The 144,179-nt window shown below is 41.8% G+C and overlaps 2 protein-coding genes across 4 annotated transcripts; one reads left to right on the forward strand and one right to left on the reverse strand.

Annotated features, from left to right (window-relative positions):
* Window positions 1–893: 893 nt before the first annotated feature.
* On the reverse strand, window positions 894–63,702 carry JPH1 (junctophilin 1). 3 transcript variants are annotated; one of them, XR_014010632.1, is made up of 7 exons: window positions 63,182–63,702; window positions 56,505–57,261; window positions 16,931–17,049; window positions 10,626–11,266; window positions 6,468–6,549; window positions 3,375–3,470; window positions 894–3,182 (listed from the first exon to the last, which is right to left on the reverse strand). XR_014010632.1 is itself a non-coding variant. In XM_081204643.1 (6 exons), exons 1-5 carry the CDS (start codon window positions 63,558–63,560, stop codon window positions 3,390–3,392), a joined length of 1,977 nt encoding a protein of 658 aa, XP_081060769.1. In that variant the 5' UTR covers window positions 63,561–63,700; the 3' UTR covers window positions 894–1,558; window positions 3,375–3,389. The 3 variants fall into 3 exon arrangements, 2 of the variants coding, with proteins under 2 accessions (XP_081060769.1, XP_081060768.1); XM_081204643.1 differs by lacking the exon at window positions 6,468–6,549 and having other exon boundaries at window positions 894–1,558; window positions 63,182–63,700; XM_081204642.1 differs by lacking the exon at window positions 6,468–6,549 and having other exon boundaries at window positions 63,182–63,700.
* A 7,098-nt stretch (window positions 63,703–70,800) lies between these two features.
* On the forward strand, window positions 70,801–83,398 carry GDAP1 (ganglioside induced differentiation associated protein 1). The gene is made up of 9 exons (XM_081204965.1): window positions 70,801–70,889; window positions 73,841–73,878; window positions 76,259–76,347; window positions 77,629–77,899; window positions 78,689–78,881; window positions 79,896–80,069; window positions 80,429–80,523; window positions 81,137–81,251; window positions 81,632–83,398. The coding sequence occupies exons 4-9, from the start codon at window positions 77,783–77,785 to the stop codon at window positions 82,012–82,014; spliced, it is 1,077 nt and encodes a 358-aa protein (XP_081061091.1). The 5' UTR covers window positions 70,801–70,889; window positions 73,841–73,878; window positions 76,259–76,347; window positions 77,629–77,782; the 3' UTR covers window positions 82,015–83,398.
* The last annotated feature ends 60,781 nt before the right edge of the window (window positions 83,399–144,179 follow it).

Genomic DNA, 144,179 nt, shown 5'->3' on the forward strand with positions numbered 1-144,179 from the left:
GTAAGAAAACTTTTCATTTTCTCAGCATGACAAGAGTGTTACTGGGGCAAACTCACCATTTAACACAATTTAAATAGGACATATTAACAATTTCTGTTTCAAACACCCAGTGGATATTGAGAAGCTTAATAAAACATAAAAGGGTTTATAATTGTAAAACAAATTTGGCATAATCATATTTCAGGCAAGGTAAATCCTTTGCTTGTCCCTGGTTGAATCTCCTTGTAAACTGATATATTCACAGTATTAGGACTGCATTTCATTCCAAACGCATGCTGGAAAGACCTGAAATTTCATTACAGCCATGAGTGCTATGGCCAAATAAAACGTTTGACTAGTGTGCTTTTAACAATTATATGGCTTACTGTAATGCTCTCACTCTTTTTGTGCCTCTAGATAAGAAATGGAAATATAGTTTAGAAAGGGGTTATTCTGTAGAAATAACTCCAATGGCACTTTTAAGAAAATGACATTGAATTAAAGGAAGTTTTCTATAGTTTATGATGTGATCTGTAACTTTACATGTGCTCATAGGGTAAAGATATAGCTAGGATGAGCAATTTTGGTGAGTTACTATGCTACTTGGTTTTAGCCCACATAATGCCTCTGAAATGAGGGCTGTGGGGTGCTTTGTATTTAATAAATGAACAATTTTATAATGTTAACTCTGGCCTTTCACTCATTCACTTTAAAGAAGCATTATTCATACCATTGAACTGGAAACTATATAAAGCATTTAATCTGTATGAGGCAAGGGAAAGGACAGCAGGTAAGACAAGAGATTTTCATTTGTAAATGATACCTATCGTTTGCTAATCAATTTCACATTCGTTAAGTTGGGGGGACGGACGGACCACAGGCTTTCAAATATATATAAAGAGAAAACCCATATACACATTAGTAACAATTTCTTTTTATTAGAGCAAATACAGTTAAGAAAACTGTACATTATCCATTTTTGGGTTCCAGAATTATAAATAAAGAAGCTCATTAGATAAAGAGTTCATTCACAGCAAGAAATTTTAAATAGACAAAGTGACATATCATTAAGTACATTGGCAGATCAATGAGCTGTCCAAAATGTAGTGTAAAGTATACAACCATCTATAAATAGCCTTTTATGTAAAATACAGCTGTGCACATTTTAGAAAAATACCAACAATTTTTGATTGGAGCTTCATTTTTTAAAAAAGCTTATAAATCATACATATTTATAAATGGAAATAGCATGCTTAAATTTATAAACATTTTCAAAAGCCATTTTTTTTAAATAAACATGTAATAAAATTTAAATGTCAGTTACAAAATTATTTTAAGCAATAACTTAACTGGGGTGAACTGTAGATAAGAAAGTGTGTTTATACAGGACATCAAGGCTTGTTACAGTTTTAAAAACCTGAATCTCAATTAAGAAGTAGTTTTCTAAATTTAAAAGTAAAACAAGTTTTCCTTCCTTAACAAACATACAAACACAAGTTGTTAAACGTTTCATTTGCTGCCTTTCTGCCTTCTTCGCGATTTCCACACTGGTCAAAACACAGGATTCTCAAACCCACTTCTGCAAAAAATGCCACTGTATTACTGCCCTGCTTTGAGCTGTTCCAGGCGAGAAAAACCACCCCTTATTCATTTCCATTTTATGGGCTGCCTCTTACAATTGCTAATGTATTTATGAAGAAAACTCACTATTAAACCATGCAAATAATAATAGTAACATCAACAATAATTATAATTATAATTTACAAATAGGATAAAATTCCTGAAAAGTATTCTTTTCTCTCAGATAAACCCAAACCCTTTACTTTTTATTTCTAATTAAAATGCTGACTTTCAAAATGACCACTCCACGTACAATTTTCCTATAAGTAAACAAGCATGCTTTTGAGTAATATGGAATACAGTAACTACAGCAGGGAGGGGGGGGAAATGGATCACATCATCAAACACAGGACTGTAAATCTAGTTAAGACAAAGAATCCAAATGAAAGTTTGAGGCTTAAGTTTTAACTGGCTGAGGTAAGATTACAGACTCATTTTAACAACATTAAAAGGCATCAAACTGATAATCAGTCATTGTTAACAGACTTAAATGCTCTACCTGAATGTATTCAACATGAAGCCTGAACTTTAAAAATAATTATTTATTATGTTAATGAACAGTTTCTATTGTGCAATCAGGCAAGACTGTAAATGCCAGCAAAATTTTGCAATATTGAGTTAAGATCCAAACTGCTGAGTGGCACACTTATCAAAATATTCTACCTTGCTCATCCAGTACGCCGATACATCCCGATAAATTTCACAGCATAAAAAAACAACTCTGCTTGCCACTGTCACTAGGAAGATATAAATGATGGCTTAAAACACTGTTGCATATTGCCTGCTAAGCCTTCGAGGAAAATGATTTTACCAGCTTAGGTAAAAAAAAAATTGTGAAGAAACTGAGCCTTCTAAGAAAATATCTATACTGCACATATGCTACAGGCTTTGTTTTTCTGAAGCAGGTAAAAACTACTGAAGTTTTCCAGGCTGGTCTACATTATTACATTATGGCTGTACAATGATTTTAAATAAATAGTAAATTAACAGAATCATGCATGAGCAAATGAAACACAATCTCCCAGAAAACTGCAAGGAGATTTTAAAAGCAGCAGGTAATGGAATAAGACTGGTGAGTGATGCTGCTAACTATTTCTTCTAATGAGATAGGAGTGAATACTGGAATCGCTTCCACAGCAACAGAATCCTCTGACCACATTCCTCTGGCAGTCGCTTTTCCCATCTCCCCCACCAAAAACATCAGACGGCAAAATAGTAAGGCAGCTGTTAGCTTCCATCATCAAAAGTGCAGCTCTGTACATTTCCAGTTTAGTCACACTCTTTGCTGGAACAGATGGAGTAACCAACGCAAGCTTGTGTGTGTGCACGCTCGTGTGTGAGGGTTTTTTTTTTTCCACCTTGCTTGCTTGCTTCAGCTTTCAGAGGATCTCAAAGCCACAAATCCTCAGCAGAGGAACTGCTGCTCAAGCCCCTGGCTGAGTTTTCCAAGTTTCATCTCTCTTGTGTCCCATCCTAATTCCATGCCTCCTTCCCTGTGTCTGAACATGACTCGTGCCATTTAAAAGGCTGATGACACAACTGCCGAGAATTGTGGGCTTACGCCACTAGTTGTCATGACTTCACTGAAGGATCAAAACAGTTATATCATTAAGTAACTATGTTGAATCACATTCAGGCATAGCTAAAATTAAAGTGCCAAGAACATTAAACTTTGCAAATAGTAAAGCTTTGTCATTTGAAATGGGAAGGATTAGAACTGAGATTTGGGGGGGGGGGAGGAGAGAATTTCAGGTGAAACATGAGACCATTCTTACCTTTCCTAATTCCAATCAAGTTAGAAAATGGACAAAAAGAATGGCTAAACCAATATTCAACAGCATTACCAGGACAATCATGATTGAATTAGGACCCTGAAAGTGAAATAAAATGGAGTTTGATTACATTCACAAAAAATAAGATAATGACTAGATCAACCGTAACCTTGAACATTATTCTGCTTCTAAATTGTGTCATAATAGCAAAAGCACAAGATGTGACTCTTTCTTCTTTGTGGTTTTACTGTGCCCTCTTGAAATGTTATTTTGGAAGCAATAAATTTTGTTCCTGATTCAACACATCTTTAGTGTGATTTCTTGAGACACCCAACTATGTAACATCTTCTAAAATAGGAGAAAGTAAATAAAAGTGTGATTATCATATGGATTGAGCAGTTTCCCTCCCTAGAAATCTAGTTATGCGGTGGAAAACAGAGCAACACTAAGGGCTTCAAACAGTGCATAGGTTCTTAGAAGTGCAGGTGAAGATTGAAAAAAAAAGTGGAAGGCTTCAACCCCATTTCACCTTGATATCTATTTGCTGTACAAATATTATAAATAATATATTTTGAAGGAAGGTTTTTCTGCCTTCGTGGCAAGTGGAAAAAACAAAACAAAATTCGCTGACATTTGCAAAAGCAAACAAAGATTAGCAAAAGAACTATACTGAAATGTTAGCCCTTGCAATGTCAGTCACACATTCTCCCCTCCCTCATCTGAGCCAGATTATACAAATCCTCTGCAGAGGAACATTTCACTTTGAGATGTTTTGCTGTTAATAGATGTAAAAATGGTAAGAAAGCACAACCAACTTAACCATCCCCTCTGCCTGTAATACAGACATCATTTTAATGGTTTCAGTGAAAGTGAAAAGATTATTATAAGCAGGTCATGCTTGGCCCATGAAAAGGTATAAAATTGCTTCTTCTTTTTTTTAAAAAAATATTTCTTGTTGACTTCTCACAATTTAAAATATGTGGGTTTTCCTTTAACACAAAAAAGGAGCATATAGTCATCTGTTATCCTAATTTCCTCAAGTGGACCATGAAGAAGTGCTGTTTCTTCACCTCTCAAACAGCTGGAGCAGCACATTATGTAGAAGGTATTGGAAATGGCATCCTTAGGATGACTTAGTCCTCTGTGCCTGCAATGTGTAGCACATTGATCTGGGACCTAACATGAAAAACTCCCATACCACCAACTACTCATTCCGGAAGGTGGCTGATGGTGGCCCAGAAACTCACCACAACAGGCTGTGTTTGGGATGATGCCACACATTACTGCCGTGGCAGTTAATACCTCAGCTCTAAACTGAGGAGAGCAGCCTCTGCTACACCATATGCATAATCTCAGAGCAACCTTCAAAGGCACATTTCAATCCCAATATGATCCCAGCATTATTAGGGTGCATTCAGATTCAGGGGATATTGAATTAGTTTTCCTGACTAGCACTTTCTCCTTTTCTAGCATTCCTTTCATGTCGCAGTATCTGTTGCATTATGGAACCGTGGCCTTTTGACCAATATACTGGCACGTCAAGCTAAATTCCATTCACAGCAGTGGGTATGGTGTGGCACAACAACAAACACCATTGGAGACAACTTCACAACTCTTCCACTCTTTCTGCACCTGTTTAGGGAAGTTTTTAATGTTTGATGTTTTAATTGTATTTTTAATATTTTGTTGGGAGCCGCCCAGAGTGGCTGCGGAAACCCAGCCAGATGGGCGGGGTATGTATGTATGTATGTATGTATGTAAGTAAGTAAGTAAGTAAGTAAATAAATAAATATCATGTATGCTTCTGTTCCCTCACGACTTACCCATAAAACAGCAGGGAAGTGATATATGACTATGCTACCCAAAATTTTGTTACTTTTCTGCGTTAATGGGGCTACAAATGCATTGTATCTGGAGCCAATTAACAGCCAAATGATCCTAAACTTGAACTATATTCCACTAGAATTCCAGAAGCATCTTTTATATCATGTGAAAGCTCAAACGTAATATGGAAATCAACAGTTAGGGAAATGAAATTAACTACCATGTGAATGCAGCCTTAAATGTTACCATGGAACTAAATTTATGGATTAAGCTCAAATAAAAAGGTTATGCTTTGCTGGATTATGAAGAAAGATAAATGGAGAGTTTCAAGGAGTGAGAATGAGAGAATGGGACGGGGAACCTTGAGCAATGCCAAAACCCCCGCTCTGAATTGCTTAGGCATTTTGGATTGATCAAAGAAAGTGTAGAGAACTTTGCTCCACCCATGGAATTAAAAATGTGACTATTATTTCTGGCTTTTAAAACATTTATAGTGAGACTTCAAAATGCTTTAGGGTGAAGCGCCATAAATAAGGCCTCACAGCTTTCTACAAGCGCTTAAAATAGAAAAAGGCAAAATTAGTCTCTGCTTTCCATGACTGATTTGAACAGGTGTTAGAAAGAAGCTGTAACAGAAAAGCGTTATGCATGCCCGGAATTGTCCGTACAACTCTTATATAACAGTAAGCTTAAGGCATAAAAAAGGGAAGCATGTAAAATGAAGAAGTAATTAAAAGCAAAAACCAAAAAAACAGCATAATACAGTGACATATTGGCTCACTGTTAGGAGGCAGCATATTAAAAGAAAAAGACGATCAACTATAAAAAGCTAATGTTAGTTTTTGATTAGTCTACTATTATAACTAATAGTAGTTCTTATTTTTCATGCAGATTTCCCTTATTTATGGAGCACAGTGAAGGGGAGGGCTGTTGCTCATTGATCCCATGGCCAGTCTCCGTTTTCTTTGGCTAAAAGAACATCATGTACCAGGACAAGAAAGATATCCGGCTCCAAACTTGGAAAGCCTCTACCTATGAAAACAGACAGTATTGGGCTCTGTAGACCAGCTGCTTGGCTTGATATAAGGTAGCCCCGTAACCCAACGATATGATTTATTCACATAGTTCTAATTTTTTTGTTTTAGAATCAGTGTATCCCTTATAAACTTACGTAGTAGTTTACCAATATATTGTCATATAAACAAAAAATCATTTCAGTACTCCAAGACTTATTCAAAACATTTTCTAGCACTTCTGATTAAGCTCTCAAACCTCATCAGATAGTATCTCCAATAGCTTTGCGGTTCTCATTTCTGCGGAATGATTCACTGGAGGGTCTCTGTTTCTGAAAAGGCTGGGAGAAGAGGTAGAATAAGGAAGGTAATTCCCCCCGCCCCCCAAGGGTTGAAATAGTACTGAAGACAAAAGGGAAATCTGCAAGCAACATTATACAAAACTTCTGTGCCAACTAGACCTTGGTAGCACACAAATCATTTTGGAAATACTTTTGATGCTCAAAATAACTGGAAGCTACACAGGAGATCTCCTGAGGACAGAGAGGTTATCTCTTGCTTTGAAATAAGTAAAAAACAAACTGAGCTACCTCATTTGTAGCACACATTCAATTGTATCCAATGGTGTCCGTGCAAAAGAAGAATACCCTTCTTGCATAAAGGCACTAACCTTTCCTCTAATGTTCTTGGCAGCCTCCCCCACCTGCAACTGTGCTCTGGACGTAGGGATGGTGGTGGAATTTGCTAAAAGTCCACGTGCCCATTCTCTCTGAAGTAGTTTTGCTAGCAGTGACTTTCTGCAGAGTTCCCTGATACTTGTTTTTGTTCTTGATTTTTTTTTAAAAAAATATGATTACATTTATTCCAATATAATTCAGTCAGCTACCATCATCAACATTTTAACTTAACTGGGTACTGCTAATATGTGTGTTCATTTTAACTACTGTCTCACTGAGGTGCTAATGTTACTCATTAACCACCAATAATTGTTTTATTTTTAGACTTTCTCTCATTTTTTTGCCCTCTGTGACACAGCAAAACTGCATACCGAAGGCACAGTCATCGTCTTACAGCTTCATGTGAATCTATAATAACTAGTAACCAAAAATGAGATTTTCTTGCATTTTGTGAACATTAAAATATACAGTGGTGCCTCGCAAGACGAAAAGAATTCATTCCGCGAGTCTTTTTGTCTTGCGATGTTTTTCGTCTTGCGAAGCATGGTCCGTCGCAACTGCGCCTCTTCAAGCGGCTTTAAAAAAAAAAGCGCAAGATGTTTTTGTCTTGCAAAACAAGCCCATAGGGAAATTCGTCTAGCGAAGCAACGCAAAAACGGAAAACCCTTTCGTCTAGCGAGTTTTTCGTCTTGCGAGGCATTCGTCCTGCGGGGCACCACTGTATATATATTTCTGGGCAAAGTGTGTGAGGGTTGAAGGGGTAATCATAAGCACACCCTTTGGGCTGTGGTGGGTTGTGTGTGCGTGTGGAATCAAAAACACACAGCATCAATCCCTATATTGGTGGAGGACAGGTATTTCACTTGGCAAAATCCAAACCAACAATCAAGGAAATTCATTCACTTGACAAAGAATCAATTGCATTCTTATCTGGATATTTGGGAGACTCTCTGGAACAGAACTAAAAGAGCAGAAGAACTGTCAGTGTTTTTGCTAACTCAGTAACTAAGGCCACGTTTCACCATCATCATGTTAAACTTGTATCACTTCTGTATTTACTTGTATTTTTTATCTACACAAAAGTTGCAGCAAATTATTTTAAATATTTCTAGACTGCCCTTTAGGTGTAAGAAAACAATCATCTGTGAAATGACCATTAAGTTAATATTTCTGTTTTTCTTTCCCTCTTATGCTTCTAAATATTAGCTGTAGTTTGGTTTGGTGTCCTTTTACTGTGGCCTGAAAACCAGTTTTACACGATCTGCCGTCCTAGGATGACAACTCCTGAACTCACTTTAGCCACAGATTTCTTTGCACATTCAAAAAGTTAATCCAAAATTTCAGGAAGGTGAAGGAGTCAATCATCTCTGATAAGATTATAGCCTTTGGATTATTCTCTCACATCCTGAAATAAAAGTTTCCTAAATTGTTGCACAATACAAACCCCATGTTTGCTACAAAAGGATGCACCGTAAGGGAGCTACAGTCTATCTCAGATTCTTTTCTAAAGCACCCATGCATGCTTACAAACATACATTTCTTCAGTTCACACATTGTATTTTAAAGATGTGAAATATTTGATGGGTACATATAAAAATATGACATGAGAAGCTTTCTTAGCAGTTCTGTGAAAGACAAGAAATTTATAATCTCATTTACAGCATAAACATAGCAATGTATGAATAAACCAAGGTAGTCAGCAAGGGTGTGAGTGTGTGAAAAACCCAATGAATCTTTGCTCATGAAAACAGAAGTTGTTTTCACTGGATAACATCCCTAAAATGATAGCCAGTAAATCTTGATTGGGGAAACAATCTCAAGTTTTGATTTATGAGCACAATTTGCTGTTAAAGAAAACTATTTAGTAAAATGAAGCCAATCCCCAGTGCTGAATGCAAACAATGCCAGTGAAACACTGGCATAGCACCAGCTAATGTAATTCCAATTTAAAGTGTGAAGCAGATTCCTCCCTCCCCAAGTTGCCCATAAAAATGATGTTGAATTGCCAATATGGCCATGTTTATTAGTGATGATAAAATTAGTATTTGTTCAGCAGTCCATGTTGCATTAGGTGCCCTTCCTCAAGAAGCCTCTTATATGTCAAAATAAAATTTTTTTTCTTCCAGTAGCACCTTAAAGACCAACTAAGTTAGTTCTTGGTATGAGCTTTCGTGTGCATGCACACTTCTTCAGATACACACTCTTCCAGTAGCACCTTAAAGACCAACTAAGTTAGTTCTTGGTATGAGCTTTCGTGTGCATGCACACTTCTTCAGATACACAGATTCAGTGTATCTGAAGAAGTGTGCATGCACACGAAAGCTCATACCAAGAACTAACTTAGTTGGTCTTTAAGGTGCTACTGGAAGAAAATTTTTTTTATTTTGACTATGGCAGACCAACACGGCTACCTATCTACCTCTTATATGTGACTTTATTCCACACTGCTGCCAAAGCATTCAAAAGCTTGTCACTATGTGAGTGGGGTCAACCACACACAGAAAAAAGAAATACTTACTAGTTCACCAGGTTTAAAAATGGTGGTGGTGGGGTTGCCAGTACTGTCACTGAGCAACCTATGCTGATCCTGCTAGCCTATTTAGGCTTGCAGCAATCAAAAGGGGGATTACATTAAACCGCAACCAGTCTGCAGGTATCAGGTGTGCTGTTAGAGCAGGAATTTGCAAGAATATCTGAATGGGGTACTTAGAAGCCGCCCAGTGACCTTAATATTGTAGGTTCTTCCATCTTAGGAAGACTTCTAAAGCACATTCAGAACTTAGAAGCCCTCTTCAGGCTTCAGTGAAGCCAAGCTGTGTGAACATGGGGCCTGCATGTGTGCTCTGACCCCCTTCTACAGTTTAAGACCCCATGCAGACTTTTGGATGCCTGAATAGGGTTAATGTGTGTATGAAAAGTAAAAGCCTTTTGGTGAAAGAGTCACCATTGACTTTATCAGTATTATTGAAGTGTGGTGAAAGAAAGGGAGAATTCTGTACACACTGCTTGCTTTCATCCCTGCCAAATATTTTATGAGCATATTTTACATAGATATTAATTTGATGTGAACGTTAAGAAAAATGTGAGCACTGAGATCAAACTGATTGATGTTGTTAATTTTGTAAATGTCCCTGCTGCGAAACTGATTTATCCTGAGTACCTTTTCAACTTCCATAAAGGTAAAGGGACCCCTGACCGTTAAGTCCAGTCGTGGCTGACTCTGGGGTTGTGGCGCTCATCTCGTTTTATTGGCCGAGGAAGCCGGTGTACAGCTTCCGGGTCATGTGGCCAGCATGACGAAGCTGCTTCTGGCGAAACCAGAGCAGCGCATGGAAACGCCGTTTACCTTCCAGCCTGTTTATCTACTGCTTTTGAACTGCTAGGCTGGCAGGAGCTAAATGCATGGGGCACCTTGAATGCGAGGAGTGTTTTTTAATACCTTATTTCCACGTGGAAAAGGTTTGTGCTCAGTTAGGATTGCAGAGTCCAGGCCTAAAGAACAGGAATCCAGAAAGGGTTCTAGTTAGGCTTCAAATTAACTGCTTCTCATTTGTATCCTTGAAGGTGAGAGAATTCTGGTGGAGATGTAAACTAAACTGAAAACATAAAACATAGCAGGCAAACGCCACCAAATACATTGAATATGCCTGGCCACTCAGAGGCCAACTCATCTAAACAGAAATATCTTACATGGTTTCTGGCCTATGCCCAGACTTGAACTCTCAGTGCTCAGTACCTACCATACTGACTTCTCTCTCCACTGAAGAATAGAAGTCATTATTTGCGGGATTCTTTGGTGCAACAGATTCAGGCTTCTTTAATGATTCTTTGGCATCTAACTGAATCCCAGATTTGTTGGGGCTTGGCTTCTGAGCTGATGCTACTAGTGCAAGTGCTGAAGATGATGGGTTGGCATGGTCCTCGTCTTCCCCGAGCTCAAATGGGTACCTTGCTGGATTCGCTTTCACGTAATAGCCGTGGTAATGATCATGCAACTCCCCATTCTCTGTGTGGGTAGGATTGTTGCGGGGTGACAACTTTGGCTGGGGCTTTACCATCATATCCTCCTTCACAGGTGCTTTTGAATAAAGAGGTTTGTTGACCACAGGTGTCACATTTTCACTAGGTAAATTCTTTTTTTCTTGGATTAGTCTGACCTCAGAGGAGGAGTTTTGCTTTTTGCCTTGTTTTGCAGGGGAAGGCTCAGCAGAGGGGAGGGGGCTTTGCCTTGGGCTCTCTTCCGGGGTCCCAGGAGGTGTAGTGCCTTTTCGATAAAAGTGAGGAGATTCTTTTGGTGTAGGTGCTTTTTCCTGAGCTTTTTCTTCAGGGTTTTCCTTAACATCTGCACCTTCTTGAAATCGCTGCTTGATATAATCAGGACCTAAATTTAACAGTGACAAAAGCAATTAAACTTGAGCACTTGTATCAAGCTACTGAAACAAAAATAAGGAGATCAATAGCAAATATAAGTCTAACAGACTTATAGTTTTTACTCTCTTTCGCTGTTGTGGGATATTTTACTTTTGGATTAATTGCTTTTACAATTTTAATATTTTTTTTTTGGAAGAAATAAAATAATAAATACTAGTGGTTTTCTTTTTATGCCCTTCTTTCAGCTAAAACATAGGAAAAGCTTTCATTAGTACTGTATTTACAGATGCAGCTTTAAAACGCTGCTGCTTCCTTGTTTTGTGTTCTCTGTCAACAAATGCACTTGGAAACTTTTCATCAGAAATTGCATTTTGAAATCAAATCAGTGGCAAGACATCAGAGAAACCTAGGACTCTGCTCCCATTTCCACCCCAGAAAAAGAAATGTGGACACAAGTTCTGATATGACACTTTCTTTTCTACATCCTGATTTCAAAAAGTAAGCCCATGTATACCAAAATTAAAGCATGAGAGTGAGTTGAGGGCAACCTGAAACAGAACTGTGGCAAAATGCCCACTGTTTTTACACTGCAGGTTTTCACCACTTGAAAGCATTGTTTATGGTAACATGTGCAAGTTTCAACGTCAGTTCTTCCTGAAGCAGCTTCCAGGGTCAAGCAGCTTCATTTCTGGCATTAATATTTCTTTGAATTTCCTTCTTGTCTGCATCTTTCCAGTACTGAAGTACCAAGTAACCCACACAGAGCCAGTAGATGCAGGCAAAGAAGAAGGCTATCACCTTGCTTCTCCATGTCTTGCGTTTGCATACACAGCCTAAAATAGCATTAGCACTTTTGTGGCTGTATCACATTTCAAATACATGGGCTGAGCCTGCAGTGTTTGCCAGTTCACTTCAATGGGCGTAGGATCACGTCTCTCATCTAATTTGCTGACTCCTATCACCTCTAAGTTTGTTTCACAGTATTACGCTTGATCAAGTTTCTTCCTTCCATTTGATTATTATCTCTTTCTCTTTTGCTTTTTGGCAGTTTTAACTCCTCAGACTGAGCAACATTTACTCCAATTTTCTACCACCAGCTTGCAAGAAAAGGGACCTAAGTGAACCCTTTCTCCAAAGGAGACTTTTCTGGTGCCATTTGTACTTCTCTATCCCTCTTTGGGCTTTTCGCCTTATCATCACTGACGCTTGGTGAAAACCACAATCAAATTTCAATTTTTATATCAGCCCTTTGCTACATATGTCTGCCATGCATTCTTTTTTAAAAACACATTTTTATTTTGGTTTTTAAACAAATACAAATTCTGCCATGCATTCTCAATAAACAATAACAACAAAAATTCATTTTTTTTCCATTTCCTATGCATCTACCATAGCCTGATTCTTCTAAAGTTTCTAGAAGCCCTATCTTAAACAACCAGCATAATTTTAGAGTGGAAAGCTGCAGAATTAGTCTCTAGACCTAAAGACTTATGAACAGTATAATAATTTCCATCACATAGCCCTGAAATTCAGCAGTTGTGGAACATAGGTCGGAGCCATCACTGAAAAAGCCCTGGCCCTGATGGAGGATAGTCTGGCTTCCTCAGGGCTTGGGACCTTTAAGCTGTTATTATTCATGGACCTTAGGATCCTCTGCGGGACATACCATGAATGAAATCCTCAGTGTTTCATTTAATATTTATTTGTTTACATTTATTAGTCATAGGAAATTGGAGGCTGCCTTATCCTGAGTCAGACTCCCAGGTCCATCTAGCCCAGTACTGTCAACACTGACTGGCAGCAGTTCTTCAGGGGGATTCAGGAAGGAGACACTCTCATTCCTACCTGGAGAGGCTGAGGATTGAATCTTAAACCTGCTGCAAACAAAGCACGTGCTCTACCACTGAGCTATGGCCACACTGACCTGGTCCTCAAGGTTAGGTTACATTTTCATATGTTTATATATCACTCCTCAGTGATTATTTACAGAGAGTTCACCCCTCCCCCCAATGAACACACAATAACATCAATAAAACAACAGATTAAAAACTACTGCAGCAGAAGAGTTGCTCATCAAATAAAAAAGGCCTGCTAAAATGAAAAGTCACCTTTCGGTGCCAAAAATACATTATTGTAGGTGCCAGACAGGCTTCCTGGGGAGATAATTCCCATAAACAGGAAAGAATGCTGAAAGAATGCAAAGGCACTATAACTGTATACCAGCTCTGTCTCATCACATAACCTAAAAGCATATAGAGAAAAACAAATACAGAAATAAATCCTAACTATGCAAAAGAAAATTCTGGGAATCACAGTTAAAATAGTGTTCTTAAAACAAATTACGGTAATATAACACGAAAACCCTCTTCACAGACAGAGTTTGTAAGCAAGGTTCCTAGTTAGGACAAATATTTATGGCAGCTATAAATATATATTTATAATAAAGACAATGAATGTGTCTGGCAATGCTCCACGCAGAAGTGCTGGCAACTTGTTTTCAATTGCATGTTACGATGCTTAATGCTTTCCCTAGAGATGTAGCTTTTGAAAAAACACACAACTTGCCTCCAGAGTTTCATAGAAAAGACTAAAGAAAACTAGAATGCGCTGTTCCTTGAAAGGCTCAGAATCCAAGAAGAGAATTAATGTTGTTTAAAACTGCCCTCTTTCAAAGGGCACATTATTTTTCATGGGAAGCCGGAGAGACATATTTTGTGAATGCAATTATCAGACAGCGTTTTCAAGAAACTGAACATGCCCATGGCATTGTGTGTTAAAGGACAGTGAGACATTAGGAGCCTCAATGTACACAAACCATTGGAGAATAGGACCTTGTATCAAATCACGGTTAGCCCATGTAGCTCAGTATTGTCTCAGTACTGACTGACAGCCACACTGTGCTGAGGATTGAACTGGAAAACCTTTGTGTGCAGTCACTCCTCCCCACATTTAGTTCACATGCACTGACATTTTTATGGCTAGATTAGTGTTGTGTTATGTTCGGATTTCCCCGGACATTAGTGGGATTTCAATGGCGGAAGTGACATCTGGGGGGAATTTCCAAAAAGTGGCGTTTCATCCGGGATTTTCTCCTAAGTAAAGGTCAACAGATTTTCACTTCTTGAAATATGGCAACCCTAGCTAGCTTACTGTGGCAACTCAGTGAGCTCTTTGCTACTGTGTCGATTCCATATCTTGCCCCTAGAATACACCTGATATGCCTGTATATTTATTATCACATAGCACAGATGAAGTTTATATATTTTTTCTAATGATTCAAATAGCTGAGTAACAAAAATAAGTAACTCCCTCTTGCTCACTTTAGTTATGCAACATTTTCTGACATTCAGTAAAAAGATTACAACAGCAAAAATATGACAAACTACTACAAGGATGGCATAAGCAACAAACAGTTGTATAGCTGTAAAAATTAGACCAATAAATCTTTTTTTACTCATAATATCTGGCAGACATTCCTTATATTCAGTTTTAGTGTAAGAACTGATACATTTGTTTCATAGGTAATATTTTCAGCCAATGAGCTAACTGATGTTGGTACTTAACACACATCAAGCAAAAGAAAAAATATTTGAAAACTGGGGAGACTGTTTTGCTTTCAGTATATATGGGCTCTTTAAGTGGATTGCGCTCACTTGCATTCAAGGGAAAAAAGACGCTCAAATAAGGCAAGATGCTAGCTGTCTTCAGTTTCTTTTCTTTCCATAAAAAGACCCACAGTCTTGTGGAGTTCCTATGGGCAGATGTGTACTCATTAAAGGACAGATTGCTTGTTTTTCATGCTAAGCATTTCTAGTCAAGAAAAGGGTAAAATTACATTTCCCCACAATATTGTCTTTCAGGACAATCTGACACAACAAGAGACTGTTGCCTAGCTACAGTCAGGAAGTGCAGAGAGCTGCCATGGCTAGAAATGGGAACTGTCAGATTTTTGTGCTGATGTCACAAATGAAGAGCAGGTTGATGGGTAAGGTGCGGTGTGTATTTAGGCTTCAGGGCAGCTCAATCCATCCAGCAAACCTACTGCGTCCCCCTGACTTGGAAAAAAATACGAAGGCTTGGACTATGCTTGCCTACGTGGAGGATGTACGTTCTGGTTTCTGGCTCTACCTTATTAGCATTCAGCTGCCTAAGGTCTAAACTAGGCAATATGGCAAGGTTCCATGATCAAAACTACTATTCCTTCTAGCAGCTTCACTCCCATAGCACCAATCTGTCAGCATATGCTCACACATTTCCACTGTCTCATCTAGTTTTGTCCTAAGGTCTATGACTGGCAGGGAGGACTGAGGCTATCTGATGCATCACTGAATTTTTGTAGCACCTATCAGCAAGCTTTGGAGCTTCCTAACTGACTTAGGAAACAGAAACAACTGGGACATGGTTATCTGTGAATAACAACTTTGAAATTCTTTTCTTTCTTCTGAAACATTTAGAATTCCAATTTTTAAAAACTTTTTTATTTGCCAAGTACTTAAGGCTGGGTGTTTGGTTTTTGTTTTTGGTAAATAAGAGTCTGTTAAACAGGCGACATCACTTATGCATATGTTACATCAGAAATGTTTTAAGCTACATATTATTATATCAGAGTGGATCTTAGCTGGCTCTAGAAAAGGTGAAAACATATTTCAAACTTCTAACATGAAGAAAGTAAGCGTCTATCTATAAATAAGTAACATAGCAAGGGCTTTAAATTACAAGAGCTTTACAGTGGTATTACTACAGGCTCATATATCTTCTTGTGTAGAAATGCCGATATACATTCAGGCAGCTGGTGTAGCATTCGGAATGAGGGCTCCAGTTCAAGTCTCAGGTCAATTATAAACTCACTGGCCTTAGACAAACTATCTCTCAGCCTCATGCTGCATTACCCTAGTATGAAAATGATATTGCTCAAAAATATGGGTCTTAAGTAATGTCCTTTTTAAAATGATTTCATGATGGAACAGATATGGAAACCTTACACTGTTTTAGCTTGTTCTCTTTCAGATAATGCAACACCTCAAACATGCATAAACTTAGACAGAACAGTCCTCTGAGGACACGTTAAGTATCTTGCTTAATATCTGGATTAAGGAGCTGAATATGAATCAGGACCCAATAATATATGCCAAAGGTCAGATGAACCTTTCAGGCAGATATTCTGTAGAACATGTCATTTCTTTCCTTTCCATGTTAGCCTTTGAAACGGAACTATTAAGCCACTCTTTGGTTTTCAGGGGAAGACATGGATAAGAACATTTTTTTATCACGGTACTGTATTTCTTTAAGCCATGTTCCGGTTTCATGACACAAATCTTTGACCTGCTGGTTAAAGAGCCTCCTGCCATGTCACTGGGATCAGTATGTGGGCCACTGAAGAAATGGTTATATTTTGTACCTACTGCAGCATCACTTTTGCAGGGATTGTTGAGCGGTGCCTTAATATGTTTATTTCTGTAAATCCTCATGCCTTCTGCAAATCACAAAACCCAGAGCACTGCAGCGTTGTGGAAGCTGTGACATAGGGTTCAATAATGTCCACTTGCTTGTGCAACAAAAATCAACTGGTACAATGGGAATTTTGGGTTGTCTTCTCCCTGCCCCACCCATCCATCTGTTTAAAATGATGCAGAAAACATCATTCCTCTGCAAACACACTCAATTCCCATGTTACCTGGCTGGTAGAAACCCGGGGAAAGTTCTCTGGCAACTGCTCTGGCGATGTCACACTCCTGACGAGCAGATTGGCTGGCTTGATCTGCAGCATCAGCTTTAGCCCTTGCGTGCGCAGTTCTGTAGAAGGCATTAAAAATGTGTATGAGCACAGCTGTCCTTTGTATCAATACAAGTAATTCATATAAATATGAAAAAAGCCCATCTAGTCCAGCATCATTCTCCCAGGGGGCAACCACATGCCCCTGGGAAGCCCAAAAGCAAAGCAACTTGTGATTCCTGGCAACTGGTATTCAGAAGCCTATTGCTGCCAACAGTGGAAATAAGCCATAGTCATTGTGGCTAGTAGTCACTGATAGCTACCATATAAAATTCAACACACCAATTTTACAGGCAATATGCAATATGCCACACAAGGCATATTGCCACTACAGGAAAAAAGCAGAGCAATGTAAAGGTTGCAGAGTGCTTAAAATGCCACAATACTGTTGCTTTTGCTAACAAATTTACTATGCCAAAAGTTCATGTGGACCACTGTGTCGTTTTTACTACAATAAGCTAACATGGCTACTACCCCCTGGATTCCCCCCCCCCGAGCATTTGACACAAACCATTCATCAGTTTGAAGAACAAAAGCAGCCGAAAAAGTAATATAAGAAAAGATGGGTGCACATCTGAAACTTTATTTGCCTTTGCTTGCATTTGTTGTTACCTCAATCACATTGATAACAGTTGGTCCAAAGATCAAGGAAGAATAACAGGAGGAATTGTATTGGTAACATGTGTCACAGGTAAAGTATAAAAGGTGAGAGGCAGACAGTATGATAATATATAACAGTATTATTTTCCCAAGAAGCATGTGAATAAATCACAAAATGTAAAAATAATTTGCCTTCTTCCGTTCTTCTCCATGTGAGTCCATTTAAAGGAATCCTGGGAACTGCAGTTTGTTAGGATGCTAGGAATTGCAGCTCTCTTGGAGAGTGAGAGCGAGCGAGCACACCATCATGCCAGCTTGCCTCATATCCCACCCAGCCCCTTCATCTATGTGTATGTGTGTGGACAGAGTGAGAGGTTTGAAGAGGATAGTCTATTTGATGGAGAACTCTGCACAATGAGACTTCTAAATTACAGAAGCACTTACACGTACAGAGCATGGTCCCTTCTTCTGACCTTTACTTTCCTGTGCATTAAAGACATTGCAGACAGGGATGTGATTCTGCTCTCCCTCCCTCCATGCAATAATTTTTGGAGCAGAGTGCCTGAAAGGTGTTTTAGTATACATATTTGTGTGGGTACATCTCCCTGTCTGCAAATGAGATTGTGATAAGTACCTTGAGAGTGTGGTATGAAGGAGAAACCACCAGAGCCCCAACTAGAAGATGTGTGGAGGGTCCTCCTTTCTCTTTGGGCAGAGTCCAGAAGCCCAACTCATCAATGGGCTTCCTAGCTGTAACCCATATAGTATAAAGTAGGCTTAGCCTACTGAAGCGCCCTCCATATCTTTTGGACTACAAGTCCCATCAGCCTTAGCTAGCGTGGCCAATAGCCACAATGATGGGAGTCCAAAATGTCTGGAAGGAACAACATAGACTGTTCCAGGTATCAGTTACAGATAGGTAGCCGTGTTGGTCTGCCATAGTCAAAATAAAAAAAATTAAAAAAATTCCTTCCAGTAGCACCTTAAAGACCAACTAAGTTAGTTCTTGGTATGAGCTTTCGTGTGCATGCACACTTCCAGGTATGAAAGTTTTTGAAAACTTGACTGAATAAATATTGTAAACGGATACAAAGCCAGTCAAAATACAAATCTCTCAAAATGTAAAAACAGTCCTCCTTCAGCGTGAAAAAGAAGATGCATTGTTATTCCCATCCTGCCCACAAACACAAGTGTTCCTTATTTCCCATCCATGTAGCAAACTATCTTCATTTCATTTTCAATACATTTTCATGTCTCGCACTTGTGTGTAACCAACCTTTTCTGTCAATGATACATATACAATACATATACTGAAGCAGTATGTCATCACATATGCAAGCAAGGGAACAGCCTTGTGCACTCATAAACACAAATCTTGTCTTGATTTTTATTTTAAAACCTAGCTTCAATAAGTTATCACACCATTTCCCATTTATCTTCACTCTTTATCTTTTTCTACTGTTCTTCTAACTATCATTGACATTTATTCCAATTCAACACATGCTAAAACTCTCAAGCTCTGGCAGTCCCTCTTTTCTGCCCTGACCTGCTGTTCACCCTATGCTTGGGCCCCTGCCTTCTGCTTTTCTCTTTTCCCTCTATGGCCTCCCATAGCACTTGGCTCTCACCCATTCTTCCTGACATTTGTCCTCTCACTCTCTGCCAAACCAGCAAGTAGAGAGTGGCATTTGAGGTTTGTTATAATTTATGCCATTCTTTCCGTAAGACTTCCTTTCTCCATTCCGATTCTGAATCTCAGCTGCTTCTGCTATACACAGGGGGTTTTTTTGTCTCTGTTTTGAGTTATTTTGTACTTACTTTCATTCAAGAGCTGCTTCACACATTATGGATTTACCACTGTTAAGTAAAACCATTTGTACACACATGCAATTTACTCTTCATGCATGTAATATAGATACACATTTGGAAGTTAGAGTTTCTCCTTTCACCCGCCTCATCAGAGGGCTTCTTATGCTAACAAAATTTGGGGAGGAGAAGTTCCCTTATACAAGTGGAAGTCATTCTACAAGTGCAATGACTTAACTGAATTCAACCCTGGGTGTCTATTTTTATATATAAAGTATTAATGTGTCCAGTATATCTGAAGGAGCGTCTCCACCCCCATCGTTCTACCTGGACACTGACGTCGAGCACCGAGGGCCTTCTGGTGGTTCCCTCACTGCGAGAAGCCAAGTTACAGGGGACAGGGAACCAGGCAGAAGGTCTTCTCGGTAGTGGAACACCGTCCCACCAGATGTCAAAGAGAACAACAACTACCAAACTTTTAGAAGACATCTGAAGGCAGCCCTGTTTAGGGAAGCTTTTAATGTTTGATGCATAACTGTGTTTTAATATTTGGTTGGAAGCTGCCCAGAGTGGCTGGGGAAGCCCAGCCAGATGGGTGGGGTATAAATAATAAATTATTATAATATTATTATTATTATTATTATAGACTGGTATTTTCAATGTTTTACATGTGATTTTTACTCAAACTGTTACATAACAAAATAATATATGTATTATTCTGGATGATTTCCCTTCACCTTCACTGGATTTTTCCATACTCATGCTAGAGTTCAAAAAATTATCTCTTTCTCTGTTGAAAGAAAGGAAATTTTTGTTTGCAGAGAACCACCTGCACCAGTCTATACTGACTTGAGAACAGGTGTACGCATGGCTGGTAAACAGTGAAAAACACCAATTTTGCCTCAGACTTTGCTGGATGATGTAAGGAGAAAGGTAAGGTGACCCTTATTTCTCCATGCACAGAGCTGCAGTTATGGCCTGCTTGCTCTTTCACAGAACCATGGAACCCTAGAATTGTAGAGTTGGAAGGGGCCACAAGGGTTATCTAGTTCATCCCCTTGCAATGCAAGAAGCTTTTGCCCAACCCAGGATCGAACCCACAATCCTGAGATTAAGAGTCTCATGCTATACCGACTGAGCCATCCTGAGCCTAAACAAGCTCCTGGGAGAGAAGTGATTTAGAGAGTAAAGAATTTGGACAATATGGTTCTAGGTCCAATGCCAGGCCTTTTCTTCTAAGTCTAGCAATACCAAGCAGGGGATTACTGAAGCTGTGTTCTGTTGAACAGATCATCCTTCTGGTAAGTGCAGACTCCTACACAGTGGGACATTTATCAGAACTCTTGTGCGTCACATCTTTGTACAGAAAGTACTGACAGATGGAATAAGAATGTGCTGTTTCTGTCATCACTGTTATGGGTATATCTACTCGTCTTATAAAAAGAACCTCTTCAGTTTTCACTTTTTAAAATAGCTCCGGAATTAAAATATATTAAAATCAATTGATAGTTTTGAGTATGTTGAGCTATTTCCCACATTTCACTAAGAGAACCTGGAATGAATTTTCCAGGTATGAATTAAGATTCTGAATGCCTTTGTTGGGGTTTAAAATACGCACCCAGAATTCAATGCTGGCCAAGTCCCTTTACTTAACAGCACAGACGAGTGAAGCCATACATACACCAGGTTTGAGAAATCAAAACAGTCTTGTGAATGTGGATTACATCTATGTATCTCTTTTAGAAAAATAATGTGAGGGCTATCTTTTCTAATAAAATCTGAAACCCATATTCTCATAATTTGGTTGCTCCAACCCTTTAACACTCAGAGTATAAACTTTGATAAGTTAAGACATATAAAATATATAATTGAAAATGGCATATATTCTGCAACACTACACAGATAAATATCAAAATTAAAGATATAGTAAAAAGCATTACCCAACTCCAAATGACCAGAACATAAATATATTGCTTCCAGTATACTTGAGTCTCATCAAGGTTCCAAATGTGCCAAAAAATATAAAACAAATAACATTAACAATGAACAATGAACAATATATAAATGGCCTAAGGTAAAATACCATTATGATAATGGAATCCTGTAACAATAATTAAATTGCCTTATCCTATAAAGGCCCAATACTTACTTGGAGGGGAGGAAGCCAGTTAGACAACAAAAATTATCAATTGCACTGCTTCCCCCACCACCGTGTCTTGTAAGTAAATAACAATATTTCCATTAACTGCCTTCATCAATGCCACTGCAGAAGCAGTTTCTCCTAGTCCAGGTGGCAATTTTATGTACTTCTTTATAAGATTATAACAAGGCAGAAAGAGAAGTCTCACAATTCTGTTTGCTGCTTTTGTTTGCAAGATCAAATATGTCATTAGAAAGATCTAGCTTAAAAAAGTTCACCTTAATCCATTGAAATCAATTGTAAAGACTAGGTGGGGTTGGAGTTGTTCCTTCAAGCTGTTGCTTGGCCTTGTGCACGAATGCCCCCACCCCTAAATTGTTCACAGTATTGCAGAGCCATGATGTCATAGCTCTTCTCCCATCTTTTGATACCAGGAGGCAAGTTCCAGTGAAAGAATTAAGAGAAAGACTGACCAGTGTCAAAGTGATAATTCTTTTAACTACAGAATCACATGCTACTTCTGTTGTTAGCATGGATTTTTTGCAAACAGGGAGAAGGAAAGGAGAGAGCAGCAGCAAGTATAGACTGCTGGCAGCAGGCTTAAGTGACTGCAAAGTCTACCTCCAAGTACAGTGGTACCTCTGGTTACTACTTAATTCGTTCTGGAGGTCCGTTCTTAACCTGAAACTGTTCTTAACCTGAAGCACCACTTTAGCTAATGGGGTTTCCTGCTGCTGCTGTGCCACCGGAGCACGATTTCTGTTCTCATCCTGAAGCAAAGTTCTTAACCTGAAGTACTATTTCTGGGTTAGCGGAGTCTGTAACCTGAAGCGTATGTAACCTGAAGCATTTGTAACCCGAGGTACCACTGTACGAGATTCAGGGAAGAGGGAAGGAAGAGTTGGTTGGAGAAAGAAATACAGAACTTGTGAAAACAGGGTGGGTTGCACTGCAAAGCAACAAGCCGAGAAGGAATTTGTGGGAAATAAGGCATATGATTAGTGAGTGGCAAGGTAGCTGTTCAGTTCACCAAATGTTAGCTTACCAACAGCCTTAAATAAAACTTTTATTAAAAGTTGCTGCTACTGAGTGGTATCCACTGTTCACGATGTAAGCTTTCAGTCAGAGAAAGAGAGTTATGCGTCTATGAATGGAGCAACACTGGAACTCATCCACTATCTTCACATTTTAAAAAAGCCTGCAGTATCCTAAGAATGCATTTCTCTTCTCTTGTTTCCGATTGTGTAATGGGTTTGAGAGCAAACTATTGAGCGTGGTTTTCTACAATATGAGTAAACATACATACGCGCCATGATGCGCACAACAAAATGTAAGCCAATTTAATTATACACTTAGTGGGAATTTTACTACTGCAGGAATCTTCACATAATTCACAAGCACTTAATCTTAAAACAAAGAAGATTGTGGGGGGGGGTAGTGTTTACATTTTATGCATCTATTTATTACACCACTACAGGATATGTACTGAGTTCTTTAAATTAGTGGAATTTAAGGAGCCTAGTGACATGCAACAATACAACTTCAAATCTATCTGTCTGTCTATCTGTCTATCATCTACCTACCTACCTACTTACCTATATCTATTATCTATCAACATTTCCTATAGTTACCTGACACTTAAAGCAAAATATAACTTTTATAAAAGATGTGAAGAATCACAGCCTAACGAATTCTACCTTCATGGGCATATGGTCCCCCATGAACACCTATAGACAATTTCCAGTCTAACCTATCCTTACCTGCCTACCACAAATATAGGAAGTTGCCTTATATGGAGTCAGAGCACTGATCCATCTATCTCAGTTCTGTCTATGCTGACTGGCAGCAGCTCTCCAGGATTTCAATCACAGGACATTCCCAGCTCTACCTGCAGGTGCAAGATTAAGCCTGTGCCCTTTCCCAAACATAAACATTGACACCTATGTCTTGGTGATTGAATTGCAAAAAATATTACAATACCTCAATATACTCCTGATCATAACAAGTATATTAAAAGCCTTTGTATACAGGAATTGTAGGTCTGCTCATTTGTTTTTGACAGGTGTTCACTGCTCCAAAATGTCCAGTTTGTTCCCTATAATAAAGTTCTACTAATAAAGCATGCTTTCCAAGTTGAGATAAATGACTCAAGCCTTTGGTATCAAACGCTGAATATCAATATTTTAAAGTGTTATTTCCCATGATCAGCCTTTGTTTACAAGCACATAATTTCCACCGATCTGAAAAGACATGATGTTTGGATAGGATGATGGAAAGGTTTTTTTTCTTCAGCAAGTGAAGTAAAACTGCAACACACTGCAAACTAGCTACCATTAAGCAAATGGAAAATTTGTCACAAATCCAAATACATTTCAAGTAGATCCTTTAAAGCAAGCTCTAACGTTCCGAGTTAAGCGAGTACTTAGCTCTGTCCTGTACACTTTCATTGAAACGCTTCACTGAATTTTAAAACATGACCACCACATGACCTATACCTAGTTATGCCAGTGGACTGATCAACCTACATCAAATGGCTGAATGATTAATGTGTTTTAGAAACTCCCAGGTACAAAGTGACCCAGCCTATCATCACATTAGCATTATTTTCTAAGTAGAGAGCCCACAATTGTTCAGAAATGAATATCTACTTTAGGTCAAAGAGTCAGAGCTCTCTACAGAGTAATACATTCATTATACCATCAGTTTTAAAGAATCTACTTCTCTATTAGGATGCAACAGCACAGAGCAGTGGCTCCTGAGCCTCTTGGGCTTGCTGATTGGAAGGTTGGCAGTTCGAATCCTGGCAATGGGGTGAGCTCCTGTTGCTCTGTTCCAGCTCCTGCCAATTTGGCAGTTTGAAAGCACGCCAGTGAAAGTAGATAAATAGGTACTGCTGAAGTGGGAAGGGAAATGGCATTTCCATGCGGTCTGGTTTCCGTCACAGTGTTCTGTTGCACCAGAAGTGGTTTAGTCATGCTGGCCACATGATCCGGAAAGCTGTCTGTGGACAAACACAGGTTCCCTCGGCCTGAAAGCGAGGTGAGCGCCACACCCCAGTCGCCTTTGACTGGACTTAACTGTCCAGAGGTCATTTACCTTTACCTTTTACCTGTTAATCATAAAATGATTTCATGACTCAGTTCTGTCTCTGCAGATGTTTCTTATGCATTAACTGTGGCCGTGTTTACATGTAATGATAAGCCATATCTTAAATCCTTCCCTCTACTGCACAGGTCCCTGTGTGTCATCCTCTGTCCCCTGGTCAGCATCCACATAGCTCAAACAAGTAATACTATGACTAGTTGTATCATCCAAACCTGGACTGTGTTTTGTAAGCCTGAAATAAGCCAAAGCTTTTTCAGTAAAGTATATACTTCCATTTTAATCCAAAGCAGAGAATGGGGTTCACCGAATGAATCCCATCAGCAAAAGCCCATGTAAGGACCTTACTAAGGACTTAGAAAGGACTTCTGCTTGTGCAGTGGGGCTTCTCCCCAATCCTCCAGCTGTGCCCCCACAATTGTCTTAAGGGGATCAAGAGAACACCTAGAACTGTGAGGGGAGGAGAAGGAGGATCATTCTGTCTAACAAGCCAAAATGCTGACACTGACAGCAGTGTCAAATCAAAACAGCAGAACACTGAATTCAACCCAGTGTCTGACAGAAAAAGAAACAGTTCAGGTTGCACAAAAGGGTCAAAGATCCTCAAAAGATTATATAAGAGGAGATAGAAAGATACCATACAGCCTTTGAGGTCTGTCTCATATACTAACTAACTGAACCAAATACTGTAGGATGTTACAGAAGTGACAGGCACAGAAATTCAAGAGTGCAGGCAGGACACATCAATTATTCTGGCAGGAGCAGGGACAAGGCAGTATGTAGCTCAGTTGGTAGAGCATGAGACTCTTGATCTCAGGGCTGCGAGTTTGAGCCCCACGTTGGGGGAAAAGCTTCCTTCATTGCAGGAGATTGGACTAGATGATCCTCGTGGTTCCTTCCAACTCTACAGTTCTATGATGATGACTAGAAGTTATATTTCCTTGCCTGCCCTAATCTTGGGCTTCTTCCTCATGAGTAGATTTGCTGACCAGGAATGCTCTAGGCTTCTGGTTGAAATGGAATCCTTCTCAGCTAGCATATTTGATGGAGGCATTAGTAAGTCTGCCAGATGTGGAAGGCTCCATTTCAACAGGCATATTCTTCTCCTTTCCACAAGTTCCAAGGAGAACTTGTTTTCCACATGATGTTTGAACAGACACTGCATAGACCATCAGCATTGCTAGCTGCTAGGGGTATAGTTTTCATCTTCAAGTTGAGGCCTCTCTAGCAAGCAGATCAGTTGCATCTCTTAAGACGAGCCCTGGAGGATAAAGCCAAAGCCCATCATCCTGTTTCTTGCAGCAGACAACCCTATGAGTACACTGGTGCCCCGCAAGACGAATGCCTCGCAAGACGGAAAACCCGCTAGACGAAAGGGTTTTCTGTTTTGGAGGTGCTTCGCAAAACGAATTTCCTATGGGCTTGCTTCGCAAGACGAAAATGTCTTGCGAGTTCCTGCGGGTTTTTTTTCCTTTCCCCTCCCTTTTTCCCAAGCCACTAAGCCGCTTAACAGCTGATCCGCTAAGCCGCTTATCAGCTGATCCGCTAAGCCGCTTAACAGCTGATCCGCTAAGCCGCTAAACCGCTTATCAGCTGATCCGCTAAGCCCGCTAAGCCGCTAATAGCGCTAATCCGCTAATGGGCTTGCTTCGCAAGACGAAAAAACCGCAAGACGAAGAGACTCGCGGAACGGATTCTTTTCGTCTTGCGAGGCACCACTGTATGGGAGAACCTCCTTTCTTACTTGCTTTTGAAGCCTTCTAGGTTGGTGGCCATCATTACAGCTTGTGGGAGCAAATCCCATACTTTAACTATGGGCTATGTAAAAAGAAGCACAGTACAGTACAGTAGTTTCTTTTGTCCATGTTCTCAATGCTATGCATTATTCTATTCAGCTCTATCACTTCCTTTGAACGTCACTTGTCTTTTCCGTAAACTAAAATGCCTCTGACATTGTAACTTTTTCTCATAGTCAAAACTGTTCCAGGTATTTTGGCTGCCTTTTCTATTCCTTTCTCAACACTAAAATATCATTTTGGAGATGCGTCAACCAGAAGTATACACAATATTCCAGTTATACATCTAAGACTGTGTATAAGGCATTTATGACATTGGCAGTTTTATTTTAAGTCCTCTTTCTAGTGACTCCTTACATTAGAATTCACCTTTTTTCATAGAGTGGAGAGATTACAGGGGTTTGGCCTAGATGGTTCTCTGGGTCCCTTCCAACTCTTACAATTCTATGATTCTATGAAGTTGCTCAGATTTAGATCCTAAAAAGGGAAAAGATGAATATTGAGATTGCTGCACAGTGTTGACTCTGGAAGGCATTCATGTTTAATAGGCTTGAGCCTGAAAGATTTTCATGAGGTGATTAGGATATCTAAAAAAGGTCAGCTAATTTGATTCCTGGAAAGGATAAAAGCCCATAGAGGCCTGATGGTTTTAAATGAAACACCATGTTGAAAGATTGAGAGGCCAATGGGGAATAGTTTGATCCTGAAAAAATGGATCTTTACTCCACTACTATGAACACATCATAGTATTAAAATGAACAACAGTGGTTTACAGAGCAGAGCTAGAACAAGAGATCCAATACGGGCAACAATGTTTTGGAATTATAGCAAGGGGTACACTTAACAAGGATAGAGAAAGCTTGGTGTGGACCATTTCCCCCTCCACTAATTTGCAAAAGTAAAACAAAACATTCATAATATATATTTTTTTTGTTCAGTGGGTTAATCCAGCAAAGTAGAGACAGTATGTGTAAAAAAAATTACACTCAAATGTTTCATGAAAATAATAATAGTCATGAATGCTCAAGGAGGAAGGATGGGGTGGGAGGAACATAAAACAAATGAAAAATATCTCAATTAAGAAGCACTTTTGCAAATGTGAAATGCCACAGAAGTTAAAACATTTTCCTTTATGGAGATGACATCAACATCTTGACAAGGTAAAGAAGCGAAGTATAACTAAAAGCAAAGCTGTTGTGTAATTATTTTTTTTCAGCACAGAGACCCAAAGTTGTTCTGCCCAAATTGGTTAACCATATACAGTACTGGCTCTAAAATAGAGACTAAACCATGGCTGACCACCCAGAGCAAGAAATAACTAACAGAAAAGGGAATAAGACATCTGGTTAAGTTTACTGTTTCAGGCTGTGATAAACACAGGTAAGATTGTTTACTTTAGCAGGACAGCGTACCTCTATAATTAAAAAGCAAAGAAGTATGATTTGTGTTTCAGACCTATTGGTTTTACTCAGGTGTAAACTCATTCATAAATTTAAATCAATTACTCAATCTATTAAAATGCATATAATTGACTGACTAAAAGTTATTAACCTAGAGACCAAAGGCATTTACATGCAACCCTGCCCTAAAGAAATGCAGAACTGAAATTACCGTAAGTCTCCACCATTGCAAAAAATAAAAATGTCTATAACTATAAATCAGTTTCTAACTAAACTCCAACTAAACAATCACAAATTATTGAATAAAGCCATGGCTGGATAATGCAGCAATATTAAGAATACACTGGATAAAAAACAAAAAAGCAAACTACCGTACTTTTCTGTGTATAAGGCTGTTTGTTTGTTTTTACTGAAAAACTATGTTTAAAATATGGGGTCGTCTTATACATGGGTAGTGCATAGGGGAGACTTGGGATTGGATGATGGCGTGAACCGGAGATGTTCCGCAGCGTGTTACTGGCAAGGGGTGGCGTTGATTGGGTGTTGCTGCAGCAATTAGGCGGGAAAGAGGCTGCTTCTGCTGGTGAGGGGACAGACGTTAGGAGGCTGTTTGCTCCATGCGCGAGTGTCTGCCAGGCAGGTGAGTGATATTCGGCAACCCTCCCTAAAAGAAGCTCACCCTCACCCCCAAAAGCTCAGCAACAGTGGGCAATCTCCCCCCATTTTCTAAATTTTTAGGGGGCATCTTATACATGGTGTGTGTGTGTGTTATACACAGAAAAATATGGTAAATCAGATAGCCAGGACTATGGCCCAGAGACAGAAATGGAAAGACAGATAATAGGAACTCTGTTTCCAATTTTGTAATATGCACCTCTTGAGTAAGCAGGGCAGTTGCCTCTTGGTTAAAGGAAAAAGTAACTATACTTAATCTCGTAACCTGCAGCAAACTCGAGAGTGTTTGAAAGAAAACTTTAACAAATAAAATAAATATAATACTAGAAGTTCCTTTTCAATCCAAGATTTTTATTCACAAAGAGTGAATAATTAGTGATTTATTAAATTATTAAATAATTAGTGATTTATTTATTGCTGTAATTTATCTGCTAAATGCTTGCAGCTTCTAATAACCCTATGATTTCACTTAATGGGAGTGTTTTGCATCTGAACCTCACTCAGTTTTAAAATGTATTAAATCCTAATGCTCATTATCTTAATGTTCATAAACATGAAAGCTCCACTTTCCATCACAGTAGTCTATTGAGATATTGGCCTTACTTATATGTAATAGTTGACAGGGACTGTAAAGTTTTATGGACCCATGGACACATTTACAAATGGGAAAAGCTGTTGAGGGCACCAAACATACACTGCAACCTTACAAAACATACACATGGCAATCAATTCTATTGGCTATGATACAGTTCTTGTTTCATGTATAATTTCTGTATAGGAGGGGGCCCTGCAGCTTCATGGGCAACATGTTGGTAATCCCCAGTTCAGCGTTATAGGAAAAAGCTCTATTGAGTCTGTGGCTAGTATGCCCCCTTCCTCTTCTGGTGCAGATGTGAGGCAATCAGAAGCTTCCACTTGTGCTTTAGATCAGGCTTCCTCAACCTTGCTCCTCCAGATGTTTTTGGCCTACAACACCCATGATCCCTAGCTAGCAGGACCAGTGGTCAGGGATGATGGGAATTGTAGTTTCAAAACATCTGGAGGGCCGAGGTTGAGGAAGCCTGCTTTAGATTAACTGCAACTTGTCACAATTAATCTGAAATGGAAGCCTATGCAATAATATCCAATCAACCTCCAAATCCTTTGGAGATCTCCCCCCTCCCTGCAATGGCCAGATGGCAGAATTGAGCTATGGGAATTCAGTCAACGAACAGCCCAAAAGATCAAACATTATGGATATTCAAAATACCTTTCTTTAGAATCAAAGCACACCAAGAGAATTTTGTTGAAACAACACTGAATAATTTTCTATTTATGTTTGTGCAAAGGATGAGCCATATAGCCTATGAAATATTACTCAGCTAAGAAATATTCAGCTAAAAGATGGCCTTTTGACAGTATTACTTATTTATAAAAATTCTAATCTGCTCTTCATAGAATCATAGAGATGGAAGGGACCGTGAGGGTCATCTAGTCCCATCACCTGCAATGCAGGCATCTCCACTAAAGCATCCATAGTCGGTAAGGATTCAGCTCGTGGATTGGGTCCAGTTTATCACCACTACCTTATTGTCTGCATCCCTTTTGGTGGAATTCCAGCTGTTCTCACAGTGGTTCTACTGTTCCACTGTTCCAGCTGTTCCACTGTTCTCACAGTCACCAGATGCTGATGGGAAGCCTGAAAGCAGGTCCCTGAAGGCAACAGCACTCTCTTCTCTTGAGAACCCCTGCTACTGGTATGCCTCTATACTGCCTCTGACAGTGGATGTAGACATTGCATCTTTATGCTGGCTAATCATTTTCTGGCTGGCACTTGTGAAAACAAGAGAGTTCTGCCAGGAGGAAAGGTAATAACCCTAACTCTAGGTGGTTCTACAGCATACAAGAGAAAGCAAAGAGACAACTGAAGGATCAGGATCAGAACATATTTCCACAGTAAGTTTGTTCAATGCCACTGGTTTGTGGCACTAGTTTCAATCAAGGCTGGCATTAGATGGCACAATAGCACTACACTAATTTATATTACTCCCTGGAAAAGACCCTGATGTTGGGAAAGATTGAGGGCACAAGAAGAAGGGGACGGCAGCGGACGGGATGGTTGGACAGTGTTCTCGAAGCTACCAGCATGAGTTTGACCAAACTGCAGGAGGCAGTGGAAGACAGGAGTGCCTGGCGTGCTCTGGTTCATGGGGTCACAAAGAATCAGAAATGACTAAACAACTAAATAACAACAACAAATTTATATTACAGGGTTTGGTCCTTTTAGCAAGGCAAGAAATCATTTACAAACCAGTCAGTAGTTAATCTACAATGCAAAGCACAATCCTGAAATATTTCAGTCACAGGATCATACTTTCCAGAAGTTTCATGATATAAAAAACCCAATGTATTTATGAAGTCACAGGTGAAATAATTTCAGTAATTAAGTAGCATATCTAAATAGCTTATGGTTAGAAAATTGAAATTAAAATTACAGAAACATACCATGCATGCAAAAAGAAATAATGTGCACTTACTAGTTCCTTGTTTGGGTTCAGAATGCATCAAATCTTGCTTGCTTTGATATTCATACATTTCCAAAAATATTCATTATCATCAGCATCATTATTACACATAATGTGTTTTTGTAGAGATGTGTTATGACCTTTCCATATTAAGCTGAAGCATCATTTCATTTTAACTTAAGCCGAATGGTTTACTCTTTTTTCTTTAACTTCTAATTCAATTTCTAATGTATAAACGTAAGCAAAACAAAGTGATTGACTCTCTAAGACTGCATCATCTTTTAATATACACTTCCAATCACATGTTCTGCAGTTTATTAAAAAAATTAGCCACAGATGACACAGACAGTCAAATACACCCAGTTAGCATGCATATTGCCTGCATATATTTAAACTACAATATGTATTTGCCTAATTGGCTCATAGTAGCAACTGGCCACACAAGAAATGAGAGGCCACACACATTACAAGTCTGAAACAGCATCAACCAGTCAGTTTGGCAGCTAAGGGCAGATCCACCCAATTATGGTAATTCAGATGTAATGGTACCAACCCAGCTTAAATATTTAAGAAGGAAAATAGCATCAACCCATGAAGGTCAGAGTCATCTACCTTTAAAAATATTTTTTGTCTTATTGAATGACAAGTGATATACACTGCCTTGCTAGGAAATAACTTTGAGAGAAACACACCACCACTAAGAGATAACTTGTAATTTGAATGTCTTGTTATTAAGTCACCGTCAGTGCACTGGAGTGAATTCCAACCTTTTTTGAACTCTTCTGAAATACTGCTGGAAGCAAAGAGTGGAATTTGTGATAAGGAGTACTCCAGTTCAAGAGGGAAGATTAAGTTGATGGAAATGACTTCAAGCTGTAGAACACAGATGATGACTGGCATGCAGTGTTATTTATTTTCATACAATAATTCAATGCACTTTACAAATCCCAGAAATGCAACCAATGAAACTTGAATTGAAAATTCTAGATTTTTATGTGTGTCTCTGTGTGTGCATATATAATTCTTCCTAAAACAGTAGAGCTGAACCAGAAGTAATGGGAAAAATGCTTCTTGTGTAGTTTTCCCTACACAATATTGTCTGTTGGGGATTATATTTTGTGTATTTTAAGTTACAGCTAATGGTTTGATCTTCCTACCCATAAACTCTTCTTTAAATGCTCTAGTGTAAGATTTTCTATATAAACCTGGGATTATTTGACTAAAAGTGTGCTATATATGCATATATGCTAGGCAAGCTAATATTTAAAGTGAATATGTTGATGCTTAAGACAAGTAATATAACAATATTATATCTAATGATTGAATAAAGATAATGTTTTGCTTGCAGTGATTCAGTTGATGTGGAAAACCAGGTTATAGCTGATGAGATGGGAGCAGCAATCACCATAGCAACCATCTATCTCTTAAGAGAGAAAGTGGGGAGAAGCACTAGATATTTCTCCTTGCCCATCTGAACAGCTTTGTTTTTATCCTAGATTTAGGGATCTTAAATAACTATTCACCTTGTCATGAAGGTGAGAGAAAAGATATGGGTATTATTGCAAGGACAAACATGCATATCCCTGAGTTGCTATTCAGGCAAATACCATGATGGGAAAGGTAAACTCTCAGAGTTCTTCCAATTAAAAATAAGCGGCAGTAGCCAACTAACTCGCTCTGAGAGTGCAAGGATTTCTGCTTGCACAAGGAAACTTCTCCCACTATCCTTCCCCGTGCCTCCCCATATATGTTTTGGTAGTTCCCTCAACCCTCTGGAGCAGATTTGGGATGGCACAGGATATGTGCAGAGAGAGGAGGGGTGGAGTTCTGTTGCACAAGCAGATATCCTTGCTATTTTCTATAGAATGATAAACTGAGTTTTCCTGTAGGTTATGTGCTTGACTGAAGCTTTTTCAACAACCTTCTGTGTGGCAATGTTGTAGCTGAATTCAAATTTGTAATTTTGTAGTCAAAATAACATATGTAACAAATGCAGGTTTTTTTAAACCAACAAACAGAAATGCCTTAAATCCAAATAAGCTGGCTAAAATGAGTTGCAGATGTAACTGACAGTTATGGAAAACATCTGAAAGGCACACTGTTGCTTTATATTGCTTAATCAGCAAATGAAAAAATATTTTTAATGTTGGCAAAACTGGGAACTGAAAAATCTCCTGGTATGACTTTCTGTTCTTATGAGCGCATTTAATTATAGCTGGGATCACACAATTCTGAATTACCAAGCTTTAATTTTTTACCCCCATAGGGAGATGAATGTTTTTAATGTGTCTTCAAAGTTGAGAAGTACACAGAGGACCGTATGGGTACCTCCATTAAATAACATCAGAACAATCTTTTAAATATATGAATAAATGTTATGCACTCAGTCTTTAAAAACAACAGCACAGGAACAGCAACAAGAGAAGTGGGAGAGGCTAATTTCAAATAGGTAGGGTAGGAATACCAATTCCAGAAAAAAATCTGAAGCACATCTTTATAAAGGAAATGATCAGAACTTGCTTAACAGGAAAGAAGCAATGAAAAAACAAAACAAGTTGGCAACACCCAAGAAAAACAGGGGTTTGGATATGTAAGTTGAAGCATCAATTATTTCAACAGGGCACAAATTTATGGAATTTATGCTATGCAAGCTTCATTGAAATAAATGGATGCAATTGCACAGCATTCCCAAGAAAAAATTAACAGTAGATATATCAAATCACAATAAAGGAATCAGGAATAGGAAGTGGGGATCTAAAAACCTGCTGCAGGTGGAGGGGGTGGGTCTAAATAAAGCATGGAATAAATCTTGATTTCCATTATACCTCTTCTCCCAACTTGTTCTGCAAGCTGCTTTACTTGAGTCATCCTAGAGAGGTACTTAATGATTGCTGCCTTGCCTCTGCTACGAAACCCATGCTGCTTGGGCTGGTATCTGTGAGTAGTGCCTTCATAGAGGTGATGTGTAGAAAGACCTCATCTTTCTGTACTGTTTTTAACACTTGATTGGAAGCCGCCCAGAGTGGCTGGGGAAACTCAGCCAGATGGGCGGGGTATAAATAATAAATTGTTGTTGTTGTTGTTGTTGTTGTTGTTGTTGTTGTTGTTGTTGTTGTTGTTGTTGTTGTTGTTGTTCTTCTTCTTCTTCTTCTTCTTCTTCTTCTTCTTCTTCTTCTTCTTCTTCTTGTTGTTGTTGTTGTTGTTGTTGTTGTTGTTGTTTTTATAAAAACCTGCTGCCTCCACTATCTGCCAAATGGCCAGAGAACTCATTGGACTGGATGAGATGGAAAGTCCTTTTCATAGGTTGTGGTCGAATGGGAGATAATCTGCTGTCAGTCAGCAATACATCAGGGCAAATGTGTTATTTTAAAGGCCTTTGGTGGATGGTGGCAGTGAACATGTAGCAAGCTACCCAATATCTCCCCCAGCCCCATGCCCCCCAGCCACTATACACTAGCCATGGGATGATAGTGCAGCTCCCACAATTATTTGCAAGGCTAGATTTACTCTGCTTAGTCATTCAAAATAGTTGCTCTTAGTTTATTCACACAGAAGACCAAGCTAGCTACTGCTATCTGTAACACTGCAGAAATCTTTTGGGTGCATGCACATACATATACATACATGACACATTGGCAGTTAATGTAAAAGTATTCTCTATTTTACATTTTATCATTCATTTCAAAAACACAAATGGAACACATTGTTCATCTAGATTCATGTTCTCTGCCATGGGAGTATTGTTAACGGATTGTAACAATGAATTATATAACTGAAATAAATAGATACTATCAAAATGCCTTCCCCAACCCAGATTATTAAATAATCTCCCCTGCCATGGTCTCTTCCTGCATTTATGCAGTTGGTATAATGAAGCTTGCTGAAAATGTGAAAATACACTTACAGTTTATAAAGGCGCGCGTGTGTGTGTGTGTGTGCGCGCACACACACACACACACACACAAACACACATAGATGTACATTCATGCTTGATGAGCAACATAATTATACAAGACACTGCACAGCAAGGCATATTTGAAATCGCTTTAATTACCCAGCAGCTTGATAATTTTGGTGTAATTGCAGAACAGCTTGCAAAGTTGCATTTAGATTTATTTAATTTTAAAACAGCTGTATATTAAAAAGAAAAGATGCTGCTGTATGTAAGCAACTTCTAAGATTTTGTTTAAACCCCTCATTAGCCTCGTTACAAATGCAAAAAAACAAACCCCAAATTATTTCAAAATTAAATTGATAAGCACTCTTGCACCATCTTTAAGCTTCAAATATTTATGAGGGATATAAATTGTTTTCCTGATGGCTGGCAAACATTTAAATTCACCCAGCATGATGAGACTGTGGTTTATCAAAGGGCCTATATAAGCAATCCTCTGTACTGACCTAATTCACAGTGTATCAACTACAGCTCAGTGAATGGAGCATATGCTTTGCACATCGAAGGTCCCAGGGCCAGTCCATCACACCTCCAATTAATGTAACAGGTGATGGGAAAACACCTGCCAGAGATCCTGGACAGACACTGCCAGTCAGAAGAGACAATACCAGGCAAGGGAAGTAAGGCATGGCAGCTTCCTATGTAGTTGCATATACAACAACACTGCACTAACTATACAGCAAACCACAGCTCAGCACAAAAGAGCAACCCACATATCAACACAAAAAAAGATTGCGCTTATCTGATTTAAGACTATGTTCATGAGACTTAAGGCTTGCCATTTGATTAATGGCAATGGAAAAGCATTTGAAGTTGTTTTTGGATAGCAAAATGGCAGTTGCCCCAAGGCAACTGTTCCAGATCAAAACCTATGCTGATCTGAAACAATGGATTCCTATTCAGAGCAGAGGACCACGGCTGAGGAACTGATCACATAAACGTTTGTAGCAGAAGCCCTACTGAATTCACAGCACAGTCTGTATGAATGCAGGCCAGAATCTAGCATGGTGCTACGCTTCAATTAACATAGCCCAAATGTCACAGCTGAGCTCCGGCTAAAATAATTTAAACTCTCTAGGCAATAAGCTTACAAAATCTTCAACTATGGTGTTTTTCTCTCAGCAAGCCTTGGAGGCAACCCTTCTAGATATTGCCTAGCTAAATATTTGGTTTTTTTCATCTGATGATGCCTCTGGATACTGAAAATCCTCAATATGTATTACAGGGAAAGCAGAATTACTTTAAAATCCAGCTCTGACATTTGGGATATATTAAATCTAACTTAGTGCCATGCTAGAACTAAGTCTGCATTTACGCTGATGGTATTGTGTGCTGGTCACGTAAATCGCAGAGCTCACTGTACGCATCAGTTGTCTTAAGAGGTATTCACAGCACTTACATAAGCAATGTATTGAACATTGTGAAGCGGTAGAGAATAAAAATCCTGCTTATCAGTATGATGTCCACAATTCATTTCAAAAATACTTTATTTGTATGTCAAAACGGGAAAAAAAACTTGCCAAGGATTGGAAGATATAGCTTGTTAAGGTATCTTTTGGGGAAGAGATGGAGCGGAATAAATTCACTTCACTTGTAAAGTTGAGATTCTTCACATCCATACATCAGTTAATGTCTGTTTCTGAGCCACTAAAAACATTCTCCATCTCTGTCCTCCTTAATTTGTGCATAGTTTTATAAGCAGTGATTATTTCTCTGTTAGAAACCTGCTGGTTTGTGCTAAACAATGGTTTGGCTCAGTGTTACATGTGAATTGTCAGTTTATCTGAACCTTTAACCATAGTTAAACTTAAAGAAGCTAGTTTCATAACCCATGGTTTGAAGCTGGCTTGTTTCAAACAAATCATAGCTAAGATTGTCCAAGCTGTATCAATAAGGTCTGCATAAACAAAAATGGAAGTGAACTCCTCATGGCTGCACTGAACAAGCATGAGAGGAAGGAGAATGCCAGATCCATTGCTTGCAGAGGCTTGTTCCTGTCATGGTAAACCATGGCTGATCATGATGTATAAATGCAGCTAGAAACACCATGACCACAGCATTACTCACAAGAATGTGTGCATTTAGCAGGGATGGGGAACCTGTGGCCCTCTAGATGTTGTTGGACTTCAACTCCCATCACCCCAGTCATGGTCAGGGATGGTGGGAACATCAAATAGATTTTTTGCTGCCATATTAGAATAACTTAAGGTAACAATCCTATAGATAGCTCTGTGTTGCAAGCTGGCCTCAAGAGCAGATGTTAAAGGAGTTGTGGAGAACCTTTAGCTTGTGGTGCTGATTAGGTGTCAGCCCTAGGTGTTTGACCCACCAGGCAGTTTTGTGAGACCCAAACCCATCTTTCTCACACCTGATATCAAACAACGTCAAGCATGGGAAAGTTCAAGCTGCAGTCACTAAGGAAGACCCAGAAGCATTTCTAATTCTTCACTTGCAGACATAGCTTAATTCAAGCTGCAAATGCTGTGGCTTGAACTTAATTACTTGACATCATGTGAAGCCCAGCTTAAAAAAGAGCCATTCATTAGCATTCTTTGGGTATAGTCCCAAAAAAATAGTAATTCCCCACATTCTGCCAGCTTGCCAACAAGAATATCATGGTCAAAATAAAAAAATTCCTTCCAGTAGCACCTTAAAGACCAACTAAGTTAGTTCTTGGTATGAGCTTTCGTGTGCATGCACACTTCTTCAGATACACTGAAACAGAAGTTGCCAGATCCTTCTATATAGTGAGAAGGTGGGGAGGGGTATTACTTAGAAGGGTGGTGGGAATGGGAGATTGGCAGCTATCTCAGCTATCTGCCAATCTCCCATTCCCACCACCCTTCTGAGTAATACCCCTCCCCACCTTCTCACTATATAGAAGGATCTGGCAACTTCTGTTTCAGTGTATCTGAAGAAGTGTGCATGCACACGAAAGCTCATACCAAGAACTAACTTAGTTGGTCTTTAAGGTGCTACTGGAAGGAATTTTTTTATTTTGACTATGGCAGACCAACACGGCTACCTATCTGTAACAAGAATATCATGGATGACCTTGTCAAAAGCCTTGCTAAAATCAAGATATAATACATCTGCTTGACCAGGCTAATTAACTTTATCAAAACACTAAGTGCATTTTTTTTGTAATCCCAGCATCCTCACCCTGCAAAACTAACAATAAAAAGGCATACTACTGACTGCTTAAGTGTGTTCTAGATTGAGTGATCAGCAGTTGCTTTGATACTCTTTCCTGCAGCCTTCTGAGGATGGGGAAACATTTGCTTCCCTCCAGCCTTGTGGCACTTCACCTATTCTCCAAGAATTTTCATAAATGTTAGATCTTGGGCTCATTCACACTTACCTTTTGCCTAACCCTTTCTAGGCACATATCCATGCTTTTCCGGTATGTGTCAGAGCACTTTTAAGTTTTCTTTGCTCCGGTGCTTTCCCCACAAGACCCTGTTCTTTACTGCTGAATCAAAGCAAATGGCAGTCTGCAGAAAATACAATTTTTCATTTGTTCTGATTCAGTGTTAAAGAACATGTTTTTGTGGTGAAAGTGCTGGGGCAAACCAACCAACCAACCAACCAACCAACCAACCCTTGGACACTGACTAGGAAAGCACAGATCTGTGCCTAGAAAATGAATGGCAAAAGTGGCTGAGCCCAGAATAGCTGAAATCACACCTGCCAGTTTCTTTACTAGCTCTGCTATTTTGCATTTTTAATTGTTGTAACCCACCCTGGGACCTAATGGTAAAAGGTAGGTAAGCAATCAAAATACTAACAACAATAGTTCCATTCCAAGGTTTCATCATCCAAGAAATTATGAAGCACAGCTAGACACTTGTATGTTTAGGGCACAATTAATTTCAACCCACACATGGATGCATTAATCTAATGGTCCTGTCTTAGTCACTGTTTTGGCTTTAGTGAAATAGGGAAAAGAATGACCAGTCCTAGATTGTTGTGATGGTGAAACACAGCGAAGTGTATTGTACACATGAATATTGTGGGTGTATTTTATTTGTGCATTTTTTGTACTATCCTTTTCTGTAGAAAAGATCTCCAGGATAGCTAACAATAATAAAAACAGAACAAAAATTAAGAACCAAGCAAAAATAGAATAAATGCAAATGCTATATATTATACACATACCGGTATATGCCTGTGTCTTAAACATAGCAGCAAGTTTCAAATCATCAGCGCTCCACAGCATGTATTATAACCTTTAAGCTCTTGATTATACGTCAAGGAGAGAGACAGCATAGAAGAAAAACAAAACAAACACCAGAAGCAACACAATGGAATTTGGTATAATCAGTAAGCTACCTTGAGAACCTTATGACTAAAAACCACCCTATTACAATTTAAAATATAAACAAATTATTAAGCATTGGAACTGACCACCTTGGTGAATAGGAGGAGAAAGAAGTTGCTCTGGCCTAACTCTTGCATTAAATAGAACATTCACGCAAATCAGATGGGGTAGTGGAACGAACTCTGACACTAAACAGCAATCTGAAACAAAAACATTCTTAATGTTAACAGAACAAAGGAGGCCTTACAGAAGCTCTGTCACTGATTTCATTGGAAGCTGCTGGCTAGACAACAAGATTCCTGGGAATGAAGTAAAGGCATCAGATTACTGTCATCACTGACTTGCTTTGTATTATAGCAGTGTGCACTATGGATATTAGAACAGACTGTATTCTGATTTAGCTGGTACTGGCAGCCATACTGTTGAGATATGTAACAATCCAGTTCTGCCAGATTTTCAGGATAAATATATAAGGTAAACCTGAGACAGAATCATACAATTGTAGGGATGGAAGGGACCCCAAACGCCATCTAGTACAGCCCCTGCAGGGCAGAAATACTAACATTTTAGTTAGAAGTTAGAATGTAGAATATAAATGTTTTACACCCAACCCAGAAACACAGTTAGATTATAAATGTACATGAAGCATAAGTAAGTCAGCTGGTGATAGCAGCAGAAAGATGGGTTACTTGTTTGGAGGTTCTAGCAGGGGAGCGCAGCTATCGTATACCCTTGACCAAAGAACGGTACACTCCTTCTATCTGGGATGGTTGTCCTCTTCTACCGAGCGCGCAGCTTTGGGAGGGATGCACATGGAGCCTAGCCAGCCGGATCAGCCGAATCAACCCTGGCGATCGATGGGGTGACAGATGTCACAGCCAGGTCGCCCTCACATCCAGATGGGTTACTGTATCAGTTGCCAGTGGGCTATATTCCTGCTGAATGCTGATAAGTGAATTTCATTCATTTCCTTATTTAGACAGACTTCTCTGCTGACCCACCAGAGAGCAGTAATGTACACATAAGCTGTTCCATTTGTGGGAGGCGTATGAACTCCTTAGCTTGTAGCTAAGCATTTGATATTTCAGCAGCAGAAGACAGAAACCCTCCCAAGGGCATACCAATGGACTGAAGATGTATAGTGGTATCTCGGGTTAAGTACTTAATTCGTTCCAGAGGTCCCTTCTTAACCTGAAACAGTTCTTAACCTGAAGCACCACTTTAGCTAATGGGGCCTCCTGCTGCCGCCACACTGCTAGAGCACAATTTCTGTTCTCATCCTGAAGCAAAGTTCTTAACCCAAGGTACTATTTCTGGGTTAGTGTAGTCTGTAACCTGAAGCGTATGTAACCCGAGGTACCACTGTATTGGTTTTGTCAGTTAAAAGAGGGGAGGAGCCCCTCTGGATACAAGTGGTGGAGATTACAGAACAAATACACCATTTACTCCTGAACATCTGCATCACAGATAGCCAGGGTGGTGTCATCCAGATGCTGTTGCACTCCAAATCTCATCTGCCGTAGCCACAAGGCCAATGGCCAGGGGTGATGGGAGTTCCATACAGCAATACCTGGAGGATGCCTCATTAGCTACTGCTTTGGGATGGGAAACCTGAGGTCTGGGGGCCAGATGCAGCCCTCTGGCCTTCAGAGCTCTCCCCAGGCCACACCCTTAAACAGCCCTGCTCTGTGCTGCCTTTGAATGCTTTTGCTGGCTGAAATGTGTTCTTGAACTGTGATAATGCTTCTTGGTCGCTTGGCTGGTGTGTGGTTGCGTGCAGAGAAACCTCTGGCTTTTCCATGGCCTATTTATTGTACTAAGGTAAGAGTCACACCCATTGCTCCACCCACTTTTGCCTCTGTGGAGCCAGTGTGGTGTAGTGGTTAAGAGTGGTAGTCTCGTAATCTGGGTAACCGGGTTCGTGTCTCCGCTCCTCCACATGCAGCTGCTGGGTGACCTTGGGCCAGTCACACTTCTGTGAAGTCTCTCAGCCCCACTCACCTCACAGAGTGTTTGTTGTGGGGGAGGAAGGGAAAGGAGAATGTTAGCCGCTTTGAGACTCCTGAAGGGGAGTGAAAGGCGGGATATCAAATCCAAACTCTTCTTCTTCTTCTTCTTCTTCTTCTTGCAGTCTTCAGAAGGCTTCCCATATGTGAATGCAGCTCATAGGATAAAAAAGGTTCCCCACAAGGTGGAAATTGATTTTTTCCCATTACATGTAACTATGAAATGGACTGCTTTCATCTGTCTCATATATTTTTATTACTATTTATTAAAATTTCTATATAGCCCTTTACCCGAGGATCACAGGGTGGTTTGCAATATAAAAGCACAAAAATGCATACCAGTAACAAACAAAACAGTACCCCGCCTCCAGTTCAAAAGGCATCTATGATTGTATAATTAGCCAAAGGCCTGGGAGAAGAGAGGTGTTTCTGCCTGGTGCCTAAAGATATGTCATGAAGGCGCCAGGCAAGGCTCCCTGGGGAGAGCATTCCACAAGTGGGGAGCCACTGTAGAAAAGGCCTGCTCTCATGTTGTCACCCTCCGGACCTCTTGTGGAGGAGGCACAATAAGGGCGGACTCAGACGATGAGTGTAGGGTCTGGGCTGGTTCATACTTTGTCACTCAGGCCTTTCCCAACACCATGCTTTCCTTCCCCACTCTCTTTCCCCTCCATTTCCCTCCCTATAATTGGCTTACTTCAATATATTGAAAGTTTATTGAGAGTTTATGGTAGCTGGGAAATTTCTTTACTGGGGGTTGGGGTGAGAAACAGATGAACTAGAGGGATGTTTATCATTGCTTTTAAAAAAAAGTTAAATATAAATACCTAGTATATACAAATATCTAGTTAATTCTTTTGCAGAGTTTTGCAAAGTCTTTTCTTGCGGTCATGCAATAATTAACCTTATTTGCAGTTTGTGCAGGAACCAGAAGGAAAATTAAACTTACCATCAAAATAAGAGCCCACCTGTATTTATTAAAGGAGTTTCTAAGGTTGTCATTGGTGCAAATGTATGTTCACAGAAGCCTGTGAGCTTTGCTGTCTTCACTTTTCAAACACACACACCTTGCTTTGTTTGCCATACATGTGCTCACTGCAGCCACAGGAACTTTACCAAAGAGGGGATTGGAAGGGGATAAACGCCAGGAAGATGTATCTCATTGCACAATAGTTAAACAATGTGTCTGTGTGAGAATGGCTTTAATTAGCAGGAAGTTTGATAAGTTTTGAATGATATTCAACTAAGACATTCTCAGATTAGCAAATATGTTGTGTTTAGTGGGTTTACTTTCAGTATGGCTAACACTGGAAATCACCCAGTGTTCTTTTGTATGACCTCATGTGTTGATCTTTTATTTTAATTAGCACGGGAATTAAACACTCCTTACTTGGAATTTTGGGCTGCTATATCTAAAATTATCAGTATCCCATTAAATAGCTAATTGCTTTGATTCTGTTACATGCTAATCCAGAGTTCACTTTTTCTAACATAATCTTCTTTGTGATAAAGCATGATGGTGCTCTTAATACATCTGACAAACAAGTAGCAACCCATTGCTGTTTGTATTTCATCCACACTGGAGTGCTATGTAATCCCATCGAATCAATGCAGCTATCAGCATAGCAAAAGCGGAAAGCAATAATAATGCACACACATATTCTGATTGCACAGTGTAATTATGGTAATTTGTTATTTTATACAGGATGCTTCCATAACTACATTGACTATTATTGGCTTATGTCTCAAAAGCGCTGTGTGAATCGGTAGGATGGAGGTGCCAATTGTTAAGGATGAGTTTGCATAATAAATGTGTTTGCCTTCTGTAGCTGTTTCACTGGCTGTTTTCATATTTTCAGCTGTGAACAACAACAACGACAACATTTGTGGTACTTATGAGGCAAATTGGCTTCCTATAAGCTAAACCATGGGTAGGCAAACTAAGGCCTGGGGGCCAGATCCGGCCCAATCACCTTCTAAATCTGGCCCATGGATGGTCCAGGAATCAGCATGTTTTTACTTGAGTAGAATGTGTACTTTTATTTAAAATGCATCTCTGGGATATTTGTGGGGCATAGGAATCCGTTCATTTCCCTCCCCCCCCAAATAGTCTGGCCCCCCACAAGGTCTGAGGGACAGTGGACTGGCACCCTGCTGAAAAAGTTTGCTGACCCCTGAGATAAACAAACAGCAAACTTGGAACTTTGCAACTATGTAAATATAGCCAAAGTTCCAAGTTTGTTTGTTTATCTCATGGGAAGCCAATTAAAGACACTGGGTCTTTAATAAGCATCCTTCAAGACCATTTATGCAATAAGAAAAAGAAAATTGTGCTCCTATTTTTTTATGTACATTATTTATGTATTAAGTACTGCAAATTGCTGTAACAGTCACTTGCTTTCTTAGCTAAATTTATCACCCATTTCTTAAGTTCGAAAATGTAGTTAGTGGCAAGTACCATCTATCATATGGAGAGCAGGAGTGTATCTTTTGATCAGTGCACAAAACAGATTAGGGATTTCATTTATTTATTTAAGATATTTATATACCACTCTTCAGGCAGATTACTCAAAAAGATTTACAAAAGATTATTACAACAAGTATTGATTCTGTTGAACTATGTCTCACATCACTGTCCACCAGTTTCTCTGGCTAAGCTGATGGAGGTGCTCTCTGGATTGGTGTTGAAAACTTCCAATATGACTATTATGGAGAAACTCACCATCCATATTCAAGACCACCACTTCCAGGATGACTCAAAACTTCAAAGCTTTCATGACATATTCTTGATCTGTGTTTTTTCCCCCTACCAGGCAAGAAGATGATGGTCTAAGAAGGGGTTTTGTTGTTGTTTCTTAAGGTCATGGTTGGATCACTTCTTGTTCAAGTTTGGGTCTATAGTAACTATTCTACTCTGCAGGGCTGGAAGACATTGATGAGATTTTTTGTTGGTAAGGCTTATTAAGCGCCTGTCAAATCCCTAGTCACTATGTGAATTGCAAGGATGACCCTCATAGTTGACATGATCATTCCTAAGCATCCTTTTCCGCTGAGCATAGTCCATCTGGCTCCTTGATACACATCTGAGCTGAGGACAATACAGGAAGTTGACAGACTGCTAGAGTGGAAGTGACGAAAGTCTTGTGGAGAGTCTGCACAGATAAGAGCTCATTACAGAGTCTATGCTGCAGCAATTAGTGGTGAAGAAGAAATTTTCCTCTGCTAACATTCTTACAATATTGTCCAGTGAACTTTTTAAAAGTGGTTGGGGTGTTTTTAATTATGACCCAGTGGGACAGGGAGGGGGGACTTGTGGCCCTCTAGATGTTGTTTGGTTCTCATCAGCTTCAAGCAGATTAACCAGCTAGTCAGGGATAATGGGAGTTTTAGTCTAACAACAGCTAGAGGATCGCAGGTTTCCTATCCCTGAAGTAGGTGATGTGATGGAAGCTTTGGTAGCATGTTGTACATGTTCGCATGACACTTTGATTACAAAATCCACATTATATGAATAGCATGTCTTTCCTATGCTGTGCATTTTCTTTGTTATGTAGATGTAGTTGCTGTGCTCTTTGGGTAATGAAGTTGCCCCCCCCCCCCGAAAATAAAGTTAATGATCAGCTCTTTATTACTCTGGTGATGCAGCTCCTTTCTACTCCAGTGGTGCCCTAGTTTCCAGGAGATCATAGATTCTACTCATCTCTGAATATAATGACATTCATCTCATAATCAAAACAATACTTAAGTCCCCAGAAAACACCCCATATAAATGTGGTGGAACAATGAAGCCTAGTGACCTCTGGACAGCCAATATTCAAATAGTGAAAATGTCACCTTGAACACTGAGTTTAAAACAGACATATCCCTTTGTTTAACATTTTTGACCCCCTTAATGAGAAAGAATTCAAACCAGTCAAAGAGACTAATCAATGCGCTGAGCAATGTACTCACTCATATCCCTTTGACTTTAACAGGATTCTGAATGAAATAGACAGTTTGTCAAAGCTTAAAATGGGGGTTGGGATTTAAAATAAAAACTTATAAAAGAAGGAAGAGGAATGTGGGCCTGAGTTGCGCAGCTACAAAATATCTAGCAAGCAGTCAGTTTTATTTATGAAAATGTGCATTTCAACCAGCAAATTCCTTGACTTCCATAATGTGAACATGTTTTCTGTTTTTGTTTGTTCTGCTGTTGCAGCTCAAATCAATCTAATTTTGTCCTGACATATGCATGACCAACTTCCACAGAAATCAATGGGAACTGCACAAATATACTTGAGGGCACAGCAGTCTCTCACAGTCCTATAACACAGTGGTTTAGTTCTGGATGGCAAATGGAAGAGGTAGAAGGAATAAATAGCAGTAAATATCCAAATAGCTAAGCTCTCTCAGTCAAAAGTGTGAGCTTACCATTCCCCCCCCCCCACCATTAGCAACAGTACCTACTGTTTTCAATATCTTTATATACAATTTTGGAGATGAGATTAATCAGCTGTTTTCACTTACATTAAAGGAACCAGGGCAGTGCAAAGTCAATGACCTGATTCTGTAAACTCTATGAACTGAGATGTGACTGAAAAGTCAGACTAAAAATAAAACAAAAGGTGCTTGCACTTTACCTCACGTTTCTGTTTTATTCAGAAACTCTATTGCTTAGGCTTATGGTATCAATGTATTATTCTCCATTAAGTATGCCACTGTTATTCCTGTTGAAGAAAAGGGAACTAATTCTACCCAAGGTCAACCAGTTCGACTGTAACTGTTCTAGGACTGGAATGAAATTCTACCATTTTTCCACTGGATCTTACTGGCAAACAGGCAGCAATCAATAGAACCACAAATTCAATTATACAGCATGCAGCTCAATCAAATGAGTTTACACTGGTTAAGTATATGACCCTACCTGGTCTGAGCTACTCATGTACTTATTATAGCAGATTCGGCTATTGCAATGCTATCTACCTAGGGCTGCCTTTAAAGGCCGATTAGAAATTGCAGTTAGTACAAAATGCAGTTACTAGGATAATCAGTTGCACTGGTTGTCAAACAGTTTTCTGACTCATTCAATATGTCCGTATTAAAATAAACAAGCAATAGTTAAAGGAATTCTAGCCCAGCTTTTAGGGCATATGACATCTAAAAGTAAGTTACAACAAATCAATAAAATATAGCATTTGCTCTCAGTCCCACCAATCAAAGTGGGTAAACTTTGGCATTTTCATATCTTACAAGCATTGTGCTCAAAGGTTCTATCAGATCGGTACAAAAGCAAGCGAACATATATTAATACCATCGGCATCAGCTGAATCCTATTCCTCCTAAACACAAAATTCATATTGCATCTATAATAAGTAAAGCATTTTAAAGATTTGCTAGGCACTAGTCTTACAAGTGCCCAGTTTAGTTCTTGCGTAAAGTGAGACTCATAGCGTCAGCTTAATCCAGAGTGGAAAGTTGTCTGCCCTGCACATAATTCCACACGGCTGGCAGGGTTGGTTGCTAATGTTTATTGGTGACTGAATCTCAAGTAGAATGCTCGTAACAAATCTAAGTTCACAAACAGAAATTTGTTAACAAGCAACACCATTTTAAATCTTGGTAGCTCTTTAAAACTAAACTATCCTGAAATTGGGGAATGGATGATTTTCTTAAGACCTGGATGCATTGTAGTCAAAACCTGCAATATAGCTCAGAAGTATACATGGCAGCTAGGAAGTAGAGGTAAGTCTGCTACTGTGACTACAGCTTGATATAATCTGCAAGTGGCTTAGAAATCAGGTGTGCCAAAATGCAGGTAGATCAGCAGTTAAATTGCCCAGTCCTTTTTACAAACCTCCTTCAAACAATCAGCTTCAATGCTATTGCCCAAGGCAACTGAAAATACAGTTTTTGATACGTCTGCAATGTTAGCACACCACATCTGAGAATGGAGGGGCAAATAATTGAAGGCACTCCATTTCAATGGCTCCGCTCCTACCTGAATGATAGTTTCCAGATGATGGTGCTGCACGACAGCTGCTCTGCCTGATGGCATTAATGCTGCGAGGTTCAGCAGGTTTCCACCTTGGCTCCCCTGCTGTTTAACAGCTACATAAAACCACTGGGAGAGGTCGTTTGGGGATTTGAAGTTCCATCAGTATGCTGATGATGTTTAGCTCTATTTCTCATTTACATCAAATTCAAGTGAGGAAGATGTTCTGAACAAGTGTCCAAGTCAGTAAAGTTCTGAAAGAGGGCCAACAAACTGAAGCTCACTCCACACAAGACTGAAGTATAGTTGGCTGGTAATGGAGTTGACCAGAAAATCGGGGTTCAGGTCCATAACTTTGATTCTGCTTTGCAGATGACATTCCGAGCATTGGAACCAATTTTGGCTCATATGTTAACTGCAACTGCTAACGTAATTAACTGAAACATCTAGAAATGAGTACATTTTGTCTGTTCTGACTAACAGCTTGCTTTCAAGAAGAAAGTAAAAGGTTGCACTAATGCAAGGATTACCACTAGCACAACACAAATTCCTGTGCTGCCCCCAAATCTATTCTGGAGGGTTGAAGGAACCCCCAAAACAGATTTAAGGGACATACGTGGGAGGAGATAGGGAGATGTTTCAATTGTGCAAGAAGAAATCCTTGTGCTGATGCAATGATCTACTTAACACCACATTTAATACAACCCATTTGTTTTAATTATGAGAACCACAAATGGGCAATAGTGGAGAGGCAGAAGCCTTTCAGATTTTGTTGGACTCCAACCCCCAACAACCCCAGTCAGAATTGCAAATTTTAGGGGATGAGGGGATTCATTTGGAAGCTCACAATTTAGACACACCTGGTCTAAGACATGTACATTTGACAGATGTCTTGCTTCAATATGCACCTGTGTTCTAGAGGACTGACTCATGGTGCTCCCACCCTTATCTAATTACTTGGCTCCATGTGTCATGGACTGGCTGGAGTAGTGGTGGCAGGTACTAGTTGGAGAACACCAAAGGGAAGAAGGCTCAGAGCCAGGGGATTGGTGGTGGGATGACAATGTGTGGTCAGAGGGAGAAGAGGGAGAAGACTGGGAGGAGCTGTTGGAAGCTGAAAAGGTAATGGGGTTTATTGAGCAGGAAGACTCTGTGGCAGAAGGCAGTCAAGAATCAGAGACAGAAGAAGAGGCTGGAGAGGAGGGGGCCAAAGAGGCAGAGAAGAGTCAGGCTGGTAAAGAAGCAGTCTGTCTCCCACTCCTGCAGTGACCAGCTCTCCTCCCCCCCCGGTCTACTAGAACCCAAAGAGGTATGAAGAGGGTGGAGCAAAGACAAGCAAGATGGAGGAGTCTCAGATTGCTGGGGAAGGAACCAGGGGAGGAGTCTTAAAGAGCACTGGGAAGCAAGAGCTACCGGGAAGAGTTGCTGTGCTCAACTAGACCTGGCCTCCTGAGCTGTTTGTTTTTTTGACTATAGAGTTAACAACTGACACCATGTGAGTTATTACTGACCTCATCCTGGCTCCTGTCGTTGACACCATGCCTGATGACTTTCAGTATCCAGTAAAAAAACAATTTTGTTTCCTCCGGGATTTCGTTTGGCCTTTAAGGGGTTTTAAATGTCTCAAGCATTATATTGCTTTAAACCATTGTTACTGGTTTTAAAATATGTTAGTTGCCTTAGGAATTTTATATTAAAAGCTGTGTAGGGGGGTGCTTAAAATAAATATGGCTTGATTCAAACCCATTTTCTTTTCATTTTAGCCAACCATCATGGTTAAGGGCTGTGCTAAATGAATTTGTTCAGATTTCACTAATCTGGTGCCCTCCTAATTTGGACTACAACTTGCATCAGCATGTGCCCACTGGGGCTGATGGGAGTTGTGGTCTAAAACATCTGCAGGGCACCAGGTTGCCAAAGGCTGAACTAGTTATTAATTGCCTAATATAGGATCTGTACAAAAGTGAAGGAACAAGGCCTCTTTTCTAAAAATGAAAAAAAAGTTGACAAACTTACATTTATTTACTTACAAAACTATTTCCATACCGCCTTCACTCCAGACAATACCAACGTAATTTACAACCAAAACAATGTAAGAAATATTGTTATACAACAATATAACAAATCATCCAACACATCCATAAAAACATGCTAGTAAAATATTAACATTGGGGTGCTAAAACTGGCACTAATGGCCTGGGAATGCCTGAGCAAATAGCATGCTGTAAGCACTCAACAACTGATGCCTGCCTAATCACCAAGGGGAGATCATTCCATAAAGCAGCAGGGAGGTAGCAGTAGTACGGTAAGTAGGGTGTGCCTCAAGAGGAGACCTCAGCAGGTGGCAAGAGAGGATGGTTTCTGTGGCTCTGCAAGATCCAAGCTAAAAGGAATTGCTAAGCAAAGTCCAAGGGTGGCTCCAAGCTTCCCTTCCTAGGTGGATTTCAACAATAGTGAATTCAGCCAGTAGTGTTTCAGCCGCTAAAATCTAATAATCCCCCTAATTGTAGTATTCAACAGGAGACTAGTTCAGCCCTTCAATCTTCTCTCCTTCACAAAGAGAAAAACACCAGCTCTCCGAGCCTTGCTCTACCAGGGGTCAGTTATGTTTGGGGCAAACTAGCACCAGCACTCATACTGAGTGAGAAGGCTCTAGCTGACAAGGAGGCAGAAGTGGCCTAGTCATATTTCTGCTCATTACTTTATACCTACTACCGTTACATTAAAACACAAAGTGCAACTCTATCCAACATGCAAATGAGTGTAACATTCTGGGTTCAGACAATATGTTTTCTCTGCACTTTCTGCTTCCACTGCTTGGTGGAATATTTCTCTCTCTCTCCAGCCTTACAGGTATGTGTCACCATAGAGAAGGATCTTTTTAATGAAAGCTAGCGTCCATGGTTTACTACCTCTGAAATAAAAAGTTCACATTTATTTAAAATCTTAGATGTCAAAGAGCCATAAAACGTGCAGTAATTATATATATATTAAGGAATACTAATATACTAACCATAATTTAGGATATTTTTTTTCCTGCTCTAAAGATATCTAAGAATAAAAAAAAGATGTTTAAAAAATACCTTTCTGAACAGAAGTACAGTGGTACCTCAGGTTACATACGCTTCAGGTAATGTACGCTTCAGGTTACAGACACTGCTAACCCAGAAATAGTGCTTCAGGTTAAGAACTTTGCTTCAGGATGAGAACAGAAATCGTGCTCCAGCGGCGCAGCAGCAGCAGCAGCAGCAGCAGCAGGAGGCCCCATTAGCTAAAGTGGTGCTTCAGGTTAAGAACAGTTTCAGGTTAAGTACGGACCTCCCGAACGAATTACCGTATTTTTTGCTCCATAACACTCACTTTTTTCCTCCTAGAAAGTAAGGAGAAATGTCTGTGTGTGTTATGGAGCGAATGCCTACGGATGGCGGGGGGATCTGCTGCAGTCGTGAGCAGAGGATCCATGGTTCCCCTTCCTTTCCTCCTCCGTGGCTCGCTTTGAAACAGCAAAGCGGGAGAAGAGCTGCTGAGTGGGGAGGAGAGAGGGACAGAGCCTGCTTCATTAAAGGAGCAAAGCAGGAGAGGAGAGGAGCCGCTTACACGAGTGTAAGCAGCTCCTGTCTGGTTGGCTTCTTTAAAGCAAGCAGGCTCTCTATCCCTCTCTCCTCCCCACTCAGCTGGCTAAATAGCAGCAAAGTTTTTCAGTGAGCCAGGGAGGAGGGAGAGAAGCAGAGCCTGCTTTCTTTAAAGGAGCAAAGCGGGAGAGGAGAGGAGCCTTCTCCCCTTATACCCCCTTCTTCATTATTAGCAGCATCCTTCTCCACCCACCCCATGCGTGCTTCTTGTCCCTTGAGTGCTTTTCCTTCTCTCCCCACTTAAAACATGGTTACAAAGCACGGATCCACATGGATCCTCAGGATTTTTGCACTGGGTTACTCCAAACTCACCATCAGATCACATGTCTGTGGCCACAGCATGAACCACAAAAATCATACATCCACTGTTTCGTTTAGAATATTTTTTTTCTTGTTTTCCTCCTCTAAAAACTACGTGCGTGTTATGGTTGCGTGCGTGTTATAGAGCGAAAAATACGGTAAGTACTTAACCCGAGGTACCACTGTACTGAATACTATATGAATATGTACAGGCTATGATCTCCCAAGAAACCCTAAAACAACTCTCCTTTTGATGCTTCATCCTTAAGTCATTAATACTGATATACAACTGATTGCTACTACTAACAACAGCAAAACAGTATATTGCACAAAAAGGGGACAAATAAAGAGCCCACTACCTTAACTGATTGCTAAAGGAAAACTTGGCAAACTATTTTAATGATGAAAATTACATATAAAAGAAATGCAATACTTAATCATCAAGAGAGGTGGGCCTTGTTTTTACGTTTCTGGAATGGCAAAATAAATGATGATTTCCCCTCTCCTTTTAACTCATTCACGGTATTACAGAGTTTTGTTACGCTGTCTCTCTCCCTTCTTCATATGCCATTTCCTCCCGCCCCCTTTTTTTTGGCATGAGAAGCAAGGATGCAAACATCCTTGTATAATGGTTTTTGCTACATATTGTCACAAAACATAATAACATAATTTATAATAAAACTAAACACCTTCTTAAAAAAATGCCTGTTGGAAGAAGAAAGTCTTAGTCATGCACCTGAAGTTCACCAGAGAGGGTGCCTGTCTCCCCTCAGCTGGAAGAGAGTTCTATAGCTTGCGCCCACTACACTGAATAGACAGCTTCTTGCACTTATGAGTCATGCATCTGAGCCATGGGGGACTGCTAACCAAGATCCCTCCTCCCCCAAAAAAATCAGTGATGAGATCAGGATATAAGGAATCATGTGATCCTTAATATATCCTGTTTTTACCACTAAATATTTCATCCTGGTTCACTTTTTACATATACTAATTGTCCCTTAGCTAAAAGGTAGAAAGTAAAGGTAAAGGACGCCTGGATGGTTAAGTCCAGTCAAAGGTGACTATGGGGTGTGGCGCTCATCTCGCTTCAGACCGAGGGAGCTGGCGTTTGTCCACAGACAGCTTTCCAGGTCATGTGGCCAGCATGACTAAATCACTTCTGGTGCAACAGGACACCGTGACGAGTGCCAGAACACATGGAAACGCCATTTACCTTTCTGCTGAAGTGGTACCTATTTATCTACTTGCACTGGTATGCTTTTTTTCGAACTGCTAGGTTGGCAGATGCCCTGACAGAGCAATGGGAGCTCACCCCGTTGCGCAGATTCTGAACCGCCAACATTCTGACCGGCAGGCCCACGTGGCTCAGAGGTTTGGACGTGGGTGGTGCTGTGGTCTCTCTTACCTATATGGTAACAAGATCTACATCAACTTGCTGCAGAGTCTCAAAGTTACAGATCTGGGCTTCCAAATAAATATTATATATTCTCTTTGCAAAAATATTATATACTAGCTGACTAGAATCTACTGCCACATAAGTTGTAAACTGGTGATTTCACATGTCATGTTCACGGGGCAAATCTGCACACTGTATCTTATAGATGTACACCTAAGACATTTTTACATTTCTACCTAATTATGTTCTGTGTGAACAAGGCAAACACTTGCTATATAAATGCAGTTGTCAGAGACCTGTGACTGGCTGCAGCTTCCTGTTGAGTGTTCACTCTGTGGCAATCTTGGACTTCTGCTTAATATGTGAGCTGGCACCAAGACCTAACAGAGCAGTAAGAATCTTTGCACTGCCACAAGACTGTGAACACACAGCTCACATATCCCCAACTGCTAAGAACTGGGGGTCTTTTTCCGTCATTAATGTCACACCAACCCCTGGTCTCTGTGTGAGCAAGAACCGCTACTGCAAGGCTAGAGTATCCATGCCAACGACAGTTACAGAAATAAAAATAATTATTGCATAAAGCACCCTTCATCCTCCACTATTACCCCTAGTGAATTGGGTTCAGAATGTCTTCTGTCTGGCTGTACTCTACACCTGCCTGCATATGCAATACTCCAATCAGAGAAAGATTTTTTTTTTTAATCCTGTTAAACCCCAGTATTTAATTTCATATTGTAGTCATGTTTCAAACTTACTTGGACTTTACTGGGCCAAGATGCCCAGTAAAGTTATTTTTACCAGCTTGTGTAATATGCCTATCACTGTAATACTCAGCAAATACGTAATGAAGGAGACAAGAGCTGAAAGTATACACATTTACATTCCAAAATCTGCAAAGCCATAATGTAATAATGTAAGGCCTGCAAACCTTTTATCTTCCTTGACCATTGGCAAGGGCTGAGGAGTGTTCCTACGCATAGCATTTGAAGGGCTCCATACTGGCAACTCCTGAACTAATGCATATTCATAGGCTATGGAAAAGTGCCCTAGTATTACTTTTTTAATGAAGCAATTGATTACTTCTTATCTTCCTATTACTAAGATTATTACTCTTACTAACACCTTCACCCACTTTCCCTTTTACCCAGTCAGAAACAAACTCTCCCCAAGCTGCTTTTCCAGACATAATAGAAAAGTGACTGATAGATATAAAAGCAGCTTCCATATCTTTTCTTCCACAAGCAATTTCAAGCAAAACAACAGCTAGGTGTGAAAGGGTTAATCAGCACCCCCTGCCATTCCTTTGGCCAAACTCTCAGCATGCAGCTTTTTAAAACACACACACAGCTACCTGTCAGAAACTAGACACAGTGCAACATCTAGTTTGGCCCTCAGTTCAACTTTTCAATAGTCATATTTAATCATTCTGTTTCAAGTCAACCCATGATTAGCACTAAAGAAGCTGTCTCACACCAGAGGTATGGAATACATTCAAGGATTGCTGCTCCACTGAATACTGCTTCTGTATATCTAGTCTTTTCAAAAGTAAGTCCATAGGGGGACCTTTTAAGTCTTTGGGAAGAAGAAACCATCACTCAGTGATAGAGCACATGCTTTGCATACAGAAGTCCACAGTTCCAACTCCTGACCTATCCACTTGAAAGAGATGCATTTGTGGCAGGACTAGCATAGACTAACTGAGACCCAGGAGTGTGGATGTGAGTCAAAGCAGACAGCAGTGGTCTAGCTGAATCAACGACCTGATTCAGGACATATAAAACTAGTAATGGTTGCATTTGTACACAAAACTAAGATGTAAAAACATGATTTGTTAAGCCATACTGTGCATGCAGCCACACTTTGCTCTTCCCTTCCATGAGCAGGTAAACAATCCTTGCAGAGGGTAGCTTAGTGTAACTTCCAAACCCATGACTTCAAGCTGGCTAGTGATCATAGTTACCACACTTCGGGTTCTGATGCAACCACAAGCTAGCCTCTTTGTGGTTTATTTATCACGAAGGGAGGAGTGAAGTGGGGCTGCTCAGGCTACATGGGACAGCACTGAATTCATCCACAGTGCAGCTTGATAAACCATACATTAGTGTTACTTGCAAATGTGGCCTTCATCACAAATCCTTGGTGACAAAATTTTAAAAAACTTTCAACAAAAACTGAATTCCTCTTTTAAAAAATGCAAACTTTACAAAGGCAATGGAAGAGCAGGCCATTTTTCAAATTATACATTACTAAGAGAAAACTAAAAAGGTGGTTTGAGCTGTTAATCTGAAGTCTAATAAGATGGTTCCTTGAACACATTTTAGACTAAGCTATTGATGCAACACTTTGCTAGCTGATAATGCTTGCCAAGTTCTTCCTTACTTCTTTAGGGAATCAAGTACCAACATTCCTTGGAGGGCAAATTGCATAATCGTGTACATTTCCTTTCAAGGTGCAGCCTTTTAAACCAGAGTTCTATATGCACTTGCTGGTTAAGATTTGTTAAAAATTGCTTTTCATCACATAATTCAAATATCAACCTTCTGCCTAGCTCTTACTTAAAAAAAAAACCCAAACCCATTGCTGCATGTACAGTGAATGTACCACTTAAGATTTATTACCTACAAGCAGGATGATCTACTCTAAATGTCAGGGGTCAATTGTACAAGGTCATATTTTAAAATAGTGCAATACAAATACATCCTTTCAAATTCAGTTATAGAATATTTTCTTGCTAAGACTGCAATGCAAGTACTCTATAATATTCCCCACCATATAATTTCACATAATATTATGAATATATGTTTTGGATAGTGAAATCTGTATCATTTTCCAGCAATCTATCCTTATCATTCTTGCAAAACGGGTTTTCCTAGAACTCATCAATTCTATGTTCCTAACCAAATAATTAATTTACAATTGAGAATACTGTTAGAGCTTTGTAGGATTATGGTTTGAAATGTTTATCTTCCATTAATAGGTTCTACAATCATGGAAATATTGTCCTACATAAGGGAATTTGAAAGAGAGAAAGGAATTGGAAAGCTATTGGAAAATGAAATAAATAAATAAAACCAGCAGGTGGCAGCTGCAACTAGTGAGAAGCATGAATTAGCCCTCAAAAACAATTTGTATTGAAATAAATACTCAGGAAGCTTTGTATTAATTTGTACACCAATACATTTCTTTTTCATTTCTTTTTCGTTCAGCATTAATGCTTCCAAAGCAGCTGCTTACAAAATAAAAGATTAAAAACCAATACAATGTTGCATTTATAGAACACTCATGTAACAAATCAATATGGCTTTCAAGAGATACTTTTGTCAGGTCACATCTATGGCAAATACCTACGTCCCACATACTTCCTGAAACAGCGAAGCAAACTAATCCAAATGTCAAACCAATTCCCCACTACTTTTGTCATGATGGGGTCTCCTTCAGAAGTTATGGGCCTTGCCCATATGGAGAATCCTTAGAGGATGCTATGGTATCTGATCAAGATGAGACACACTTTGCATTCATAGGTCATCACAGGGCAAGTAGCTAGAAATATTTCCAAGAATATTTGAGAATCATTGGATGGGGAATGCATATATGGTTCCTAACTGCATCTGTCCACTCAAGACACCCTAAAATAAATGCTTATAATGCACAACAATCTAGTTCAATCCAATAAGCCTGTTTCATTCCAGTGCCTCCTCAAAACTGTTGAACCGAGTTATCTTCCAAGGGTCACACTATGCAATTCCACTGTAAAAAATGTAATTGAAACCTTCACATGCACCATTTTGACCAATATGATTATTAGCTAACAAAGTGTTTCTGGTTTGTGTCACTGGAGAAAGGAATAAAATGCTTTGAAATGACTTACCTTGAGGTTGCAATTTCCACTTTAGTTCTTGCCATGGCAGATGCCCGCTGGGCACCCTCGAGGGCACGCTCCACCTTTTCTTTAGTTTTTGTGTTTCTTATGGGTATAAGCTGCTTCCTTATTCCACGGACCAAAACATTGTTTTTATACTTTCCCTCTTCCTTGGTGCCATCTGGAAACATGGTACATCCATATCCATGCCTCTTATTATTTAGCCACTCCCCTTCGTATTTCATACCATTTGAGCGCTCACTTATACCGAATCCGCTGCGCTTGTCATTCTTCCATTCGCCCATGTACGTTTCTGTTGTGGTGGCATCAACGTGGTCTTCCGCTGGGCAGTAATCACAATCCCCATCTCCAAAACTAATGGTAGAATTGGCATCGCTAGAGCTAATCCTACTTATAGCAGCATCGCTCCTGACAGAGCTGCGTTTGCTAGAAATTGACGATTTTGATTCGGATTTTCTAAGTTTTATACTACCAAGAAGGGATCCTCTTCTGAACAAGCCTCCTTTCTTCTTACCACCAATTCCTTCAAGATCACTGTGAAAATTCAACACAAACCCTCCTCTTGTTCCAGCAGGGCTGTCCAAAGTAATATCATGTAGAATAGTGCCATTGCTCTGCTCACTACGCAGTGACGCTAGAGATGTCCGGAGGGGAGAACGGATCACAGTTGCCATGCCATAGGGGACACTTTGCCGCATGCCATAGCCATGCCTCATCCCTCCTGTCCACTGTCCCTGGTATGTACCTTTCCAAAGAAATAAGAAAAAACAAGGAAAATGAATAAACATCTAACGATTTTAGTTTGTCAGCAGTGCTGGAAATTTATCTTGCGTATTTTCACCACTATATAAGCACAGCCTGAAAATGCTTCTCCCCCCAGTGATTTAAATAGAAAATAACAAAAAGCCTAAACAAATTAGGAACTGATCCATGATCTATATATATCATATACATTGCTTCAAATGCTTATTCTAATGTGGCATGGAATCTGCTGATCAAAGTATTTAAAATTATTTCCTATGTGATAAGCACAAACACAAACCCGAGATAATTCAACTGGTTGGACATTCATTTCAGCATGCCCACCAGAAGATAGTATTCACTCTGTTTTGTCCCCAGTCTGGAACCCTGAGATGGTTTGACCTTGAGTCCACTGGTAGCATCAGAGGCTGAACTCTATGGTATAGCAAGGCCTACCAGTTTTCCTGTTCTTGATGAGACATGTCACCAGGTTAGAAATCCACAGGCTACCCTAAATTATCTCACTGGATGTTGGCAAATGATAATGAGGTATCAAATTTATCATAATTGCATCCATCATGTACAAAGGCACCCTTCATAGAACTCAGTGAATGTTGGTCGCAATGTATATGAGCCATTAACTTGTTATGCACTCATAACAACCCTATTTGGCTATGGGACTACAGCAATAAGAGATAAGCCTTTGCCTGCTGTTTTTTACTGTCAAAGAGCAGGGGCTTATCTCTCATTTTAGCACTGCAGTACTAAGTTTTAAGATCAGAGATAACAGATCTCCACACCTAACACATGGCTTGCCCCAAAGAGCCTCACAGGCCAAATCTGGAGGCCTGGCAGGCCTAATTTGAACCATGGGCCACAGGATCGCCATTGCTGTTAACAGCATCATGGTGTAACGCAAGTAATTAATTACATTTACTCAGTGAGCTTCATGCCCAAGGCCATTGAGTAAGCTTCTTGCATCTAAACCCCAATGCCCTTAAATTCAACTAATTTAAAGCACTGGGATTTAAGTTAGTTGCAACTAACATGTTCTATTGCCTTCAATGATATGTGAAAGACAAAGCTGAACTTGTTCACTCGTCCCATCGATTTTAAAAGAGATTTACTCTCATGTGAGCATGCATACAATTGCAGCCTTACTCATCCCAAACTTTCGATAATTTGGGAATAACATGTATTGTCGGACACTTTCTTGGAGCAATGAAGCCTCTCTGACTGTGATTTTGAGTGGTCATACAATTAGCTTATGCATATCTTGACGTACATTTTTTACATATGGTTTCCTATTTCATTTTCTGTTGAGAGTGCTGATTTATCATTCCCATTTTTTAAACCATCAATCAATGCAACAAAATTTATCAAAAAAGTTTCAGCCTAGATTTAAAATGTTTTTGCTATACATTTTTGTATTTCAATTCTTTAAGTTATTATTTAATATACAGCAGGCTCTAGGATTACAGCAGACATATTTTATTGCATATCCTAGGTGCAGAAAAAAATAAAATTTGTGTCACCTGAAAAGTATTTTAAGAAACATTCCAGTACCCAGATCTGAACACTCATACTCAAAGCAGACACACTGAAATAACTAATAATGCAGATAAGTCAATTGATTTCATTATCCATACCTTAGTTGGATACAACCCATAGTTTAAAGATTATAATATATATAGTGTATAAAATATATGAATTACAAATACTAAAACAAGCAAGATGCAGATTAGGGTTCTCTTTTGTTTAAAACAATGTCAACAAACTACAAAAAGCCATTTGAAATAAACATTTGATGTTTTAGCAAATGTATTCCTTAGGAGTAAAATATTTATCTTTCATAGTTAATATTTACTTTTTATTCTCACATATTGTTCTTCCAACAGCTGAGAAAAAGCGGCCACCCACAAACACGACAGAAAGGCATGTTTGGTACTTCTCATTAATGACATCTAACACACGAACTTTAGATTTTAAAGCACACAACATCCCACCCCGCAGATCACTATACAATCCAGCCTTGCAAATAAAATTGCATGGCCAGTTGGATGAGAATTAGGAATTGGTCTTTTGACAAAAGAACTCTGACGCCGCAGTCCTGCACTGAGAAAACCTTACTATAGTCAAACTCACTTCCAAGTAAACCTGCACAGAGGATTGTGCATTTTCCATTTAAAATGTTGCTAGTCTCTATTTAACACAAAGGATATACTGAAGCACCACTCAGATTTATGCTCTAAATCTAGAGATATCTGCCAGGAAATTGACGTAGGTTTTGTCTTGCAATGTTAAAATAAAAAGTCATATTTTGAAGCTGGCAATATATGGACTTTTGTTCTTCTTCTACCACCAGTCAAGAGCTAACTCATTCTCACTCACTCAGAGAGAGTGATGATGAAAACAACCCACACTGGCCAGGTAGGCTAGCTGCATGTGGGAAATGATGTAGAGCAGGGAAATGATGGGCAAGTGAAGAGCCTTATGCCCTTCCGCAGCCTCAGTGGCCACTTTCCTGCTCCAGAAACAGCTTTTTCTTTTCTTTTTTGAAGAAGTTCTGGGGAATGTTGTGTGTGTTAATATGCAATATGCAGTTCGCTTCTTCGCTGAATTACGTAAGTCCCACTGTGTGCCAATAAACATGCAGAGAACAGGGCAGTTAGGCTAATACCCTAACTTAGTGGTTCTCAAAGGGTGTGGCAGGAGAGGCTAGCAAATGTGGCAGGAAGATTCAAGGACAATCAAAGAAACATTTGAACATTTCAGTGTAGTGTAGTATAGTATCAAAATAATTATTTTTATTAGCGGAATATGGATAGATAATTTTTCAAAATGAGAGCATCAAGTGATACCTATTATTATTATTATATATACTTACGGTACGTGTGTAAGAGGCTCGTTTATAATTATATTTCGGGAATTGTTCATGTTCTTCTGTAGCTAGCTGCATTGTTTTATACTTTCTGGATGTCCCCTGATCATATTATAAAGCAGTTGTGTTCTAAATCAAGCACTGCTAAGAGTTGTTTTCCAGTGTATTTTTTTATCAATTAAAAATGGTGTGGCATGAGGAAATTTTTATTCTGAAACTGTGGCTCATAAAAATAAGTTTCAGAACCGCTGATCTAACTATACTTCCCTGGAAGTAAGTTCTGTTGAAATCAATGGCAAATTCTATCCAAATGAAGGGCAATTGGATTAGGATATTAAAACACAAGACTTTTTTGTGTTGCCGACCACATTTTGCAGAATAATGTACCACAGCAAACTTCCTACATACTAGTTATGCAGCATTAATTGCTAACACAAGCAAGATAAACATGCCCAAGTTTTATTTACTTTAAATATTATTATCCTGCCTCTTCCATAGCTTGAGGTGGTTGTGTGATTAATGTATGCAGTGCGCTGAAATTTTAAATAGATTGATCCAATTATACATTTGGGCTGGAATAAATCAAAAGCAGCTCAACAGCTTTAGATGAGTTTTGTAATTGTAAATGGCAAGGATCCAGCCTATTTTTGTTTTTTGTACAGTGCTCAATATGACACAAGTACAGTATGACAGGGAAACAATTTATCTGGACAAGATGTACTCTTAACTGACCTAAATGAACTCCTGTTTCATGCCCCCTGTTATGCTCACTTTGCTGTCAGAAGAAATTAGGAACTTTCCCCCCTAGATGCAAGGCTAGTTCACATTTCAGATATCGATGGTAAAATATGCTGTAAGTGCTTTCAGAACAATAACCATCTTCACTAATCTCAAAATATAACTATTCAGCCTTGTCAAACTCATCAGTTATGGCTGGTGCACCAACTTCTTTTGATGCACATGCCCTGCTCACAGTTTGCTTCCGTACCCTGGTAAACTTTCGGTTGGACTACTAAAACATGTTGCAGATGGGGCTGCCTTTGGAGATTTATTGGGAACTTCAGAATTCAGCTGCTAGGCTGCTGACTGCAAACATCAATAGTGATCACATCCCACCAGTAGTTAAAAATCTACACAAGCTGCCAGCCTATTGCCATGTACAATTTGAAGTCCTGGTTACAACCTATGAATCCCTAAATGCCATGGGAACATGGTCTTGTTCCACACAAATATGACTATGCCCTCTATCCTTCATCTGAGGACCTTCTGCCCACTACCCAAGATTAACTGGATGGCAATTGCAGAGGTGTCTTTTGGTTTTTGCACCCTGCCTATGGCATGCACTCTCCTGGTGAGCTTGCCCAGCCCCAAGCTTTCATCACATTTCTGTTTTGTTCTGTTGGATTCTATTTGTTTTGAAGTGGCTTTTTATTTCATCCTTGTTTTTGTTGAGATTTATGGTAATTACTGATTGAACACCCCAGAAGAAATAAGGGAGGATGGCCTAGAAAAGATAACTAGCCTGATGCCACTCTGGGGTACCAGTGCTATCTTGACGCAGCTTCTGTTTAAACCAGAATGAGGTTTACCCAGTAGTGTCATGGTGTCAAGGGCTAACGCACCACCGCTCCTGTGTGAATTTGCCATCAGGCACAGAAGAACAAACTGCAAAAAGGTTCTGCATTCCAGAAAGGTAAAATATTGGAAATATTTCTATCAGCTGGTAAAGAAAAGTAACAATCCTAAAAAAACAATACCGTAACATTTAATTCCTCCCTTGTAAAAGTTAATTTTAAATACTCCATGCATCTGCCTCCTCCAAGAATCCCGAGAACTGTAGTTTGTTCAGGGTATTGGAAATTGTAGCTCTGTGATTGGTAAACTACAGTTTCCAGGATTCTTTTTTGGGGTGTGTGAGCTTTAAACGTGTGGCGTACATGCAGCCTCAAACTCATGATGTTGAGCAAGTTAAAAACTACGTTCAAGGTTTTCAGGAGAGACCTAAGCAACTGTATTGCACGGAAATGCTGAGGTGGGAAAAGGATGTCTGAAGGCAACCTAGGCAACCATCTAAATTTAAGTCAGGCAGCCCATACTCAGTTCATCCCACAACACCTACTGAAATTATGTGCCCAAGCAGATAACAGGGTGCTTACTCAAATATGATTTAATGCAGATTAGATCCCCCTTAGCAACTTAACATACTGTCACAGCAATCAGAGTGGCAGAAAGGGTGGACTTTCCTCACTCTTTTAATATCAGCTTATAGGAGAAGTGAAGGGAGGATCTAATTCAATTTGGAAATTCCAGAGGAATATCTGTGGTTAGCATGCTGCAGCCAAAACAACAAAGAGTCTTATGGCAGCTTAAAGGCTAACCAATATATTGTGGCATAGGCTTTGGTGGACACTCGCCCACACTCGGATGTATCTGATGAACTGAACTGTGCGATTGTAGCAAAAAAAGAAAGAAGGGGTGGGGGTGGGGCATTATCTCTTGTCTGCGCCGCAAACCGCCTGTGCAAGACAAGCCGTACAAATGTGCTAATACTCCCTTATCGGCGCCTGTTTCATTCCCAGAAGGCGGAAGATCAACAGCAGCAGCAGGGTGTCAGCCGCCTCTCACTTTTTGCATGAAGCTACAAAGGGCCGTCGGCTTCGCGGCGGTTGCCACCTATGCACGGTGGTGGGATCGATACATTTTACAGAGAAACCTGGACTCTGAGCAATCCTCGCGGTGAGCAAGGCGAAACTTTTGCAGGCTCTCTTCCTCCTCCTTTGCTCCTCGAACCTAGAGCGCCGCGCGTTCCCTTTCGCAAGCGGGACGCTTCAAAGAATGCACCTGCTACCCGCGTTTGTCAAACCATAGATCGGAAAAATAAAAAGTGAAAGAGGGAGCGAGCGCACCAACTCGGGAAGCTGCCGAGCGCAGCGCTGCACTCCGGCGACCGGGGATTGGACACGCGCACGTGTGGAAGCCGTGGCGCGCCTTCTCCGCGCGCCCCCTGGCGGCCGCTGCTCGCCCGCCCGCCTCTCGCACTCACCTCCGTCGCCGTAGGTCTCGACGCCGTAGCCGTCCTGCAGCCCGTTGCTCCAGGTGCCCTCGTAGCGGGCCGGGGTGGTGAGGCTCTGGCGCACGCCGTAGCGGCCCTTGAAGCCGTGCGACCACTCGCCGCGGTACATCCACTTGCCCTTCGTCTCCACGCCCAAGCCGTGGCGTTTGCCCTGCGCCCAGTAGCCGTGGTAGGTGTTGCCGCTGGGCCAGGTGTAGGTGCCCACCACCTCGAAGCCGTGCGCCCACGAGCCCGCGTACTCGCCCTGCCCCTTGGGCCCGGTGCAGATGCCGTGCCCGTGGGCCTTGCCCTCCTCCCAGCCGCCGCAGTAGGTGCCGCCATCGTCGAAGTCGAACCTGCCGCCCGTCATTCAGGGGGAGCGGGGCGCGCCCGGGCCGAGCTCGGCTCCTCCGCCGCTGCTGCTGTTCTCGGGGCGCTGCGCTGCGTCCCCTGCCGAGGCTCCCGCGACAAATGCCAGCGCTCCGTCCCAGGCAGCGCTCCTCGGCTCGGCGCTGGCGCCCGCCCTCAGCCGCGCTCCTCCCCTCCGCCGTCCCCTCCTGCCCCACCCAAGCCCGGCCGCCGGCCGGCTCCTGCCCCGGGAGAAGGAAAAAGGCGGGAAGGGGAGGGGGCGAGGCGGGGCAGGTGCATCAGGCGAGCGAGGCAGGCGCGCAGTTTCCGGAACTCTTGAAGCGGGGAAAAGGAGGTTAAAAAACAACAACACCGGTGCGCGCGTGGGGCGGATCCCGCATGAGGGGGAAGGGGGTGTTGTCGGCGCCTCAGCACAGGCAAAGGTGTGAGGGAGCGACCAGGAGACCATGGGGGGAAGCCATAATACCATACGTTTAAACCACATTTTAAGCGCATAACATCCCCCCCCCCCCATCCTGCAAAGGAAGCTGTAGCTTTGTGAGGTAAAGTAGTAGTTCCCAGGATTCTTTGGAGGCGAGGAGACAGGTGCTTTCAATGTGCTTTCAATGTATGTGGATGGGCAGCCTGTGTGGGGTAGGTAGATGCACTTGTGGAAAGTGCTGAACAGGTGTTCAGCACTTAAAAAACAACAACCTGTGGGTTCGACCCTATAGCTGCTTTGCAATGCGGGGTACGACTCTGTTTGGGCTGAGAGCATATCAAGTAATAATAAGCTAGGAGCTCTGAGCATGCACAGAGTGCATTTCCTTCACCATGCAGGCTCTGCAACCTCTCTTCACTCATCTAGACTCAAAAAGGAAAACTTTCAGTTCAGAAGCTTTTAGGCACAAGCAAGCTTGATCCTAAGTAGGCTCCTCCCTTCTTCTGAGGGAACTTGTCTGTGTGTGGTTTTTGAAGCAACCTGCTAATTTCTAAAATGACAGGTTTCACAGTTGCTTTGAACCCTCCTACTGCTTAATTCCCAGTTGTGTGAAGATAGCTTGTGGTGGGGACTGGTGCTGGAAGTTCGCCAGCCCTGGAGCCAAACTGTCAATGGCCTGGTTTTTCCCTTTCATACATTCCAGAGAGATTTCTGTTTACCTTAAACCATCCATTACCTTTAACCTCTATCAGTAATCACATGCAATCTTCCCAACAAAGGAAGGTTCCCCAGTCGCTGTATCTGATGCAATAAGGTGAGGTATGCCATTTGTGAAGGTTCCCAATGTTTAAAATAACAAACAACACACCTCCTTGCAAGTAGAAAATGAGCATAGCAGGGATTGTGCTGGCTAAAACTCTTCTTACTGCTGTGCTCATTTTGTTGACTATTTAATCAGTTACCCATCTCACTAATTCTCTGAGAGCGTCAACAAATATAGAAACAGAGGTGATCCAATTGGCCTTAAAGGTAAAGGTAAAGGGACCCCTGACCATTAGGTCCAGTCGTGACCGACTCTGGGGTTGTGGTGCTCATCTCGCTTTACTGGCCGAGGGAGCCGGCGTACAGCTTCCGGGTCATGTGGCCAGCATGACTAAACTGCTTCTGGCGAAACAGAGCAGCGCACGGAAACGCCATTTATCTTCCCGCTGGAGTGGTACCTATTTATCTACTTCCACTTTGTCATGCTTTCGAACTGCTAGGTTGGCAGGAGCAGGGACCGAGCAACGGGAGCTCAACCCGTCGCGGGGATTCGAACCACCGACCTTCTGGCTGGCCACTGTGAGAGCAGGATGCTGAACTAGAAAAGATGCATTAGCCTGATCCAACATTCTCATGTTCTTATAAGCCAAGCCAAGGTGTGGGCTCCTGAAGAGGACCCCCACCCACTTGGCTTCTCCCCAGTCCTTTTGTCTCAGCATGGTGCAGCAGTTAAAGCAACATTTGGATGAGTGTGTCTTCTGAACCTGAGTGAGCTTAGCAGTCATGGGATAAATGTGTTCTCAAATAGAGAGCAGGAATGAAGGGGTAGTTCTCCCGATGGAGCAATGTAGGAAGTAGAGTCCTTTGCTGTGGGAAAACCATGAAATGCTTGTGATTATTAACAAACTTAGGATATACAGATAATCCAAAGAGAACAATTTGTGGACTTTCTGGCACAGCATTAAATGCTGTAATCATATCTACATTTATGTCCTGTGGGATTCACATGAGAACAGTATGCTAAACAAGATGGGCAGAGGCGGATTTAGGGCAGTGCGTGCAGTGCAGTTGTACAGGGCCTGCAGCCCAGGAGAGCCCCTTCTCAAAGCCCAGTAGGTGCATATATGGCTTGGAAGTGCCAGGGCTCTGACAGGGTCCTAGAGTCCTCCTTACCAATGCTGGGCGAGCACTTACCTGACTTTGGGAAGGAGATAGGAGGGCTCTAGGACCCTGCCAGAGCTTTGCACCTCCTTCCCAAACCCTGTGAGGGCTGGAGGGAGGGTGTCAAATGGCCTCCCACAGGGCAGCATATTACCAAGGTCCGCCCCTGAGATGCTTATATTCTTAAAATTGCTTGATGTAAGAAGTTTATCAAAGTGTTTTACAGTAAGAAAGTCCAAACTGTAAAATGTATAGGAACACATGGGACAGATCCACAGTTGTTTCTTATGGTGGAGACCATTTAAAAATAACATTCTCTATGTGAAGTGACTGTCATGTAAACTGTTTAGAGATTTTTTTAAAAAATTAAGTGGTTGCTGTGAGAATAAAATGGTGCTGGTGGTGGCAGTTGGGGAATTACATATGTAGGTAAGATCTGGAAGTAATAAATAGATGAATTATAGTTCCTGTCTCAATCAAAAGTCAGCTTTTTGCATTCCCACGAAACAGGGCTTGACAAACAACTTGGTGCTGGAACAGTGACTGTAGAACAATAAAGATAAGTCAGGAGAACAAGGCTTTCTACAACTACTGGAAATAACCTCTGTTGATGATGGCCTATGGCCAAAACAAAATAAACTACCTGTCTGTCTACCTTGACCTCATTGGTACTTCCTTCTGGGACTGCAAATATTTTTCCAGAAGTCAGAGCTTATTCTGCAAAAATGAATTGATGCAAAAAGGAAAGATGAATTGACTTGAGGAATGGGTAGGGGTCAGAGAAAAATAGAGGGGGTATTACAGAGGCACTGGGGTACCAAAATGGAAGGTAGGGAAAACTATGACAGGCAAGGGAGAAAATGGAAATAAAAAACTATAGGAAGGGGGCCTTGGAGAAACGGTGGAATGTAGGTTGCCATGGGAACGAGAAGGATTGAGTGTTCAGAGTGGGATGGCAGTTAAATGACAGTCCTGTAAGTGGAATGACAGTCAAATGTCAGTCCCTCTCTCCAAAGAGGAGTAGCAGTGTCCAGGGTTAAATTATAGTCTCACAAATGGAAAAACAACAGAGTCCCTGCTGAAGACGTGTATTTTGTAGAACAATGTGAACTGGCATTGTTATTTGCCAGAAGTGTGGGCTGCGAGGAAGTCTTCAGTTCAAATCTTACCTTAGTCATAAACTTAATAGGAAAGCCAGCATCAGTCTCATCTCCTCATGCAGTAGAATGATAAAAACAAAAGTCTTGAATAAGGTAAACAGAGATAATTAGTGTAGCACCTAAGACATTTCCTCAGAAAGGCAGGCCTTGCCAAGGTTATGCACAACATGGTTATATCCAGGTAATTGACATAACGAAGTTAATTTCATTAATTTCAGTGAGTCTGCTCTGAGTAGAACCTAGTTAACTACAACACACACATATTTATTCAGATATATTTCTTGAAGTTTTTCGAGCGGAGAATTACACAGGTAGAAACCTGGGAAGTAACCCGCGAAGTCAAATGGGTATCATTTGTTTTTATTACATAGGAACACAGTGAGCTGCCTTATGCCAAAATCAGGCCATCTGTCCATTTAGCTCAGTAATGTCTGCACTGACTGGCAGCAGCTCTCAGTGGTTTCAAGCAGGAATCCCTTTCAGCCCTACATGGGGATGCCGGGGGTTAAACATGGGACTTTCTGCGTGCAAGGCAGATGCTCTACCAACCGTGTTCAAACACATTGATTACATAGGGTTCTACTTTTGCATCAACCGTCATGTCAATCACTCAGCTATCCCGCTGTTTTCATACGCTTTTTGTTAAGTATTGTTTTCCTCTCTTCCAGTTTGCCCACATGTATATATCATGCTGGGAAGAACCAAACCCTTATTTTTCTCTTTGGTTCTGCAGGTGAGCTCATGAGTGGAGATGGGCAACAACCATTGAGCTTTTCTAGGGCCACTTGAGGCTAATATCTCAAGGATACTTACCTGTTAGCAAGAAATACTGGGTAGAAATATATAGCATTGAACTATACCATCTAGTTCATCATATTTACTCTTTCTCTGTATGATGCAGAAAGCTAATGCTCAACATTTTCACTTGAGTTTACAACATCTGGTTACACAGAGAGCAGATGGTTATACATCATTGCAGACACTAATATCTAATTTCTTGTTAGATTATATCCAAGACCCAGCCACGACAGGCTTTTTAGAAAACATGGAACAGAAGTATTTTGACATTGAGAACTGACAGTAGGCATGCTTGTTCTGGCTTGAGCCCCCGTGCATTCAATAGGACTTAGTGCATAGGAAGTTTCATTGTTTATTAATAGTACTGTCCTAAGCATGCTTACTCAGAAGTATATTTTGCTGCTTCAATGGGACTTACTGGATGTGAAGCCAATTTTCATGGGCAGGGATGACATGCTTTATTGCAGGTGTGTCCACTTCTATTCTGGCGCATGAGGCCTGTTTGGCATCCTGCAATCAACACTGTCTCCGTGCTACCCTATAAGAACATAAGAGGAGCCCTTCTGGATTACACTAAAAGGCTCATCAAGTCCAGCATCCTGTTCTCACAGCAGCCAACTGAATGCCTATGGGAGGCCCTCCAGCAGAACATAAATGTGCATATGATTGCAGGGCGGCTTAATGCTGTGCTTGAAAGTCTGCCAGGTGTCCTTTGCAACATGGGATTGTCTGTGCATCCTAAATTTGATATAATCACAAATGACCTGAACCAAACCTGTAGGATACAATAGGATGCAATATATACAGTGGTACCTCGGGTTAAGAACTTAATTCGTTCTGGAGGTCTGTTCTTAACCTGAAACTGTTCTTAACCTGAGGCACCACTTTAGCTAATAGGGCCTCCCACCGCCGCTGTGTGATTTCTCTTCTCATCCTGAAGCAAAGTTCTTAACCCGAGGTACTATTTCTGGGTTAACAGAGTCTGTAACCTGAAGCGTCTGTAACCCAAGGTACCACTGTACATATACACCAGTAAGTCAAGATATAGGGCAAGTGTGCAGTCTGCCCCTCCCTGCACCCACACAGACGCAAGTTCATTGCACTTCTACTATTCAGTGGAGGTTTCTGAAGAAGATGAGGCACCATGGTTTCTAGCTCATTAACTTTCACAGACCCTTCTCTCTCTCTCACACACAAATTTGTTGGCATTCACCTGTCTCAAGAGGCAATGGAATTCACCTCTGGAGGTGAAGTCAAACCGCTGGAGAATCACATTGCCTGCTGTGTCTGCAGAGACCAGTAACTTATAATTACTGCCTCCTGTGTTGTTTTTGCTGTGTTAGCAGCACCAAAGTGACCTCTTTGGGGTGCAAGCCTGGGCAGTGTGTATGGAGGTCCTGGGCTACCCAGATGACAGTATTCCCCTCTCGGTCTCACTGATGTGGTCCAAAGGATAGCAGAGCAAAATGTTTGGCACTAGCTTTGCTGCAGGTGTTGCTGAAGGAGGCATACAAGACGCCTTCCAACCGTCTTAGGGACTCCAGTCTGGATTTGTGTAAGACTTACACTTTAGCCTTTTCTTCTCCCAAAGAAGATTCACCTGGCAGCATGTACATATTTTTCCTCAGAGTTTACTTCCCAAGCCTTTCTCATGAATGAATATAGCCACAAGGCAGAAAGGTTTAGGATCAGAGTTTTCCTTCTCCTAGATGGGCTGCCTTCCCAGGTTGACGAGTCCCATCTGTCCCTCATTTCTCTCTACAGCACCCACAATTGGTCTCTTTGACTCAATCCACTGGAGCCTGTATTCACATGTTGGCAAATACCAAGGGTTTGAGACCCATCAGCTACATTTCATCTGGTGGTAAAGTCGAAGATGTAAATGAAATGAAATGAAATGCCAACAGGGATAATAATTAATATTCTGCCTCTAAACAGAGCATGAGACATGACAATCACACAGATCTGAACCTCATTTTTGAAGCTCTCGCTCACTGCAACATTCCAGTGCCTGTACATGTAGTAAAACAGATGTGCAGGTGAGCATTAACAGTGGCAAATATACAACTGTGCTGCATGCTAATACCTACAGAAAAGTGTTTCACTTGTAGGAATTTTGCAGTGTTTGCAGCACCCAACAAGCATGCTGATGCTTGCTTTATACAGTTTGCTAAATATGACGGCAAGCCAAGATGTGGTAGGTGATGATAACCCAACACAGCCTTGAACCTGTATGACCCAACACTTGAGATTAGCTGTATTTTATAAGTAAAGAACAGGCTGCAAGAGTTATAGATCTATAATGCCTAAATATAAGAAGCGTATTAAATTGCCACTAAACCATGTTATTGTGTACAGTGGATACCTAGGGTGGGTATCCAGTCAAGATTCTCCCTCCCCCCCATTAAAAAGACTGATGCATGCAAGCAATTTTCCTCCCAAGTAAACTGTATGTTTCACTTCATCCTCTCTTGCTAGAAGTGAGTGTTGAAAGACGAAGGGACAGGCAATGTGCTTCTGGTGCCAAGGAGAGAGGAGGCAGCATGCTTGCCCCAGAATAGCAACAGCCATAAATATGGTCATGCTGCTCCTCCACTCGGAGACCCAGATCACATTCCCAGTACCCAGTGGGGCCATTGGCTGCCAGGCATTCAAAGGCTTTGATAAAACATTTGCAAAAGTAGCTGTGGTTAAGAGAGACTTAATTCCTGTCCTGATCAAGCTGACATCAAGCAAAAACGGGAGGAGGGCATATGGTCCCCGAGCAGAGAGTGTTAACTTCTTGGGCCATATATTAAAGCAGCAGCTGACTCAGTGTTTCAAGATATGGGAGTGTGTTCTGTGTGAGAGCTTGCTGTTATTTGTGGCACTGACAGAAGCATGCAACTCCTTGCATAATGAAAAGTGAAGACTGAAAGGGTTCTTTCTCTGTCTCTAATATTCTCTTTGGTGTTACACAACCATCTGTGGTGGAAGTACCAAAGTGTTAACACAAAATGGAGTAGACAAAACCCTCTCAATTATCCAGGTATCTCTATCACTAATTTAAAAATGCTTTCAAATGAGAGAGCACCAGTGCTTCCCCCCCTGGGGGTACGCAAGGGTACTCATGCCCCTAAACAATGTGTGAATCTTTGTACTTTTGTCCATTTACTGTTTTTATTTTTCCCGATTTGAAGTATAAAATGGTGAGAGTACCCCTAAACTTTTTAATTTTTTTAAGATTCAGGTAGGTAGCCATTTTGGTCTGATGCAGTAGAGATATAGATAGATAGATAGATAGATAGATAGATAGATAGATGATAGATGATAGATAGATAGATAGATAGATAGATAGATAGATAGATAGATAGATGTCCAGTAGCACTTTAGAGACCAACTAAGTTTGTTCTTGGTATGAGCTTTTGTGTGCATGCACACTTCTTCAAATACCATTTTTTTTAAAAAAGGAAAAAAGCACCGGAGAGCACTATATTTATCCACCATGCACAAATATTTCCAGCTATCTTTTCAGGTGGCTGAGAAATGCCGGTGAAATATAAATTCTAAAAAGATGAAATATATGTCTTTTTAAAATATCACCACCTCCAATCACTAACTCTTCCTTTGTTTTGTTTTTGTTTTTTTAAATACAACCTGCAGTAATCAGAAAGTTACAGAGCATAGCTGCATTGACTTTGGAGCAATGATACATGAGATCAGTGATACATGAGAAAATAATTTGGTTTTTCACAACTTTTCAAAAGGCAGGCTGCCTTTATTTGGGGGGGGGGGGGTTGGAAGAGGAAATTAGCCTTGTGAATAGCATTTTGGCTATTGATGTCAAATGAATTCCTGGTTCAGCTGCAGACTCACTGAGTGGCCTAGACATGTTTTCATCTCACCTATTTGGAAAATGGACATTCAGCAATATTGTTGTAGAATGGGCAGGATAAGACGTGCTTATCTTCCTTGAAACATATGTGCTCTTAGCTACAAATTGTAAAACTTACTGATGGCATGCAATTCAAGTTTTTGACTGGATGCAGTCATGATGCAGTCTTGCCCATAAGCCTTGCTATCTCTCTTGTTTGCCTTTTTCTTCTTCTCCTCGTCCATCTTCTCACACTGCTTTGGTCTCCTTTGCTCTTTGGCAGTGTTAATGGCTGTTACATATGGAAGGAAATCGTGGGTGGACTTCCCTCCACTGCCAGAAGTATGCCTCTGAATAGCAACTTCTGAATCACAAATAGCCCCACATAGATATATGGATGGCCACTGAACCGGATGGTGGCCTTTGAACCGACCCAGCAGGGTTTTCTCATGTTCTCCCTACTTCTTGGCTCAGCCAGACACATGCCGGCATGTCTCCCCCATCCTGATTCAGCTGGCTGAGCTGGGCCCAGTGGATCCCAAACTGGTGTTAATCCAGAACGAGGAGTGTGGTGAGGGCAGGACCAGAGGGGGTGGGGGGACTTAGGCTGGATTCTAACCCTGTTCAGCTCTGTCATGTGACCTGGAAACCCAGCATAAATTAAGCCAGCAAAAAAGGTGGTGTAAGTCGAACAATAGAGTTTGGATCTGGACAACAATAGAGTTTGGATCTTTACTCCAGTTCCTGGGAGTATCCTGGCTGGCCTGTGCTGGAAATCAGGATGCTGGACAAGATAGACCCAGTAGGGCTCCTCTTCTGCCAGCACACAATGAAATAAAGGCATTGGATGCATAATTCCATCATCCCCTCCCCGACAGATGAAGCTCTCTTAAGCAGGGCTTTGGCCTAAGTGGTCATCATTGTTGGACACAGCCAGGGGTGCCAACTTGAATAAAATATTGCGGGGGCTCGGGTAAGCCCTGCCCCACATAATTGATCACATGACATAGTGCACACAAACCATTTGAATGGGAATGGCATACCCTCCAACATTTCTCTGTTGAAAATAGGGACATCCCATTCCATAACGATAATTTTACTATTTGTTCCCCACACATCTACTTTGGCTACCTCATGAGAAGAGAAGACTCCCTGGAAAAGACCCTGATGTTGGGAAAGATGGAGGGCCCAAGGAGAAGGGGACGAGAGAGGACGAGATGGCTGGACAGTGTTCTCGAAGCTACCAGCATGAGTTTGACCAAACTGCGGGAGGCAGTAGAAGACAGGAGTGCCTGGCGTGCTCTGGTCCATGGGGTCACAAAGAGTCGGACACGACTAAATGACTAAACAACAACAACCCCACACATCTTACCACTGGGTTGCCCAAGCCACTCTGGGCAGCTTCCAACATATATAAAAACACAATAAAACATTTTTTTAAAACTTCCCTATACAGGATTGCCTTCAGATGGCTCGGGGGAGTCAGATAACTCCATACTCTTCAACTTTTATCCAGTGAAAATAGGGACATCCTAAGGAACAGTGGGACATTCTGGAATCGAATCAGAAACTGGGACAGCTTCTCTAAATCAGGGATGTCCCTGGAGAATAGGGACACTTCAAGGGTCCGGAATGGCCATCAATTTTGTGGGGGCCCAGCCCCCTCAAATATTTTGTGGTGTTAGCTCCTATGGACACAGTTCATTCTTTCTCAGAGGGAAAGATGGGGGCAGATGCCTCTTCTGATAGTGGATGAACTGGGATTTGCTTTCCCTCTCTCCTCCTGCTAACTTTGTTTTCCCTGGTGTATGAAAGAATGTATAAAAATTCACTGTTACAATACAATACAATACAATACAATACAATACAATACAATACAATACAATACAAGACAAGACAAGACAAGACAAGACAAGACAAATGATAAAATGTTTTCCCTTTTGGGTTTACTTTTCTCTATGTAATTTGAGAAAAATAGCTAGATGTTCTCTTGAGGATTTTCTGCTTTGCTTCTTTCTCTGCTGATATAATAGTCTACAGTACTGTGGCATTGCTGAATGCACGTTGTTATTTCAGACACATGCTGTTGCCTGCTCTATTAATTTCTCCCTCCCATTCTCACACAGGGCACACAGTCAACGTCATTCTCAGTTACAAGTCCAGGGTTTGTATTTTCACTGTTTCTTTCTAACTGGATATTTTTAATTCAAGGAGTCTTCAGTAAATGCTTCATTAATCTGAATTAGCTAATTTTCATTTGCAAATGAAAATGCTGATTTGTGGTGATTACATTTTAAATAAAAAAAATTGTGGGGTAGTGGAGTGTTTTGTCCTTTTAGGTAGCTCTGATTCTTCTGTGGACAGTGTGATTTTAATATAAGCATAATAATACCACAAGCAACAGGAAAATCACTTACACAGTTCAATGGGGTTTCAGTGGGAGAGCATGTAAACAGAGTAGATCCATGAATTAATTTAGACTGTCACCCTAAATGAGTTGTTTCAGAGCAGGGTGACTCCTAGAGATCATAAATGTTTTCTGCTGAGTTGCTATATGAATTTAATCACAATAGTCACTTCTCTAATATGATTTTTCATCTAGATATAATCATGATATTTTAGTTTAAGAGAACATGCATTCATTTGTCTGGTTAGTCAGCCTGCAATCCTTACCACACTTTCCAGGAAATATGTTACACTGAACTTGTTGAGACTCATAAGGAAACATGTATAGGATGACTCTGTTTTTGCTCTTCTGCATTTCTAAGATGAAATGCAATCTAAATTTGAAGTTTTGCCATAGTGAGTACATTAGTTGTTTGGGATGTTTAATTTTTTTAAAAAAATAGAAGGCTAGGATAAAGTAAGGTAAGAACAGCAGAATGCATTTATCATTAATGTAATTTCATTATAAATCTTTTTTCAATTGTAGTCTTTGAAATAAAATCTCTTTATTAAAACAAAATGTAGCAATCCCCGTATTTTGTACTTAGTAATCAGATCTGAGGCTCAATTCACACAGGCAGCAGATCTGTAGGTAAGATGTCCAGTTTTACATACCACTCTCACATTGCAGATATAACAGGACCTTATGTGACTTGCTGAGATTACAAAGCAAGCGTGTAAGAGAGCTTGGAAAAATCCCAAGCAATTGCCTGGACCCTCTCTTAAAGGCAACGACACACGAGAAAGTCCTATGGGACCCAGTGGATCTCACTACTAAGTACCGTATTTTTTGCTCTATAAGACTCACTTTTTCCCTCCTAAAAAGTAAGGGGAAATGTGTGTGCGTCTTATGGAGTGAATGCAGGCTGCGCAGCTATCCCAGAAGCCAGAACAGCAGAAGGGATCGCTGCTTTCGCTGCACAGCGATCTCTCTTGCTGTTCTGGCTTCTGGGATTCAGAATTTTTTCCCCCTTGTTTTCCTCCTCCAAAAACTAGGTGCGTCTTATGGTCTGGTGCGTCTTATAGAGCGAAAAATACGGTATATTTAGGACTTGAAGGGTAGGGTCTTAACTTTGAATACGGACAACTAGGAAACTGGAGTACGGTATTATGCTACTTAAGTCATGTTATGCATCACAAGGGATACAAAAGTTTCTAACAGCAGCTAAATGGCTTTTGTATTGTATTTGTGTGCCCTGCTGTTGTTTCTCCATGTCCATCCTTATATTCCCCTGCTTCCAGATCACATTTTCACATTTATGATTTGAGTGGAGCAGTGAGTAGTAGTAGTAAAAGTAGTCTTTTTTTCTTTTTAAAGAACTTATCTGAATGGTGACTTCTTACGCTCCTAGTGCAATATGATAGCACACAATATGATAGTCCAATTTGTACGGCACTTCTGGTATTAAATTGAAATGGTTGCCACCTTCATTGCCAACGAATGAGGCACTGAGGGAGAAAGCAGTGCCCTTATGTCCTTAAAGAGAAATCATGATCACAGGTGCCTTCAATTTGCTCCAGAACTTCGGTCTGTTCATTACTCTAGACATTTGTTTTTGTATAGAATTATGTACAATTGGGAATACAGGAAGCACCTTCCAAAATGGCTGGGGTTTCTTCCCCAGGAAAATTCCCAAGGGAAACATGGGAAAAGAGCCAAGCAGATTTCAGATTCCACATTGGTCAGTCTCATGTAGAACAGAGATGTGTTTGGAGTTGAGGGTTTTGTTGTTGTTGCTTTACACATATACACATGATTCATAATTATCTCACGTAATATAGTTTATATGCACATTGGGGGTTTCAAGTAAAACTTTCCTCTTTGTGTGTATGCCTTGCATTTTAATATATGTTTTATTGTATTATGATTTTTTACATTGTTGTAAGCCACCCTGAGTTAGAGATAGATAAAAAGATATATGGATTCAAAATGCATATAACTGGTTAAGAAAAACGAAAACTCATTCATTTTGAACTTCTCTGTAGGACACAGATAACCCCCCCCTTCCATTTCCTCAACCATTTCTCGAAATATGGAGACCTCTTGTGGTCATTCAGGGAAATGTTGTTTACTGGATGCATGTTCATCACTCCTACAGGCTGTGTGATTTCTAGAAACAGCAAGAAATCTCGAGGAATCTTGATAATAGACAAGAGTGTACTTCATCAGAAGTTGTTTCCTCTCAAAGTAAGTTAGTGCCACAGTATATGTATTTGTCTTTAAGGCAGGGATGGAGAACCTATGTCTCTCCAGGGGTTGTTGGACATCAGCTCCAGCTAGCATGGCCAGTGGTCAAGAATGATGGGACTTGTAGTACAGGAACATCCAAAGGGCCAAGGGTTCCCAATCCCTGTTTTAAATTGTTGTAGAACTCTTCCTTTTTCTGGCTACGTTTCTATAATTCATTCATCTAGATTTAATGTGTCTGATTAGTGATACCCTTGCATATAAATATAAATGCTGTTTCTGACAATGCAATCCTGTTCATATCTACTCAGAAGAAAGCTTCATTGACTTCAATAGGACTTACTCCCAAATTAATTCAGTACAGGATTGCAGTTTGACACTCTTATTAAGGAAGTTGCCTAATCTGGAGTTCCATCATCAAATTTTGGTCTTGTATTTATAGATTTTACATCACCAATTTTCACTTTCTGAATGTTGCCCTTGTTCAGAACATTGGTAGTAGCCAGATGTAGACAATGTCTCACAATACATCCCCTATTGTATTTGCATATAGTCTATTTAACATTACTTAACATTGCTTTTTCTTTTTTTATATATTCTTGAAGGGCTCCCCACCTTTCTTTATAAGCTGGCTATGGTAGCCGACAGAAAATAAAACATCTCATTCATGCACACAAGCAATTGTGCTCCCTAGGTTCTAAAACATATTTATTTTTATTTGTAATTTCCACCCTGCTGTCAGCAGTTCACATTTTATTTGACATCATTAAATGCATGCTAATGCTGAAATATGAAAAAAATTATATGCAACCATCTTTGACAAAAGCAAGGTAAATTAATCAACATGGAGTGTAATGAGGAACCATTAAAATTCAAGGAAAGAGTTTAATCAAATTGTAGAAGTAGAGGAATGGAAGGCTGAGATTGCAAGGGATTAGCATAGCCTCCTGTGCTCTCTTTAAAAATCTTCTCTTTGTGGAACTTACCTCCTTTCTCAACTTGTGAAAATCAAATAAAATAATTCTTGGAGGGCTGTCTGGCAATCAGGTTTTTGCTGCCTCAAATTTAAATTCTTGACTGGAATCACAATGTCTTGCCTTCATTTTTATTTTTTATTTTTTGCAAATTAGAAAATAGGATACATACAAGAGAACCCTCTTCCAATTCTTTGTGTTCTGCATTTATATAGGTTCCCTCTGTTGTTGTTGTTCTCCCTCTGTGCCTCTTTTAAATCTCCCTAGGTTCAAACTGATGGCAATTTCAACACTTCTCCCATTTCAGGTTCCAAGGGAGTCTAAGGGCATCGTCAGAACAGCAGCTTCATCTGTCAGCAGTGAGCATGCTCAGTCCATGGAGCAGACTCAGTAACGACGAGAGAGCAAAATCTCATAGGTAGAATCTCGGAGTGGTGAGTTGAGCCGAGAGAAAAGGTGAAATGGCAGAAGAGAAGGAGGACCAGGCTTCAGGGGAAATGCCTCCAGCTGAAGTATATTTGAAGACAGATGACAAACTGATCCTCTATCATTGGACTCAGTCCTTCAGTTCCCAAAAGGTGAGTAGCTAGTGTGGCTGTTTCTAAGAATGTCAGATTTCAGAACCCGGACAGCTCCCTCTGTATGTTTTGCCCACCTAAAAGGTGGTTGCTGGGTGTGGATGGACACTGTTTATCTAAATGCAGCTGCAGGAATGCATTTGGAGAAAAAAGGAGGGAGAGGGGAGAGTAGGGAAAGGGGAGCCCAGTGTGCTTCATAAACAGGCCTCAGAGCCCTTACAATTGTCATAGTCTAGGGATAGCCAATGTGGTGCCCTTCAGATGTTATTAGACTTCAATTCTCACCAGCCCAAGCCAGCATGGCCAAGGGTCAGGGATAATGGGAGCTGTAGTCCCAACAACATCTAGAATGGACCACACTGACTACCTGTCATAGAATTTTATTCAATTTAAAACAGTTAGCTGTTTCCAAGAATAAATAATTTGAGCAGCAAAAGGGAGAAACAATATTTGCTTGCTCCTTCATACATGGTTTTCTTTACAGAGACCACAGAGTGCACTTAGGAAATTAATGGGTATCATGTTGTGAGAATGTCCCTACCAGAATCCACCTGCAATGTTGAACCAAATTAAATAGTATGTTACTCATTTTCAAAACAGCAGCAGCAGCAACAACAACAAATTAATTAATTAATTAATTAATTAATTAATGCTATATGTATAATGTTTTAATAATGCTGTTAGTTTCAGATTCTTCATGTGTATTTCCAAACTCTATTAATAGGAAATGTGTATTTTTAATAAGACAGCTGTAAATCTTCAACAAGAATGTTCATATATATTTTTCAGGTGCGTTTGGTGATTGCTGAAAAGGGACTGAAATGTGAAGAGCATGATGTAAGCCTTCCACTGAGTGAACACAACGAGCCTTGGTTTATGCGTTTAAATGCATCCGGAGAAGTCCCTGTACTCGTCCACAGAGAAAACATAATTTGTGATGCAACTCAGATTGTCGACTACCTTGAAGAAACTTTTGTGAATGGTAAGAAGAGTCCTTTGGTGATTTTTCGTAATGTAAATGTTGGGTGTGTGTTACACCTTGCTGCATGAGGATTTGTTTACAGGTGCCCAAACGATTGCCCAAATGTTACCGATTGTCTACAGATGCCCAAATGCTTCCAGGAGGGTCACATAATGTGCAGTTTAGTCCTTGTGGCACACTGAAAAATGGGATTAGGAAACTTTGTGGGATGGGTTTGGGATAAAAATTATAGCCACTCTTTGACATGGGTTATGATTTTATTACTCCCATCTCTCTCATAGTCCATTTGCCCATTATTGTCTACTGTGACTAATAGTAGCTCTCTAGGGACTTTGGAGAGAGCTACTCTCTAGGGACTTTGGCAAAATGGATGTGGGTAGCGCTGTGGGTTAAATCACAGAGCCTAGGACTTGCCAATCAGAAGGTCGTGGTTTGAATCTCCACGACGGGGTGAGCTTGGTCCCTGCTCCTGCCAACCTAGCAGTTCGAAAGCACGCCAAGTGCAAGTAGATAAATAGGTACTGCTCCGGTGGGAAGGTAAATGGTGTTTCCGTGTGCTGCTCTGGTTCGCCAGAAGCAGCTTCGTCATGCTGGCCACATGACCTGGAAGCTGTACGCCGGCTCCCTCGGCCAATAAAGCAAGATGAGCACCGCAACCCCAGAGTCGGTCACGACTGGACCTAATGGTCAGGGGTCCCTTTACCTTTACCTAGGGACTTTGGCAGGAGATTTCCCTATCAGCTGTTTCCTGATCCTTTTAACTAGAAGCAACAGGGATTGAACCTGGGATCTCCTGCAAAGAAAGCTTGTGCAGTACCACTGAATGAGGCAATAGTGCTCTCCTACTGTTGCCTGAAAGCATGAAGGTTTGCAACTGAGCCTTCTCCAATCACAGTATTGCAGTGACTAAGACTTTAAACTTTGATCCTTCAATTTTGTTCTCACCATCATCTTTGTAAATCTATCTATCTATCTATCTATCTATCTATCTATCTATCTAATTTTTCACCCCAGAAAAAATTCCAAGGCTGATTCCAGAAGAAGGGAGCATGTACTATCCCAGGGTTCAGCACTACAGAGAGCTCCTGGATTCCTTGCCAATGGATGCCTATACACATGGCTGCATTCTACATCCTGAATTAGCAGTAGATTCTATGATCCCAGCTTACGCCACAACTAGAATTCGTAGTATGTACCATTGTCTGATGAGAACTCTGCTTGTGCAGTGTTAGATAGAATGCTTTAACTCTATTTTTGTGTGTTTATCATAAAACTATTTCCGTTGACAATAACAACACCATTTTTTAAAAAAATACTGTTTTCCATCAAATTAATTTTAGTGCATTTAGGGGTTAAATCTGCATCAGTGACAGAGAGGTGTTTATACTAAAGTATGTCAGATATTGGAGCAGGCAGACAACGCTCATTTGGCAAGTTCTTAAATCAAAGAGTTTCTAACTGATATGTTCTAATATAGATAGCTGTACAGAGGTATTTTGATGGACGTGGTTTATTAGTTTTTAATGAGCTCATTGTTGTTTCTTCAGGCCAAATAGGCAATACTGAGTCTGAATTAAAGAAACTTGCAGAAGAAAACCCAGATCTTCAAGATGCCTATATAGCGAAGCAGAAACGTCTTAAAGTAAGAATGGACAATATCTGACAGTCAAAAACCCAACTTAAAATGCTGCTGTTTCTTTGGATGTGATATTAATGTGATATATTTCTTGTCATTGCATGTATGTATCTTCAGAAGAAGTCAAGGTTAAGGGGAATTTTTTGTAATAACTCTGCTTTTGTGGCCACACTACTTGCTATTACTGTTGCTTGTTTGTTCTATACTTGTTTTGGTTTTGTTATGCAACCAGTAGTGGGTTCCAGTTTTGCTCACTTTCTTTCCAAATACTGAGCATTGCTGCTTGTTCCTGAGAGGGGCAAGGCCTGGAGAGTTCAGCAGAGTGTTGCCTGGTGATCATGCCAAACGAACACTCTTGTTGCTGCACCCACACTGCACTCCCCATATCTTGCCCCTCCACCTCTCAGGAACCAGCAACAACACTCTGTGTTTGAAAGTCAGGTGAGCAGTGCCATTCTAGCTACGACACTCCACTGATCACTTCTGGATGCATAGATGCCTGGCTTATGACACTATACTATGCACGCTTCCTCAGAAGTAAATCGCAATATGTTCAATGGGGCTTACTCCCAGGAAATGGGACTGCAGATTAAATATATTATCTACTTATTTTCCTTAGTCTAAACTGATGGATCATGATAACATAAAGTATTTACAGAAAATATTGGATGAGCTGGAAAAAGTTTTGGATCAAGTTGAGACTGAGCTGCAAAGAAGGAATGAAGAGACTCCAGGTGGGAAATTTTCATATTTAGTTCTTGGTCAATGTGTAGCTGTCTCAGTTAAAGCAGCATATTGTTCGATATATTGGCACTGCACATCAGACATTTGATCAGCACATTTTAAAAAGAAACTAGTTAATTCCAAGCACTGCAATTGGTTAAGTCAAAGGTTCCCAGTGTTTTCTTGTTTAAGCACTTTTGTTGCTTTAAGATTGAAAATTTAGAAATGCAAATAAACAAACAATTTAATGCCTTTTCCAGGAACAATCTGGGACTGATGGCTATTTGAGCATAATAGAGAAAACAGTGACAGAAACATAAGGCCTGAGGTCCTTCTCATCCTATTACTTTTTATTAGGCCCTAACTTTTTTTTTACCTTCATTCTGATTAGAAAATGGACACCAGCCTTGGCTCTGCGGTCAGTTTTTCAGCTTGGCCGATGTATCCCTTGCTGTTACATTGCATCGACTGAAGTTCATTGGATTGGCAAGGAGAAACTGGGGGAACGGAAAGCGGCCTAACTTGGAAGCCTATTATGAGCGTGTCTTGAAGAGAAAAGCATTCCACAAGGTTTTAGGACATGTCAACAACATATTAATCTCTGCAGTTCTTCCAACTGCATTTCGAGTGGCCAAGAAGAGGGCACCAAGAATTTTTGGCACCACTCTTTTGGTTGGCTTCTTAGCCGGAATCGGGTATTTTGCTTTGGTGTGTCTCCGGAGGAGGTTTCCCAATGTGCTGTCATCCATTAGAGCAAGGCAAAGTTATCTGTAGATGTTTCTTGCCAAACTGTGAAAGGACCACCAATTACACCAAGGATGTAATGGGCCACAACATTGTTATATATTAGTACAGGGGTTGCCAACATGGTACCCTCCGGGTGTGGTTGGACTACAACCCTCATCAGCCAACTCTCATGGCCATTAGTAAGGGATGATGAGAGTTGTAGTCCAGCCACATCAGCGGGCACCATATGGCTACCCCATATGAGTAGATTTCTGCTGTCGCATAGGTACTTATAGAAATGAAATCTTGAAGAAAAATGAAAGAATAGCTTGGATCTGGAGTACTGGGAGCAGAAAACTATGGAATGGAACTTTCTACTGCTAAAAAAATCTCTCTGGATGGTTGAGGACTCTTCTGAGCAGCACAGGATGGGGCATAGTGCCGGAAGAAGGTTGGATTACCCAAAGTTGTGGGAGGGGAAAGGACCATGCATACTGCACAAATGGTGCTTTGCTCATGTAATGATTTGGGTCAACTTCTACATGATTTGGGTCAACTTCTCATCCTCTCAACTCATGCTGTTCAGGAGGGCATTTGGAGCTGCAGGGGGGGGGGGTTAAAATAATGGGATAATCTCCAGGCTTCTTTCTGCTTCCAGTACTCAAGATTCTAGCCGATATAACTTCCTTTTCAAATTGTGGCTCATATGGCAATATGCAATTGGAAATAATACACAACCCCCCTCTCCCATCTCTCTCTCTCTCTCTCTCTCTCTCTCTCTCTCTCTCTCTCTTAAAAGCCATTCCTTAATATTTTACTTTATGTGGTCATTTGGCAATTCAACATTTGTCATCATTCAGTGTGATCAGCCCTCTGCTAATCCACCACTTATATATTATGTAAATTTGGGCCTTCTAAAAATGAGGAGCTTTACATCAATTATATGTTGCACCATGGCTGGATTAAAACACATTTTCCTAAAACACCAGTTAGTTGAATGTACTTTGTCAGAGCAGCACACATTTAAATCACAATAGGGAAGCACATGAAAAGTAGATTGTTATTAGGAACATAGCAGACGGGTTTCCAAGGCACAAATAACGGTTAGGCACTGGACCTCTGTGGATTGCCCATTAGGAGGAGACACCTTGATTATTCTTCGCACAGGAGTGTCATGCATCATCAGTCTGTTCTGAAGCACTGTGCATCATGCATTGGGTATTGTGAGTGTAAATTAATAGGGGTGTTGCTTTTCTTTTAATGTAAGCATATTTTTTTGTGCCTGTATATGAATGTAGCCCATAATGTGCCTCAGAAAATGTCCTCTCCACAAATATAATATCTTCAGAAAACACACACACATGCATTTATAAACAGATTTGTGTCCAATGAACTGTATTTTGCTTTCTGATTAAAATTGGTTTACCAACCAGCAGTTTGGTTATGAAATCTTAGTAGTGTGGGGTAATTATATTTTAGATCTGGAAAGAGTGTGAAGGCTATCTGGCACTGGGACTTGATATCCCATGCTAATCCTACTCAGAGTAGATCCACTGAAGTTAATGGAAACAGCTAACTTCAGCTGATTAATTTCAATGGGTCTTCTCTGAGTAGGACTCAGTTGAATCCAACCCTGGGATAGGATCTTCTGTTCTGTGGCACAGGTCTTCCCAATATAAGGAAGGGAGGAGCCCTTATCTCCAAAGGACATCAGAAGAAGCCACTTGTAATACCCAACCTTTTCCCCTGGAGGGGGAAAGTGTTCACACTTGCCCTGCTGGTCAGGAAATATCCACTGGTAGTTTGGATCATAAGCACAGGTTCCTGGTACTTGAGGAGTTGGATTGTTGGATTGTGAAACCATCAGCTGGATCATTGCTCTGGGGTTTCTTAGTGTCCCTTGGTTTGCCCTGTCCTTGCTATCTACTCCCTTTTCCAGCTTCTTTTCCTTCCTCCGGTGAGGAAAAATGGCGGGTGCCATGGCAGCGAGCAGCAAGCAGCTCCTGAAGCCAGCCAGAGCCAACTGCACTACCAAGCTAGCTCCAGGCTGCTGAGGCTGCCACGTTTTCCAGAGACAGATTTGCAAATCTGGGGACATTCCAGGGATGGAATTTGTCCAGGGACAGATTTGCAAATCCGGGGACTGTTTCCGGGAACCGGGGACGTCTGGTAACCCTAACTTAGGTTTCACACACCCAACCCGTGCACTTTAGTCAACTGTTTCTTCAACTCATCAAACCTGACTTTCCTACATATGCTCTGCTTTTTGGAGCTCCTGATCCTAGACAAACCTGCTGATCATGCCAATGGCCCATGTAGTCCAGCATGCTAGTCTCACAATGGCCAGCCAGATGCCTTTGGTAAACCTGCAAGCAGGACATAAGCACATGACTGACAAAGAGCTGCCGAGGGAGCTGCAATTGGAAAGGGAAATCTGAGAAGTCGCAGTGCAGGCATGGCAATGTCTGACTAAGTTTACAGAGAAAACTTTGGATCCCATCCCAACATTTTCCAATTGAATACACTAATGATTAGAATCAGAAAAGGAGATAGGATTTAGCTACTGTATTTTAAAAATCCCACTCTTGACAGCTGTTTATTTCATTTTGGGCTAGCTGGGCATATATCCTATTCCATTCTAGGTGGGCGGGCTGCAGTTTGGCTGGATTGTCACTGTCAAGTGACATCCTTTGGGGGTTCTGAAAGAGTCCTTGCTGGCAGACCACTGTTTGTCTTCTTGTACTGCAGGCACACAGAAACTGAAGCAGCAGAAAGCAAAGGCTTGAGATAGGCTGGGTATAACGTTCTCTTTCCATCGATGAGCAGTGTCATGGCTCATGATCCTGGGACCTTGCAGTGTGTGTTACCCAGCACAGTGTCTTCTTCTTTTTAGGCAGCCCAAGAGCACGAAGCCCTCTTATTTTTGACCCAAGAAAGATTCAGGACATATTTTTAATGCTTTATTAATACACAGTTCTAAAGCAATATGGCACACACACACACGTACAGTACTGAAGCACAAATTCTAGTACTATACATCCTTTAACAACCCATGTGGTTCCTCTAGAAGGGCAGAGGCAACCACGCCACAGGTTTTGTCAGTCCGCATAAGGCTCCAATTGGCTTCATCTCACTGCTGTGACACCTTTCTACATCTACCTTAGTAGGATAGCGTTTCAGCCAGCAGGGCTCACTTAGAGCTGTTCAAGGTCCTGTATTTCTTGGCCCTCTATATACCAGGGCTTCTGATCAGGTTTACTTAGGAGAGGGCACCCCAGCCTTTCCAACTGGGCAGCCTGTTCTGTGGGTGCTTGGGGTTTACTTGTGTAGTTTTAGGACCTTCCCTACTTTTTTGGTGATTGTATTCTTTGCAAACTTTTAAACATTTAATACAGTATTTTAAATTGTTGTAACCTTCTCTGGGACCTGACATCATCATCATCATCATCAACATCGCCATTATCATGCAACAGCTGTGGGAAACTGCCAGTGTTGGCCATGGATACACAAGCTGACACACAAGACCATACTGGTTTTCAGCCAAGTCAGCATATAATGCAAGAGTTGCCAACCTTTTTGGAGCCCATTTACAATCTGGAGAAACTGTCATGGGTACAGCTCAAGCACTGCAGCCATTTGTTGTTGTTGTTTAGTCGTTTAGTTGTGTCCGACTCTTCGTGACCCCATGGACCAGAGCACGCCAGGCACTTCTGTCTTCCACTGCCTCCCGCAGTTTGGTCAAACTCATGCTGGTAGCTTCAAGAACACTATCCAACCATCTCGTCCTCTGTCGTCCCCTTCTCCCTGTGCCCTCCATCTTTCCCAACATCAGGGTCTTTTCCAGGGAGTCTTCTCTTCTCATGAGGTGGCCAAAGTATTGGATCCTCAGCTTCACGATCTGTCCTTCCAGTGAGCACTCAGGGCTGATTTTCTTAAGAATGGAGAGGTTTGTTCTTCTTGCAGTCCATGGGACTTCTTGCAGCCATTAGTACCTCCAAAATAGCCTCTCCCCCATTGCAATTAGGCATGAGGTAGCCTTCTTTTGGCTACAGTAAAAGGCTTTTTGGAAGCCTAATGCAGCGACCGGAGGATTATTTTGGCAGTGGGAGTGGCAGTCACAGCTGCAGAGGAGAGAGTTAATCATTCTCATCTGTGAGTCCCCCAACCCACCACTGTCCTGCAATTGGGCTTGAGAAAATCCTTCTATTGGTTACAATGGGAGGCTTCTTTCCAATGTAATCTCAGTGTGGAGGGGCACATAGGCACCACATGCTAGGTTACATACTTATCTAGATGATAGCTCAGTCAGTAGAGCACAAGACTCTTAATTTGAGGGTTGTGGGTTTGAGCCCCTCATTGGGCAGAGGATTCCTGCATTGTAAGGAACTGGACCAGATACCCCTCATGGCCCTTTCCAACTCTACAATTCTATGAAGAATCCATCTCCACCCTCTTCCTTACCAAATGACGGAAGTTTCAAATGAAGTCTCAAATGAAGTTTTGTGTTGTGGACAGTGGTTCAAGGCACAACAATGCCTATTGCTTCATATTGTACCAATAACTGGCAAGCATTTCTAATAGTCATACAGTGGTACCCCGGGTTACCCTTCAGGTTACATACGCTTCAGGTTACAGACTCCGCTAACCCAGAAGTAGTACCTTGGGTTAAGAACTTTGCTTCAGGATGAGAACAGAAATCGTGCTCCGGCGGTGCGGCGGCAGCAGGAGGCCCCATTAGCTAAAGTGGTGCTTCAGGTTAAGAACAGTTTCAGGTTAAGTACGGACCTCAAGAACGAATTAAGTACTTAACCCGAGGTACCACTGTATATGAAAATGGGCCAAAACAATAACAAATATTACTGATACTCTTCAATGCCTGCAAAAGAGCAGGACTTAGTTTTACATGAGGAGTCCCTTCACCAATCACATCTCCAAACCGTTCTAAAGGAACTCACCAATAATCTAGCATTTTCCTCTTTCTTTCAAATGCCAAATTTATTGGCATCATCCCTTTCCTTGGAACTTTTTGAACCCTCCTAACCTCATCTAAATACATTAAGAAATTAGTTTTGACGGGACTAAATCCCAGATGGAACTAAATCCCAGCCAAATATTAAACACAGAGAAACTCTTGTTTCTTAAGTAAACATTTGTTGCCTAAAATTCAATAGGATTGGAGTGTTAAATTCTTGAGTGCCTATACCCATTAATTTGAATGGGCCATTGTCTCTGTAACAGTTGTTATGGAACCTGATGATCAACTCACAAGGTACCAGATGTAATCTGGGAGGTACCACCCTGCCAATTTAAAATTACTGTCAACACCGAAATGGCAATTCACTTGCTGAAATTTCTGGTTACTATTTCATAGCACTAATGATTTAACAATATACTTTGATTCTCTCCTTAGTCGCACTAATGAGAAACACTCTTTTCTTTTTTTTATTTGGGAAACATTTGGAGGCAGTAAGAAACAGATGAATATAATTTAACTCCATGACCCAGTTATTTTGGCAAAACTGATGAACTGGATATGCTCTGTTTGCAGAAACATAGTTTAATTTGACCACACAACACTGTTTATATGTAGCATCTTTCCCCTCCAGTGCTAACTGGCTTTAGTTGGAAGTAACCTTAGTTATTTTCAATGGACCTAACTTCCGGAGAAAAGCCCTTATGAATGACTGAAATTTTGCTTTAACATTCTTGCTAATATACTGCAGTGAATCAGCACTTACTGTATTGTAACATTCTGCTATACATATGCATAGCAGAAACTCTGGAACTGGACAGCCACAATGACACATCATATTGATGTGATTCTGAAATGCAACATTCAAATATTATCTGCTATGGCAAATCTACTATTTGACTATCAGTAGTGAAAGTGGACACTTCATGCGCCCTCTCTCATGCTTTCTAAATCTGTCCAGAGTCAATTTCCTTCTGTGTTAAGGTGTTCACTCTTCTGAACGGTGAAAGTTAATTCCTTGGGTGTACAATGTCATTTCACTTATCGTGACCTTTACTGTCTTCTCTGAAGAAAAACAAAATACCACCAGATGGCAGTGTTTTCCAAGCCTACATTTGCCGGAAAGCTTAGCAGAATTTTGGGACCTTTTTAAAAGCAGCTGCTGATGTTACTTTCTCCTTGTGTTTTGAAAATAGATACAGGGAAGTGGCTAGGGAATCACCAAAGCAATACAGCACATCTTCATAAAGGCATATAGAAGTGCCTGCTTGTGGCAGGTCAAATCAAGGCAATTCATTAAAAGAGTACATTAATTTATCAAGAACATATATACAGGTTGGTCAGGCCTGAGCCATCTTCCAGTCACAAACAATAACAAGCAATAGGAAAAAAGAGAGGAAATAAGAGTAACTTGTGTCCTTAATCTCAACAGCAATGGGCTTCTTACCTTTGGCTACTACCTCTCCAGCTAGCCATAAAGTTTCTTTCCCTGCTCCTACGGCCATTTTTGTTCCACAAATGAAGGTCATTTTAAAAATTCTTGTGGGCTAGTCACTTCCCATCTTAGCTGCAGGGCTGCAAAATCATATTAACAATAACAGGGCAGTATCGTTTGGAAGCATAAAGGTGGGGACAGCAAGTGAATTTCATTGCTAAGTGCAAGCTAAGACATTGATCCAACACCAACATGCTCCCTTGCCCTGCTTCCTTTTGAAAAGTGGGCAGGAGACAGCTCTTAATATGGCAAGTGGGTAGAGTCTCCAGACTAGGCAAGCAAACAGGCACTCTTTGGAGTGGGTTGAATCTCTGAGGTTTGTTCGCACTGGTGTTGGCATTTTCATGCCTTGGGTGATGGAGGTGGGGTTGGCAGTGACTCAGTATCCAACTTACTTTGTTGCCTCCCCCAAAGGGGAAGGCTCCTCAATGCCAGGGGAAGCAGTAGTGTCTCCACTCTAGTAGGTGCCTGGCTAGAGGCATCTGATATCGCAGGAGCAGAACCCTTCACTGCAGGGCTGGATTTAGGTTTGATGAGGCCCTAAGCTACTGAAGCTAATAGGGCCCTTTATATGTCCAGCTGTCCTTTGTCAACAACAAATTGTTACTGCTTTTTGTGTTGAATATATGCTATATGGGATGCGGGTGGCACTGTGATCTAAGCCACGGAGCCTAGGGCTTGCTGATCAGAAGGTTGGCGGTTCAAATCCCTGTGACGGGGTGAGCTCCCGTTGCTCAGTCCCTGCTCTTGCCAACCTAGCAGTTTGAAAGCATGTCAAAGTATAAGTAGATAAATAGGTACTGCTCCGGTGGGAAGGTAAACGGCGCTTCTGTGCGCTGCTCTGGTTTGCCAGAAGTAGCTTAGTCATGCTGGCCACATGACCCGGAAGCTGTACATTGGCTCCTTCGGCCAGTAAAGCGAGATGAGCGCTGCAACCCCAGAGTCGGCCACGACTGGACCTAATGGTCAGGGGTCCCTTTACCTATATGCTATATGGTAATTTATGGACCTAATAGGTATCTAAAGCCTTTTGCACATAACAAAATATGTATTTTATCCAAGTTTTTTTCCCCTTTAAATTTTTTTGGGCCCCCCAAGAAAGTGGGGCCCTAAGCTATAGTTTGTTTAGCTTATACATAAATATGGTACTGCTTCACTGTCAAACCTCCTCTGTATTTAGCTCCTTACTCTCTAGTTAAACTGTTCCCCTCCTTGGGCTCAGACATGTACCTTGGTTTACAAATTTATTCTGTTCTGGAAGTCTGTTCTTAAACCGAAATCATTCTTAAATCGAGGCACACTTTCCCTAATGAGGCCTTCTGCTGCTGGTGCCCTTCCACCGTTCAGATTCTGTTCTTAGACCGAGGTAAAGGTCTGGTTTTGTGGAGTTCGTAAACCGAATAGTTGTTAAATAGGGCTTAAAGTGTTCTTAAACTGAGGTACCGCAGTATTGGGGTCCCACTCTTGGCTCCCCCAACCTTCTAGGGCTCTCCCCCAGGGCATCCAGCTCCAACTCTTGGAGGTCCTCCCACTGTTCTCCATGAGGCTCATATCACATCAGGCAAGTTTTGCGGGTGTCAGGTGTACTGAAGTGGTGTGCCTGTCACTTGAAAGCTATGTGGGGATGATATCAGTCCACAAATCAATCACTTAATCCAGGTGTGAGGAATTGTTTTGAGCTGGAGGGCAACATCCTGATGTGGGAAACTTTCCAGGGACACCGTGCCAGTGATAGGTGTGGGGTTAGGTGCAAAAGTGGGCAAAGTAATGGATGTGACTCTTATCCAGCCATGCTGAATTCAAGTGGTTTCTACAAATTCCCCCTCCCCACGCAGCATCATTGGAGTGTAACAACTAAAATGAAAAGAGATATTAAAGAACCAAAACTTTCTACCTGCCTGTGCCATGTCAGAATATCGTTCTGGGCTGTTTCATGTCACTTTCACCCCTCTTGTGGGTTAACATTTAAGGACAAAGCCATAACATTTCTTCCCTTTTGTTAAAAGTTAAAGAAAAAGGACACAATATGTAGTTTTGTGTGTGTGTGTGTGTGTGTGTGTGTGTGAGAGAGAGAGAGAGAGAGAGAGAGAGAGAGACAGACAGACAGACAGACAGACAGACAGACAGAAACAGACAAAAAGAAAGACAGATTGCTGTCTTTGGGGGAATTGTCAAAGCCACCAACGTCCCTAATTAATCAATTTTCAGTGATGGTAAAACATTCAGCGAGACACAGAACATCTCCTGCTTTCATAATCAGATCTGGAGCATGTTCACGCAACTTCGTTTCCTCCCCCCCCCCCTTCTGAATTTGCTTACAACAAGCCTGAATGTGACTGGTGATGGTATTTATACCATAAAGTACAGCATCACATGAAAAAAGCATCCTTTAAAAACAGCCCAGTTGTTTGTAATTCATCAAGAGCCACATAATAGTCTCTTTTAAAAATGGGGATTGCATGGTAAGCATAGAACTGTGATGCTTTTAACTCATTTAAGCTTTGAACATGGGCATCATGTACTGAACCAAACTTTTGGAACACAGAGTTATTTCTTTGGGAAAATGACTCCTTTTATAAAGAGTTTGTGGAGTATGTTTAGGATTGTCTCCAGAACAGCATCATAAATTTTGTGTTTTGTGTGTTTTAAGACAGCAGAACACTACAGTTTACTTTAGCTTTTTTCCCTAGACCTCTAATCTCTATAAATGGGAGATTTCAGCTGTCAAGAAAAATCCTGTAGTTTATAGCTTTTTAAAAAATTTGTACTAGCAGTAGTCATGCACAGGGAGAAGGGCCTTGATTTCTTTGTAGAGAGATCCACTCAAAACTTCCAGGAAATGCTTGTGAGAAGAATATCAAAATAAATAATGGCACATTGCTAAAGTTTCGGCAAAAGTTTCAGCATGGAGTACTTAACTGCTAACAAAACAAACAAAAGACTTTAAAAAAACCAAAAACCTGACACAATCCCAAGGGATACATTTAGCAATACATCTGGTTTGCACCCCCTGTTTTGAATTCACTTCATGCAGTGCCGGAGAGTATTCTTTGTACATGAGAGGCTTTATTACCCAATTGCCACCAGTGGTTTTTTTTAAATAGATATACTAGGTGGTGTCCCAGCTCATTTGCTTGCCAACCCCGCTGCCATTTCCCCAACATTAAGACCATAAAAACACAAGAAGGGCTTGTGAGATCAAGCCAGTGGCCCATGGTCCACCATCTTGGTTTCACAGTTGCCAACTAGAAGCCTGTGGGGAAACTGCAAGCAGGGGATTCAAGCACAAAAGCACTGTCCCCTCTTGTAGTTTCCAGCTTCTGGATTTTGGAAGCATTTCTGCCTCCAACTGTGGAAGCCGAGAATAGCCATAATGGCTAATAGCAATTGATAGCCCTTGCCTCCACAAACCCTACATTTATACCCTTCCCACTCCATGTAACCATGATGCTTATTTTTCTTGGCCTCTTGGGTTTTTCTCCATGCAAATCCAGGATTGTGATGTGGCACTACAAATCTAATGGGGGCTGCATGATGACAGCCTTACATTTTTATGTATAGAGGAAGATAGAGTTCAGGAATGTAGAACCTTTGGCCCTCCAGATGTTGCTAAAACATGTTCCCCATCCGCCTTAGCAAAGATGGTCAATAAAAATACCACCTAAAAACAAAAACAATGAACACATGGTAGTCAGTTTCCGTTACTGGGCTTACAGGAAAGCCCAGCTGGAGATGCCATGACTTTTTTCCTGGCAACACAGGCACATAGGAAGTCTGCAGAGTGCAGACCACTTTAGAGAATATAGTGTTTCTGCCCACCCACCCCTCAATCTCTGCTGAGCAGTAGCAAGATTCAAGGGAGCTTGGTACTTAACTGGTGTTTGTGCTTCCTTGGGGGAAAATGAGGCACAATGGACACTAGCTTCTTTATGAAATATTGCTTTGTTCACACATATTTAACCTGAGTTTTTATGGAGAGAGACTTCACAGCATTTGCATCTGAAGAGTTGCATGTTCTACCCAGCAGTATAGCACTGGATTCAGGGGCATCCTGAGTGCCACCCCTGTGTCTCTCTGTAACAGCCTGCTCCAGCCAGCCAGCATGGCTGCTGCCCTTCAGTTCCCACATGGAGTTCTGCCCACTTCCTCCTTCCCAACAACACTTGCAGAAAACAACTCCCCCCCTTCCGCTTCCAGTACCCTGTCAGTCTCCTTGGCCCATTGTCTCTAACCCATTGCCAGAGGCATTCCCCCCCCTTGTTGCCAATGGTAATCCTACTCCAAAATCTACTGGGCAGAGAGTCTGATGTCTTTCCAGTGGCTTACCATTATCCAGTGCTTCTCTTCTAGACAAAAAGGTGCTGGTACTCACCATGAAGTTGTTATAGTAAGTGATGCACTTTGATCGAGTGCTTTTCTTCTAGATAGAAAGATGCCGGTACTGTGTACACTCAAGTACCCCAAGAAAAAAAGCACTGTCATTATCAAACAAACCAGGACATATCAAGTTTTGGTTTCTTCAAGTGAGATGTTGCCAGGCTGGCCTCATGAGAAAGCTAGCTGGTATTATTTCCAGCCCTTGCTAAATTCATGTATTTATTAGTTTTCTCAAATACTATCCCTTCACTGAATGTAGAGGTTATGGCAGATCTTCTCCACCAATTCCAGAATGCAGAATGAAAGGAAATGCACTCATAAACACCCCTTAGCCACCCTGAAACTAAGGTGAGCGCTACAGAAATCCTTAATCCCGTGGGCAAGATTTTTGCAGAAATTTACATCCTCCCTTTGTAATTTTCAAAGGTAAGTTCCTTTCTCATAAATTGATGGATAATAGTTTTTTTTTTAAAAAAAAAAAAAGCAGGTGAAATGTTCGGCACAGCACTAATCCAGAACATTGTGTAAGTTTTTAAATTTTTTTGTGAGGTAGAGAGTAATGGCCAGTGATGCTGTCATTTCTGAAGCAAATTTGCATGGCAGAGCAACATCCCAACTAAATGGCACTCTTGAGGACTGGGCCACCAGGATGAAGTTATTGTTTTGTGGAAAAAATCCCATCAACTGCAGTGATTATTGAGAACATTCCCCCCCCCCCCAACATAGGATGGCTTATAATCCATTTATTTAGACTCTCCCCAGATGGGATGGATGTCCAGTAAATCATCAGCTCAGATTACTTCTTTTCTGCTAATAAAACAGATTTGTTAATTATTTGTTTATCGTTATGGGAAAAGGCATAGAAAAATAGAAGGGCAATGGATTTTTATGAATACAGTGGTGCCCCGCAAGACGAAATTAATTTGTTCTGCGAGTTTTTTCGTCTTGCAAATTTTTCGTCTTGCGAAGCACGGTTTCCCATAGGAATGCATTGAAAATCAATTAATGCGTTCCTATGGTCAAAAAAAGTCCAAACAAAGCCAAATTTGGTACAAAAAGAGTTTATTAAGTGCTCTTTAAAGTCACACATACTGTAAAGAGCATTTCAAAAATTGAAGGAACAATAATTTAAGTTTCTAAACATGACAGAAAAGCATTTAAAAATCACCAAAGTGTACTGTACATACATTTTCTAAGACTCTGGGGGACAACTCGAAGAAGGTTCCTCTTCCACTCTTTGCTTCTTGCTGAAGAACCTGTCCATGGTCTGCTGCTTCATCCGCCTTTTCAGCACCTTCCTGAAAGACGACATGACGCTCGTATCAAAAGTGTTCGCAAGGTCACGTGTCAGGTCCTTGTCAGGGTGGTGCCGCTGTGCAAAAGCCTGCACATCTTTCCACTTCTGGCAATTGTCCCTCAGTTCTTTGGAGGACAGCCATTCCTCAGTTGCTTCCTCCTCTTCCAGCCAGGCCTGCTCCTGCACAGCCTCTGCCTGCAGTTCGACCAGCTCCTGGGTGGTCAGCTCGTGGTCGTGCTCCTCCACCTCCTTCTTCATTTCCAGCGTAACCTTCTCCTTCTTCCTCTTGCCAGCCTCTGCAGCAGCAGTCTTCTTGGGCCCCATGGCAGCACAGCTCCTACCTTCGCACCCCCCCCAAAAAAATCAGTGCTTCACATCCAAAAAATTCAAAAGCACCAAACCTCCCAGAAGACACACAAGCTCCCAGATTCTTGCAAACCCCTCCCCAACACCAAGTCCTTGAATTCCAAACACCCCAACCCCAAATCCAAAAACCCCCCAAAAGTTTTAAAAGTTTAACTTACCAAATGGCTGCAAAAGAAGTTTTGGAAAAGCTTCAAAAATCACCAAAGTCTTCAAAAACCTCAAAAAAGGCTACCACACCGCATGCTATGAGTTGCTCCTCGAAGTCAAGTCACAACTGCACCTCTTCAAGCAATGCACCCTGGGTATTAACGGTTTTAAGAAAAAGGAAACAAACTTGCAAGACGTTTTCGTCTTGTGAAGCAAGCCCATTGGGAAATTCATCTTGCGAAGCAACTCAAAAAACCAAAAACTCTTTCGTCTTGCGAGTTTTTTGTCTTGCGAGGCATTCGTCTTGCGAGGTACCACTGTACAACAGAGACAAAATGCTTAGAAATGAAACTCAACCTGAGGAGTCCTGTTTCAATCCAAGTTGCCAAATGGAGTCTATATTAGTGGCAATTGAAAAACAGGGATTCTGTGACATTGTTTATTTACTATTCCTGAGAATTTATTTTGGACGCTTCTATATAAACGCACAGACAGCTCCAACGATCCTCATCTAAAATTATAATTCCCTTAGATATTGAGCAAGATCCAGCCAGGAAACTAAATTGAGTGCAAGTCACAAGCAATTTGCATTGCCGGAAAAGCTCACACCATGTGCAGAAAATGGTTTGCTCTGGGAATAGGACTGCTCTTCAGAAAAGCACAGAATTAACATCAAAAAGTAAAAGGGTGCTAAAAAGTAAAGTGAATTTTCCTAAAGAAGACAATTCTATACTTTATACATTTGTAGATATAAAGTCTGCATGCGCAAGCTGCCATTTTGGAGGCCATTTTGAAAGGATGCCAAAAATGAGCTCAGTTCTCACCCTGACCCTGGTGGAGCATAATGATAGAAGCCACACAACATCTCCCACCATTCTTTAATTCACTATACAAGGTATAATTAATTGTAAATGATTAAATGTGGTAATTAAGCAACTTTTCTGAGCCTGATTACGGTATGGAGCCCTTTCAAACACAGATCTATCAGAAATCTCTGTAGTGCAAAGTTTTTGCCTTGGTTGTTCACCATTTTCGGAACCAATTAGATCAGCTGGATTTTGCAATTTGCTGAATGACAAGGTATTTCCCCTACTTCAAAAATAGTCCCACATCTTGAGAAGATGGAACTTTTCTTTCTAAAGCATTTTTACTGTCAGTTTCAAAAATGGGGGTACCTCAACAATTTTTGTCACCTCAAGGAAATACACCACATGGGTCATTTGGTGTGCCCCAGAACCTTTCGCAGCGCCACAGCAGATGAGGAAACACAACATTTGCTGCTGAGCGTTGCTTCTTGGCACCATCTGGAACATTTCAAGGTATGTGTCCTTCTGATAAACATTGCTCACAGTGGCCCAATCCACGGATGATAAGGCCATCAATGATTGCTAATCCTAATAGTTATGTTGTACTTCCACTGTTATAAGCAGTATACTTTTAAATATCAGTTGCTGGAAACTGCTGGACGGGAGCATGCCGTGGTGCTTTAGGGGGTTGTCCAAAATTCACTTGTCCTGTGCCTAGAAGGCATGGATCTGATTGGCTTTCCACTTGTCCCATGCTTTCTAGGCAGAGCTCCAAGCGGCTTTCTATTTGCCTCACTCCTTTCATTGGGAAAACCCTCTCTTCACTGCTGAATTGGAACAAATGTCATGGAAAACCTATCTGATGTTTGTTCCAATTCAGTGTGAAAGAGTGGGTTTCCCTGGGGGAAAATGGTGGGATAAGCAGAAGTGTGAACGATCCCTAGGTTTTGCTTGTGGGCATCCCATAGGCATCTGGTTGTTCACTGTGAGAATAGGGTGCTTGACTAGATGGGCCACTGTTGTGATCCAGCAAGCTCTTCTTATATTCTTATGCCCCCCCCAATATTGCCCCCCAAGGCAACTACTTGAGTTGTTTTACAGGAAGGGTGGGCAATCCGTGGGCTCCAGATGTTGCTGGAGTCCCAACGCCCACCATCTCTCACCATTAGCTGTGCTGGCTGGGGCTCATAGGTCCAACTACATCTGGAGACGACAGGTTTCCAACCCCAGTTTTACAGTCAGAAAAGTCCTATTCAGAAGCATGGAAGCGAATATTTTCTGTGCTCATTTTTCATCTTTGAACTGTAGATTATCTCCAAAGGCAAACGTTTGCATGTGAACATGGTATTACAGAAAGTCTGCAGCTTTTAATATGCACAGTGCTTTCCATAACGCATACAAGGGCTTGTGTGGAGCACAGTAACAGTTTATATGCCTGCTTGCTTCTGGAAATAGGTCATTTGCATGTGTTGTGCATATGTCTTAGATCTCAAATTTTGCAAACTTTGGTTTATGAAGTACATCTGTGCAAAGTTTAGGGCTCCAGTCCAGCACTAGTCATGCAGAGCTATCCAAGAGCTTTAGACCCTGCCCTTGGACAGTTACGCAGGGGGTGAATTAGGCTGCATATCTGCATCCATATAAGCTATACGTTCTGAAGTGCAGGGAATGGCAGTCTGGGAGAGGGCTTACTCTGTGGCAGACCCTAAACCAGTGTTTCCCAACCACTGTTCCGCGGCACACTAGTGTGCCGCGAGATGTTGCCTGGTGTGCCGCGAGATGTTGCCTGGAGGGAGGCGGGCGAGTCGGGCGGCGAGAGGCGTGGCGGCGGCGGCGAGGAGAGGCCGCCCAGCGCGGGGCTCTCGCCGTCTGCCTGCCTGGCTGCCTGCGAGCTCGGCGGGCAGCGCCTCCGTCCGCAGCGCCCGCCTCGTGGCTCTCATTCCCTGCCAAAGCTCACCCAGCCAAGCCGCGCTCTCCTTCCTGCCTCGCTTTGCTGCCTCCTCCCCCCCCACCCCCAAAGCTTGGAGGTTCCCCGGCAAGGGGGAGGGGAAAAAATTGAAACTTACACTTTCGTGCGTCCCTCCCGGCGTGACGCTGCGCGCTGACGTCACGGGGCTGTAATGGTGGTGTGCCTCGAGATTTTTTTCATCAAACAAGTATGCCTTTGCCCAAAAAAGGTTGGGAAACACTGCCCTAAACTGTGGAATTCTCTCCCCACAGAGGTGTGACCAGCATCTTCACTGTACAGCTTTCACAAAATGCTGAAGACACACCTCTTTACCCTGGCCTTTGACCAAGGTATTTTGCCTTATGGGACTCAACTCTTCTATTGAATACAATTTGTTCTCCTTTGTCTGGAATGGCTTTCCTTGTTTTGGATTGATCTGTTTTTCTATTAGTATATTATATATTTTTTAATCTGCATTGGGACCTTACAGTGAAGGGCCGGTAAGAAATGCCATAAAAATGAATAACCAACACCTAAAAATTTGTCGGAAGAGGGGTAGATTTCTTTCTAAAGGAAAGTTCTACTAAAACCTAAAAGAAAGTTCTACATTTTAAACCTCTAAACTTACTAGAGATCTCTTTCTCACAGGGTTTCCCCTAGCACCAAACCTATCCGCATAATAATTGCTGTGATGGATCTCTTGAAGTGCCAGGGTTTAGGTCTAACCACTGCACTTTACTATGCCTGTTGATTAGGATACTCTTATAAAATAATGTTTGTTTCACCACCCACCCTCTTTCAGAGCAGAGAGCAAGAACATGTGCCATTTGAAATGCAGTCTGATACTTATCAACAGTTACACTTTCTTGGACAGAGAGATGATAAATGATAATTTGCAAATTGTCTTCCAGGGATGGTCCAGCTCTTTGTAGGAGGACCCCAAGTTCAGAAAGAATAACTCCGTGAGCCAGCAAGAACAGCTGGGGCTAGTTAACAGGGGAAGGATTAAACAGACTCGTTGGAAGGCAATGCCAAGCTCTGTAAGCAAATCAGAATTCTAAATGCATTGGCAAACCCTGAAGTCATGCAAACTCTGTAATCCTATGGAAGTGGTTAGCTGAGGGGCATTCACACATCAACAAACACTTGACAGTTGTCTTGAGTCAGTCCTTATCTTAGGAGTGCACACACTTGACATTTTGAGAACACACTTGAAACGTGTGTACATTTTTTTCCAAAAAAGAATGCAATGGACCTGTAGCTCAGAAATATGTGATAAAGCAACAGGATCATGTGCAGTATTGAGTAAAAGTAAATACTGTTCCAGAGCAAAGCAATGGGCTCAATCCACTGTGAGTTGAATGAGGGCAGCTTCCCAGTCTGCTCATCAGAGCTACAAAGGAGACAAGTCAACCCATTCTTCAGCCAGATATTAGAATGCTGTGAGATGTTTGCATGCAGTGTGTGTGTGTATGACTCTATTTATATTGCACACCCCAATCACCAAGTAGTGGGAGACTTCAGGGGTCCCAGGTTCCTTGGAATCTCTGGAGAAACTTATGGCATTGCTTACAACATATAGACAGGCTGCGCATGAGATGGAAGGCTCACGACATGAATAGTCCAACAGATTCCTATTAGGATTCTAGGGGAATTCCTCTCCCTAATGCCATAGAACTGGATTCATATAGCAGACTGCTGTTGCATTCAAGTCCTGGGCATCTGCCTGGCCATTGTCAGAACAGGCCGTTGTATTAGATGGGCCACTGGCTTCATTCAGCTCTTAGGTTCTTATGCACAGAAAGGAAGCCAGGCCCAGTTTTGAGATGGAATGGTCTTCTATTCTCATTCATACAAAAACACCCTGCTGACATCACTTACAGCTAAGGGTGTAGGCAGTGCTTTTCTTCTAGAAAAAACAGGTGCCAGTACTATGTACCCATGAGTACCCTCAGGAAAACCCCACTGTTGATGGGGGTGGGAGGCACGCTTTCTTCTGCTCACTTTCTAGAAGGATCTCTACCTATTTAATTTCCGTGGGGCAACCCATTGCCCTAGCTTACGTTACAAAGCATATACTTAATTTATACCTTGACTGAGTTATTCATTAAACGAAGAACTGGTTTGCCAGGTTAGCAGTTTATCTGGGCAATTTACCTAAGTGTCTCACACTGATATTAAATCCACAGTAGACTAGCCCAGTGGCATGTTACTGGATATAGAACAATAGTACTCTACCATATCTTGGTGAAAAGGTCCAAAGGCAAGGTAGTGATTATTCTGACTCCCCTTGAGTCAAACTGCACCGGCTGCACTTTAAACAACCTGTATACAGACCATGCTATTGCAGTCAATTTAAATAACTGACTGCAATTTCTGAACCGTCTTCAGAGGCAGCCCTTTGTATAACGCATTGCAGTAATCTAACCTTGAGCATAGACAACAGTAGTTAGGCCATCCCTGTCCAGAGAGGGGTGTAGCTAGGCCACCAGCCAAAGCTGATGGAAGGCACTCTGGGCCACTGAGGCCACCTGAGCCTCAAGCGACAGCAAAGGATCCAGGAGTACCCCCAAGCTATGAACCTGCTCCTTCAGGGGCAGTGTAACCCCATCCAGAGCAGGCGACCATCCAGCCATCTGTCTGAGGAACCACCCACTAACAGTGCCTCAGTCTTCTCTGGATTGAGCTTCAGTTTGTAGGCTCTCATCCAGTCCATTACTGAGGCAAGACACTGGTCCAGCACTTCCACTGCCTCACCTGCAGATCTAAAGGAGAAATAGAGCTGAGTGTCATCAGCATACTGCTGTTTATTGTGCTCTACTTCACACAGAAATACCTCAATGGCATCGTCTCCAACCAGGGACAGGAAGAAGGAACACATGCTCCCACCTCTGCTCAATTTCTAGAAGGATCTCTGGCTTGGTTCTATGGCAATTCATTGCCCTAGCTTACATTACAAAGCAGATAGTTAATGGACCTGGCCAGGCTATTCACATAGCAAACAGACTGGTTTGATTATTTTAGCAGTCCCCCTTTCCTGCAGGCTAGAGTCTTACAGCTATAAAACCAAAAAGGCTGGAAGGGAACCCAAGAAGATGTCCAGCCCAATTCCAAACTCATTATAATATATTTTACGGAAGAATGCACATATGTGTTTTGCATATTATCAGTGCTTTTTTTCTGGGGGGACGCAGGGGTACACAAACCCCTAAACATTTTGTGAATCTAAGCTTGGCCTCATTGAGAGGCAGTATTTCAATATGAGTAGGAAAATGAGAGTACCCCTAAACATTTTTTTAAGCAAAAAAGCACTGCATATTATTAATTTTAAAAGTCTTTTCCTTGGGAGATGGATTCATTGTGCTGTACAGATCTTTAATTTACTAGGATGTCCCCAGGTGAGAAATGTATGAATCTGGCCCAACTGAGTGAGCAAAGACACACATGTGGGCTAATTTTGCGCCGGCAGAAAGCGCCAAACCTTCAGATGTTTGTTTCATGGATCAAGGCAAGAGATAAAAAACAACAACCTGGGGCTCAGATTGAGAGTCATTGTGGTGTAGTGGTTGAAGTGTTGGACTAGGAACTGGGAGACCAGGGTTCAAATCCCCACTCAACATAAAGCTCACTGGGTGTCAGGGGCTGGACTGAGGAGGAATGGTGGGGGCTGCCCCCCTTCTCCTGAGCCTTCCTGAGAACAGGAGGACAGTATAAATTTAAAACAGTGGTTTGCAGAAGGTTCAGAGGCCGCAGAGGGGAGAAGCTGGGAAATATTGGGAGAGGAACAGCAGGAAGAAGAAATACCAGGGGAGAGACAGTGGATAGACTCAGTGTCTTTGGAGAGCATTCCTGACCCCCCCCCCTTCCAGGCAGTGGCGAAGCTGCATGCTCTGGCACTGGGGGGCGGAGGGCAGGCGGGGGTGTGGTGCCCGGCATGGTGGTGGGGTGCGCGGCGCATGTCTGGGGGGGGCAGTCACGATGGTACCCCCCTCCCTGACGGTGCCGGGGGCAGTGGGCTCTCCCCGCCCCCCCGCCGTTCCTCCACCAGTGCTTCCAGGACTAGGCGGGCATTGAGGGTAGTAGAATAGAAAGCTCAGAGGCAGAAAGCTCAACACAGGGTTGACACAGAATAGGAGAGATGGAGGGGGTGGGACTTTACTCGGAGCAATGCCACTATCTTAGGGAGACTGCATTCCTTCGTCTCTCTCTGTGAATTATGGAATAAATTACTTGGTAAGAACTCTTCTTGTTTATCTGCTCCTTGGCTGCCACCGTGGAAGGGATCAGATTCCCTGACGCCTGACACTGGGTGACCTTGGGCCAGTCACTCCTCTCAGCCTAACCTATCTCACAGGATTGTTGTGGGGATTAAATGAGGAGAACCATGTGACCACCTTCAGCTCCATAGAGGAAAATTATGGGGGATACAAAATAAATAAATAAACCAAAATGCCCAGAGGATCTGACACTACATATTTATAGGACTCCTACATATCTAACATATTTGATCAGCCCAAATAAGTATCGTATTTGGTACTGGAAGGCTGGGAATCAAGACACTACTTTGGGCTGACCCTGGGGCTTTCTGAAAACATTGCAAATAATTCCACGAACCTGTCAGGCACCAAAGATACACAGGCTGAATTACTGGCCTCCTAATTCACAACCTTATCCAATTAATCTGCATTTATGGAAACCTTTTAGAATACTAAGCAGTCCCGTTGAGCTGTCACTGTTGCAATTATTGTTTAATCACAATCGTGCTGTGGTTCAACAGGAAGAACTATTGAGGTAATTGTTGCTGCTCTTGGTTGGCTGATGGTCTCTGACTTTGAGGCCTATAACAGTTCCCTGAAGAATGTTGTAACCAAGCCAAAACCTTCTGCTGACAGCAGTTTATAACCTGATGCTCTGGGGCAGTAATAATAAAAAAGAGTTAGGATTGATTTCTGTGCCAATGGGCTCTTACCCATTTTGGCCTAGAACCCTGAAACTTGAGGGTTTCTTTCTTTCCTAATAAATGAACCATATGGTGCCAATGAGGATAGCTATTGAAAACATTGTTTTTCCTTGTCTATCTAGGTACTTAGTCACTGCAGAAATTAAAATGACCAAATCGTTTAAAAATAGCATATTTCAATGGCAACATCTCCTCTTTGGGGAGTTTACAAATTTATTGTGTGGCTCCTGGCTCAAGGCCTCAAAATTAGCTTTAAGAACAGACTATTGTTTTCCGAGTGAGCCTCTACAAAGGGTGAAACTAACTTAACTCATGCCTTCCCACTCCTGTGCAATACTACCTCAGATGAATAGCTAAATAGCTCCTTCTCACCGTTGACAAGTAGGCATGTCATTTTCAAGATACTGAAGTAGCAATAATCTCAGTTGCATTTTGTAGAAAACATGGTTGATATCCAGAAAGTTTCCAATTCAGTCAAGTGATCTGTTCCTGATCCATAAGTTCAAACACACCTGTGTTGCTCAGAATAGCTTTGCCATTCATTTCAGCTGGAAGAGCAATCCATTCACATATTATTTCTTTGCAATGGCAGTTTGGTTCCATCCACTGGGATTAAATGGGATGCTTGCTGAACGTACAATAGTTTACATATACATCAGTGCACACATACCACTTTGAATTGGGTTGTAAGTTTTCTTAGATGTGCATATCTTTCAACAAATGGATTGTTGCTTGGGAACATACTGACTAAAAGCTGCAATTTGCACAAAGAACAGCAGTCTGGTGGCATAGTGCAAGGATAGGTAGTTTGTAGTCCTAGGGATTTTTGTGGCCTGCAGCATAATTCCAAAAGTTCTCTGCAAGTAGTCAGTTCTGTTAAGAGTGAACTGTCCCCTCTCTGACAGCCTCCTGGAAGAAGAAGAGTGGGGGGAAAGAGAGGTGAGTAGGGAGAGGGAATAATTTTTTTTTTGGCTCTGGCTATTAGCCAGGCTCACAATCAACATGCAACCCCTGACAGATTTTCCTTGATGGGGGCGGGTTGGGGGGAGATTGTCCATTCCTGCTACAGTGATACCTTGGGTTACAGATGCTTCAGGTTACAGATGCTTCAGGTTACAGACTCTGCTAACTCAGAAATAGTACCTCGGGTTAAGAACTTTGCTTCAGGATGAGAACGGAAATTGAGTGGTGGCACAGCAGCAGCAGCAGCAGCAGGAGGAGGAGCATAGGCGCCGACTCCATGGGGCCTGAGGGGGCCCGAGCCCCCTCAAAAATTCGTTTGGGGGGGCTCTGCCCCCCCAATAATATCGGACGCCCCTCCAGCATCAATCCCCACGCCCGCGCCGCCAGCCCCCGACGGGCGCCCCCTCCCCGGCTTGCCAGCTCCGCGCGCGCTCCGCCTCGCCTGCCAGCTCGGCTCCCTCCTTCCCTCGCGCAGCTTGTTTTGAAATTCCCCTTCCAGCTCTGCCGCGGCTCGCCCGCTCCCTCCGCCCTCGCCGCCGCCGCCTCCTCCTCCTCCTCCAGTCCCCTCCCCTCGGCTGTTCCCGGCACAGGCTGCCTCACATATGCGGCTGCAGACAGCCCCCGGAATGGAGTCCCCGTGCGCGGAAGGGAGTGGTGGGCGCGCAAAAGGAGAGAAAGCCGCCGGCGCGCGGAAGGGTCCGGTGGATGGATGGACCGGCGGGCGGCGGAGTCACCTGGCTGGAGGGAGGTGGCACGCAGCGGAGCTTCCAGGAGCGGCGGCAAGCATAGGCGCCGAGTCCATGGGCCCTGAGCATAGGCGCCGACTCCATGGGGCCTGAGGGGGCCCGAGCCCCCTCAAAAATTCGTTTGGGGGGGCTCCGCCCCAATAATCTCGGGCGCCCCTCCAGCAGAGCGCCACCGCCGCCCCTCCCCCAGCCCAAAATGCACAGGGTCGGGCTGCATGCCTCCTGCCCTCCCTCCCGAGCAAAAGCTCCACCCAATTTCCTTCGGAGCTGATTAATAGGCGCAGCACGCTCTCCCCTATTCGCTCACGAGGAGGCGGCGCCACTTTATCTGCATATTCATGAGCTTATTTATTATTCATGAGTACCTCGGGTTAAGAACTTTGCTTCAGGATGAGAACAGAAATCGTGCTCCGGCGGTGCGGCGGCAGCAGGAGGCCCCATTAGCTAAAGTGGTGCTTCAGGTTAAGAACAGTTTCAGGTTAAGAACGGACCTCCGGAATGAATTAAGTACTTAACCTGAGGTACCACTGTATAGTGGTTGAATGTGTTGAAAGACCTGGATACAAACCCCTAGGTAGCGCTAACGTCCAAGCCAACTCACAGGGTAAAGATAAATTTTGGTGTTGCTGTGACTGCTGTCCTGGGCTCCTTTGGGATGAAGGGCAGGATCTAAATTGAAACAACAACAACAACAACAACAATGGTGGGAGAAAGCCTTATTGGAGAAAGGGCAGGATATAAATATCAGAAATATGTAAATAATAGTAGTGGTGACTAGTGCTAACTGGAACTGGCAGGCCAAAAGACAGTAGAGCCATAGCCAGGCACAGCCAACTCATACTAGGTTTGCCCCCATCCTCTCCTCTGTTGAGTTCTACAAGGGGGACACAAAGGAAGGAGGAGAAAGCTGATAGCTGAGGAGTGGTTATAAGAAGAAGGCAGGCATGCTGGATGGCGTTGCTGGGGGAGTGTCCTGTTCACTTTGATGGATGAACCTCGACTAAATAATAGATATGCTGCAATACAGTCCTGAGATTCTCTTTCTCGACTCTTCTGACAACCACAAGCTCCTTAAACCCTTCTCCAAATTGGCAGGAATGAAGCTCAAATATGGGGCGGAATTCTATGTAGCTCCATAATTCATCACCAACTCTAACCCTTGCTGGATTTTGTTTGAATGAATGTTTGCTGTCACTCTATCTTTGGGCTCCCTCTGGCGGCGGCTCTTGCTAAGTAAGGTTGCATATACCTTACTGCAATATCCAACTTTAATACAGTATAGGAATTCATTTTAGAACAAACCTGCTTGTATCATGGAGAAACAGAGTGGTTTCTAATAAAATCAACTGTATTAGTTTTGAGAGTTGCATAAAAGAGGTAATGTTATTATCTTTTTGTGTGTGTGTGTGTGAACCACTTTGAGTCCTGATTGTGGGGAAAATAATAATAATAATAATAATAATAATAATAATAATAATAATAATAATGATGATGATGATGATGATGTTTGGAATTACCGTACTGAGATAATAGCAAGCACCATTACATTATTTACAACTTTGAAAACATACCAAAATAAAATAAAATAGATAAATTGCCGTGTAAGTTGCCAAGTTCTTTAAACTACTAAGCAACATATACAACACATCAAAACACTGAACTTGGAGGTCACATTGGTTATTTTGCACAATTCTTCATTTCAAGGGAAATTGCTTATGAGGTAATTCATCTCCAAAGAGGATGGGCTGCAGCTGAGTGGTTTTGCATGCAGAAATTCCCAAGTTCAATCCCCAACATCTCCAGGTATGACTGGGAAAGATTTGTGTTTTAAATCCTAAAGACAGTCCTGTACAATTTAAAACCCTGCGCTACTCTGAATAGTGCAGGGTTCCTAAGTATGTACAGCAGCCTCCCCCCTTTAGAACATCCCCCAAACATGGATGGTGTAGGGGTGGGTGGGGTGGAAAATAAGGATTTGACATTGGAGGCAGGTCCAGAAAACATGACCCCACTCTGCCCTCAGAAGAATGCCTGAGAAGAATGGCTGACTAGGACTAAGGACTAACAGCAGAAGACTGCCCAGAATTTCACTGTTTCAGGTGGAAAATTTAAGAACTGCTTCCAAGTCCAATAACATCTAGAGAGGTTAATTGTCATCCAGGAATCTGACCCAATAAATCCCCTTTCTTCTAATATTCTGAGGAAATATTAGTAAAGCCTGGAAAAAAGATGCTTCTCATCTTCTTGGCATTCAATTTATTGTCTTTTGGGAAGCCTCGTACTACTGATACTTCGGAGTATGATTGGAGTGGGATTATTTTGACCTTACTTGACTTTCAACAAGAATGAAGGGCACTTGCCTTGACCGTCTGGACTGTGGCCTTTGAAAGTGTTATTTTGTATTTGGATTGCACCTACAAAATATTAAGAAGAAAGAGACAGTGAGGGGTGTGTGTGTGTGTGTGTGTGTGTGTGAGAGAGAGAGAGAGAGAGAGAGAAGTCACTATAGCTTGAAATCCCTAGTTGGGTGACTGATTCTTGGAGTTAACTGTTTTGCAGATATTTCTGGGATTGACCCAGAAATATGTCTTGCTCTTTGATCTGTAAAACAGCTGAACATATTATTTTTTTCCTTCCACACTAGGCATTGCAGAAAATATGCATCTCACCTTCTCAGAAACCAAGCAGGAATGCCTTTGGCAAAGCATGATATATGTCCACATCTATTTAATCACTCACCTGATGTTTCCAATAGCGGGATACATGGCTGACTGGTGTGTGCTCAATTTTCTCAGGCCAAGGATGATTTCTTACTGTCTCCAGTAGCCCATATTTTGACAATGACACACACATCTCATTTAGGGTTAGAGCGATTGGGCAGAATAGACCGTATTGAAGGTGGCAGAATAATATGTCACTGGCAAGGGAAGGTGGGGAGACTCTTCTGGCCCCTCAATTGCTTTGGAACCATGATGCCATCTGCAGCAGACAGACAAGAGTTCCATTGATTGGGGCCGTATATCAGCGATTTCTATGTTAAAGAGTTGGAGCTGGCACATGTGTCCTGGGCAAAGAGAAATGACTGCCTCCTCTTCATAGAACATCTGAAAATCGCTGACCTCTGGCAATAAAGGTTACATAAGCAACAGTAAATCACAGTAAATAGCAATGTTGTACAACTAGGTTGTGAACCAAAGAAATATGCTGGTCTATTTTGATTTCAGTGATTATGCATAAACTATGGAGCGTATATTTTTAAAATCCCATCTCTCCAACATATACTTTAAGCTGCAGGGTTTCTTCCAAAACAAATGCTTTAAGTATGAGGTTACTAAAGGCCTTGTTAAAACTTCGATCCTAGAGTAATAATATATCTGGCATCAGAAAAATGTATGCTCCGTGTCCTTCAATCTGAACATTTTACCACAACTAATTAAATACTGGCACTGACATGAGAGCAAGTATGCATGTTATGCTATTGATTTCATACTGTAACCATGAAGCCATTAATAAACAGTTTGGCATAATTGTGTCAATTACATCATTTCTTTTTCTTATCTTCTTTTCTCTCTCCTTCCATCCCAATCTGATTTGTTCTGCATTCACTACACAGTTCTCTTGCAGGTCTTGATAACCCAAAGTAAAACATATAAAAGGTGGAGAAACAAAACATTAAACATCAGAGCAAAGGACTAGCATGGTTTTCAGAGAAAAGGTTCACAAAGTGTGGTCCGTGGACCACCAATGGTCTGTAAGGTTTGTTTAGATGTCTGTGGATTTGTGGTTGAAGATAGGAGATGACACACCCATCACACTGAATGTTCACATGGATTTTTTTTTTTTAAATGGTGGGAAAGTTGTTGGACTTCAGACCAAGCAATATGTGACGCTACCAACTCAGTCCTATAATGTCTACTCAGAATGTCCCACAGTTGGTCTCACTCCCAGGTAAATGGTATAGGATTGCAGCATCAAGACAACACTGAGTGGTGGGAGGGGAAAATTGGAACAACAGTGCCTGAGAACAGGGATTTATCTTTTCTTCCCAGATCATGGATCAAGTGAAGGGTAGGTCAATAGCAAATTTGGGAGTGGGCTTTTTTCCAGTCAGAACTCACTGGAACTCAATTCCAGCACCTCTCAGGTAGGCACCATTGCCATTCCAAGAGAAATAGCAAAAATAGCACTGGTTTTACTCAAGAAGATATATGAGTGCTTTAATACAGTGTTTCCCAACCACTGTTCCGCGGCACACTAGTGTGCCGCGAGATGTTGCCTGGTGTGCCGCGGGAAAAATTAAAAAATTCAAATTTTTTATTTTTTTTTAAAGTCAAATTTTCGATTGGGGCGCCGTCACTAGATGACCCCTGGGGTTCCCTCCCTCCCTCCCGCTCTGCGCCTCCCTCCTCCTCCTCCTCCTCCTCCAGGGAGGTCCTTCCTGGCTCTCGGCCAAGGCTTGGCGGCTGCCACTCACTCACTCGCTCGCCCACCCCTCCCTCCATCCCTGCACCCGGCCTCTCCCCCTCCGTCCCCGGCGCGGGGGCTGCCGGGATCCGTAGTCCCCTCGCCCTTGGGCTCCGCGCCCGCACGGGGTGCGCGAACTACGTTTCCCAGCGTGGCCTGGCGGGCCGGGCGTTTTGTTTGAAGCGCTCTTCTCCCGGCCATGGAATGAGTGCAGTGGCGGCGGCCGGGCGGGCAGGGGCTCTTCCGCGCAGACCCCGCGCAGCCTGCCTGCGCCCCCGCGGAGATCGGGCGGCAGGATGGAGCCCGGGGATCCCCGCGGAGGTGGAGCGGCGGAGGCGGAGGCTGCCCCCCAGGTAGGGCTGCGTCGGGGGTGTGTTTATTTTTGCAATGCTGCATCCGCGCCGGAGGGGACGCATCGGACCGCGGGAAGACCCCTTGGCGGGCGTGCAAGGCAATGCATGCGTGCAGGCGTTGCATGGAGTGCAGTGCAATGCAATGGCAACGCGGCGCCCTGCATGCATGCATGCAACTTCCACCGGCGCTCCGGACTTGGCAGGTGAGGGGGGTCCCCAGTGGGCGGCAGAGAGAGCCGGGAGGGCGAAGGGGAGCCGGGGGGGAGCAGTGCTGCTCCCCGAGCCGAGCCCGGGGGGAAACTTCGGCGTCGTTGCGCCGGGTGTTGGAAGCGGAGGCTGGCGGGGGCCCCTCACCTGCAAAACCTGGTCGCCTCTCATATATTTCGTGCATTGCATTCATCGCCTGCTTTCTCCTCCAAGGAGCTCACGGGGGCGCGCGTGGTTCTCCCCGTGTTATCCTCGCAACAACAGCCCTGCGAGGTGGGTCAGGCGAGTGGCCCAAGGGAGCACCCAGGGATTGTCCTGGCCAGGTGGGGTGATTTGAACCCTGCTCTCTGCCCGGTCTTCGTCCTCATTTAGCCCCCACATGTGCATGACTGTGCATGACTGAGGTTTTCCCCCCTCGTCTTGGCTATGGTGTGAGTCTGTGCTGTTAATTAATGGGGTTCTGCCTTCGGAGAAGATGAGCCAGCCCTCAAGGAGGTGATTATGTAATTTGCTAGCAATTCATGTCCCTCCTGGCGTGACGCTGCGCGCTGACATCACGGGGCTGTAATGGTGGTGTGCCTCGAGATTTTTTTCATGAAACAAGTGTGCCTTTGCCCAAAAAAGGTTGGGAAACACTGCTTTAATGTACCGTATATCCACTGCAGTTCCAAAGGTGAATCCAAACTGCAGGCCTAAGAGAACTCCCAATTTGCAAGCCTCTGTCAATCAAGATGAATGCCATATATATAGCAAATACCATTTGTAGATACACCTTCCTAGCTGCTTAACATTCAAGTGCTAACAAAGCACACAATGCAAAATCACAAGAGCACTATGTATTCAAATTCACATTATACAAGCACATAAGGTAACTTTCCCCAAAACAAAGAAGCACATCCAGTTGGGTGGGGTAGGAAGACAGGAGACAGGAGAAAGAGAGACATAATCCCCTTCCCGAAAAGATCTCCAGCTATTTAATTTCCATGGCAAGACATTACCTGTACTTGGCCGTCTCTTTTGTTTTGCAAAGACCCATTCCACCAACAAAAGGGAACTTGTTAAAGAGGAAATATAAAACTGCATTCTTCTGACCAGTGTTCCTGTTTGTCAGATTGAATGATTTCCCCTTTCCTCCTAACATACATTGTTCTGGGGATCTCCTAATGCACCAGAGCAGGTTTTGGGGAGGTGAGGAAGGCCATATTGTGCTAGTGAGAAACCTTGCACTGGCTTCTCGTAGCACACCTGGTTAGTTGAATGCCTGCTTAAACTTGCCTAACCAGTTTGACTTCTTTAGCAGTCAAATCAAATCAAAGCAGAATCAAATCTACAGATATAAAATTACTGGGTTGAAGGGGACAGCGAGAACCATTTAGTTCAACCCCCCATTTCTTGACAGCAACATTCAGTGTCCTGGTGCTTCCTTATAAATGTGTCCATGGCCTAGGCTCCACAAATCTCAGATAGCACTTCTGTCTATACTATCCTTCATGTCCACTTCTCAGCACCAGTTCTGACCTCCTCAAACCCCTCTGTTGTGGGTCTTCCACTCAACACTGTAGAATGTACTTCCTGTCAGGAAAAAGCACCAAGGCAAAAGCCAGCTCCAGATGGCTTGAATGCAAAACAGGATGTTGTGGTTTGCAGATGTACTGCTGGGGAAAAGGTGGAGCCTATTCTCTGTACTGAGCACTGGATGTTAGCTCAGAGTGTCATGTGACCTGTGCTGGAAGTACAGGGGTGGAGTTGTGACTCTTCTGATGGAGACTGAAGGGTGCAGTCGCATTTCTATGTACTGCTGAATGACAGGAATAAAACATGTAAATAGGACTCCTGTCTGTCTCATTTCCCCTCCCTGGGGAGAATGCAGGGAGGGAGAGAAGCAGAGAAGCAGAGGGTGTGTTCTTTCTCACGTCTAATGAGAAGAATCGCCGGTTTGTTTACCTAGCCTGCCGGGAGTTGCAGACGGAAGGTAAACACAGTATCTCACTCAATTGCCTCGGGGGAGGCCAGGTACCTCTGACTGTGAGCTGAGATACTAACACTTCCCTCTATCCATAATTCCTGCTCTCTATTAGACTTCAGCAGGGCTAGGAGCAAGAGGCATTCATTTCCTTTGGTTTTTGGTTTAGCCAGCATATCTGTTTGTTTTCACCAATGCTGCCTTTTCAGATTTTTGTCATTGCTGTGGAGCTCATTTTGTTTCATGTCTTACTGAATGCTGCCCTGATTGCTGGAGAGAGAGATTACAAGAGATTTCAATAAACAACAAACAAACAATCAATCAATTATCACTCCTGGAATCTATGACAAAGCTCGGATCTGAAACCAGCCTCCTTGGCTTAACCTCCAAGACTCTGATCACCAGATGCCCTCCATCAAAAAGAATGTGCAAGTCAAATGCTCCTAACTCAATTGCATCACTAGTTCATTGGTGGCATGGTGAAAACGATGCTCTGATGGGAATAAGCCTCAGCATTGTTCCTTAGAAATAGGACTCACTGACTTAAAAGGAATCCACTCATCTGCTAGTGTGCTTAGCACTGCTGTAATATCCAGGAAGTCCAGGATACTGTCATCCTACTTTGAGACAATCCATTTCCTTTTGAACCTCTCTGTTTTGTTCCCAAAGTCTTAATTTTAAGACACAGCAGTCCTCTATTTAGATAATTAAATACAATACTCATGGCTTTAGCAAACTGTCAAATACAGTTCTGGACAGCTGGGGGAAAGTATTTCAAAACAGCACATCATCTACTTGAATCTCAGATTAATGTGCAAGAAACACGACTGTTTGCCAGGACATATTGCACCTCTCTTAATCTTACCTCTGCCCTTTCGTCCCTTCCCTTCTCTTTGAGCAGAGCAATGTATGCTTCAACATTCAGAATCCTTCCTGTTCAACAAATGGCCTTGTGGGTGATTTCAGAGATCTTGGAAGTACAGGCAAATAAGCCAACAGCTCTTGAAGAGTGTTGGAAGGAGCCCATCTGCAACTGGACCAAAACATGCAACATAACTGCTGCCAAAAAAAGGAGGAGAAGGAAAGAGAGCCAGCTCTATCTTGGCTGGGGTGCCAACCTTCTAGAATGAAGCTGCATGAAACGTTTACAGTGTGTGTGTTTCCCCCCCTGAGCCCCTGGTGGCAGAGAGAGACACACCATTTTAAACAAATGAGAATCTGGAGACAAGGAGTTGATCTTTTGTTTGTGAAAGCGAAAAATTTACAAGCACAATGTGGCATACATGATAATGTCAGAGCTTCCCTGTTTTATAGGAGGAGCCCCCTAAATAGAGCAGCATGCACAGAATAAAGCTCAGGCATATGCTTAAAGGGACAGGACTTTTAAAAAACGTGTATACTTCCACTTGGACCATTTGGGGGGTAAGGATGGCTTACAAATGACCAAAAAATATGAATAAAACCACTATGCACTATGCAGACCTCTTAACATGTCGACACATTAAAGTATTTCATATCTGATGCATTAATAAAACTGTAGTCTGCCAGGTTTGTTGTTGGCTTCACCCCACAGGAATGATGAAAAAATGCTGTGCATTTATTATATTTCCTTTTCACTTTACATGGGGATTCTTTTACAGAGGGTTAGCCATGTTAGTGTGTTTCAGCAAGAGGAGCAAAGAGGGTTCTCTTCATAACAGACCATGCTGGCTGGGGCTGATACGATTTGCAGTTCAAAATATCTGCATGGCCCCAAGTAGAAGAAGACTGCTTTAAAGGAGGTGAACTCTGATGTGTTCCTTTGTATTTTTACCTAAGCCCTGTCGGGTCTGGTGTATTGTCCATTGTTTACTGTCTGAAGGTCAGAATATGGTTGCGCTTGGTTTGACTGTTTAATCTTTATATTTTACTAGGTGCTGTACTCCTGCTTATATTGCTCTCCAATCACGCTTATTCACCTCCACCCCTTGCCAAGCCTCTCCTTTTACACCTGCTCAAAGCCCCTTCCCTTTACACCTTGGCAACACCCTCCTCCTACTCCATGTTTCAAAAAACATTGGACCTTTTGCAGTAAGGAAAGTGATGAGGAAAAGTACTAGAAAGTATGGGATCAAAATATTGTCTAATCTCTCTGTAGAATGGGTGCCCGATAAACAGGTAATCAGGAGGATATCTAGGTCTGTCTGTCCTCGGCAAGCACTTTAGAGTCTAATATTTTCTTAGTTTGAAACCAACTTTTCCATAATAAAAACACTCCAAAGGTAGTTTAAAAAGTTAACCTCATATAATTTAATAATAAAAAACCCAATGAACTCTAAACTTTACTTGTTTAAATGGAGGGGGTTCCTAGAGTATTAAAGTTCTGACTGTGGTCATGCAAGGAACAACCTGTTCACTTCTTGTGTTATTGAGCTGAGAATTTTAAGCCAAGTGCTGTGCTTTTGTACATTATTCCAAAAGTAACATCAGATTATCAGCTTTCTCGTTCACCCAAAGTTCCCTCAGTGCAAACAGCTCCACATAATTGATTTTTATTTTAACTGATAGAAAAACACTGGTACAGTACTAAAGTAATATGATCTATATCCTCTAGAGATATACTTGCTAGCTTAAAAAACCAACATCTGCCAACAGTCTCCATAAAATGAAAAAAAATATCTGTTGATAAGTTAAACTACCTTATTTAGAAGTTCTGTTTACTCAAGTACAATAAAAGGGTTGCAAGAATATAAAGGCAGTAAATACAAATTTATTGATTGTAATCAGCTCTGGAGGGTGGGCTACAAATTATCTTATAAATAAAATGCTGTTTTGTAAATCTGAAACCTTGAAGATGTGAGATAATGCCTTTTACTGGGTCCATTATTCTGCTGGAAGCAAGCTTTTGGGATACACTGAACTAACCTTCAGAGATAGAGGTTAAATTGTAAGGTCCATAGTTGTGATTTGTATATTTGATCCAGATGGCTTAGTCATACTTAGAGTAGACCCAGTGAAATAAATATGTTAGTCATGGCTTACTTAAGTCTCATTGATTTCAGTAGATCAACTCTTTTTCAATTTTTGAAAATTAAATTCTTTCAACCTATAATGACATCATACAGAGAACTCTAAGGGCTCATCCATACTTCCCCCCACATTTCTAGGCACAGGTCCAGGCTTTTCTGGTTCATTTCCAAGTTCTTTCTCCTTTTTTGCCTCATCATTTCCCCCACGAAACCCCACTGTTTATCACTGAATTGGAGTAAACAGAAAACCCAATATGCAGAAAACCCAAAGTGTCATTTGCTCTGATTTAGCAGTAAAGATCAGGTTTTCTAGGGAAAAGCAGAAAGTGACAGCCCTCCCCCAAAGGGCTCAGGTGCTGACCAGAAAAGCATGAACCTGTGCCTAGAAAGCGTGGGGCAAAATATAAGTGTGGACGAGCCCTAAGACTGCAATCTAAACCCCACTTACTTGGGACTAAGACCACTGAATTCAATAGGACTTCTGAGTAGAAATAATAAGGATTGTGCTCCAAGTCTGGATCCAGTGCTATCCAGCTGTCCATGGAGGTGCAGGTCAATTCTGTGTCCAGGGCAGCTGTCTACCAGCTCCATCTGGTACACAGGCTGAGACCCTACCTGCCTAGACACTGAGGTCCAGCGCCAAGGGCCTTCTGGCGATTCTCTCATTGCGAGAAGCGAAGTTACAGGGAACCAGGCAAAGGGCCTTCTTGGAAGTGGCGCCTGCCCTGTGGAACGCCCTCACATCAGATGTCAAAGAAATAAACATCTATCTGATGTTTAGAAGACATCTGAAGGCAGCCCTGTTTAGGGAAGTTTTTAATGAGTGATGTTTTAATGTAGTTTTAATCTTTTGGTGGAAGCTGCCCAGAGTGGCTGGGGAAACCTAGCTAGATGGGCGGGGTAGAAATAATAATAATAATAATAATAATAATAATAATAATAATAATAATAATAGTAGTTATGTATTCTTCTTCTTAAATTTTTTATCAGTTTATACCAGTACTATCAGTTTATGCATTGGAATAGTCCACTTCCTGTTCCTATCTAAATTGATTTCTCTCTGCCTCTCTCTGCTTTTCTGTTCAGCCAAAATCAAACAGAAATATAATACAAAAAATGATAGGCCATGAAAGAATATGAAAGGCCACTTTGTAAAAATGGCCTGTCCACCCTGTCTTGGGTAGAAATAGAATATAAATGATATACTTTTCCCCCCCGGAAGACTGAAATATATGAGGAAGGTTTATTCTGCCACACACTCTCCTTAGAAAATATCTACGTGCAGGGGGTGTGACCAAGATGAGTAACAGTTGTGGGAGTTGGATATGTTTAGCCTGGAGAAGAGAAGACAAGACTGAGAGGTGATATGGTAGCCATCTTCAAAGATCTAAAGGGCTGCCACATGGAAGATGGAGCAAGCTTGCTTTTTGCTGCTCTGGAGAACAGGTCCCGAACCAATGGACTCAAGCTGCAAAAAAGGAAATTCCAACATAACATTAGGAATTTTTTTCTGATGGCAAGAGCTGCTTGACAGTCAGAAGGAGGTGGGCCCTCCTTCATTGGAAATTTTAAAACAGGTCCTAGGGCAGTTCCTGAATTGGAGGTGGGTTGAACTAGACGACCCTTTATCACCTTCCAACTCTACAATTCTATGATTCTACAATTCTAATTTTCCTCTCTGTCCCTTTTATCATTATCTTTTCCTTGTTTCCTTGAAGCTGCCTCTGGCTTCAGGACTAGCAGCCTAGGCTTACTGCATTACCTTAAATATAAAGAGTCCGATTTTCAAACACATATAGGTTTACAAGACCACAGTGGAAAATGCTGGTCAGTTGTAGAGGCATGACACTGAATTTCTAAGATTAGGCAATCAGGTTTGGAAAGTTTGGCCACAGACCTTCAGTATCTGTTCCTTTTACGCCTTTCTGTTTTAAGGACGAATGATTAGTTTACTTTTTGCTGTTGAGTCAGTGAGCGATTCTTTCTTCTTCTTCTTCTTCTTGCCAAATGTCAAAATAAGGTTGTTTCTTTGCTTCATGGATAAATTTGCCTAAAAGTGCTCAAAACAAATGGCAACAGCACACTTTGCTGGAAGCAAAAAGACAAAGCTTGGCCAGCAGTGATAAAAAAGTATAGTGACCTTGCATCATGCTGCTGGCAAACTCTGCAAGCTTAACTAACTAACAAACCAACCAACCCCAAGCCCGCCTTTGAGCAACCTGCAGCAAATCTGTTACTATTCTGCAGTGTTGTTTATGAAAAAAACCTGTCCCAGTCTGGAAGGCATTATGTAAAAGATAATTCTAAGAAAAAGAGGGAAAATGGAATAATCTCACAGTCTGCATCTAAAATCCTTTCCTTTAAAATAAGAGGAGAAAACCCAAGTCTGCTCTGAAGACTTTTTAAAATAAAAAAGCTACTTCTTGATTATAATTAAGTGACAAATTTCTGCTACATTAACTATTAAAATGCAACAAAGAGTTACATATGGTTGCACACACAGAATTGTGTTTAATTGCCTGAACTCCCCAATGTAGCATCTGAGGCAAATATTTGACCATCCAGCTTCAGAGCTATTTAACATATTTAGCTTTGACCTATGGGTGCCTCACTATTTAAAATACTGAAATCTTCATTTCAGCTTTTCTCAAAAGATCTGTGCAGGATAAGAAAATGTATTTGGAAATTCACATATCCACAATGCCAACTTTTTAGTGAATGATGAGAAAGGAAGGTCTCTCAGGGCAAATCTTTATATCATTCAGAAGGGTGTTTCAAACAGAGACTATAACAGGCATCTGAATAAGACCAACACACTTATCAATATTTCTATTACTGAAAGTATTGCTGCATAGTGCTGCTGACAGAATAATATAGTTTTATTTCCACTGCCTGAGCAGAGCAATGTTTTAATTTTTCTTTTGCGCTCAAGTAGTGGAAAGATCCATCATTATTGGCTAAGTAACAGGAAAAATCATAATCACTGGATATACAAAGTATTAACAATGTCTGCTGTGAGGCTGTTCCAAGGCCAAAATTGTTGATGAAATAGATCAGGTAAGATCTGGGCTCAGCATCTTAAAAAGCAGAGACATCACCTTGCCAACAAAGGTCCGTATAGTCAAAGCCATGGTTTTCCCAGTAGTGGTGTATGGAAGTGAGAGCTGGATCATCAAGAAGGCTGATCGCCGAAGAATTGATGCTTTTGAATTATGGTGCTGGAGGAGACTCTTGAGAGTCCCATGGACTGCAAGAAGATCAGACGTATCCATTCTTAAGGAAATCAGCCCTGAGTGCTCACTGGAAGGACAGATCGTGAAGTTGAGGCTCCAATACTTTGGGCACCTCATGAGAAGAGAAGACTCCCTGGAAAAGACCCTGATGTTGGGAAAGATTGAGGGCACAAGGAGAAGGGGACGATAGAGGACGAGATGGTTGGACAGTGTTCTCGAAGCTACAAACATGAGCCTGACCAAACTGCGGGAGGCAGTAGAAGACAGGAGTGCCTGGCGTGCTCTGGTCCATGGGGTCACGAAGAGTCGGACACGACTAAACGACTAAACAATAACAACAAAGATCTGGGCTTATAGCTGTTATGTACATAGTATTGTACAAACACGACAGCTAGGAAAGGCACAGCAGCCACTGCGGTAAAGACATGACACAACTTCTAAACTAGAAGGTCAAGGAGTCCCACAATTGACATCTGGCAATGGATATATCTATTTATTGCCCCATTGACCCTGCCAGCTGCTATTTTCAATGGTAGGGAAGCCTCCAATGACATAAATTCACACAATTAATGTCACGTCAGTTTTGCCTTTCACACAGCAATGGGGTAATCTCATCTCCCCATTGACCCTTTGCTCACATTCAGCCGAGAAATGCTGTCATGTTCTGGTGAAGCTGGGAGTCTACAGCCACCATGCCCAACCTGATGCCCACCAGATATTTTGGGCCACTATGCCCATCAGCCCCAGCCAGCATGGCCAGTGATTGAAGATGGTGGGAGATGTTGTTTAAATCATCTGGAGGGCAGAAGATTGAAGAAAGATGGTCTATAGGTTTCTGGACAAAGTCTGGGGGCAATCAGCTCAGAGAAAACAGCATCTATGACCAGGACAAATTTACACATTGCAGGACCTGGGACAGCTCCAGTCTCCAGGGTAGGTGGGACCAGGTTGCAGTAAAGAACAACTACAGCAGGAAACAGTTCAGGGGCTCCGGTACAGCAGGTGCCTATTCAATGAAACCCAGAGCTCAATCCTCAAGCAGGGTCTCTAGCAAAGATTGCCAGAGGGCTGCCCATCAGGTAAAGTTGCAAGGAATTTGAAGTGGCATCAGCCTGGCTTAATATTGATGGCCCTCAGATGTTACCTTCAGTGAAGTTGACCCTTGAGTAGCTGATAGTCTGATTCCTCAAAAGTCTGAGCTGCCAGGATCAAGTTTGAAATCTGAAACTCGTTCAACAGATTTCTAGGAAAATTATGAGAGGACTCTGAAGACTGACTCATAACAGATGGGCAGATATCAATATAAGAAACCTGAATTCACTTAGGAAAAACACACACACAAGAGCTACACACAGTTCTAAGTGCAACACAATACAATTAGTGTGTGCTCTTAAAGTTCAATTCTTTAATTATTATTTTTTTGCAGAGTGCTAAATAATATCGTGTTAGAAGATAACAACTAATAGGGCTCGCCCAGCTCCAGCATTTGATTGTTCAATTTCTCCATGCACAGAAAAAGTGCATTCTGAACTTTCCCTTTGTTCTTGGGAAGTATGACAAGAAAAAAGGAGAAGCCTTGATGCTAGAATGTGTGCCAGAACTCTAAAAGAGAGTTCCTTTGGGTCAGAATTGTTAGGGATAGCCCAGAGATACAGGTGGAAACTTTGGATTAGCTGGTGAGAAGAAGAGAGATCCCAAAGTCTTGGCAGAGAGCTATAAAAGCCTTAGTGCACTGTGCATGGAGAGCACTTTGTAAAAAGATGAGCAGCTGCTGGAGTTCATAGAGTAAAGCTTGAGTGAAGGGGCAGGGAAAGAGAAGGAAGAAGTTTGGTCGTGGCAGGGAATTGCTACACAATGGTGTAATTTCGAAGTTTAGGATCAGGGCCCAATTCGAGACAAATAAAGCTATGTCCTGTATAAAGAGGTCTTTCTCATCTTAAATGTAGGGGTCATGGTTAGGTTAGGGTTATAGAAAAGCCTTGGAATTAGTGTTGGTAAACAGAGGGAATTCAGAGGCTCATGTAAGCAACTGTTTGAAAATGATGGGGTATTCATGAAATATATTTTCTTTTGGATTTGGCTACAGTATACAAAACTTCCTGGCTCCCCCATATTTCACCCTTGAAACAATAACAATAACAATAACAATAACAATAACAATAACAATAACAATAACAATAACAATAACAATAACAATAACAATAACAACACCTTTCACTGTAAGGTCCCATGGCAGGGTACAACCAATTTAAAATACAACATTAAAACTAGTTTAAAAACTTACAGTTACAGAATACAATCACAAAAATTAAGGTAGGTGCTGTTTTATATACATTTCAGGTGTCAGAGACCAGGGTGAAGAAGTGTGTCTTCAGCATTCACTGAAAACTGTGTAATGAAGTTGCCCAATGCAACTTCTGTTGGAAGGGAGTTCCTCAGTTTAGCGGCTGCCACAGATAATGCCTGGGGAAAGATATAAAGAAAAGGCAGGATATAAATGATGGTGATGATGATGATGTTTCTCCCTCCTCCCTTTGGTATGAGGCTGGAAGGGTGGGACTAGTTATTTCATATAAGAAAGGGGTTAAGCGGGTGGCGTTGTGGCCTAAAGCACTGAGGGTCAGAAGGTCAGCGGTTTGAATCCCCGCGACGGGGTGAGCTCCCATTGCTCTGTCCCAGCTCCTGCAAACCTAGCAGTTCAAGAGCATGACAGTGCAAGTAGATAAATAGGTACCACTGCGACGGGAAGGTAAACAGCGTTTCCGTGCGGTCTGGTTTCCGTCACAGTGTTCCATTGCACCAGAAGTGGTTTAATCATGCTGGCCATGTGACCCGGAAAGCTGTCTGTGGACAAACGCCGGCTCCTTTGGCCTGAAAGCAAGATGGACTCTGCAACCCCATAGTCGCCTTTGACTGGATTTAACCTTCCAGGGGTCCTTAACCATTACCTTTTACTTTAAGAGGAATTGTAGTGGATTTTTGGCTTATGACTTCTGACTGCTTTTCTGGAGAATATGGGATCTTATCCAAGTAAACAGTTCCACAGCTTTGGCTGCACAACAAAAATCCCCCTCCCCCTTCTCTCTCAGTGCACCCCCTAAATCTTATTTAGATTTTCCCTCAACCCTCTCATTTAGGTGCACACGGGAACCGGACAGGGAAGAGAAGTTTCATTGCACAGCCAAAAGTGTTTGGGCTGACCCATGGCATCCCACACTGAATAGGGTGTTATACCTGATGACCTCCAAGACCCCTCATTCTTCTATGATCTGCATTGTGGCCAGGCGCAGTTCTCCTACCCCTTGGGCAGATGTGGGCTTCCTTCACCACAGTTGCACTTGAGTTGTTCATACTTCCTTTCCACTTTCTCCAATTGTTCTACCCAAGTAGAATTAGGGTAGAGCAGTATGGATCTGTCCTATTTTCCATACAAATAAATCGAAAGTCCCTTACCATGTGTATCCATTGCTGGCTAGAGAGTTTTAAAGATGTATAAGACACTGGTTTTTAAAGGGTGTGGAGTACCACACTGGTCTGGCAGGAGAAAATGGCCAAGTGCGGAGGGAAGACTCAAGGGCAATCAATATTGTATTTTGGGAATGATTCATGTTCTCTTGTAGCTGCATTGTTTTATACTTTCTGGGTGTCCCGTGGTCATATTATAAAGTAGTTGTGTTCTGTGTTATAAATCAGACATTACTAGGAGTTGTTTCTTTTTGTTTCCCAGTGTATTTCTTATTGATTAAAAAAATTGCTGTGGTGTGAGCAACTTCTTATTCTGAAAGTGTGGCCCAGAGAAAGAAGTTTGAGAACCATTGGTTTCAGAGATAACATAAAGGAGTCAGAAGCCAAAAAGTGACTAGAAAGAATCTCACAAATCTAGGGTTTGATTTCAAAGTTATGTATTTAGTAACAAAGCCCCCCCCCCCCAAGCCCCAGAACCTGACCCAGGGATGAACTGATATAATGACAGAGAAAGGTGGGGTGGTTATAGCATTAGGTAGGCCTTGTAGGCCAGACAGTAGTTTCTAGATTTGAAGGATGTGACTACTATTCTTCCTGTACATGCCAGCAGCCTCTGTTGTTGGAAGGGTATTTCCTAACTTTCTCTGATGCCTGGAAGCTATACTGTAAATGCATATGATTCAGTACAAATGTTGCAAGTGGATTAGCGTTGCTGATGTCATTGAAGAAATGCTACATGATCACTTCTGTTCTCACGGCTTAAGAGAGATGCCCTGTACATTCTTGCTCAATTATCAACAAAAACGAGGGCATGTAAACAGCAGATCCAAACAGGATTACAAGTTCACCATCTGCAAGGAGTTTCCTGTTACAGTTGGAGTGCCTATTTTATTGACCCAGAGTACAAGGAAAATAAAAATGCTTTCCTCTCTCAACCATAACCTAGAAACATGAATTGCCTCACTACTGAATCAGAGCTTTGCTCTAATGAGCAAGCCTAGCATTGCTTAATCTGGGCCATGGCAGCTTTCCAGGTTTCAGCAAGATGTCTTTCCTAGATTTTCTGCTTGAGATACTTTAGTCAGAACAGCTGGGGATGGGACCTGGGATGGAACCCATGCAAAGCGCATGCTAGAGGCCCTATATAATAAATTGCAGTTCTCGCTCATCCTTCCAACAAGGAGTAGACTAGGCTGAGAAATAATGACTGGTCCAAGTTAGCTTCACTCTGAGTGGAGATTTGAATCCAGGTCACTCTGGTCCTGATGTAACACAGCTTCTTTTATACCCCAGGTGAGTGACCTTTTTTAAGCCTTGAGGGCATTTCTTTCACAAGCCAGTGGTGGGCGGGGCCAGAGGCAAAAGTGCGCAGAGCATCAGAAGTATATGGTACCTAGGCTATACATATGCTCACACAACTCTCTATCTTACATCCAGGCAAGCAAAAGGTGAAGGACACATTCCAGCCAGGCAAAAATGGTATTTAGAGAGGACGGTGTGGTGTGGGAGAATCCAGAAGACCAGATAGTGAGAGTTGGAGGCAGCATTTGTCCTTGGGCCTGAAATTCTCCTTCCCTGCATTCTACCAGACTGTTTGGTTTGCATGGCTGAGTAATCTGGAGATATTTTCTCTGCAGGGACTTTGGCATCAGCTCCCTACTTGTGGCATAATAAGAAATAAGAATTTAGTGGAGTGGGTAGGACTTGGTCCATATCAATTTATTTTTGGATGAGCATTTAATATATTGTTAGTGTTTACTCTGTTAGCAGTCTGGCCAACCTCACGGAGGGGCTTCTCGGCAGTGGCATGGCCTTCTCGGTAGTGGTGCCCTCCCTATGGAATACCCTCCCTTCAGATTTCAAGGAAATAAACAACTATCTGACCTTTAGAAGACATCTCAAGGCAGCCCTGTTTAGGGAAGTTTTTAAGGATTGATGTTTTTGTTATGTTTTTAGATATGTTGTAAGCCACCCAGAGTGGCTGGGTAAACCCAGCCAGATGGGTAGGGTATAAATAATAAAATTATTATTATTATTACTATTCTGAGGTAAGCTTGCGGAACTCTAGTACTCATGGAGAACTGCTGGAAAATCTGGGTTATAAGATGTAAGGGGAGACTCCTTGGTTCACAAGCTAGGAAGGTGACTTGAATTGTTATGGGGAGCAGCTAGTGTTCTCATCCCTGGGACCCCTCCTCCCATGTTTTGTTAACATGCTTTCAATACATGAGCAGAGTGACACTGTATTTATCACCCTCTTTTTCATCTGACTTTCCAAAGCTACCCTGAATTTGATACAGGTCAAGGAAGATGAAGTGGAATAGATCTTTACAAAAGAGAAAGAAAGAAAGAAAGAAAGAAAGAAAGAAAGAAAGAGAGAGAGAGAGAGAAGCACATTTGAACTATTTTGAAACATAACTAGCAAAGTGTCTGTTGTGATTGGCTGAGCACTGAAGAGCTTCTCAATGCAAACAATGGTAAGAAGAGCATTGCTTTGAATGGCTTGGCAAGATCCTGCACAGCTTCATTACAAAGTTCAGAGGTCCATGTGTCCTGTCATCAAAGTTTATCCTACCACAGTGCCTTATATATTATTTACTGTGTGTGCCAGGATAGTTACGTCCCTTGAACCCTTTATTTGGTTCTTTCTTGCCCTCCTCATCTGTAGAAAGAAGCCCTGTTGGCCTAAGGAAGACCTCAGAGTTGTAGGCCACCTTACCGCAAAAGCTCCAAGAAGTTCCTGTCATTTATCTTAACGGTGTCTGGGAATAGCTCTTTGAGGCGTGATTACTGGCTTCAGCACGTAGCAACAGCTCAAAAAGTACTAATAGCCAGACAGTCCTATGGTGATCAAAGAAAGGGTAGCCAAATGTAATATCTGCATCTGCCAGCAACTTCAGAAGTTATTAAAGGAGAAAGGATGGAAGCAGCACTACTGGAGCTTCAAATGGCTCCAGTTCAAAATGCTACTGAGAAGAAACCTTTGCTGATGAGGTTGACTAGCCTAACTTTCCCAAGATTCTTAAATGTAAGGGGATATGGGAACATTATGGCCTTTTGCTGTGACTATTCTGATTCCAAATCGTCCTGGAGCAGGAAATCCTGTGCCTTCATGGGAGCACAGAAAAAGTGTAGAATTTCCAATCAATGAAAGCAGAGGTGCATCATTTCTTGTCTCTCCTCCTGACATCCAGAACCAAAATAAATTATGCAAATTTAAGAAGTTTAAATTTTGAATGCTAAGAGTAACTTGTATACCGCCCCCCCCCCAATAGCAGAATTAAGCTTTTCTTGGCAAATAATTTGCATTATATTTCTGCTGAAGTTGATTTTTATTTGCATCACAGAGCAGAAAAACAAAACAAAGCCCTGGGTGTTAGCAAAATGTTTGCCACAGATTTGGAGAGCACACTTGTGTGAAGTGTGGCATATTGATTATCAATATAATACAAGAAGTTGCACCCCTTTACTGACATTGGGTGTTATCCAATATAGTGTCAAATAACTTGGTCAATCAGTGCAAGGGCTCACACTTGCACAATGGAACTCTTTCTCCCGGTGACCCCATAAATCTGTTCTGGGACCCCCCTCAACCCCCCAGAGCAGTTTTGGGTAGAACATGGGGCATTCATGAGAGGAGGAGAGGAAGGCACGTTCCATTGTACAAGCATAAATCTGTCTGCTAATGGAATGAGTGCATTGGATAGCATTCAGTATTTAAAAGGTACAGTTCCTACTTTCTCACAATGAGTATGACAGTGGCACATTAGATATAATTTGAACCTCGCTCACTCAAGCATGTCCTCCAAATTTGTGGCTGAAAGAATACCAACCTTCTAAACTGAGCATTGGCTCTAACATGTTCCTTCAATGTACCACTATGTATTGAAACAGAATCATCTCTTTCTTAATGATTAAAACTTAGTACAGCATTTAGTAATCACTTGGGGGATGCTTAATCTCTACAAAGGACTGATGGAATTGATAATCTCTTAGGGGGTCCCCCTAAACTATTACTCTCCCAAGCCTTGTCAAATTTTGATCATGCTTTGATGTAGTCTGCAGAGAATCACCAAGGCCATGCAGCCATCATCCTAACCATCAGAAAAACAGCAACCACACCACATAAAACTATGTTTCAGCTTAAAGCTGGAATAAGCACTGGTGAATGTTAATATCCCTCATGAAATGAACAATTGCCAACCAAAGCAAAAGTTTTATTCTGAGCAATCATCTGAAGTGTGGCCTTTATTGAGTTTCCAGTGTTAATTTGGGGCATGATAATGCTAAAGGTTGCACATATTCCAAATGAACGGGAGCAGAGAATACACAATATCTTGGGAAAGGAGGTGGCTTGCAGGTTAACAGGAAAGCAAGAGCCAGCATGCTGGACAGTCATTGCTCAGCCACAAAAACTTACTGGTAGGAGACAGACATATTTCTCTTTGTGGGCTGTGGGCTTTAAAAACTCCTTTAGTGTTTCTGCCAGAGCCACAAGTTCTGATTCTCTAAACCCAAAGACTTCACCAAGGAATGGACCAGACCCTTTCAATTTGCCGAGCTTCTTCTTCTTTTAAATAGCATTAAACATTTTCCAAATCCCACATTTCTTCTCCACCCAGCCCACCCACATTCACTTTTGTCCTCATTCCCCTTTGCACTTTCCTTCCAATAACGCTTTCTATCCAGCTGTTCTTTCCTCCTTGTCCACAGAAAGTGAGGGTAGGTTTTAAAAAAAACTTCTCAAATTGGTTGACCTCAAAACATCTAGGTCATACGAGTCTGCCTTGCAGTGATTTGGACCATTAGTTCACCTAGGCCAGGGCTGTCTACTCTGTCTGGCAGCAGCTCTCAAGAATCTCTGGCAGGGGTTTTTCTTATCTGTGCTACCAAGAGATGCCAGGGATCAAACCTGGATACGAATCATGCAATTTACTTCTTGAGCAATGACCTGGTCCCACTATAAGAGTGTAGACGAAATGTAGGTTTGCAAGGAGAAAAGATCCTAGCAATTTTAATTTATTCCACTCCCCCCAAATGTTCACTTCTTTGCATGCTTATTCTTCTGTCCACAATCATGCTCATTCCCCTCCTGCCACTTAGCTGGTTAGAAGGAGAGCTCTTTTTACACTCAGCCCCCTGACTTGAGAGTTAACTATGAGGATTGCCTTCAGAGCTTACTGGTTGTTTTGATGGGGAGGTAGGTTTCATTTGGTCTTGGCCAGCACCCACCAACCTGCCCTTAGGCCAGTGTGAGTAATGTTTCCATCACGATTTAGTGGGGGCCATTTAGGAACCCTTTTTGAGGTTCTGATTGGTCACGGTAGGGTTTCCCTTTTTCCTTTTCTTACATCACACTACCATGTTTGGTTTTTTTAAAGGATCATTGGTTGGCTTTCCCTTTCCTGTGATGGATACAGTGTGGGGTTAAGTTAACCAGTGCTGAAGGATAAATTAGTGAGCATCCTGAGGCATCTTTTGGAAAAATCTGTCCCTTGGAAACATGGCAGCAGCAGCCTCAGCAGCCTGGTGCCAGCCTGGTAGCACAGTTGGCTCTGGCTGGCTTCAGGAGCTGCTTGCTGCCGTGGTGCCCACCATTTTTCCTGCGCCATGGCAGCGAGCAGCTCCTGAAGCCAGCCAGAGCCAACTTCACTACTAGGCTGGCCCCTCCGGGGCAATGGCTGCCCACCAGTGACTCCTGAGCCTCCCCTGATCTGTCAAAACTAAGGGGGAAGGAGATCAGGGAAGGCTTGGCAGTCATGGGTAGGCGACTCGCCGTTGCCCGGTTTTTTAAAAAACTCTGCGCATTTATGTTTCACAGGGTTCAAAAGAAGGGCTTTGCAGCACCTTTATACAATATGCAGGTGTGCTTGGGCCCAGGGTCTTTTGCCTCACCACCCCTACTACTGACACCCTGTGGCTACTCAGCTTCAAAAAACATTGAAAAAAATCTGGTCCGATGCAAGAGTGTTGTGTTAATGACGCAAAGGAAGTTAAAGACGGATAATTACTTGTAATAGACGTAACAACCCCCCCCACTCTCTAGTGACTTAGGTTAAGTGTTACCCATGGCTTTTTGTATACCTGTGTATACCTCCTCTCTTGGTTAATCCCTACCCTTCCCCCCACTGCCCCTCCCACTTAGTTAACTCAGTGGCTGTTCGGCTCTCTGCACTGTTATTGTTACATCCCTTTACCAACCCTCCTGACTGACCTCTCTTTTACCTATCTCCTAAAGTTTACATAAATTACCCATTTGCCTCCCCCCACCCCTCTGTCTCCCTATACTCACCTGTGGGATAACCCCCCCGAGTTTTTGGTATTTTGGAGACATGGGGCTTGGTTAAGCTCTGGGTTCTCCGTGTGGGAATCGGTTGGGACTTTGATGGTATCTTTTTGTGTAACCAAACAGACTATCTGGGATAGAAGTTCAGAGGGGAACAAGGAGATTGTGAGCCCTTAAAGGGAGAGAATTAGCACCGAAAAGGTCAACAAATAATAAGGTACAAAAATGCAGGGGAAGAATGGGAAAAGGGGAGGGGGAACACCAGGGGAAAGGAAAATTTCTAGACAGGAAGAAATTAAAGACTTGGATTTTCTGTGGTTAAAAATTAAGGAGGAACTTAAGCAGAACGAAAATAATATAGAAAATAAATTAGAGGAAATGCAAGATAGAATAGACAAAAGAATAGAGGGAGCTATAGGAGAGCTCGGAAAGAAAGTTCAAGAGTTATCAGTTAAAGCAAAGACATTTGAGGAATCTAACAAAAAAATACAAAAAGACATGAGAGAACAGAAAAGGGAGACAGAGAAAATGAAGGAGGAGCTGCGAGAGCTGAACAAATCACAGGAGCAGATATGGGACAACATAGCGATGGCTGAAATGCGACAAAGACAAATGCACCTAAAATTTAGAGGTATAGAGGAAGAAACGAAAGAGAATATTAAAGAAAAAATAATTACTGAATTAGCAAACTGGTTAGAGATTAAAGAAGAAGAGGTCGCGTACACAATAGAAAACGCCTTTAGGATTAAAATGAGAACTTACCAGAACAGAACTAGGAAACCCATAGCGGACTGCCTAGTAATGTTTAACTCAATAGGAATGAGAAACCTGATACTTAAAACAAGTTACCATAAAAAACTCATAATAGGTGGTAGACCAATAATTGTCCTGAAAGAGATCCCGGTCAGGTTACTGCGTAAGAGAGAAGGGTACAGACACATAATAGGTGTTCTGAGAAGGAACAACATTCAATATAGATGGGAATTCCCTGAGGGAATCGCCTTCTTTTTCAAGGATAAGAGATTTAAACTGACCAGCTCATTAGAGGTAGAGAAGTTCCTGAGAAGATACGAGAAGGAGCTCACTAAAAATGAGAGTGGAATATCAGGAAGAAAGGATGTGAGGGAGGGGGAGGGGGGGAGGGTGAGGCCACAGAGAGGGGAGGAGGAAGGAGAAAGAGAGGAGGAAGAGGGGGGAAGCGTAGCGGAAGGGGAAGAAACAGGGGAAGAATCGGAGGAAGAGGAAGAAGCAAAGAATTAATAGTCGGATACAAACGCTACGTTTTATCTAAACAATGTCTCTAACTTTTTTAACATGGAATGTTAACGGTCTAAATGAGAAATCCAAAAGAAATAAAATAGTGAAAGTTTTGAAAAATAAAAAATGTGATGTGGTGTGCTGCCAAGAGACACACGTGGCCAAAAAACATAAACATATACTGACCAATAAAAAGCTGGGAAAGGAGTTTATTAACTCAGAGGTGAATAAAAAGAGAGGGGTGGTTATTTATGCCAAAGAAAAACTGGAACCTAAAGTAATATGTAAAGATGAGGAGGGGAGGATCCTAGGGATCCAAATTACCCACCAAGGGGAAAGATTTAATGTAGTATCGATATATGCCCCCAATACAAACAAAACCGAGTTCTTTAGCAAGTTGGAACAAGTATTATTGGAATTAGAAAATCATAAATTAATTTTATTAGGGGATCTGAATGGAGTCCCGGAACCCAATATCGACAGAAGTGAAAAAAATAGGAAAGGGAAGCAGGGGAAACTCCCAAAAACTTTCGATGATCTCCAAGAGAATTTAGATCTAATAGATATCTGGAGATACAAAAACCCTACAGAGAAACAGTTCACCCATTTCTCTGGAGTACACCAGAGCTGGGGTAGAATAGACCAGATCTGGGTCTCCAGGGAACTTTCGCTGAGAGCGGGGAGATGTACAATAGAACCCAGAACGCTATCGGATCACAATTCAATCTTTTTGGAAATAAAGGGTACTCCACCAGGCCCTTATAGATGGAGAATGAACGACTACTTACTGGATCAGGATGAGATTACCGATAAGGCAAAGAACGTCTTGAAAGATTATTTTGATCATAATTTACATAAAGAAACTAAAATTAATGTGGTATGGGATGCCAGTAAGGCAGTCCTAAGAGGTTTTCTGATTCAACAGAACAAATATAGGAAGAACTTGAGAGAAGCAAAGAAGGAAGAGGTAATTAAACAACTAAAAGAAGTAGAGGACAAACTAATAACAAACCCTGGGGATGAGAGGTATATTCAAAATTATAAATTATTACAAACCCAATACTCAACACTGTTGAATCAGGAAATAGAATGGGGAATAAGGACGATGAAACAAAGATACTTTGAATCAGCAAATAAAACTGGTAAGTTGTTAGCGTGGCAGCTGAGGAAAAAACAAAAGCAAAAGGTGATTAATAAAATTAAATTTGAAGACCAAACAATAGAAGACCCCAGCGAGATTAAGGGAAAGTTCCTTCAATATTACGAAAAGCTGTATAAAAAGAAAGAGGTAGAAGATACAAAGGAGATAGGAATGTATTTGGAAAGGAACGGGAAAGAAGATTTAATAGATGAGGAAAAGATAATGTTAAACGAACCGGTAACTATGGAGGAGGTTAGAGACGCAATTAAGAAAATGAAACCCGGAAAAGCCCCTGGCCCAGATGGCCTTTCTCAAAAATACTACAAATCGCTAGAGGAACACCTGGTCCCTGTACTCTGTAGCGTAATTAATAATATCCTCCAAGGAGGGGAAATGCCTGATTCGTGGAGAGAGGCACATATCACATTAATTCCCAAAGCAGACTCCGATACACTTAACATATCAAACTACAGACCAATATCATTGCTTAATAATGACTACAAGATTTGCGCAGGAATAATGGCTAACAGACTTAAGAAATACTTGAATAGAGTAATCCATAAAGACCAAACCGGATTTCTGCCCGGCAGGCAAATAAAGGAGAATGTGAGACATGTAATCAACATAATCGAATATCTGGACCTCAGGATTGATATCCCTGCCGCCTTAATCTTTATAGACGCCGAAAAGGCCTTCGACAATGTGTCCTGGGAATTCCTTATTAAATGTATGGAGAGGGCAGGAATAAGAGGGCCATTCCTAGAAGGCATTAGAGCAATCTATTCAAACCAAAGAGCGAAACTTATTATTAATGGTAACTTAACAAGCTCATTTAAGATCACAAAAGGTACAAGGCAGGGGTGTCCCTTATCACCCCTGTTATTCATCATGGTCCTGGAGGTATTACTGACTAAGATTAGAGGAACTTCGGAAATAAGAGGGATTAGGATAGGTAAAAAAGAATATAAAGTTAAGGCTTATGCCGACGATCTTGTAATATCAATAGAAGAGCCTCTAGAGAGGATAAACGTAGTCATTGATGTAATGGAGGAATTTGGGAGACTATCGGGGTTTAAACTGAATAAAATAAAAACAAAAATGTTGGTAAAGAACTTAGACGAACAAACAAAAAATAAAATTGAGTCAGATTCCGGGATAAAGACATCAAAAAAGGTTAAGTATCTGGGTATTTGGCTCTCAACGAAAAATATAAACCTCGTGGAGGATAATTACAATAGAACGTGGAGCGAATGCAAAAGAGATCTAGACTGCTGGAGCAGATTACACCTCTCATGGGAGGGGAGAATGGCTGCCATCAAGATGAACATCCTCCCCAAAATGATATTCCTGTTCCAAAACATCCCGGTAATCAGGGGTACAACTATGTTTAAGAACTGGCAGAGGACCCTTTCTAGATTTATTTGGCAGGGTAAAAGGGCCAGAATTAAGTATAAGTTACTCACTGATAAAAGAGATAGAGGCGGATTTGCGCTCCCGAATTTACAACTTTACTATGAGGCCTCGTGTTTATGTTGGGTGAAGGAATGGATAGTGTTGGACAATACCGACTTACTAGATTTGGAAGGTTTTAATGCTAGGTTTGGGTGGCATGCCTACCTATGGCAAGGCAAGGGAGGTGTGCACAAAAGTTTCTCCAATCACATCATAAGAGGAGCGTTATTGGAAGTGTGGAACAGGTGCAAGAATCTGGTAGAAAAAAATACCCCTCTATGGCTGTCACCCATAGATATTCTGGTAATTAAAAAAGTGAATATGGAAGGTAGAAGATGGACCTATGCGGAACTCTTGAAAAGATCTGAGAAAGGATGGGAAATTAGACCCTACGAAGAGTTAAAAGATAAATTAATGGGGTGGATACAATACCACCAAATTCACTCTTTATGGAATGAACACAAAAAAGCTGGTATGAGTAAAAATAAATCCCAATTCCAGTTAGAAATAATAGAAGGGAAGTCTAAGCTCCTAACTAAAATGTATAACCAACTACTAGATTGGGACACTATGGATGAGGAAGTCAAAGAAGTTATGATCAAGTGGGCCATAGATATAGCACATCCTTTAGAATATGAAAAATGGAAAAAACTATGGACCAAAGACTGGAAATTTTCAGCATGTGTCGGCCTCCGAGAGAACATGGAGAAGATGATGTATCGCTGGTACATCACCCCAACAAAATTAGTTAAAATGTATAAAACCGGAGATAAGACCTGTTGGAAGTGTAAAAAGAAAGAGGGAGACTTCTTTCATATGTGGTGGTCCTGTGATGTAGTAAAGAAGTTCTGGGGCTCCATCTACGATGAACTAAAAAAGATGTTAAAGTATACCTTTCCAAAAAAGCCCGAAGCATTCCTTTTAGGAATGGCGGGTAGTGAGATCAGCAAGGACGACCAAACTCTATTCCAGTATGCAACAGTAGCCGCTAGGGTACTGTTAGCGCAGAAATGGAAAAACCCCAGTATTCCAACAATCACGGATTGGCGAACTAAACTAATTGAATACATTGACTTAGCAATAATGACGCAGAAAATTAGGCATCAGGAAAACACTAAATTTATTAAGGACTGGAACAAATTTTTCTCATACATGGAGACGACTTTAGGAAGCACCAAAGTCACAGTAGGTATAATTTAAAAATTGCGAGGTAAAACGCGATAGTTAGTAAAAGACACTGCTGTAAATACGGCTGAGATAGAGGTCCCGTCGTGGTGGTGGGAAGTCAAAGAACGGAAATATTGTATACCGATTCTTGAATTATTTTATTATCTTTGTTGTGTTTTTGTTTTACTACTAATAATGTATATGTCTTTTTAGATGTTGGATTATAATAAAAACTTTTTTAAATCGGAAAAAAAAAGAAAAAAATCTGGTAACCATAGTTTGGAGGGCAGTGACAGAAGTCCTGCTTGAGGATTGTTCTGCTCAACCACTCAGTTCCTCAAGGCTGGAGGAGCTTGGCATTCTCTTGGCACACTTAAGGTGAGGAATAGCTAGGAAGTTAGGGTTAACTACTCTGAGGCCCAGAGTCAGGGGAGGCCTCTCCCCAAACCTGAGGATTGGATTTTCGGTTTCTGTGCCTCAGATTTACAGGAGCCCACACAGTTCTGATTCTGCTCTAATAGCAGGAACGTTAATAAAGTTGGTGCCACGTTAACTCCAAACCTTGTGTCTGGTCTCTCAATAAGGGGTGTTGGTGCAATATAAACATTCCCCGAAGCTTACAAAAACTGGCTTGATACTTTACAGCACACAGATGTGACTGTCATCAGTAAAAGAAACCCAAGACTCTTTTTGCAGTGAGCAGCGTCCTTCTAATTAAAGGATGTCACCAATCAAGCAAAAGCAGCACATACAAAACAATAATAATTTGTATATATGTTGGTTCTCGAATCCCAAAGCTAGTAAACAGACATTGCTTAATTTTTAATGAAAAACAAAAGGAGTTCCTTTTCCTCCCCTCCACCTCAGACATTGGCTTCCTCCCTTCTCCTCTTTCTGCTATTCATTAAACCTAAGATACTGCCAAATGTAACTTTGAAAGATGTAATGCTGCATGAGGCATATTTATGAAGGAAACAAGATTCACAAAGTGCCATTACTATTTTTATGAGCTTGGAATAAAAGAAGGATTCTTTATATGGCTTACAAGATAGAATGGCAGCAAAGCCCTGATCTACTCTGGGGGATGTAAAAGTTGTCATTTGTAGGATAAATTTACAGCAAGGAGATAAGAAAGTTCTGAATTATGGAGTGGATGGAACATTAGTCTCAGAGGGCTTGAGAATATTATTTTCCCACCACTAGGTAATATGACCAGTGAAAAGTGAACTGGCCCCTCTATATATGATGGATAGTGATGTGCAAAACATTTTGTGTACCAGTATCTATCTCAGCTAAGATAACAATGAATGGACATTGCTTCCTTTGACTGCTCTCTGCTTTGGAATAGTTCTGTGCAGCTCTAATGAAAATAGGCATTGAGGAAAAAACAAATATAGCTTTGTTCACATAGTTTCATAAAAACTTAGCAATACCACAGCTGGACTGCACTAACTGTAATGTGTATTTGTCTTGCTCACTGCTTATGTTTGACTAGGTGTATCCATCTGACAATCCAATTGATCAAACATGAATATGTGATCACACACGTTTCATTTTATTTTATACCAGTGAAACAACCTTTGTTATGATGAGTGGGGCATGGAGATCATGCAAATTACAGAGTCCCACTCATTATTAGGGCAAACAATTTGCTGCCTTTTCATAATACCCAGAATCTGTTGCATCAGGTAGCGGCCCAACTGTGCTTAATAGTAGGACCATCTCTGCTAGGCTACATGGCCCTACCCTGAGGAAGGTTCTTGTACAGACAATTCTGGTCTGAGGTTCTAAAGCCTGATGAACCCATCCAGTGAATATGGACTATTCAGCTAAGCTATACAGTGGTACCTCGGGTTACATACGCTTCAGGTTACATATGCTTCAGGTTACAGACTCTGCTGACCCAGAAATAGTACCTTGGGTTAAGAACTTTGCTTCAGGATGAGAACAGAAATTGTGCTCCGGTGGCGTGGCAGCAGTGGGAGACCCCATTTGCTAAAGTGGTGCTTCAGGTTAAGAACAGTTTCAGGTTAAAAACAGACCTCCAGAATGAATTAAGTACTTAACCCAAGGTACCACTGTACTCAGGATAGACCCAGTGAATCATTTGGCTTATTAGTCACATCCATTGATTTCAATGTCTACTCTGAGTATAATTTTGTTGGTACAAACTACCCAATTGTAGTTATGGATCAACAGCTGTGTACTGCATGAATAAATACAGAACTCAAGGTCATCCAAGGAAACTGAATGTGGGAAGATTAAGGAAATGCAACAGAAACACAGCACATAGTTAAACAATGGCATCCATTCTCACAAGATGTAGAAATGGCCACCGGCATGGATGGCTTTAAAAGCAGAGTAGACCAAATTCATGGAAGATAATGCTATCAGTGACTACTAGTCGAAATGACTCTTCACTGTCAGAGGCAGTTTGCCTCTCAGTTATCAATACCACTTATTCAGAATCCCACATGTAAAGAGTGCTGCTGCAACCAGGTGATTTTTGTAGCCTTCTCTAAGTATCTGCTTGACCACAGTGAAAATAGGATGTTGAACTAGGGCCTGATCCAGCATGGCTCTTTTTACACTCTCTCCCAGCCTATTTCCTCCAGAACTAGTAGAATCTTATCTGACGAAGCGATGGGAGAGGGCAAAACAGATACAGAGGACCCCATGTTGTGAGTATCCTGCACATGTTCTGGTAAAGAACACAACACTTTTGCTGCAAACCATCCTTGTGATTCCTCTTGGCTCATAAACAACTTGCAGTTTGAACAGTGTATGAGGTAAATGAAAATGCTATTATCCAAAGCCAACTAATCTTAAAAACTTGGTTAAAAATAGAAAGCATTACCATTTGTCTGGCATGACAGTTCTTGGTGATTTAATTGTAGAAATGGGAAGGTCATACTGAGTTACAAAGTGACTGGCTTGGTCTTCGATGTCCATCTGAAACACCTCTTAGATGGCTATCCAAAACACATGGGGAACCTGTGGCCTTCCAGATGATTTTCAACATTAATTGGACATAACTGGACTCCCATTAGTCCAAGCTGGCATGGCCAGTCATCTGGGGCAATGGAGTTGCACCGTATCAACATCTGGAAAGCCATGGGTTCCCATTCTTCCTATCCACAGTTATGATTGAACTCAACTCAGCATTTGATTACACATGTCTTGGATTGTTCTCTTAATGACACTTTCAAATATGTGTGTTATTAGGATTGAAGAGCTAAGTATTTATTTTATGTAAATATTTATCTGCTTTGAGAAATTGGATCATTGCCTTCTAACTGGGGTGAACATTTATTCCAAATTACTTAACCACTCTTCGTTAAAATATTCCCGGATGGTGTACAATATCATGAATAAAATTAGTTCCCACAGCAAACAAATTTAATTTAAAACCAAACAGCAAAATATGACAAGCAGGGAAAAAAATCCAGAACCTAAAACTAGAATAGAACAAGAAAAGATATAAAAAATCAAATGGACCTGAGCAAATAGGAAGCGATAAGCAGTGTTTTAATAATAAGTAACTTCGTGAGGTTTCATGTATAGATTTAGGCTTTATTCGGCATGATCTACCCTGGCCTTCTGCTCAGGCTATTTCTTAAGTTCTCTGACTGACAACTCAGAAAAAGCTTCATATCCAGTTCCATGTTGAATGAGCCAGAATAAGTCTTTGCAGTATGACCCACTGCTGGATGAGAAGGATATTAATTGCTAGAAGAAGTACAGCACAAGGGCAAAGGCCAATCAGGACCCTGAGCAGCTCCCTTCTAGCTGGGATTGGGAAGATGTTGATTCAGCAAGGTTTGGAACAATCTGAAACCTTAGAAACACTGGCGGGGTGTGGAGAATTATCCTACTTTATATGTGGAAAACCAGTCTGTTTTACTCCCACTTTCACCAAAGTTAGCACATTTCAAAACTGTATACAGTGGTACCTCAATTTAAGAACTTAATTTGTCCTGGAAGTCTGTTCTTTACCTGAAACTGTTCTTAACCTGAGGTACCACTTTAGCTAATGGGGCCTTCCACTGCCTCTGTGCTGCCACCATGCGATTTCTCTTCTCATCCTGAAGCAAAGTTCTTAACCCAAGGTACTATTTCTGGGTTAGCAGAGTCTGTAACCTGAAGCGTCTGTAACCTGAGGTACCACTGTAGCCTCTGCCACCATATACTATACAGATTGCCAATCCCTTAAACTGCAACCCAGTAGCTGTGGTACTTTAGACAGGCACACTTTGTGACTAATCAAAAGTAGCAAGTTGTTATTTATTATTAACTATAAAAGTAAAAAAAAGTAAATAGTATACTAACTTCTTCTTTAAGACTTATACTTGCTTTTATATGGTGGTTGTTGTTGTTGTTATAAATGGCAGTTTGGCCCATCACCCCCTGTCTGGACCTTCAGATGGAAACTTCAACCCAGACCTCTTTACTGGGGTACCCTGAGATTTTGACATGTCCAAGGGGAGCGGCTCCCTCTCATCCCTGGGTTAGACTAAGGATCCAACCCAATGCCTCTCCCTGGCAAAGCTGACAGTTGCTATATGGAAGGTAAAATCCCCAAATTTATGGAATATGTATGTATTTACACCAATACTTTGCCAGTTTAAATATGGATAAGGGAGTGCAAATCATTAATCCATTGGAGGATTAATGTATGGAGCTCATTAGTTTCTTCTTTCATTGTCAAAGCACCATGCATTTGACTAGTGCAAGAATGACCCAGGATAAATTCTAAATAAAATGGATGTAATTCAAGAAAACATGCATTTCTTTGGAATTTAGTGAGGTTTCCAGGACTAAGGCAGCACAGTTCTAACCTACACACAAATAAGTCCTGTTGAATTAAATGGGGCTTACACCCAGATAAATTAAGTTAGGATTGCAGCCTCAATGAATGATTACCAAGACTGTAATTGTACCCAGGAGCATAGGCCATTATTTTATCTGTAGAAGTCCTGTAACAGCAGGAATGTTGAATGGAAAATACCTTCTCTGGTACAAGGTCATTTCAGCCTCTCCAACTAAAATGTTAATTTAGAGTGAAACATTGTCTACTTGCATTTCACAGCTTTGTAAGGAAGCACAGGGTGGTTGAATGCACACCCAGTTCCATTAACTTCTGACCTTTCTGAGTGAACTTTTGCAACACACCACATGATCACTTGTGTTAATTTTAGCTGTAATTCAAATTATTTTTCAGTGTAGCAGTGTGGGGACCACCCATAAAACAATAATATTCATAGTAGGAGCACCTTGTTTTCCAGAGGGATGCTATGTTCCTGACACACAGGGTGGAACCACCACCCTCAATAGTGATGCAGTGAAACCCTTGTTTCAGACCCTCAGCTCTTGCGGAGTGTTGTTGTGGTAAAGCCACTGCTGCCTTACATCATGTACCCTATTCTGAAGACACCTGAGGGTAGTCCCTTAGTTTCTAACCAACACAAGAACACAAGAACATAGGAAGAACACTGCTGGATGATGCCAAAGGCCTCTCTAGTCCTTCCCACAGTGGTCAAGTAGGACTTGGATGTGATAGCCCTCTTCTGTTGTTGTTATCCAGTGACTGGTGTTCAGAAATTGCTGCCCCTGATCTTGGTGGTAGCATATAGCAGGCAAGGGGAAAAGATTAGGAGCTACTAGTGCATGTGAAACAGATTGGCAAGGATTTCTGACTCCCAATTGTTTGATCGTGGCAACAAAATAACCCCTCTTCAAAAATGGTATTGTTGAATGAGGAAAGCCGGGGAGGGAAAATGATTTTTGTGTGCAAGGATTATGAGCTCAGCTGTGGTCTGGTACTCACAACAAATCCCTGAGCTCTGAATTATTTAATTCTAAGTGTGTATCTTTTGCACCTAGCTTCAACTGGTGGATCTCATGGGTTCTGGTCATCTCCATGACTTCGTCTCCACTTCTGCCTGTCACACTGCTTATGCATGCTTTATGTCTCTAGAGCAGTGTTTCCCAAACGTTTTTGGGCAACGGCACACCTGTGAGCCGGAAAAAAATCTCGCGGCACACCACCATTAAAGCCCCGCCCCGTGACGTCAGCGCGCAGCGTCACGCCGGGAGGGACGCACAAAAGCGAAAGTTTTTTCCCTCCCCCTTGCCGGGGTGGGAGGAGGCAGCAGAGCGAGGGCAGCTGAGGCAGCGGCGGCTGTTGTGGTGGTGGCGGCGATAGCGGGCGGAGGAGGGGGCGGCGGCGGGAGTTGCTGCTGCTGTTGTTGCTGCTGCTGCCCGGACATGCCGGCCTCCTCCTCCTCCGCTGTCTCGCGATCCTCCCTTTTGCGCGCGCTGCCCCGCCGCTCGGCACCACCACCGCGGAGCCGCCCCTGGCTCGACGCGGATCCTCGCCGCCGCCGCCGCCTCTCACCGCCCGACTCGCCCGCCTTCCTCCCACGGCACACCAGCCGATGTCTCACGGCACACTAGTGTGCCGCGGAACACCGGTTGGGAAACACTGCTCTAGAGCACATGGAGCACTCGGAGCAGACATCGTAGTGATGCAAACGGTTGAAATAAAATGCCCATCAGAGACAAAAGTCCAGCACTTCAGAAATAGCATGTGCATGGAGGGGGGGGGGGATGGAGACCAGATGTCAAGGGAAGCAAAACTGAATTGTCAACAGATTGAGATCAAAGTCTACATTTTGGCTGGCCTTTATGATGCTAAAGAGGCTATCTGGTCTTGTTGTATTAAAAATATATATAACAGAAACAAGTGTGTGTCCAACATTTTCTGTTTGTTTTTCCTTCTTATAGTGCTTTTTGTTTTATTTTAAGGAAATGTTAAAAGGAAATACAGGTTTTATATAGCTTTCCAAAGGCAGATTTTGGAATTGGATAGCATTTAGCCAGAGAAACATCTGCTGCACTTAATGAAAATTAGAAGCTGGAAGATTTCGAGAGATGGAGTGTCTGACTTAGAACTGCAAGAACCACACTTGGAGAGTTCAGCCATAAAAGTGACTGGGTGACCTTCTTGAGCCAAACACTGTCTGATGTATCCTGCCAAATTAGACAAAGAAGTAGGAGATTCATGACTACATGTTCTGTCTTTTAAAATAAATTTAAAAATCAGCATCCTCTGCTGATATTTGCCAGAGTCAGGACTGTGGTTCTGCAGGAGCTCTTCCCCCTACCACATTGTTATTATTTGTTGCATTAGCGAAAGTGCAATGACAACCATGGAGTACTGACTGGATGTGAAAGACCCAAATGAACGACATATAATGAATGAGGGCCCTTTCAGCTTTTTGTGTGTGCATTCACGATGATCTGTGCTCATGGTGCTATTGGGGTGGTCATATATTATTGGACAGAACATTTCAATACTATTTGCATCTCCAGATTTTGGGGGGCATTCATACTGCTTCATTTCCAATCAGTGCACATCCCATATCTTCCTACAGAAATCCTGTAACTTTTAAAACCACGAATATTCTTTGTTCTGCTTTTGTTGCACTGTAGCCCTTCTGGAGGTGGCATTGGAGACACATCACAGGACAAACCAAAGCAGACTAGACCCACCACTGATGCACTATTACTTTGCCAAGATCATGTTGCAGAATATACCCACAATATAGCATCTGTCTGGAGGATGTCTGAAATTTAAATATTCTTAAGTCTTTGCTCTGTGTCAGGGACTGGGCAGAGAAGGAATGGTGAAGACCGCCTCCCTATACTGACCCTTCCAGGGAGTAAGAAGAGAAAGACAATATAGATTTACAACAGCGGTTTGAGGGAGGTCGCAGTTCAGAGGCCGATGAGGGGGAAAGTTGGGATATCATGGGAGAGCCAGAGCAACACCTGCCTGACACGTTCTCATTGGAAAGCATTCCAGACCCTCCACCTCCCAGAACCCGGCAAGCCTTAAAAGTAGGAGAGCAAAGAGCTCGAAGACAGAGGGCACATAGAGACACGAGTAGAGGAGATGATGAGAATGAGGAATGAGGAAGTGGGAGAGATGGAGGATGGAGATTCACTCGGGACAGCGCCATTATCCAAGAGGCTGGGTTCTATAGACTCTCTCTGTAAAGACTGAAATAAAAAATGGCTGTAAGAAACTTTTCATTGTCTTTATACTTTCCTGGGCAACCAGCTGGGAGCCACTGACAGCATCCTGACACCCTGGCTTCATGGTCAGAGGCATTCATGTTTCTGAATATCAGTGGCTGGAAGCCACGGGAAGGGAGACTGCTTTTGTGCTGCTTGCACGTTTCCTATAGGCATCTGATTGGCCGTTGTGAGAAAAGGATGCTGGACTAAAGGGACCACTGACTTAATCGCACAGACTCTTCTTATGTTCTTAACTCACTTAAGTTCATATTGAGTTGGTGAATCCTGAGCCTGAGGGTCTGGTATGGCCCCTGAAGCCTACCTCTTAGCACCTGCCATTTTTGTTTGTGGGGCATTTTTATATCCTATGTTATCGACATGTTTGCTTACATATTGGCAGCAGACTCAGCACCTAGATGGTTTTAAACTGGCCTGGAGATCTGAGTGACTGACTGCTGAAGTAAGCTGGACATACACAGTGGCATACACAGGCAATATTCCATTACAACTTTGTGTCTATTTAATGAATAAAAAATGTTTGCAAGCGATAATTGATTCCCATTAGAACATATTGGCGCAAGTGTTCAGCACAGCTGAATGTATCATCTTTAGGAACAAATGAGTGTTTTACAGCATTTTTGGAAAAGTAAAGCGATACATAAGGCGATACGAAAAGACACAGTGTTCTTTAAAAAGTCACAGAACACTTTCATATCTTACCAACAATATGACATTAGTCAAACTATCAGTCCCTGAGAAATGTAGTGCCAATGTAAATACCGGCAGATTTTGGCAGAACATTTTGGCCCAAGTTTTTGAGACAAAGCCATGCATCTCTTCCTTATAAATTAATTGAAGTGTTTTCCACCACCTAATTATCTCAAAGTACAAGTGCGCAGATCAATCCTATATATATTTATTTTGAAGCTGTTGTTTCTTAGTTCAGTGAGGTTTACATCCAAGAAAAAGTGCACAGAATGGCAGCCAAAGTCTCAAAGAAGTCTATGGAACTGATCGGCTTTAAGCAGAGATTTACCAAAACTAAGGTATTCACCAGACCTGTAAGTAAACATGCACAGGACTGGTCTGCATGGACCATTCAAGTCAGCAGAACTTGTAAGGAGACAATACTGTAATCAGTAGATATTCTGTCTGAGGGCAATGGTGCATAGAGCATCAGTTTCTTTTTGAGGAATCTGGGACCAGTAATCCCAGTTCTTGTTGGGAAAAGGTGCTCTGTCCCACACTGTTGTCTTCCTCCAAGGGAAGTTCTTGGTGTGGGGCTATGGAGGTGGCAATGGATGACAGGGGCAATGAAAGCATAGATCTGCTCATCCTGTTCAAAGTACGCTTTAGGCAGGGCTGTGCTCAGCTGATTTTGCCCACAAACATACAAGGCTCACTTTTGCCTTGTATGCCTTCCTCGAGCTGTTGCAAAATCCCTAGTGCTCTCTAGAACTGGATAGTGCCTGCTTACTGTGTACAAAAATTGTGAACTGAGATGCTGAATTATGACAGCTATGTAGACAAAATAGGGTTCTGAGAAAACTGGAAGATATATTGTGGAAACTCTAAGCTTTGCAAAAGTAGAAATATTTGTGTGGGGGGTGGGGTGGGGGAAATAGGATGAGTAGCTCCCCCCCCCACAACTCTCTCCCTCACAACCCTTCCCCAAATGAATATGCTCATGGAATGAAGAATCATAGAATCATAGAGTTGGAATAGACCACAAGGGCCATCAAGTCCAACCCCCTGCCAAGCAGGAAACACCATCAGAGCACTCCTGACATATGGTTGTCAAGCCTCTGCTTAAAGACCTCCAAAGTAGGAGACTCCACCACACTCCTTGGCAGCAAATTCCACTGTCGAACAGCTCTTACTGTCAGGAAGTTCTTCCTAATGTTTAGGTGGAATCTTCTTTCTTGTAGTTTGGATCCATTGCTCCGTGTCCGCTTCTCTGGAGCAGCAGAAAACAACCTTTCTCCCTCCTCTATATGACATCCTTTTATATATTTGAACATGGCTATCATATCACCCCTTAACCTCCTCTTCTCCAGGCTAAACATGCCCAGCTCCCTTAGCCATTCCTCATAAGGCATCGTTTCCAGGCCTTTGACCATTTTGGTTGCCCTCCTCTGGACACGTTCCAGTTTGTCAGTGTCCTTCTTGAACTGTGGTGCCCAGAACTGGACACAGTACTCCAGGTGAGGTCTGACCAGAGCAGAATACAGTGGCACTATTACTTCCCTTGATCTAGATGCTATACTCCTATTGATGAGGCCCAGAATTGCATTGGCTTTTTTAGCTGCCGCGTCACACTGTTGGCTCATGTCAAGTTTGTGGTCAACCAAGACTCCCAGATCCTTTTCACATGTACTGCTCTCAAGCCAGGTGTCACCCATCTTGTATTTGTGCCTCTCATTTTTTTTGCCCAAGTGCAATACTTTACATTTCTCCCTGTTAAAGTTCATCTTGTTTGTTTTGGCCCAGTTCTCTAATCTGTCAAGGTCGTTTTGAAGTGTGATCCTGTCCTCTGGGGTGTTAGCCACCCCTCCCAGTTTGGTGTCATCTGCAAATTTGATCAGGATGCCCTTGAGTCCATCATCCAAGTCATTGATAAAGATGTTGAATAAGACCAGGCCCAAGACAGAACCCTGTGGCACCCCACTAGTCACTCTTCTCCAGGATGAAGAGGAACCATTGATGAGCACCCTTTGGGTTCGGTCAGTCAGCCAGTTACAAATCCACTGAGTGGTAGCATAGTCAAGACCGCATTTTACCAGCTTCTTTACAAGAATATCATGGGGCACCTTGTCGAATGCCTTGCTGAAATCAAGGTAGGCTACATCCACTGAGTTCCCTTCATCTACCAGGCTTGTAATTCTGTCAAAAAACGAGATCAGGTTAGTCTGACATGACTTATTTTTCAGAAATCCATGCTGACTATTGGTGATCACAGCATTCCTTTCTAGGTCCTCACAGACTGTTTGCTTAATGATCTGCTCCAGAATCTTCCCTAGTATTGATGTCAGACTGACTGGACGATAATTATTTGGGTCCTCTCTTTCCCCCTTTTTGAAAATAGGGACAACATTTGCCCTCCTCCAGTCTGTATGTCAAGTAGTAATGGGCAAGCTACCTTTGAACTGATGAGAATTTGGAGCTCAGAGGGTAGCGCTGTGGGTTAAACCACAGAGCCTAGGACTTGCTGATCAGAAGGTCAGCAGTTTGAATCCCCGCGACGGGGTGAGCTCCCGTTGCTCGGTCCCTGCTCCTGCTAACCTAGCAGTTCAAAAGCACGTCAAAGTGCAAGTAGATAAATAGGTACCACTCCGGCGGGAAGGTAAACGTCGTTTCCGTGCACTGCTGTGGTTCACCAGAAGCGGCTTAGTCATGCTGGCCACATGACCTGGAAGCTGTACGCTGGCTTCCTCATCCAATAAAGCGAGATGAGCACCGCAACCCCAGAGTCAGTCACGACTGGATCTAATGGTCAGGGGTCCCTTTACCTTTACCTTTTAGGAATGCCAGTAATTCCATACCAGTAATTCATAGATACAAAAATAGATTGTTGTAAAGATTCACTGATCTCATCCAACATTTGAAGTAAAAAAATATTACTGGATATTTGTGAGGAGTGGTGCATTTGTAGTAGCTTATAAGAGAAGCATTAAATAAATTTCCTAAAATTCCCATTGTAAACTACAAAGAGTAATTTTACATATTTAGGTGTGACCAAAAAGCGATCATCTTCTTTTTCAGAATAAAGCTTTCATTGTTAAAAATAAAAAAGCTCTCTTTAGACATTTGATATGATATTTTCTGCTACTTAAAGTGTTTTTAAATCTATTTTATGAGTATTCCACTTGTTTACTTGAGTAGCTCACTAAGATCTGTTGTAGAGTGAGTTGGTGGCTATATAAATAATCTTATTAATGCTGCAGATGTTTTTCCTATTTGATGGCCAAAGCTCACTCACATCTAGGCTAGAACTTGTCTTCTTTCTTCAGCTTACTATCTAAAGTTTTCTCAATAATTGGTTATTGTTAAGGGCTCAG

This window comes from Podarcis bocagei (assembly GCF_964188305.1).
Source record: "Podarcis bocagei genome assembly, chromosome: 8".
NCBI lineage: Eukaryota > Metazoa > Chordata > Lepidosauria > Squamata > Lacertidae > Podarcis > Podarcis bocagei.

What these genes read in the sequence shown, in the direction of transcription:
- JPH1 (XM_081204643.1), bottom strand. Translation starts at nt 63,560, where the DNA reads ATGACGGGCGGCAGGTTCGACTTCGACGATGGCGGCACCTACTGCGGC. An exon ending in GTGGAAATTGCAACCTCAAG is followed by an intron (nt 17,050 to 56,504) that starts GTAAGTCATTTC and finishes TGCCTTCTACAG; the next exon opens with AACTGCGCACGCAAGGGCTA. An exon ending in CCCGGGTTTCTACCAGCCAG is followed by an intron (nt 11,267 to 16,930) that starts GTAACATGGGAA and finishes TGTTAAATTTAG; the next exon opens with GTCCTGATTATATCAAGCAG.
- GDAP1 (XM_081204965.1), top strand. Translation starts at nt 77,783, where the DNA reads ATGGCAGAAGAGAAGGAGGACCAGGCTTCAGGGGAAATGCCTCCAGCT. An exon ending in CGAAGCAGAAACGTCTTAAA is followed by an intron (nt 80,524 to 81,136) that starts GTAAGAATGGAC and finishes TATTTTCCTTAG; the next exon opens with TCTAAACTGATGGATCATGA. An exon ending in AAGGAATGAAGAGACTCCAG is followed by an intron (nt 81,252 to 81,631) that starts GTGGGAAATTTT and finishes CATTCTGATTAG; the next exon opens with AAAATGGACACCAGCCTTGG.